We start from the raw sequence: 142469 nt of genomic DNA on the forward strand, positions 1-142469 counted from the left end.
AAGAAGGGAGCTGCAACCATGTTTCATGTAATGACCTTTTCCAAACTACAAGCAAGCTGAAGCCTTACATGCACTTTGGTCCTGAAGGGTTTGAATTCATCACTTCCACTGCCCAGGAGTAAGTTCTGATCACCAGACCATTGATGTTCTTCATCGAGCTGGGCAGCTGCATCAAGTGCCACAAGGAAAAATAAACAAAAGGGAACCTGATTTTATACTTAGCATGGAACATACCATCTGTCAAGGGAAGGAGAGAGAACAGGAACATTGGGAAATGAAAGTCCTCAAAGAACTGTTGGACAAAACGAAGAAACAATCTGGGCAGAGGAATAGGGAATCAGCTTCTCACAGAGCATATCACTAGACTTGAAGTTCCTTCCTGTTTATTTTAAACAGTCAATACACTGTTTCTAAGGTCAGGAATCAAGTCTGAGGTCTTTCCCATGCAGGCCATGGGTTCTGCATTTCAGAATGGAGTTTTCTGTCTTTGGTTTCACTTTATTACACATCTCAGGATCAGATCATCCCTTGCACTCTCTTTGTAATATAGTTGTTCATGGTAAAAATTGACACAGTTATTTTAACCATCCTGGTATTTTTCAGAGCAGGAATCTGTTGCTTTCACAGTTTGAGCAGACTGGTAAAGGGACATTGTTCTCAAAGATGACATCATGTGAGCTGCAAAAAACTTTGCTTCACAGATTTTTTGTTTCAGGTTAAATGTTATCACTAATGATTTGTGCACTAGTGAAAAGTATGTTAGTTCTAGACAAAGGCACAGATCCTAACCTAAAGCTCACCACAAAGTATACAGCAAATAGCAGGCTGGTGATGTCTAGCCATTGCTACTGGCACTGAAACCATCAAGTTCAAGTCTAGTTTTCATCATCTGGAATCATATTTCTATCTGGAATGACACCTGTAAGTAATATATTAATGAGAAGACAGAGACTGCAGTACTGTAAGGCTCAAGGAAGAGGCTATTAAAAATGAAACCCAAACCAACCAAACATAACAGCTGGAACAGGCTTTGCCCTGCTGGAGGAAAGCTATCAAGGAGGATGAAGCTAGGTGCAAAGCATGGACCCTTCAGGCCGCAATAATTCTGGTTCTATTAGAGTCAAAGATGCAACAGCACCACAGTGTACAAAATCTGTCACCAAAAGCAATTCAGTGTGTTTGCAACACTGAAACCCTGACTTCACTAAAAGTCTGAAGAAGTAAGGTGTGGAGGCACAATAAACCAAGGAACTGAGCAGCTCTGGAGATGATTAATAAGAAATCCTGTTGCACAGGAACTCCCAGGAACTCAGAAATACTTGACTGTACTCATAAAATAGAGAGAGACACAAGCTTTTGTCTTCTCATAATGCTGATACTACAAATAATCTATCAAGCACTGGCTCTATGGTGATGGGCAGAGACTCAAAACATGTTAGCTGCAATGAGAACCTGCTTATGCAAGTCTCTCCCATGACTAATTGTTACTATCTGCTTAATTGTATGGTTTGATTGCCACATGTTTTCATCTTCCTATTAGCATTTTTTAAGCAAGATGATGGGACATGAAGAGAATTGCTAATCCCGTGCCTTCACCTTCAGAAATCCTTCAAAAGTCAGAGGGGAAAGGAGGGCACGGCTGACTTTCCCATTTGGCTCCCAGCAGTACAGTCATGGTTCTCCTCCTAGGCATTCTTCTTGCTGTTTTGACTGTCTTTGTGGCTGTGGCACTCTATTATGAACACCCCAAGGCAGAAATCCCTCACGGATTTAGTCAGCGACAAAAGCTTTATGTTCTTCATTTCCTCATGAACTTCGGGTTTGGTCTGGTGAGTCAAACTTGGTGGAAGTTGGACTTTCTAATTTAATTTCTGATAGAGGGGTAATGGATGAGTGAGTTTTTATCAGAATCAGTGTTTAAATTCATTGCAAATATGCAGCTGGATTAATTTGGTGATGTGAGCATAGTGCAGATACCTTCAGCTCAGTTGGACAGAACAGACTCTACTGTTTGCTGCACAGCACCAAAGCTGACAATATGGAAAAATAACATTCTGCAGCCTGTGTAATTCCCATTTTTTTTTCTGATGGCTTTTCTTTTAGCTTTTCAGTCCTGTTGCCTTAAGACAGTGCTGGAAGGCTTAAGAGTATATGTATTGTATATGTGGAACTTGACACTGTGCTTCTTTAGAGAATGAGCAACTAACGATGTCTGTGATCTGAGATCTATGACTGTGTCCCTTTGCTTCTGAGCCATCTGAAAGACAGCTGCCACACTCATCATCTTTTGCCTTTCAAGGTGTCTCAACAACTTTCTTTCTTGAGATAATACACACACTATATCAAAGCTGTTCTTCTGTCATTGTTTTTAGCACATTTTTTATGCTCCCTTGTTTTTCATCTTTCTCTTCCAAACTAAAACGTGACTTCCACTTATCTTTCTGTTTCATCAGTTCCTTTCTCAAATGAATTGTTGCCTCTGTCATTTAAAATAAAACACCTCTGTGCCACCTAAATGAAGATTTCCTTTCACTTGTTTAAACTGTGAAAAACATTTTCAGTTTCTTTGGCTTTTGCATTACATTTCACTCCAGTTCTAAAGTGTTCTAAAGTCATTATTTCTTCCTCCCTTTCTTTCCCTGCCACATTGCTTATTAAGTTTTGTTTGAAGTCAGCCAGTAAGCTCCTAAGAATGCGACACATCGTGTCTCTGGAGAAGCACTCCACCCAGGCCTGAGTGCTGCTACGATAGTAACAGAAACAAAATTGCATTGCCTTATAACTATTGTCCAACCTGTGGACTTCCACAGTTTCACAACACTGCATGAAATACTCCTAGAATCATAACATCATAGAATGGTCTGGGTTGGAAGGGACCTCCAAAGGTGATCTAGTTCAACCTGCTCTGCAGTAAGCAGGGGCATCCTCAACTAGATCAGGTTGCCCAGAGCCATGTCAAGGCTCACCTTGAATCTCTCTAGATATTCAAGATATTTTGTCTTTATCCATCAGACAAAGTTTTATCTCTGTGTAGTTCCCATGTAAGAAGCTAAGCTGCAGGATTTAGAAATTCACTGGTGTTTAAGGTAGTTTGTAACTTCTGAGAATTTTCTGTCTTTCCTGCTGGCCAGCAAGAGGCCAAGGAAAGGCACAGAACCACATCACCTCAAAGCAGCAGAAAGGTAATTTTCATGTAGGGTTATACAGAAGTTTACATGCAAGTAAAGACCAAGTGACACAGCCACTCCTGGTGTTGCTGTTGGGCCAATTATTTATGCCAAGGTAGCCAAATCCTTTTAAGAGATGACACAGATGATGTCAAAATTGCAGGGAAAATTAAAGTATACTAGCACAGCCAGTCTTCAGCTGGGACAAAAGATGCAGGTGAAAGCACTGGAGAACCAGTTTGAAGCAGCTGTGCCTGATCTATTAGATTATACTAAGAAATGCCTGCATTTGTCTATGAGGATATATTTAAATAAACCCAGCTACATCTTAATGTTACTAATGTTCAGCTTCACTGAAAAAGCTATTACCTTCTCCTTTCTTTTTTCACCTAATATTCAGTCTATAAGAAAAACAAGGGACGTATCAGTGAAGGTGAACAGTAGGCAGAAGACTTATGACTGATCCTGCCTGGAAAATAGAGGGGTTGATTAAATTTTGTTACCTGTGGTGCTGATAGTTCTGCCAGCTTCTTGTACGGTGTTCTAGGAATGATTCATGTGGAAGGGCTGGCACAAAATACAGTTCAGATGAGTTCTGGCATGTACATGATAGCCTCTGTACCTGTGCAAAGAGGACAAAGGACTGTAACACCATGGAGAGCACAGCTGCCATATTCTTCCCACTACATTCATGTTGCTGCAGGCCCTAGTCTTTTGTTTGAACTTGTATCTGGACTCCCACTTCTAAGCTAACTCAGATCTTCCACAGCTTTGCTGCTGGTGCATGGCAATCTCCATTCCAGCTGTTGTCAACAGGATCAGTTTTCCAGCATTTCCCTGGGAATGCCAGGCACTGTTACATGCAGTGTTGCTGCAGAAGCTGGGCTAGACAATGCTTCAAACAAGGTTGCAGCTCTCTAATCCCATTCTTTGACTGTTTTATGTTACCTGCAAGTGTTTATTACCTTTCAAGCTGTCATGTCAGCTATTGGGTTAGAAGATTCTTGACGAGTATTATAACAAATTGTCCAATTACTGGTTTATAAATTATACTACATGCAGTTGCCCCTTAGTTACAGATGTCAACCGTAGGTCATATTGGACTGATCCAGATTTAGACCATACATGAGGAAGAAATTCTTTCCCACAAGGGTTGTGAAGCACTGGAACAGGTTGCCCAGAGAAGCTGTGGAGCTTCCAAGCCGGGAATTCTTCAAAGCCAGGTTGGATGGGGCTTTGAGCAACCTGGTCTAGCATGAGGTGCCCCTGTCCATGGCAAGAGGGTTGGAATTAGACGATCTTTAAGGTCCCTTCCAACCCAAACTATTCTAGGATTCTTGTAGAACTCTTATTGTGAGGAACTGTCCAATTAAAACAATACAATATAAACCAACACATTCACTTGCTTATTAACAAAAGTAACTCTGAAGATTATGCATGATGACACTAATTATGGATGTCTGCCATAAGGGCAGGTAATCCACAGGAGATGCTCCCTGCTAACAGTGAAGTAACCAAGAGCAATATAAATAAGTGCCAATCTCTATGGAAGCTGACCCATGAAACTGCTGCAGGTCAAAGACTGCCAACACCACACAGAGTGATTGATAGGGACTCCTATTTTTTCTTTCCCCTGTATTTCCAAGAGAAGGATAATCTCTACATTCTGTGCAAACCATTCAGCTAATTACAGGCTTAATCTGTTACAAAAGTATTACTGTGAGGAAAGAAAATGTTGGAGAGAACTGAAAGATCAAAGGAACAAAATGTTTTTCCCATGGACATCATCCAGGAGTTCAGCAGTCTCAGTATGAGACTAAAACCTGGCCACCAGATGATCCTTCTTTCCTGTGGGATCAGCTCCTCAGATAGCTTAAAATAGGACACCTACAGCAAATGTAACAGGACCACATTACTGTGCAACATGAGATGTGAGCTGAAAGCCACAAGACTTAGCATTGGTTTTTAAAATACATGCAGCATACACCTTTGCATATGCAATTCCTTTTGAAACACAAATGCCTCAATAAGACACAACATAACAACTGAAATTACTCATTAGAGAAGTTAACCCAGTATAGTGAAAATACAGTGATACTGCCTCTTATTTTTCATCTTGAGCAGCAACAGACTAATCAAGAGCAGACTACAACCAAAAGAGCTAAAGCCATCCAGATGCAATGAAGTAGACTAGCTCAGAGTGACATAAAATCTTCAGGGGGAGTGTTCAAATAAGAATCACTGAGCTGTGAGATCAAGTTAAGGTTCAAAGCTATGCTTGTTCAGCAGGTCAGCTGTGGCAGAAGATATGCAGTTTGTTTTTCTGCAAGTTAAGAAGTGGTGTGAGTTTGGGAAACTAAAGTGTCAGCCACATTGCTTCATCCAAAGGTAAAGTTTAAACAGCTGTACCTCCTCTCTCATTGTTTTGTGGCTCATTAAATACCTGACTAGCACAGAATCCTTTTGGTTGGAAAAGACTTTTAAGATAATTGAGTCCAACCATTCTCTAACTCTACCAAGTCTGGTGCTAAACCATGTCCCTCAGAACCACATCTCTGTGTCTTGTAAACTCCTCCCCTGGGAGGCTGTTCCAGTCTTTGGGAACCCTTTCAGTGAAGAAGTTTCTTCTAATATCCAACCTAAACATCCCCTAGTGCAACCTGAGGCCATTTCTTCCCATCCTATCACTTGTTACTAGGAAGAAGACATCAACTAAAGATTAGAGGCAAGTTGAAGTATTTGACACTTTATTTAGTAATAGTAGGTTCTTATTTTTTCTTCTTTATAAAATCTAATCCAGGATTTCACCACTGAAGAATTAATTCATTGCTAAACAGCATGATCTAACATAACCTAAAAATAACCACCAAGGCTAACCCCATGTTCTGCTAGATAGCATTAGGAATGATTTTGCTGGAGTTGCAAGGTGGCATTAGTGAGTCAAGTTACTGTGCTGTTGTGAAAGCACCTCTCAGGCAGATTGCCCAACAGACTCAAAAGCCTTGATTTTGGAGAAGCACAGGCACAAGGCAGCTAGAGAAGTTCACCCATTCCTGTCAGCCCTTTGACAGTTTTGGTAGCTATTACATTACAATGAAGATGTATCCAAACCATCATCTTGACTGCCCACTTCATTGTAAGAACCGTCAGGAGACAAAGGTTGAATTGACCACGGAATTTTCAATTGTTCATTATGAGCTTCCAGGTAAGATGGAAATCGGCACTAATTTGTGGTTTCTTTCTGTTTATTAACAGGGAAAATTTTTGGAAAGAATTGGTATCACCAAAGACATCTATTTGCTCAGGGTTATAATGGATGGAATACCGCCGTTAAAAGATAAACATCTTTTGATCAAGGACTTAAGTTTTGAAAAGGTTAAAGTAAGAATTTACCACCCAAAAATGTCCACCACTGGCCAAAGAAGAGGAGTCCTTTATTTTCATGGAGGGGTTGGACTGTTTGGAAGCATTCGTAAGTACTATAAATAATACAGCTATGACTACAGATCTTAGAATGATTTGGGTCAGAAAAGACCTTAGAGATCATCTAATTCCAACCCTCCTTCCATGGGCAGGGACAACTCCTACTAGACCAGGTTGCCCAAGGCCCCATCCTTGCTTTGAACACTCCAGGCTTAGCACCTTCCCAACTTCTCTGGACAACCTGTTCTAGTTTCTGATCTGATACAGTATTTCTTAAGTGACATGAAGAGTTAGAAGGTTAAGCAATATAAATATCAAAATTCATTTCAGGACAGCAGAATAATTTTATTTACATGCAGTAGGTGTCAAGTTAAATTGTTGTTTTCCAGGTTGTGCAATTAATCTCTGATCGTTTTTAATACCTGCTTGCTTCCTTTCTCTCCATGCTTATGAGAAAAGTTGAAAATCTCAATAGAAGTTTATTTCTTATTTTAAAAAGCTCAATTGATATTTGCATGTGTGTGCAAGCTTGGTGTATGTGTGTCTACTGCCTTGTGTCTTTTGAGTGGTAAAACAAGGTAAAAGTAGATTTTGGCATCTGAAATGGAAAGGCGTAAGAGATGAGATGGTGCCTCATGTACAGGAAAAAATTTTGTGCTAGATGTAGCAGGGGGGGTTTGTGCTTGTTTGTTTCTTTTATATAACTTCTCCTCTTCATTACCACTTCAGAAGTGGCAGCAGTGGTACTTTCTTTGAACTAACCTTTCCAAGAGGGGACTCAGTGTGAAATCCAGGTTTCTTACTGGCAAGAAGACTCTCACAGATGGAATGAAATTCTGAGCAATCTCCAGATTGGACCATGCCACAGGAAGAGAATTAGAGAGCAGTATGAATCACAGAATGGAGACGAGAATGTCAGAGTATTTTCATTCAATATATTTTTAAGGCAAGTAATAATTCCATTGAACTATTTTGTTTTACAGAGGCCTACGAAAGAACTTGTCGCCATTTGGCTTGGAAAAGCAATTCAGTGTTTGTGTCTGTGGGGTAAGTGGAGTCACAGCCACACCATAGGATAGCCATTTGTGCCTCCTTCTAGGTTTGTAAGTCTTTAATGCAGTCACCACAAGCCAAGTTCCTTGTAAAGTGCAGGCAGTACTTATATTTAATGACCACGTGTTTTGCCAGCACTAACTGCTCTTAGCAAGAGTTAGTCAACTGCTCTGCACTTGCTTATTTCCAAATAAAATCCATTATAATAATTTTGCAAGCCACCACTAAGAGGTGAGGATGTTGGTTTCCTAAAGCTGTATCCAAACCACCTTAAGCTGAAAGTCAACACTGTGTTTGAGGTGTAACTGTTCTGTCAAAAGCACAGCTGCTCAGGCTACTATAAACTCATTTTAGGAGTTCTGAAAAACTCAGGGGGAACCATGTTTAACTTGCAGTCAACCTGAGATGAACATTCCAGATCTTTGTCTGCTGAACTGTAATGTATTTTTAAAGGAGCTAATGTCTAGAAGTTCAGAAGGTATCACCTCAGAGGTCTATTTCCTCATGGTTTCCAGAGCTGATGTCTTGGAAATGGATTAAAATTGCACTAATCACTATGTACATCCTAAAATACTTGAAGGATCCTTAACTCTTACTGATTCTGTTTCTAAAGAATTCAGCATATAGAAAACCACTGAGAACCTTGCATGTTTTCATTATCCACTTTCTATGCTCACATTCTCTAACAATTTGTTGGCAAACACTGACTTCAGTTTCTAACCAGAACTGCTGGTAACTGGTTCTTACCCACCTGCTTCGTCATCCAACAACTCAGCACGTGCCATCAGTCACCTCAGAGACGGGGGAAGAAGGATTCCCCCAAACACTGACAGTAACACATCACATGTACTAATTGTAATCAATTCTGTTGCTGTCGTTATCATCTCGGAATATTTTCCTGCCTTAAGAAAGCAAGTTATAAATGGAGTACCCACAGGACCATTCCCTGGACATAACTATGGTAAAACTCTTTCATTCCTGTTTAGGTATCGCTTAGCTCCTGAGCATCCATATCCAGCCCAGTTTGAGGACTGTGTCACTGCCACCATACACTTTCTGAGGACTGCACAAGATTATGGAGTAGACCCTTCCCGCATCATCATCTGTGGAGACAGCAGTGGAGGAACGCTCACTGCTGCCGTTGCCCAAGCGCTGGTGAAGAGAAGAGATCTCCCAAAGCTGAGAGCACAAATCCTAATATATCCTTTTCTCCAGAGTGTGGACTTTGATTTGCCTTCTTACCAGCAGAATAAGGCAGTTCCCATTCTATTAAAGGAACGAATCATTACTTTTGGTCTGAGGTATGTTAACAAAGATGTCAGACTCGTGGAAAAAATAAATGATTGGTCTCATATTCCAGAAGACTTGAAACTGAAGTATAAAAAATGGGTGAGTGCTGACCACATCCCTCAGGAGTTTAAAGTCAGAGGCTACCAACCAAGTCCAACACTCCCAATGGCAGAAGAAATCTCCGAGACGCTAAGGCTTTTCATCGACCCTGTTTTCTCACCACTGCTAGCTGAAGACAGTGTTATTGCTCAGCTTCCTGAGGCTTTCATCTTGACCTGCGAATATGATGTGCTTAGAGATGATGGACTGCTCTACAAGAAACGATTAGAGGATCATGGTATAAAAGTGACCTGGTGCCATCTGCAAGAGGGATTCCACGGAACAATATTCTTGGCATTTTGGGGTGGGCTGGTAGCATTCCGATCTGGAGAAAAAGGCCTGGAAAAGATAGTAAATTTTCTAAGATTGATGTAAAGTTCCTTTCATGATTCCCATCTCTCATTGCTCACAAAGATTTCTAAAAAGCACCTTCAATTTTCCTCTAATTAAACAATCTTCTTAATATGTCTTCTTTGTACCAAATAAATGGATATGGTGATGTCTTTTGTTTCATTTCCTCTTACGACGGGTCAAATCAGGTGAAGTCATCTTTCTTTCCTCTACCACCTCTTCATTGTTTCCTTGTGTACTGATAAAAGATCTGGTGCCCATGGCAAGTGTTTTGCAATGCAGTTTGGCTCAATAAACTTCTGGTAACAATAACACACAAACCACAATTTAAGGATAACATAGGGCAGGTACAAAGGCATTAATCTACAGGTTAAGTGTATAATGAGTACAGTTAAATGCAGAAGCGCAAATCATTCTTGCATAATTATTTATCAAAGCCTCTGCCTGGTGAAAGCTGAGTTTAAGGCAAGCTTAATGAGAGCTGAATACAGCAGAAACGATTTCAGCATAGACATAAAATTAAAGGGAACTGGATATAGCAGAAAAGATTTCAGCACAGACATTAAAGAAGGAAGTGGAAGGAAAAGAAAGGAGGTCAGGAAATGGGTTAGGCTGGTATAGAATATAATGGTTAGAGAATACAGTATCTATTAAAATAATGTTAATAGTTTTTTTATATCTAAAGTTAAATGGGAATATAAAGTCATATCAGTCACTTTCCAAAGAGCCTGTATTAACTGCAGGCCTGCACGGGCTGAAGCAGGAAGCACTTTCTCACAGAGGAACAGTGTCAGGTGGCAGGATCTCACAAATAAAAGTCTTCAGGAATAGATCAGATCAGTACCTGAAAACTAGTAAAATGCTGGGAAGTTCAGCACAGCTGGGAGGGCTTGACACTAGTTGAACAGCTTTGTGTCACAGGAAGATGTTAAAAGAAATGAAGAAAGGGAAGCAATTTGCTGTACATCATTCTGATCACCAGAGGTTAGTACACAACTGATTTTTAATGTCTGCAGAATAAGCTGACAAACTCCTTTGTGCTCTGGGCACAGAATATGAATAGAATATGAAAGCCATTATAAAAGGTCAGCCTGTGGTTTAGGCTTGAATACTGTTACTGAACCTGTTGCTACACTTTCATATACTAAAGCTGAATGTTTAATAACCAGGCACATCTTTAAGCTGCAACAACTTTGAAGTCAGATTACCTGTTCTAAAGCAATCAAGTTAAATCCCCATCCCTGGAGGTGTATAAAAGAGGTAGATATGTGGTGCTGAGTGACATGGTTCAGCACCAGACTTGGCAGACTTAGGGAATGGTTGGACTGGATGATCTTAAAAGGTTTTTTCCAACCAAAATGACTCTATGATTCTACATCACTGTGGATTATTACAGCACTCTATATCTTCAGTTATCTTCTGCTTTGCTGTCTTTGCATCCCCTCTTCATCCTGCTCTAGCTAAAAGTCAACATACAACAGCAAGTGCTTTAAAAAATAAGCTGTTAGAAACCATTCCAAATTTGTTAACTCTATTATTTATAAATAATATTATTTATTAAAAAGCATCTACTTTACTCTCTCCCTGTGAGGCACATTCTCTGTACTGCTCCTGAAATAAAGAGGCAAAAGCCTACAAACTATGGCTGCTTTTAGTTCTGCCAGTCTTTTTTCTCTGACTGCCCATTACCTCCATGATTCACTCTTTGCTGACTCTTATAACAGTGAAGAAAATGCTAACCTAAGTATTTGGAGTAATGAGCCTGGAACAATTCTGGCCACAGTAAATTAAAGCCAATTGCAGTTATTATATTTACATTCAAGCTACTTATAGACTTATAAACCTTGGTGTGTCTTATAACACTTGGTGTGGTGAGCTGTCAGGAGATGCCAGGTGGATGTTCCAGAGCACTTTATTTAGACTCCATTTCTGTGGAGTTCATCCACTCTGAGGGAACAGAACTACACAGCTACCAAAACACATAAATCTAGGAGCTCATCCACATTTCAAAGTGCTACAGAACAAAACCCTTCTGTCAAGTCATTCATCATTTCAAAAATGCACCTGCTCTGAACTGAATTCCCATTGCTGAATGCTAGTACATAATTGTCAGCATTGTGATCTGTTTTTTTTTTTTTCTTTTAAATACAGCACAGATTTTCACTGCAGAATTTGTTAGCAGATGTTTAACCCAGGAGTCATTTGGAACGGACATACTTCAAGGAGTAACTTAGAAAAGTTTAAATAAAGATTTTTACTAGACAAAACACAGTGTTCAGTCATGAGTAAGAGCAGAATGCACAGGGAGTAGCTACTAATCTGGGAGGAGAGATGGAGATAACAAGAAGGGAGAACACTGCAAGGTAGGTAGGAGGCAGGCTGGATTATAAAGGAGATAGATCAAACAAATACATAGCACCTTTAAAAACCAGTATCACAGAGCATGCACTGGGCTGTGATTTCTTAAAGCTTCTTACTGCCACTGTAAAGGGCAGACTAAATTCACCTTGCAGGCTGGACATTATGGCTTAGAAGTCTGAAGAGGTCTGAGATGCTCTCAGTCATTTGTTTACATAGACACAAGAAATGTGATCCAGAACAGTAAGTTTCTGACATGTTCTACTTGGCAAAACCAAAGGTAGTTAAATTCCACTACAGAGTCAAATTGTTCAACTAAATAACCTGGAGTAAAAGTTCTGTTTATCAGAGTGCTTCATTTTTCAATGTACATTAATAAAACTCAGTGTATCAGAAGCTGTTTTTCCTGATAATACATTCCCCCCCTGCTTTTACACATTATTACTTTTTCCTGTTTTCTTCCTTTCTGCCTTCCATTTATCCATTAAGCTTGGCTGTACCTGATGGAATTGATACCTCAGTCATTACAGCTGACTACTTCATCACGCTGTAGTTAATGCTTGTAATATTTCCTGTATTACACATAGCAGCTCCACAATACTCAACTAACTATAGGCTCCTCGTAGGCTCTGTTTCCTAACACAGCCCACAATAAGAAGTGAAATGTTTTGCAATGTTTCACAGAAAGATATTACAAGCAAAGCAGTAACACGTGACATCTGCATCTCTCATTAACACCAACGACTCTGACACTTCTGCCTTCATTACTGTTTGATGTGACAACTGCCTTCCTCTTCTGCCAATGAAAACTGTTGTGAAGTTGATGAAGTTTATGCATTCTCAATCCAGAAAGAGGTCTGTGATCACACATCTACATAAGCCTTGTAGAAGATGTGGGGAAAACAACAAAGCTCATGTTTTTTTGGCTAGGTGTTGTTATACTTCACCTTCCCAACATCACCCTGGCCATTAGAAATATGCTGAAAAAATAATAAAAGAATGAACTTTAGTATTACCAACTCCTTGAATAAATGGAAGCTCACTGATGAGAAAACGGGAAGAATTTACTGAATTAGCATCAATTCTCAACTCACCAACTGCTATATTTAACATGCTGGTCTCCAGGAACACTCAGTTCAATCCCTGTGTTTAGAAGCTGCAGAGATGTGGTGCTGAGGGACATGATTTCATACCAGCCTTGGCAGAGTTTGAGAATGGCTGAACTCAGTGATCTTAAAGACCTTTTCCAACCAAAACAATTCTCTGACTCCATGATTCTATGAATAAAGTATCAATTTAATAAGCTCTGAGTACCTTTTACAAGACTAAAGATCCATACACATATTCCTAACAAGCATTACAACGCCAGACTCCAAGCTGTGTTCAGAATGCTGATCTCCAATATTTAAAGCTGATCTCCATGTGGTAACTTACAAGCACGTAGTAAAAACCGAGTTGTTCTGCTGTTTTGCTGGGAATATATGGCCAAAGAAATACTAGCCCCCTCCCCAGACTGTGTTATAATACCACACTGCACACAAACTATGGACCAAGATCACCAGTAGGATGACCTTGCTGTGCTGCAGAAAACATCCATAAACTCAGGACAAAATAACCAGGAGTGTCTGTGTTTGGCTTCAACAATCCACAGCCTGACATTTGTAACTAATTATCGATTAATTTGTGCTCCACAGAAGGGAAATGTGGCCCCAAAGCAGCCAACCTCAGTGAACAGCAGCTGATGATTTGCCTGTTTCACAAATATTGGTGCAAATTTTTGTTGTTTTATCCCACACGTTCTTGTCTCCATAAAGTAAAACTGTGTAAATCAGCTGTTATAATTGCTTTACTTTAAATACCATTAATAAGGACTAATTCAGTTTTCAGATTTTAAAAGCCAGGACTGGAAAAAATAAGTTTGGGAGCTGTAACTTTAAACACGGTGTGGAAAATGAAATTCTGGTAAGAAGAATGCAAACCAGAAAAAATTACCGAACAACTGCCACCAAATTTCAGCACCCCTCACTATCTCCCAGGTATTCAAAATGCTACTACATTGAGCCACAAACAAGAACTACAATCATTACAAAATTCTTAGAGTTTAGAAGCCTTTACTAGAAACAAGTGGTTTAAATCTACAAACCCACCACCATGTAGCTGGAGAGACATTAATGTATGTTAAGACTTGCCCTGTCTGGCACTCCTCCTCCAGCGTGAAGAAACATCTTGGGCAGCTAATGTAATGTAGACATGCATCCATCACTCAAACAAAGCAAATCTTTCTGCCAGGGTGTATCAGAGGTCACACAGAGAGCAAATGTGCTCTCGTTTAAATCCAAATTAAAACATGAATGCGTCTGTGCATTCCAATCTTAAGAAAAATTTACCCAAAACATGCGAGTTTGAATATTTTTCCTCTCAGAGCAGTATATACCTTGATGACAACTGCAGTTAGCCCCACATCACTGAAATCTAATGCTACAAGAGCAATGCCCATCCATAATGAATCCAACAAGAAGTCAACCAGAGGCAGTCCTCATATAAGGGCCTTTCTGAATAATAATTTCTTAATGTTAGTGAAGAACTCATGATATACATCCTGAGCAACCTTGTGTAGTAGTGGGAGGTGTCCCTGCCCATGCCAGGGTGTAGGAACTTGATAATCTTTGAGGTCCCTTCCAACCCAAACCGTTCTAGGATTCAATGACTCTAAGCCAATTTGATATACTTTGAATTTCATCTTTTGTAAATGATAAAAATCCCTCCCCCCTTATTTTTAATATAGTGATTTGTCAATAGTATCATTAGCAAAAGAAGGGTGGAGAAGATTAGGGTATTGCAACATTAATAAACATTTTATTTCTGCTTATGACCTGAGTGCTTAGCTCCTATGCAGACACCTCAGACACCTGTAAACAAGGCTCAAGGGAGTACAGGGTTTTTTAGGGTTCACTTCTCCTGAAGCGAAATGGCATCTGTCTATACAGCTCTAGCAACAACAGCATTGGTTTTCTTTTCTCCTCTCCTAATACCAGCACTCTTTTTGTGGGGAGTATTCTATGACTTTTTCAATTCAGAACTGCCACCTGGAATTGACCAACCTCTCAAGCTCCGCTTTTTCCATTCATTGCTGATTACAACCATGATCTGGGTAAGTCAACTTTCTTAAAACTGGGGATTTAACTTTTATTTTGGTAAGATATTTGGGAGCTGAAAGATAATGGCTTAAGAAAAAAACCCCAAAGCAGCAGCAATTCACCCCTTTGAGGCCTGTAAGCATTGTTATACGAACCAAATCATCTTAAGTTACCTGATAAAGCTGGCAGGATTAATCTTAAAAGCTGATTTAGATTTTCCAGTGCATCTGTCCAGCTGCAGCCACTTTACATTGGATGGCTGCTTCCCATGAAAATTACCCCCCTGCCTCTGTGTCTACTGTAACTATTGCACTGCATGTAGATATGTTAATGCTGACTGTTCAGAAGCAAGCCTACATGACTCCTCTTCTTACCAATTCTTTCTTTTCAACAGGCAAAGATTTTGGAGAAGCTAGGGATCTGCAGTGATTTAAGCTTATTGCGAGTTGTGCTAGATGGAGTACCAGCATGGAGAGATTCAAAACTTCTTATCAAAGATCTCAAAGTAGATGAGGTACCGGTGAGGATTTATCAGCCCAAATGGCCACCTGCTGGCAAAAGAAGAGGAATTCTGTATTTTCATGGAGGCGCTGGCACGTTGGGGAGCATTAGTAAGAAATGGGCAAGTTTTATTTTTCACATCAAATCCAAACCTTTCTATTTTTACCTTCAGATGTGTATTGGTCAATATCTCACCTGTCCTTCCTGATGACAACAGTCTTTGCAATCTCAGTGCTCACTGCAAAGCACTCTGTGGAATCAGTAGTCCTGTGCACAGTCAATGGGAATCACACTCCTACTTTCTTTGGGCTCCAAGCAAGGTTAATGAAAACAGTTCTTAGCAGATCTCCCTGGAATGTGATCCAGACCCTAAATCAGCTGTCAGCTAACAGCAGAGGGACTCTACTCCTCCTCTTCCTGGAGTTATTCTGATATTCAAATTGCTGGGGCAGATTCAAATTGCTGGGGCAGAGAATGAGACACCATTAAAACAAAACACACATGCTTAGGTCACTGTGAGGGAGTTCAGCTCACAGGATGTTCTCGTGCCTTAACTAATGACTAGATGAAAATAAGATGGAGCAATGGCTCTGGAGGAAGGGTTGGAATTCATGTCACTTCCCCCCTCTGTATTCCATCTTCTCTGTAAATGCAATTTAAAATCCTTTTAGGCTGATATGGAACTCAGCTTAGATCTGCTTCCTGGAATAAAGACAGGAGTGTGAAAATGGCAAAGCTCTTGCTAAAATTAATAGTCTGGCTCTGTGCTTTAGAACAATGCTTTGGTTACTTTTCAAGGAGAAATTTCTAGTTTGGGGTCTCAACTAGACTAAAATGTTTCCTGTAAGCTTGGATAGAACCTCAAAGGGCAGAATTTAAAATAGACTTCTGTACTCAGCTTTTGTGCAGAAACACTACAAAAGTCAGGGGTTTTCAACTTGCAGAGACAATAATGTAATTTCTAGCACTTAGGCTCTGTTCTGCAGTGTGGCTGAAGTAGTCTACCCTTCTTTTAGTGCAGAGCATGTTAGTCTGGGTGGTGTTAGCTGACACCAACCAGTGTTGGCTGCTTCTACAGCTAGTTTGGGTAGCAGTGAGGACTCAAAGAGATAAGCCTCTCTGATCTACCTAAAAGATGAAATTCTTTCGCTGAAAGACAAACCCCCCACAGCACACAGTTGCATAGCTGTAGCTGTTGTCCACTCCACAACTGCTGTTGCACAATCAGCGCACTGTCAGAGCTGTATCACATGCCATGGATTGATACAACACCCATACCTGCACACTGACTGTGGCACGGGAGCTTCCAGCTGGTATTTGGTAACAGGAAAGCAAATAAATATTGATCAGCTTTGAAAAGGACTTGGGGAATCTATGTACTAGGCAACCTGAAGTCTGCAACTAGCAAGCTAGCAGAAGCTGCAAAGAACAGATCAGCGGACAGATAAATATGACTTGCTCCTTAAAATCCATACAAATGGAAGTCATGCTTCACAAAGCAGTGTAAGCTTTCAAGCTGAGTCAGCAATACACTAATGAAGGAGACTGAGTTGGTAAAACCTACTTTGATTTCCATTAGAGTCTCTAAAAGAGGCTACACACTCATGGCACAAGAAGGGAGGTCTTTCTTTTGGATAAAATACAGATGGGCTGTGGGAGGTTCCTGTGAGATTCCCATACGAAGATCTGTGCTAATCAATATACTCAAACACAGAGAAGACAGTGAAAGATGATACAATACTGAGTCCTTCAAGGTAGTAATTGGATGGCTGAAAACTGCAGGAAGTCTTTATGACAGCAAAGGACTAGACAACAAAATGACAGGTGAAATAGCATTCAGGGAAGTCAAACAGATGAAGAGAGAACGGACTACTCCTTTGCAGGAAGATCTTGCCATTATGGTAAAAAATTGCCTGTGAATGTTGACTTAGTGCACAGTAGCAGTCAAAAAGCAAATAAAATGCTAAGAATTATTATTTGGGAAGGACAAAAGTGGAAACTTATTTATGGCACTGTAATAAATGCATTCTGCATCTAAATCTAGAATACTGCTTTTAGCTCTGGCCCCCATACCTCAGGAAGGACACAGTAGTACTGGAAAGGCTGCGAGAGAGGTTGCATAGGTGAGAAGAGTGCTTCTGTACAGAGAGCAATTCAATAGCCAGACTATGGCTCTTCAGGCTGGAGAAGACAGATATACTAAATGCCTATAAAAGCCTAAGCAGCAAGAGAAGTTTAACAGAGAATGATATCCACCATGTCTCACAGTCCTAGAGTAAATGTCACCAAATAGATGTGGAGAATGCCAGGTACAAAATGAGCAAACAAAACCTGTTCTTTACACCTGTGTAAGCAAGCTGTGGAATTCTTCACTGCACAAAGCTGTTAATGGCAAAATCAGAGGTTCAAGAAATGGTCTGAATAATTCAGGGAAAAGATATTAATCCAGGGAATTATATATAAAGACAGTTTTTGTTTCAAAGGAGTGTCAACTCTTGCATGCTTCTTATTACTAAATGCTTCTACCTGAACATCTCTCCTATGAAGAAAGACTGAGAGAACTGGGGCTGTTTAGTCTTGAGAAGAGAAGGCTGAGAGAGACCTTATCAATAAGTATCTGAGGGGTGGGTGTCAAGATGAAGGTACCAGGCTTCTTTTGGTGGTGTCCAGTGACATAACAAGGAACAATGGGTACAAGCTCGAACACAGGAGGTTCTACCTCAACACGAGCAGACACTTCTTTACAGTGATGGTGACAGAGCACTGGAACAGGCTGCCCAGAGTGGTTGTGAAGTCTCCTTCCACAGAGCATGTGTTCCAGGAGTTGTGTTTTCCATTTCAAAAATGGTAAAACACCATTTCTGATGAACTCTCTTTAGGAGCCTTTGAAAGGATATGCCGCTATATTGCCAAGAAATGCAACTCGGTGGTTGTGTCTGTTGGGTAAGTGCCACTTTTCCACACACTGTTTGTGCTGCTAGAGTTCAGCTGAAGCACCTCTGGAAAACAAGCTGAAAACGTCACTGCTTTGAATTGTGCTCCCTATTACTTGCTTTAGCTTTCATTCGAGTTAGAAAGGTGCTTAAAGGCAGTGTTCTAAAACCTCCATAACACCGTTAGTTTGTCTTTCCCATCTACACCAGTTAAAAACAAATATGATATTTAAAATTAAGAAGGGCAAACATAGGTCCCTTCCTAGTCACTCATGAGCAATGGCAAATAAACTGTTATTGGACAGTAACCACAGTATCTTTGACATTTCAGTTATCGTTTAGCTCCTGAACATCCGTACCCAGAGCAATATTTTGACTGTCTCAATGCCACCTTATACTTCATGAGGAATTTAGAGGAGTATCACGTGGATCCTGCTCTCATCATCATTAGTGGTGACAGCTGTGGAGCCAACTTTGCTACGGTTATCTGCCAGATACTGCTGAACAGAAGAGATCTCCCAAAAGTTCGTGCTCAGGTCTTACTTTACCCCGGACTACAAGGGCTAGATTTTCATTTGCCTTCCTATCAGCAGAATGCTTCAGTCCCCATTTTGTTTCGGAAGCTCGTTATCTACTTCTGCTTTCGTTACCTTAATAAAGAAGCTGTAGATTTGGAAGATGTCCTACAAAGCTGCCATGTTCCTGAGAGCATGAAGAGGAGGTATAAAAAATGGATAAGTGCTGACATTATCCCTGACAGGTTTAAGGTTAGAGGCTACGTACCACAGAAACCCACTTCATTTAAACCTGAAGTCCATGAAGCAATCAAAGAAATTTTAGAAACAACCTTTTCCCCACTTTTAGCTGAAGACTCCATCATTTGCCAGCTCCCTGAGTCCTACATTGTGACCTGTGAATTCGATGTGCTTAGGGATGATGGACTGTTATACAAGAAGAGACTGGAGGACAACGGGGTGCAAGTGACCTGGTATCATTCTGAGAGTGGCTTCCATGGCATTTTAGCCTTTTTTGGCTATGGGATTTTTTCCTTTCCATCTGGAAAAGAGATAATGAATAATATTGTGAATTACATAAACAGTTTATAAAAGGGTTTGTTTTCAGAGCAAAGATGCAAATCTTCGATTATCCTTGGTGAATTTATACCTGACAAAGAATGTAAACACTTTGATTTATGTTTTAGGTTTTGAATTCTAATTTCTCCTTCTGCAAGCCACTCTCAGATAAATGTTAAGATTATTTAAAGCACCACCATTCTAGAAAACATAACAACACAGCATTACAACTGAGTAGCAAAAGTGAGGCACCTGGCACAAGACCATTTCACTTCACGTCTAGCAGCTCTACTGCCTTTGCATGACTAGCACACGTTCAAAGCAAGCGGCAAGAAAACCTCTTCCTGAGGATTGTTCCACTGCCCAGAAATGCTGAAGACAACAACCAGAGTCTGCTGGGGCCCTTGCAAGAGACAGAAGATGTTTAGAGTGAGAGAGGGTTCTCTCTCATGGAGAGAACAATGGCTCAGGTTCTGTGAAGTCTCATGTCAGATAGTGGAATTTCAGATCTGCACTTTGATTTCCAGGATTAGTTTGCACAAAGATAACACTTCTCTTGAAAAAAGTGTAGTCAGAAGAAAGGCTTCTGTGGTGGAGCAGAAGGTCTGACCTGGAACTAGTGACTAGAATGGGTTTGATTTTGTTTGGAATTGGGAAATGATGTTTCCTTTTGGAACCAGATTCCTAAACCGGAATCCCTAAGCTCTAGCCAAGTGTGTACATGTTAGAGAAGTGCAGAGGTGGGATTTCTTTTCCTTTTAGCACTCTTTGTTTTCTTTCAAGATTATCTTACACTTATGCCATGTTTGTTGAAAACGCTCTGAAGATCACAGATGCAAGAAAGCAGAGAAGCACATTGTATTATCTTATCTTAAGGCTGTAATGCTGTGGCAATTTTGTGATGCTTTCAAGAAAATAAAAATAAACACTAGCATTTCAAGTACTTCTGTTACCAGAGCCAGTTACATTTGCTAAACACACTCTCACTGCTAAACCTAACTGAACACCACACTGTGAAAGGAACAATGAACAGAGATCACAATCTTGCTAATCCCACCTACACAGCTTTGTGCTCTCCACAGTAATTAATTCACCAGACAACTGGACTATCCAAGACTATCTTCTAATGATCACATAAGTGTGGAAATACAAGACAACTGAAAGGCCAGAAAAACTATTATCTAGGCTATTTATTTATTTATTTATTTATTTATAGTCTGGCTTTTTGCTGCTTTTAGACAGATTTTTTCCTCCAACTTCAGAATATTCCACAATGTCCATGTGCCCTATTAAAAACATTCAACTTCTCACTGGAAAAAAAAACAACGAAATTTCATTTTTAATAAAGTACCCTAACCAAAATGAGATGTTACCTTCCCCCCAGCACTTACAATTTAACTTGAAAATAAATGACAACATACTTGCTTAATGAACTTAGATTTTCCCCCTCTTTCATTTCCCCAGGAATCTGCAATTTTAACATCATTCTGACACCCTAGTTAATTGAAGAGTAGCAGATTCAGACAAACCATTAATACCTCAAGCATCATTTAAATGAGAGCATTTCTCCATCAGCCCAATCCCATTCTGCAAAAGAACAAGATAAATCAGTCTGATCTGAAATTCTTTAATTGCTGATTAAGTCATTTTGTCCTGTACCTGTTGCACACTGAGAGTTACTAAAGCTTACCTGATCTGAGGTAACCTGATTACGAATCTAAACTCAACCTCCTGGGTTGGTTTTCAACCATGTTCTTCTTTTAGAAGAAAACACATATTGTACAAAACCTGAAATGGAGGAAACGACAAATTTTTATAGATGCACCTTTCCAAAAGAATTTGGCCCTTTGCAGTGATTATCATCATATGCAGGCTCCTATCTCAGCATAACCCCAGAGAAACTCTTCAGAATAGTGCTTTACAGTGTCACAGACACAAAGCACACAATGACCTGTGATTGTTTTCTATCTCAAATTAATTTAAAGTTAAGGCAATTTATTCACTACCCTCTTCTCCCAGCTAAGGGCTGGTTTCTTGCAAAAATCCCAACATGATGCTGGCACAGATCTTTTATTGAATTCAGACTTTGACCAACTTATCTTTTGTGAAATAAAAGGAGTGGGGGGAAAGAAAGTAGGAGGAAGGAGGAAGGTTGTTACTGGAGCATTCTTATGACGAACAAAGAACCAGGAAGTAGCAAGACAAAGATATCTGTAAAAGTCAAATCAAAGACAATTCAGACCACTTTGCTGCTCAGCACAATGGCAGTTGTGTACATGCTGCTGGTGTTGTTCTCAGCGGTTTTTATTGGTGGATTTCTACTCTTGGTCATGGCTGCAATTAATTTTGATTTATCCAACTCAGAAATTCCTCCTGGAGTGACTCAGCCTGTAAAGCTCCGAATTGTTCATATCATTTTGATAATCACAGCTGTGGTGGTAAGTCAGCATGAGTGGGATTTCTGGGGGAAGATTTCTGGGTGAACCTGTAGATTTTAAACTGAATGCAGGGCTGGAAACCTGCTTGGAATTAATTTTCAGTAGCTATCATGCTGTGTGTTGCAGTCAGAAGCTCAGTTTGCCTGAAGAACCCTTTATCAGATTTTTTTACACTCACTGTGTTATTCCAGTCCTACCTGGATCTTACATTAGACAGTTTGTAAATGCTGCCTAGCACCACTGAAAGTCTGACAGTGACTCTAACAAGGTTTGTCTAGCCTAGCAATGATTTGATTAATGCCTATGCATGGTGGATCATGTTCAGACTGGAGATTAGGAAGAAATTCTTCACAATGAGGGTGGGGAGACCCTGGAACAGGTTGTCCAGGGAGGTTGCAGATGCCCCCTCTCTGGACTTGTTCAAGACCAGGTTGGATGAGGCCCTAACATACATGATACAGACAGGATAAGCACACCGCCCATATAGTTCCATTACTTTGGACAGTACAGAATCTTGAGTGAACTCCCTGTTCTCTTCCCTTTTGGATAGGGAAGGATTTTGGAAAACATTGGCATCTGCAGTCAGGTTGGCTTTGTCCGGTACATGCAAGGTAGGACTCTAGGAGTGGACCCAAAGCTCTTCATCAAGGACCTGTGGTTTGATAAAGTGCCTGTGAGGATTTATCAGCCTAAGATTCCATCTGCCGGCCAAAGGAGAGGAGTTATGTTTTTCCATGGAGGAGGATGGGTGTTTGGAAGTTTTGGTAAGATATCTAACAGATAAAATATTGTAATTTACTTAAAGATCTATCTGCTTCATAAAGCTGATTGTTGCTTGATCTGTAGCAGTTCTGAAGCTCAAGTATAACCACAGATGCATGCCTGGATTTTTCTTAAGGACAACGAGATATGAGGGGAAGCATACAATAAGCAAATACTGCAGTGGGAAGATGAGGGGGTACAAAAGATCTGAGTACCTATGCAGGAAGGAGCAGAGACAAGTGAAATGTATTTTCTTCTTGCAATTCTTTGACTTATGTGATAGACAAGTACTCAAGTGAAAAAAACAAACCCAACCCAACCCAAAATCTCTTTCTTCCAGAGACCCACGAAAAGCTGTGCCGCTGTATTGCCAGAGAGAGCGAATCAGTGGTGGTAGCTGTTGGGTGAGTCCTATCTCATGCTGCATTTTTTTCCCTAGAGTGTAAATATCACCACCTAGCTTCCCTGAGCACAGCTACGACCATTCTCAGAGAAACGCTTCTGCGGGACTTGTCCAGCAGGTGATTGCCAAATTCTCTCTGCTCATTTGGAGCCACCAGAGGCTGACTCAGGCTAAGTCCTCACTGTCTGACTAGTTCACAAATAGTGTTTGGGGATATCTAGCTGAGAAATGAAGTTTTGAGTCAACGTTTTCAAACTCCAAACTCAAAATCGAAAGTACACAGGTAGTAGACCATATCATAGAATCACAGAACGGCTTAGGTCGGAAGAGACCTTAGAGATCATCTACTCCAACCTCCCCACCGTGGGCAGGGACACCTCACAACTAGACTTTTTTTTTTGGCTGCTCAAGGCTTCATTCAACCTGGCCTTGAACACCCCCAGGGAGGAGGCATCCACAACTCCCCTACTTAATCTTTACTTAACTCTGCTTGATGCCTACAGAAGGATTATGTCAGTTACAAGCTAAAACCAGCATCAGTATACTGACATAATTTGGGGTATGAGAATGTAGTTACAGTGTAAGAAAAGACATAAACCAGAAGAATTGTAATTTGTATCTGATCCATGGAAAGCTAAAGCATACAAAGACTAATTGACTGTCAATAAATCCCAGACATAGCTGGCAGCTGAGTACTCCTTCACACCTGAGAAACACTTCATACAGGTGATAACAAGTAAATCTACACTACCTGGTCCAACTGGCATCAATTTATTTATAATCAACCTATGGAGATATGGAAAACTCTGATGTAATCAGGGTATTGCCACTTTGGGGAGCCAGTATTTTCAGCACTACATTTAAAACCATTATTTCCTTCTCTTGTACTTGTCTCCTTTTGTGCACTAGGTATCGTTTAGCTCCTGAACACAAGTACCCTGCTGCCTATGAAGACTGCCTTAATGCCACCATACACTTCATGAAGAACGCAGAGCACTATGGTGTAGATCCTGCTAATGTAATTGTCTGTGGGGACAGTGCTGGGGGCAATCTAGCAGCGGCTGTCAGCCAGACCCTTGCAGGCAGATCTGACCTCCCCAGGCTGCGTGCTCAGATCTTGATCTACCCAGGCCTTCAGGCACTCGACTTTAATTTGCCATCCTATCAGCAGAACCAGGGAGTCCCTCTCTTACACCGAGAACATGCTGCTTTCTACGTGTTGCAGTACCTAAATGGGGATGCAGCAAACGTGGAAGAGGTCTTGAAGGGTTGCCATATTCCTATAGATATTAAATTAAAATACAGCAAGTGGGTTAGTCCAGATAACATACCTGAAAGGTTTAAAGTCAGAGGCTACAAACCACATGTGCTACTTGACTGTACAGCTGAAGTTTTTGAGAAAGTTAAAAGGTTCTGTGAGCCCAACCTGTGCCCATTGTTGGCTGAAGATGCTTGTATTCAGCAGCTGCCTGAGTCTTTCATCTTGACCTGTGAATATGATGTGCTGAGGGATGATGGCTTGCTTTACAAGAAGAGACTGGAGGACAATGGTGTCCAGGTGACCTGGTGCCACCTTGAGGATGGATTCCATGGAATCATAAATTCATTTAACAATGGCTGGTTGTCATTTCCAGCTGGAAAAAGAGGTCTTGACAGTGTTGTGAATTTTCTAAAAAGCTTATAGGAACAATGTTCTTTCCTTCTGTAAGAGCTGCCAACTTTTTGAGGTCTTCTTTGCTAAATTCCATACAAGAGGTTTGTTAAAGAGCAATTATGCCAATGTAACCACTAAAAAAGATATTTCAAGAGTGCTATGAAAGTTTCACTCAGTGCTGTTTGAAGTATTCTGTGTGCAGTCTGCCTCTTTTCATGATCTATTTGGACTAGGTACTTGCTCCTCTCTCAGTAAATATTAAAGATGTAGTAAAATTTTAAATCAACATCTGGCCTCACCCTTTTTATTTGATTATGATCTATGCTTTCGTTCTTCCTAGAAGGTTAATTGTGTTTTGGCAAAGAACTGCTATAATGCAGTGCCTATGATATATGGTACAGGTAGCACCTGAGCCTAAGATTCGCAGTCACTGACTTCCTGACAATTTCTGTGGTGTAGGTAGCTGGTATTTTAGACTTGAAAAAGTGAAGTTAAAACTGCAACTGCCCCCAACAGAGATACTTCATTAACAGCTTTGAGGCAATGCTCTAAGTGTTGTCCTCTGTTTATGTATACACAAGTATTCTGAAAAACTTGTTCCTGTGCTTAAATAAGGTAATAAAAACATAAGACGGACGCATTCACTTTTGTAGAGCACACATCAGCTTTTTTGTCCCTCATGACAGTTCCCATTCTCTTTTCTAAATGTCCTTGTTAAAATCGTATCTTCCAAACCACTTATAAAATGTCCACAATACAGGAAGCAACACGTGGCTGCAGATCAAATGTAAGAGACAATTTAACCTCCACATCAGGTGGCTTTCCTTGCAAATATCAACCCATCATAAACTAGAACTTCATTCATACTTAACTGCTATCTCTAACAGTCATTCATATCATCCACAATCCAAGAATACCAGGGCCTGTTATCAGTCCCACAGTCAACGTGAAGCTAAACAGGAAGTTAACCACATTCTCCGCTGCCTGTTCTCCAATGTGGTAAATGCTGGCACCTTGCACAACACTTCCAATGACTTTATAGTGTGTGACACTCAGGAGATTATAGTAACTTGGACTGCTCAAAGGTTGACTTGTTATCTGACAAAGCTAAATCAAAGACAGGTGTAAAGACACCTCACCTTTGGTTAAGTGAAATGGAGTTTCTTTATCTGCTGCTGATACTGCTGGCAGCTTTTATTGCTTCGTTTATAGTAGCAATTGCAGGAGCCATTCAAACTAAGTACTTCAATTTCAGTATCCCTCCTGGAGTGAATCAACCTGGAAAACTTCGAATTCTCTTTGCTTTTATGAGAAGTGCATCTGCTCTGGTGAGTTCCTCTGACACAAACGTGCTCCAGATGTTATTTTTGTAAGGTTTTATGTGTAAATATCAGAATTCTGCTGGCTACATTAATGGTTAAATGAAAGCTTTCCTTTTGTTTGGGCTGACTTTAGAGGGCAATTTTTGTAAAAGCATTTCTGTTAGGCCTCAGATAATTTTAGTCTGCTCTTTTCCATTTTTGCTAGGCACCGATGACACTTTTAGGGCATTCTTGAGGCCTTCTAGTACCACAGGTGGAAGGCTGGGTGCTTCTTGAGCAGATAAAACCAGAATCGTGGGAAGCCCTAATGGCATGACATTGGGTTGTAAGGCTCTAAGCGGTGGGAGGCTGGTACGACTTGGTAACGCCGAGATGGAAACTCCTTTGTTTGTCTCCAAAGACATTCTGCCTGCCGGAGCCCGAGTCAGACGCGTGGGCTCTGCTGCTCAGGTGCATGTTGGTTGCCATGGCAGCCCAGGCGTGTGGTCTTAGAGGGGACAGCCACGCTCCATCTTCTCCTGTGCTGGCTTTCTGGTGAGGGCCAAATCAGAGAGGCGAGCGGCTCTGGAGCTGGCTGAACCCCATCGACACGAAGCCTGGGTGTCACCCATGCCTCACAGAAGCCGGGTGACCGCAGGAACTCGGCCTCCCCCGTGGCAACCCAACCTGCCTGGCGCGGTGTGTGGCTGCCCCCGGGGAGGCCGCCCTCTGCTCAGCCCTCCTCTTCCAACAGGGCAAGCTTTTGGAAAAGATGGGGGTGTGCAGCCAGATCACCTTCACCCGCTACCTGTACGTCGGGATGAAGCTGGGGCCGGACCCGCAGCTCTGGCAGGAGGACGAGCGGTTCGGCGGGGTCCCGGTGAGGGTCTACCGGCCCCGGGTGCCTCCTACCGGCCCGCGGCCAGGCGCCATCTTCTTCCACGGCGGCGGCTGGCTGTACTGCAGCATCGGTAAGGCAGACCCGGGTCTTTCCCCCGCGGCTGCCGCTCTCAGCTCCTGGAGGCTGGGGTGTGTGTGTGTGTGTGTGTGATAATTCTGCCCTGACATCTGGCAGAGGGTCTGAAAGCCGACTGAGCTTTGCCGTCATCTCCGGCCGCTTCAGTGGTCTCGGGGAGGCGGCAGGGCTGAGGGGACAAGGAGAGGGAAGGTGGCTGTGGAGGGAAGCCGCTGAGGGAGCTGGGGTTGTTCAGCCTGGAGAAGAGGAAGCTGAGGGGAGACTTCATTGGTCTCTACAGCTTCCTGAAAGGAGGTTGTACCGACGGGGGAGCTGACCTCTTCTCCCAGATAACAAGTGATAGGAAAGGAAATGGCCTCAAGTTGTTGCACCAGGGGAGGTTCAGAGTGGATATTTGTAAAAACTTCCTCATCAAAAGGGTTACCAGGCACTGGAACAGGCTGCTCAGGGCAGTGGTGCAGTCACCATCCCTGGAGGTGTTTAAAAGGTGTTTAGATGAGGAGCTTGGGGACATGGAGATGTTAGGTTATGGTTGGACTTGATGATCCTAAGGTCTTTTCCAACCAGGCAATTCTGTGATTCTGTGTGTGAGGGTCAGGAAGGGCACGGCCAGGGTGGGAAAAGGAGGCTTCCACGTTCCATTCCATCTGGAAGCAGAGCAGACAGCTAACAACCGCCCACCTTTCTGCAGATTCCCATGAGACGATATGCCGGTACATTGCCAAAGGAGGCGAGCTGGTGGTTGTCTCTGTTGGGTGAGTTATGTCAGTGCTACCCTGTGCAAGTCTTTTTTGCTTCTTTTCACTTCTCAGTACCACAGTGTTGTGCATCTTGTGGGAACACTCCTGCTTGGGAAACTATTTCCCCAGGATGCCAGATGGGCAGACAGCATTTCAGTGGGACAATTTTCGTTTCTTCCCCCTGCAAGCTGTTAATGCACAGCGAGTGCAAACAGACCTTAAAGTAAGGTTCATGGATCTCACACCACAGAGCTATGCTGGCACCACACACACAAAAAGGAATGCTTTCCAAAAGACCTTCCTTAAGTGTTGAGAACTGACTAATAAACTTGGAAGACACTGATTCAGTGATCTGTTAAACGAGGTGTTAATCACCCTGTAAATGTAGCGAAGTTTTCTAACAATCAGAATAAAATAATTTTAATATGAACAATACAGAAAAATATGACTGCCCACTTACTTAGAGAACATGACATTAATTCTCAAAAGGTGCAAACTGATTAAATTACGCCACCCACAAGCCAGGTGCAGTCTATACCAGAAGACTAAAATGAAGTATCACTCAAGTTCTAGTCAGTGCTGTTTCAGAAGAATAATTCAGCTATGCTACATCTGTGTCCAGTTCTGGGCCCCTCAGTTTAGGAAAGATGTTGAATTGCTGGAGCATGTCCAGAGAAGGGCAACGAGGCTGGTGAGAGGCCTTGAGCACAAGCCCTATGAGGAGAGGCTGAGGGAGCTGGGACTGTTTAGCCTGGAGAAGAGGAGGCTCAGGGGAGACCTCATTGCTGTCTACAACTACCTGAAGGGAGGTTGTAGCCAGGAGGGGTTTGGTCTCTTCTCCCAGGCAAGCAGCACCAGAACAAGAGGACACAGTCTCAAGCTGCGCCAGGGGAGGTTTAGGCTGGAGGTGAGGAGAAAGTTCTTCACAGAGAGAGTGGTTGGCCATTGGAATGTGCTGCCCAGGGAGGTGGTGGAGTCACCATCCCTGGAGGTGTTCAAGAGGGGATTGGACGTGGCACTTGGTGCCATGGTTTAGATAGTCATGAGGTTTAGGGTGACAGGTTGGACTTGATGATCTTTGAGGTCTCTTCCAGCCTTCTTGATTCTATTCTATGATTCTATCTTTGCAACTTCATCCAGCTGCCTGTGGTTTATCTGTGGTAAATTCCTGGTCAAATACCTCTTTGGTGGGTAATGACACCAGGGTTGTTGGTTTTTTTTTTTTTCTGAAGGAAAAATACTCCAAACAATACAGGGAAAGCCAAGTTGCTGTAGGAAATTTTTATTTGGTTATGATCTTGGAGGTCTGTTCCAACCAAAACACTTCTATGATTCTATCATTTCCTTCTCTTTTGTTGTCTGTTTTTCTGCACTAGGTATCGTTTAGCTCCTGAACACAAGTACCCTGCTGCCTATGAAGACTGCCTTAATGCCACCATACACTTCATGAAGAACGCAGAGCACTATGGTGTGGATCCTGCTAATGTAATTGTCTGTGGGGACAGTGCTGGGGGCAATCTAGCAGCGGCTGTCAGCCAGACCCTGGCAGGCAGATCAGACCTCCCCAAACTATGTGCTCAGATCTTGATCTACCCAGGCCTTCAGGCAGTGGACTTTGATTTGCCATCCTATCAGCAGAATCGAGGAGTCCCTCCCTTGCTCCGAGAGCATAGTGCTTTCTTTGCTTTGCAGTACCTAAATGGGGATGTATCAAATATGCAGGAGGTCTTGGAGGGCTCTCATATTCCTCCAGATATGAGGCTGAAGTATAGGGAGTGGGTGAATCCAGATAACATCCCTGAGAAATTTAAGGTCAGAGGCTACAAGCCACACGAACCTGGTGAATTCAAGCCTGAAGTTTATGAGAATGTTAAAAGGTTCTGTGAGCCCAGCCTGTGCCCACTGATGGCTGAAGATGCTTGTATTCAGCAGCTGCCCGAGTCTTTTGTCTTGACCTGTGAGTACGATGTGCTGAGGGATGATGGCTTGCTTTACAAGAAGAGACTGGAGGACAATGGTGTCCGTGTGACCTGGTACCACCTTGAAGATGGATTCCATGGAATTTTAAGCCTATATGATAATAATGGTTTCTCATTTCCATCTGGGAAGAAGGGGTTCGACAGACTTCTTGAATTCATAAAAGGCCTGTAAAACCACCTTTCCCTCTTCATGCTTCTTCCACTAATGTTTCCATTTAGACTCTCAAACCTCAGGTAGTACTTGTCAGAAAAAAATGTGATACCCTTTGATGTGTTAAATATGAATTTTGATTCATGAACTTCAAATGCTGTCTGAACACTGCCTTTGTCCTCATGAGACGACTGACAATTCAGTCTTTACAGTTGTAATGTCTTCCACTTGCTGTGTTTCAATCCCTTTTCTCTCAAATCAACATCTGATTGATTCCTTGTATTTAATTATCTGATGATTCACTTCCAATCACTTCAGGAGGGTTGCACTAGATGATCTTTATAGGTCCCTTCCAACCACTAATTCTGTGATTCTATGTAAATAAAGTCTGTGAAATGATTTGCATTAAATAACTCCTGAGTTACAGTCAGGATCTTTGTGATATCTGTTTGATAAGCTCTAAAGCATGACTTTTATTTTGCTTATAAGTACAAGTTAGGTACAGAGTGAGCTGGAGGGAAGAGTTAGGGGAAAGCTCTGGAAAAACAGGCAGTGATCACGGTCTCAGTGAGGAGATTTAACATCTTGCAGTTGGCAGGGCAGAACAACATCTGCAAGAGCAGCAGTTAATGGGGGACGCCTTGCTGGAAGCAAGTAAGGGCTGCAGTGATTTTGAAATCACCATAGCTCTATAAACTATTTAATTTTGGGATGTCCCTGTTATGGCCACTGAAGCTCTGAGCAAGAGACACTGGTTGAGAGGGAACACTGGGTTTTAGAAAGATAGGAAGGATCAGTGATCTGAGCTCCTACTTTGGTATGCTGCAAGATTTAGCTTACAGAGAGAGAAAATATGAACCAAAATGTTTTCATGTTCTTTCAGAGTGATTCTCCAGTATTTTATTTTTGGAATTTGTGCTATTTCCCTATGTTTCAAGCTTTCTTTGGAGGACAAGGTGGTGTATTCCTGGATGACGTGCTGCCTCATTGTACCCTGCTGATGAATGCAAGGGAAAAAAAGATCCGAGTGCACTCTAAACAGGAATATCGAGGAAATTAAAATCTAAAGGAAAAAAAATCTAATGCTGTTTGCCATTCATATTTCGCAGCGCACCCCCTGCCTTCAGTCTCCTGCAGGCTGTCACTAGACAAAGACTCCCTCAATCCAAGGACACCCCCCCCCATCATCCTCGCCGTGCAAAGAGGAATGCGGCGGACACACGGCTGCCCTGCAGCCCCTGCGCTGCGGCTCGTCCGTCTGTTCGGGAGGGCGGCAGCATCCGCAGCACCCCAGCACCGGCTCTGCGCAACCCCCGGACGCGGGCTGCAGGAGGGAAGCGGCGATGCCGCTACGGAGCGCACTGATGCGGCGGGCGCGGGTCACGCCGGGCCTCCTTGAGCGGAGATTACAGCGCGCCTCAAGCCGGCAGCGCGGCCTCCCCCCCGGGGCTCGCTGGCCGCCCGCATCATGACCCCGGTGGCGGCTTTGCAGAGCTGTCACAAAGAGCCCGTGACGCCACAGGCCCGGGCCGCGGTAACGGGGCGGGCGGCCGCTGCCGGGCCCCGCCGCGGGCCGGGGGAGCCCCGCCGGGCCGCGGGGCCATGGCGCTGCTGCCCGCACTGCTGCTGCTGCTGCTGCCGTTGGCAGCGCTGGCCGCGGCGCTGGCCGCCGTGTTGCTCGGGCTGCCCAGCTACGATATCCCGCCCGGGGTGAACCAGCCTGCCAAGCTGCGCCTGGTCCTGGCCATGCTGCTGGGCACGGCGGCCCTGGTGAGTCGCGACTCCGCGTATCGCTTCGGGGAGCTGGGGAGCGGAGGAGCCTTTCGGCCAACGGGGGGTGGGATAACAGGATTGGGCAGGGCCGGGGTCCCCCGGGGCGAGGATGTGCAGCCGCCGGTCGCCCGCGGGTCGCACCAAACTCCGGCAAGCCCCAGCCCGTGCAGCGCGGCAAAAAGCGGGATCGCGGCTGCAGTTCCGCATGTCCCTGCGGCTCCGCATCTTGGACAGAGCTCTGCGGGGCAGTGCCCTCGGTCGGGACGCTGTCCGTAGTCTGGGCAAACCCTTTTTCCCGTTCAGAAGCATCATGTTCGGGTTTGTAGCAGGGATTGCCAAATGGCCCTGCCGATTTCAGCCGCCAGTTCGGAGCTGAGCTGGTGATAACTGATAACTGCCCTGATAACTGCCCTCAGCTTGAGGTGAAGTCACCTTGCACAAGGAGCACTCCAGCCCTTCAACTGCTCCTTCTCGGCTGACGTTTATGCTACAGAATCCGGTTAGGGCCGCTTTACTTAATCCCCGGACTCCTTTACATCATTGCATAAACGGCCTTAGAGCTTCCTCCCAAACTCTTCCTCTGTCACTAGCTGCATCTTTTAAATTTTTTAAATCTTCACTTTTCTGCTTCAGTCCCTGAGCCACAATATCACCTTTGCTAGCATACAGACCTTGCTTTCCTCCACGGTGCTTATACCGTTTACTCCTGATATTTACTGGCAAAGACACTCAGCTCTGCTGAATCCTTGGCAGGTGAGAAGAAGGGAATGGAGAAAGAAAATCCTTCACTGTGCATTTGAAATTGGGATTTTGATTAGTAGCTGACCTGTAACAGTTGTTTGATTCCATTGATTAATTTGGTTCCCAACTTCTTGTCTGTTCACTTATTATATCAGCTTTAGATTCTAGCTTGCAAGAGCATTGGGGAAAGAAGCTTCTTGATTTTGCTCACTCAATCTGTTGTGTAAAAAAGCAGTAACTAACTTGCACAACACAGCTCAGCACTTAAATCTGCAAATGCACAGAATTTTATGGTCTAATTTAGGAATATTGGTCTATGCAGTGAAGGACTATTAAAGCTTTTATTGCTCTTTCTATATCTGACAGTTTGCTGCTGTTATCAAGTAAAAATGAAACAAGAATGAGCACAAAGGTGAGCAGGGCAATACTGACAAAATGTGTACTGCAAGGCAGCCAGTTTCAATGGCTTGTATAAGGTTTCTGATGGGGAGTTAGAATGATACTGGATTTGAGTACTGGAAATAAATGTTTATAGTCTGTAGAGTGTGAGAGCTTGGCAAAATTGATTTTCCCAAACCAGAAGAGCTTTATTTTAACCAGAGAATGAGTTCCTGTATGTGAAGCCTAGATTTCCCAATCTGACTCTTCAGATTTCAGCTGGCATGATAAAAGGTAGAACTTTTCCTTTTTTGTAGAATCATAGAACTGCATTGTTTGGAAAAGACCTTTAAGATCATTGAGTCCAACCATTCTCTTAACTCTCCCAAGTCTGATGCTAAACCACATCCCTCAGCACTGCATCTCTGCGGCTTTTAAACACCTCCAGTGATGGGGATTCAACCACCTTCCTGTGGAGCCTTTGAGAGCCCTTTCAGGGAAGGAGTATTTTTGTTGCCCAACCTAAACCTCCCCTGGTGCTGCTTGGGGCTGTTTCCTCTCATTTGGCAAGTCACCTAGGCAAACATGAAACAAACACTGCTTTCTGACTCTCTCCTAAGTTTTCTCAGGACTGGGCACTCCTACCAAGAGAACCAGCTGTGGAGTAACTGCTCCTCACTGTTTTATGACCTCTGCTGTCAGTACCAAGTGTACAGGGAGCCACTTAGAGTGTTTGGGAGGTGCCTGCATAACCGTTATCCTCCTCTGACTGGTCCTCCTCCTCCTGGTGTTCCTAGGACACCTTCTCACAGTACACTCATATCTTACAACAGTACCATTTGGGGGTTTTTTGTAAGCTCTGTTTCTTTAAAAGTTCCCTTAAATGCAGTTCTGTGTAAGTATGATGTAACCTTGGCTAACTCAAGACTTTGAAAGAAGGCTTCATTTCTTTCACCTTCAACAGGGAAGGATTTTGGAGAAGACTGGCCTGTGCAGTCAGCTCACTTTTGGCCGATACGTGCGGCAGGGACGGAAACTCGGGGTGGATCCAAAGCTCTTTATCCAAGATCTGCAGTTTAACAAAGTACCTGTGAGGGTTTATCAGCCTAAAGCTACCCCTAATGGGCAAAGGAGAGGCATCATCTTCTTCCATGGAGGAGGCTGGATGTTTGGAAGCCTTGGTAAGATATTTGCTGGAGGAATTATAATGTAGAAAAAAAATTCTCATCTTCTTGTAAAATTGAAGTAAGAGGAGGCTTCAATGTGTGATTTAGGAGGAAGTCTGAAGGCAAATGCACGCCTTTCTGGAATGAACCTTCCCTAGCTGCCTAAAAGATTGGGGCAACAGCAAATTGAAGGGAAGTGAAAATAGTAATTTTGATCTGAAAATGCTAATAAAAGTCTTTTTTTTTTTTTCCCAGATACCTATGAGAAAGTGTGCCGCTACCTCTCCAGAGAAAGCGAATCGGTAGTTGTGTCTGTTCAGTAAGTGAACCCTGCCCAGTTCTGTTCTGTGGAGATGATTGTTTCTGTGGTGCCACAGCAGAGCTGCACTGTTTTTGGAGATGTTCTGTTTTGCAGAGGAATTTCTGTATCATACAATGAAGTCCACAAAGAGACAAAGACTGATAGCAGAGAGTTCATATCTCTTGACTGTTTATGCCCTGACATACCCAGAAAAGACCCAGGTGGAAATACTTGGCTCTAAGAAAGTCTGTGAAATCCAATCAAAAACTTCAAGTAAAAAAAGGCTCCCTTGTGCTGAACATAGGAACATGTTAATAAGATGCTTGAAACAATTGTGTTTACAGAAGCAGTGAGAATATTACTTTTACCAGTCCCTTTTTCACACATAGGAAGCAGAGGTACAAAGTTACTAAATTGTCCTGTCCTGATTTCTGCGTGGCTGAGAAACATAGACATTCTTGGTTAGACTCTTAATCAGAAGGCAGCCCTACTTTTCTGAGTCCTTGGGATTGAATACACAATTTACAGCTTATCTGCAATCACTGACTGTGGAGTGGCTGCTGAAGAGGTAATGAATATACTGACCTGGAGGAAAACCACCCCAAAATGATAGGGCTGGATGGGATACCATTTCCTGATTAATACTGTTGACATTTCCTTCTCTTGTCTCCTTTTGTGCACTAGGTATCGTTTAGCTCCTGAACACAAGTACCCAGCTGCGTATGAAGACTGTCTTAATGCCACTATACACTTCATGAAGAATATAGAGCACTATGGTGTGGATCCTGCTAATGTAATTGTCTGTGGGGACAGTGCTGGGGGCAATCTAGCAGCAGCTGTTAGCCAGACCCTGGCAGGCAGATCAGACCTCCCCAAACTACGTGCTCAGATCTTGATCTACCCAGGCCTTCAGGCACTCGACTTCAATTTGCCATCTTACCATCAAAATCGAGGAGTCCCTCTCCTCTTCCGTGAACGTGCTGCTTTCTTTGCTTTGCAGTACCTGAATGGGCATGCACTGCACATGCAGGAGGTCTTGGAGGGCTCTCATATTCCCCCAGATATGAGGCTGAAGTACCGGAAGTGGGTGAGCCCAGATAACATCCCCGAGAAATTTAAGGTCAGAGGTGTGAAGCCACTTAGGCCCACTGATTTTATAGCTGAAGTTTATGAGACAGTGAAAAGATTCTGTGAGCCCAACCTGTGCCCACTGTTGGCTGAAGATTCTGTTGTTCACCAGCTGCCTGAGTCTTTCATCTTGACTTGTGAGTACGATGTGCTGAGGGATGATGGCTTGCTTTACAAGAAGAGACTGGAGGACAATGGTGTCCGTGTGACTTGGTACCACCTTGAAGATGGATTCCATGGAATCATAAGCCTATATGATTATTGTGGCTTCTCATTTCCATCTGGGAAAAGGGGATTGGACAGCGTTGTTAACTTCCTGAAAAGCTTGTAGTAAATTTCTTAGATTCCACGGGTCTGTTCATGCCTCAGCCTAGGAAAATATCTTTATAGGATATTTAATATCAGGAGATGAGTAGTCAAGGGCAGCCATTAACAATGATAAGGCTCATCAGAACCTCATTCCAGCTGTTAGTTGGAACATGGAATGCAAACCTTATACAGCTTGTACCATGCTGCAAGCCCTTATCTTTAGCCAAGTCAATAAAGAAGAACATTACTTTGAACAGACATCTTGGTTTGTCCCATTTGTTTAAAATAAAACCTGACTGACCATGAAGAGAGACTGTCTGTTGTGCAGGTACGTGTGGTGTGGTGATGGAACTATAGAATTGTTTCAGTTGGACAAGACCTCTAAGATCTCATCAAGTCCTACCATAGACCTACCATAGGACAGTGTTTTGAGCCATTGTGCTCTGATTTTGAACTCTTAAGCAATAAAACCCAGCTGACTTTGGTGGGTTAGGAGCCACTGTTCTGGCCAGCAGTAACTGTGATGCAGTCTAGAGTGTGGTTACTGGAACAACAGTCACCATGGGGACTGGAATGGCAGCTAGCAAACACAAAGGGTTCTATAGCCAAGCGGTCCCATGTGCCACCTGCACAGGCAGAAGAGGAGCTCCTTTCCACCTTAGTTCCAACAACCAGGGAAGGTGAGACAAAGAAATAGGATGGCATCGGGAGAAGATTGGTGGAAAGTTCAACCGAGATACTCTTCTGAAGTTCTCATTGGAAACTGGGTAGAAGACAGAATAAGGGTAAGATAAGTGTAGAAGTGGGAACAGAGTGGGTCAGAAGCAGTGCTGGGGAGGTCATACACCACTGCAGTCATAGAGTGCAGTGCAGGATCCCCAGAGGTCCCTTCCCAACCCCACCAGGCTGGGATTCTGCAGCTCCATGGCCAGTTTACAGCATCCAGAGCTCTCTTGTATTTTTGATTCATGTAGGATGCCTTTCAGAGGTAGACAAATGACACATACTTTTTGCTAGTCTGGCTGTTTCCCAGTTTCTGCCTCAGAGGGTGACCAGGGCACATGAAGAAAATCAGCTTATTACTACCAGCAAGGACTGGGCATTGTGTCTTTAAGACATCTGTGGGCTACAACATGAGAATTATTTTCATCATCATTATCTCCAGTTCATAGGAACAAACTCTACTTACATGAGCCCCAGATGTTTCACAATACTTTTTCCCACAAGTATCATCTGCAAGGCGCCTCTGTACCCCCAAATGTTCTGATCATTCTCTCCTGACAGACAGTTGGAAGGTGGCATGTGTAATGCTAGTGCGCAATGAACCCCTTAAGCAGCACCAGACAATCAGCTTTACATTTGCAGGCATCTTAAATGCATCTGCAAATCCCCGATGCATGTGTTGAAATCAGACTAATCAGATCTCATGACACACAGATGCAGCTGCTAATTTAACTGGACATTTGCTTTGGCTGAAATGCAGATGCCTTTATTTTCAGGGATTAAATGGTAAGTGATGTACGAACTGACAAAATGTTGTGGTTTCACTGGTGGTACTGTCTGACTCTCAAACATGCTGAGCCATCTGAACGCTGTGGCCAAAGAGGATGGTTTCCTGTACATTACCTTCCAGGGCCTGCCAAAGCAGTGCATCTTCACCCATCACGAGGAGCCAAGGAGCCGGAATTTCGTATCGGAGTATGAGGATGAATACAACAGACGCTGCTACGACCCTGTGGCGCCTCCCCTCCGCACGTGGAATGGACGCAAGCTTTCCTGGGTTCCTCAGAAATCAGATTTCCCCATTCTTGGTAGTTTTTGGCATTACTAATTTGATCAGATGGAACATGGTGCAGTGGTCAATATATACAGGAACAGTCAATACATAGACCTAGAGCCAGGAACAGTCAATACATAGACACAGAGCCAGGAACAGTCAATACCCAGAGCCAGGAGCAATCAATACATAGTCCTAGAGCCAGGAACAGTCAATACGCAGACCTAGAGCCAGCTGTTTTACTTCTGCAAATAGATCTTGTGACGACTTTTGTCTACTTTCTTACCCAGTCAGTAGCTTATTTTTCAGACTGCTAAAGTGGAAATGTTATCCACACAATATTTAAGCAGCACAGGAAGCAGTGAAGGATTGTGTCAATTAAGAGTTTTCTTTGCTTTATGCAATAATGCAAGGCACCAGTTGCAAACAAAGAGAGCTGTGAGATCCAACTAGCAGAATTCATGTTTCTGAATTTGTGACATGTGCAACTCTGCTTTTTGAATATTTACCAGAGAGACTATGAAGAATCACAGCTCCTTACATTCATACCTTTGCTGCTGTCCCATCAATATTTAACAATTACTTTCCCTTCAGCCAGAGGGTAGGCACACATGCCTACATGTGTGCCTAAAAAGATCTGTTTTGTCCTTATTATGCTGTGAAAAAAGCACAAATATTTCCTATGACAACTGTGGAGTAAAAACACAAGGACCGCAAATTTAATTCTAATAATTTGTAACATTCAATTATTTCCTGCCTCAGAACCACCCAAAAACTATGGGCTTTATGAGTACCTGTTGAAGAAATGGTTTGAGAAAGATGATGGAGTGATGAAGAGTGTCTACACCATCTCCTATGAAAAGCCACCGATTTCTGCTCTTGTTACTCCTCATCAGAGACAGCCAGCTAAAACTTCTCCTCTCCTTTCCAACCAGGCACAACTTCCCCACAATGTTAGTCAAACCCTCGACTATGAAGGGGCTCAGAATCATCTACAAGCCATTGGCCAACTGATGAAAAGCAAAAATGCCAGGGACACCTCTGTGTAAACTGCTTAGGGGGATCTTAAGCACTACTTAATAAAGCTTGTTGCTCACCTACGTAAGAGTGATCTGTTCCTTGCAGAAGGAATGAGAATTAGGTTATACAGGCAGAGGGCTGTTAACTAGCTACAAGAACTTGCTGGGTGACATTCAGACCTGCAGGTGGCTGGGAATATTTCAGAAGATATTAAAATCACTGAACCCAAAATTTTCATCTATTGGTTTCTAGTCAACGAATAGTTGCAGTAAGAAAAAACCCAACCAGAATGGGACTGAACCTGAAAGGATATAAATCTCTTACTGGCTTTGTTAGCTGCTTTTTCATTTTCTACACAGCATGCTCTACATTTCTTTGAAGAAAGAGCAGAAAAGAAACTTGTGTTATTCCATAATGGGTCTGAAACACCCAAGAATAAAATAAACATATGAAGGAGCTACATACCTAAGGACAAGGTGAACCAAGGTTTCCCCTAATGCAGTAAGCAAGCAGAACTTGATTACCCTTGGCTTTACATACTGAATGGTGCTTAATGTAGATAAGCTGCAAAGTGAACTGCATTAGCTGACCTGACATTACCGAACAGTAAACCTAGAAGAAAGAGCTGTGGGTGGCCTTTATACTGCTGGGTAGGCCTGAGGTACTTTACCCAGTTGAGGAAAATATCTGAATGGTCTGTGTAAAAAAGTGCTGGCAGAAATCCAAAGTTTTATGGCACTGAAGTGCAACTTCTACATTTAAATCACGCTTGGTCCAGAGGAGATCTTTTCAAGGTTCTGCCACTACTGGTCTGAGGCTCAACTGTAAACCTGCTCTGGTGAGTCCCCACCTGCAGCACTGCAGCCAGTTCTGGTACCCCCAGTACAAGGACATCAAACTGTTGGGAGTGGGTCCAGGGGCCACAAAGATCATCAGAGGGCTGGAGCACCTCCCCTGTGGGGAAAAGCAAAGAGAGCTGGGGCTCTTCAGTCTGGAGAAGAGAAGGCTCTGGGGAGACCTCAGAGCAGCCTTCCAGTACCTGAAGGGGGCTACAGGAGAGCTGTGGAAGGACTTTTATACAAGGGCTTGTAGAGACAGGACAAGGGGAAATGGATTGAAGCTTGAGGAGGGGAGATTTAGATTGGAGAATATAAAGAAATTATTCACAGTGAGGGTGGTGAGACACTAGAACAGGTTGCCCAAGGAGGTTGTGGATGCCCTCTCCCTAGAGGTGTTCAAGGTTGGATGCAACCTGGTCCAGTAGAAGGTGTCCCTGCCCATGGCAGGGTCTTTGAAACTGGATGATCTTTAAGGTGTCCCTTCCAACCCAAGCCATTCTAGTATAAGTTAGAGGCTTAGATTAACTATATCTGGAATTAATTCAATGCATATTTCTCTCTTCATCAGTTTTGCTCTCCAGATTAACAGCAATATATTTACTTTTAGGAGCAAGATGAAGCAGATACCTTAGCTTTGGCATGGAGAAGCCTCTGGCCATCTTCTGTACAGTTTTACCGCTGCACATTTTAGTCCCTGTCATTAGATTTGCTTTTTCAAGGTTGGCTTTTCAGCTGAAGGACACAGAAGGGTGTGTGGAGCAACAGTGGCACCTATTGGCAAAGTGATTCTTCACTGCTCTGTGAGCCATGAGAAAGCAGGAGAAAACAGAGCCTCAGCTGGCTGCAGGACTCAGAAAGCAGCATTGTTAATGGAATCTTTTAGAGGTGCAAGAGCTCTGATTAATTAGATGAGGAATGATATGAGGGGTTTTTTGCTTCAAAGCCCCAGGGAGTTGAAAGGCAATTAGGGAAAAAAAAAAAAACCCTGAAAGCAAAATAGGTGAAAGTAGTCAATGAAACACCACCAGCTGTTAGTGCTGTGCTCTCAAAACCATATTCTCTTGGAAAAACAACTTTAAAATGAGCTATCAAGAAGGTGTGCTGTACAATGGAATGAAAACTGGGGGATACAGAAATCCTTCTATCCATAAGGAAGTCCATCTAGATTAATTTAATTGCCCAAATGACTATTGGTTACCCACATACTAATATTTTAAATGCAAACTCCAATCAGGCTTGCATCTTACCACCTCACAAAGCCCATCTAACATTTACAATGCAGCCCAGAAAATTATACAAGATTGTCTTCATTTCACACAGCTCTACCACTTTGCTTAAAAATCTGGTCATCAATCATTCATAAGCATTACATATTTATAGTAACTGAAACTTTTATGGTTATTATCCACTGTGCTTCTAAACCCAAAGCTCATATATGGGCAGAAACAACCTGCTGTGCTGTACAGGGAATTACTGTGGTGCACAAGTACCAGCCATGAAATTTGTATGAAACCATTAAATCCACAGCCATAAACTGACTGGGCAGAGCTCCCCCAGCCTTGTTCAGCTCTTCAGCCATTTACAAGTCAAATATGTAACTCCAGCACCCAAAGGAACCACACACAGCATGCTAGGGCTAATGGATGAAATGCATTTTGATAGAGAGCTGCTTAAGCAGAGAAAAGCACAACTCCACAGGACATGCCACTTGTGATTCATAATGCCTCCTAGCAAAGTAGCTGCTTTGAACTGCTCAGCTGTTTAGCTGTTTCTCTTCAGTGATACTCAATCTGCATCACAATCTGCACCTAGCATTTTGGTGACTCAAACCTCAAGCTGAACTCATGACACACAGAGTCCAGGCTTCTACACCTCTTGATCTGAGTTCAGTGAAGGTGGAGTCAAATACCGGCCAACAAGAAAACCAGAACAAACTTCTCTTATCTCAAACACATTGCTCAGATATTCTACAAGACAATTTCAGACAGAACTGCACTGAAAATAAAGCTTTTCTCCCTTTTTTGTCCTGCAAAATGTGGCTGACCTAGATTATTCCAAACAGAGCTCCCCCAAACCATAAAGTTGAGCCATTGCAGAAAGCAGAGCTGCAACTCATGGCTACACCAAGAATACCTCATTTGTATTTTCTTGCTGATCATTTTGCTTGGGTCACAGTCCTAGGTTCTGATCCTGTACATGGTTTATCCATGGTTGGGTTTTTTTGAGGAACTTTTTGCTAGTCTCAGGGCCCTTGTGGCCACTTGTGACTGGAAAGCAGGAGTACACTGGTGTCTTCATGGAGCAAATAGATGTTTTGATACAACTCTCTGTAATGAAAACGTTCTAGACAGTCCTGACTGCATGAAATCAGCCTCACAGCTGAACTTCTGTGACATTAAGAGACAAGGTGGTAGTTAGAATTGATGCACATCTTTCAAAGCATGCATATTTCCTGCCTTGAAGGAGGCTGATGTCAGCCTGGATGAGCTACATAAACAAGAAGAGATTCTTTGGACTGAGAATCTCAGTCAGGGTTGGGGCTTGAACAAGGAACACTGATGCTGGCTGGCAAGTTCTGCAATAACTGAGGAGTGTGGCTGTGAGCTGTGAAGTGAGGGTGGTCACAGAGACTAAATGGGAGGGTTTCAGGGAGAAGAGAAACAGGCTGTTGACAAGAGGTTGGTTGTGTGGTCTGGAGGCCTCTTTCAGAAAGTTATAAATATTCCTTGGAAGGTGCTTCAAAGAGCTATCCAAGGCAGTTAACTGCTAAACCAGCTTTGCTGCACTGGATTTGAGCACTAGCTAGCAGGGACACAATGGCTGCCAAGCCCTGTTCTCCAAGCCTGCACTGATTTCTTTGAACAGCACCTTTAAGCAGGTATAGCTGCTGGGACTGACACTGAGACTCACCCTGCTCCTGTAAGAACACAAGAAAGCTTTCTTTGCTGGCTGTTACACAAGGCACACATACCTGGCCAAGCCTGGTGTATATTTAAACACAAATTTTTCATGTTGGTGGTGAAAACATCAGACTGCCATTAGTAACTGGCCTTTTTGTACTGTTTGTTGAACTGAGCTGAACCATCAGCCCTTAAAAGGCACCACCCTAAACCCAGGCTACTGATGTTCTTTTTGCTCTCACAGGTCTACACAGTCTGAACAGATTTCATTTGCAGCACACCTATGATTCATAGATTGCATCAGGTTGGAAGGAACCCTCAAAGGTCATCTTGTCCAACCCCCCCCCTGCAGTCAGCAGGGACACCTCCAACTACAGCAAGCTGCCCACATCAACTCAGATCTTGAATATCTCCAAGGACGGGGCCACAACTGCATCGCTGGGCAACCTGTTCTAGTGTTCCACCAGTCTCATTGTAAAGAACAACTCTTGTAGGAAAGAAAATTTTTCATATCCAACCTAAACCTCCCATGGCACAATTTCAGACCATTTCCTCTCATCCTATTACCTGATACTAGATAGGGAAGCACTGCTGTAGAACAGAATGGCATTTTTCTATATGTAACTGTGAGGTAGCTCCTAAGATGCTTGCTGTAGAGAAGAACTCTGTCCTGACAGAGGAAATGATTTTGCAGTTGCAGTGGTGGGGACATTTGCTCAGGGTGTGGGAAGTTCTATTCAACACTGACCCATAAGGAACTTGTTATATAAATAACGTACTCATTGTGTGGGGGCAATAATGTTAGGTAAGAAGGGAAAAAAAAATCTCTAGGCACAGTCATTTTATAGGGAGTTGCTCTTTATTGTCACATACTTTTATTCTTTCAGTTGCAACCACCCCTAAGGACACCAGCCTCATTGTGCAGCACTTAGTTGTAAACAGAAAATACCAAGCCAGCCCCTGGCCCTGAGAGCTCCCAAATGTGGCATTGTTTAAATGCTCTGTCAGGATTTTATAAAATACATTCAAGAAGTCAGTCCACTTTTTAAAGAGCTCAGGACTGGCTGCATAAATCTGGACTTACCTGCTTCAGGGCTGGAAATATGTAATTGAGGCTGCTGCCTCCTGACATATTTTGTGCCTAATTTAAGGAACAGTATTTGCACAGGAAGGTCTGGATGCCTGTCAGGTAAATATTACAAGCTGTAAATTTTCACAGCAGATTTAACACTAAATTTAGTTAGCACTATATATAAAGAGAGCATTGACCTGATGGCAGCCCTTGTCCTTGACAGTGGTTGGCCCGAGAGGTGGTTAGGGATCCCTGAGGAATGCTGCCAAAGTCTCCCTTGAGTTTCAAACAACTACATTCTGACCCTGATATCCTTTTAGATCAGTACTGAGAAGCTTCAGCTGCCATGGAAGCTTATAGCCTTGTCCTCCTGCTTCACCTCAAGGTGGGGAACACTCATACCAGACAGAAAAGTGCTTATGGAGAAGAGGCTTAGAGGCTAGGCGCTGCCTAAGCTGCTTGTGTGCCTCAGCCTAGCAGCCAACAAAGAGAAAATCTTGGATTCTTAAAAATAAAGCCATTTTGAATTCCTACAGAAGCTATGGTTTGGCACATGCTGGTTGCTGATAACTGCCCACAGAGTCAGCTTTCTAATTTCAACTCTTCACTTTGAGCTATCTAGAGGAATGCTGTAAAAAAACCCACTGGTTTGTACAGGCAGGCCTGCATTTGTCTGCTGTTCCCTCAACTGCTTGAGCTTTGGAAGGGCCTTCAGCTATGTCAGCATTCTCTCTGGACTGCCCGGTCTCCCTCAATGTTCCTGATATTCTGTGTTAGCAGCAATTTTACTTTTAAATATAAGTTAGCACAGTCCAAGTTACTGCTTTTGTAAAGCAGGTGTGGCCGTGCTTTACCACGTGCACCACTGCATACTGCATGGACACTTCTTACTGCTGGTGCTTACAAATATTGAAAGCAAATCACTTCATCCAGCCTCTTGAGTGTTTCAAGCTTAAATACAGCAACCCCTTGGTAAACACAATCCCAGTAAAACTTCAGCCAGGGCAGAGCAGACCAAGGCTTAGTCTGTACCAAAGACAAGGGCACTGTAGATGTGCAGGGAAGCAGCAGGTGGCAGAATTTGATCTGGTTTAGCTCTCCCTGAGACTGCACCATGGTGCTTTGGGTTCTCTGGCATCTAACAACTGCTTGTGATGAGCTGGCTCCTGGTCTGTGACACCCCGACCATCTGTGGGTGCTCACTGTATGCTGTACAAAAGCCTGAGTGCAACCACAGGACTGCTGGCAGTGAGAGCTGGGATAGTCCTCAGCGGCTCAGAGCCCCTCCTCCACTCAAGGGAAATGAACACCCTCTCTTTCTTATGGGGAAGGAATTTCCACACAGAATGCATTGGGTTGGTTGGGACCTCTAAAGGTCATACAGTCCAACCCTCCCTGCAGGGACATCCCCAACTAGATCAGGTTGCTCAGAGCCCTCTCAAGCCTGCTTTTGAACGTCTCTGTGGATGGGGCCTCTACCTCCTCCCTCTGCAACCTGTTCCAGTGTCCTGCCACCCTCAGAGTAAAGAAATTCTTCCTAATGTCCAATCTGAACCTACCCTGCTCTAGTTTCAAACCATTGCCCCTTGTCCTAGTGCTGCATGCCCTTGGAAACAGTCCCTTCCCAGCTGTCCTGTAGCCCCCTTCAGGTACTGGAAGACCATTCTAAGGCCTCCCTGGAGCCTTCTCTCTCCAGGCTGAACAGCCCCAACTCTCTCAGCCTGTCCTTGTATCAGAGGTGCTCCAGCTCTGCCGTCAGTTTTGTGGCCTTCTCTTGACCCTCTCCATCAGGTTGATGCCCTTTTTGTGTTGAGGATCTCAGAGAGCTGGACCCAGCACTTCAGGTGAGGTCTCACATGTTCCTCAAAACAATGCCCTATCTCTACTCAAAGGACACAGCTTTTCCAAATGTTCTGAAACCCCTGGAGATGAAGGATGCCATCATTACTATTCTTTAGTTCTACTACAGTACAGGCGAGGCCAAAGCAGAGTCAAAAGTAAACTGTGTTTGACTTTATACAGTCAACACAAAAAGCAGACCCTGGCACAGGTAGCTGCTAAATGGTAGATAGACAAGATAGAGGTCTCACTTTCCTCCATGAAGTGCTTTTTTTCCCCTGGAAATAGTCACTAGCCTCACTGCAGGGTATGTGGAAGAAGAAAAACCTCGAGGCAAGCCAGCCCCAGATGACCTGCTGTGTTTTAACATGACCATTTTGCACTGTCACACAAATCCATTGATTCACACACTGGCCACTTTCATCCTTCACACTCCATAATAGAATTTTTGAAACCGTTGCTCCATCCAAGAAATGTTGCTCCCACATTTTCGGGGGAAACCAGCCCTTTGTCAGTGGCCACGTTACAAGGAGGCAAAGTGATTTGCCTGCAGCTAGTCAGCAGGAGAGCTGGAGACACAACACAGACATTTGGTTCCTTATTTCCACATTTTAAACACTTGACTAAACTTTCTCCCCATAAAACCTTAGCAGAGACCAAACTGCTCTGCTTGATTGTTCTGACAGGGTTGTCAGCCTGTGTTTACATGATCAGTGGTGGGCAGGGTTGTTGCTCTCTACCTGTTTCCCTGATTAATGAGTCTTCTCTAGCTGGTCCTTTCACATCAACCACTTCTTCTTCTCTATTTATAGGGACTATTTACAAAGCCACCTCAGTCAGCAGCATTGAAATCTCAGAATCAGCAAACTGCTACAGGGGAAAATATGCTCCAATTAATATTAGATGAAAAATGTGCTAATTTATTTTTTTTTCTTTCCCCTTTTTTTCCCAGAGCTGCTAATGAGGAAAATGAAAATAGCATCTTCCAGTGAACTGGTGACAGATCTAAGGTGTTGAAAGTTTAAATGTGAACACAAGGAGAACACTCTCAGACCCCCAAATACCAACCCTGTTAATGGGAAAATGTCAAAAATGCCTGGCAGGTTTCAGATGGCCTTTTGCAAAACTGAACACTGGCACCAAACCCCTGAAATAATGGACCAGCTTGTTACCAAGCTGGAATAAATTTCATGTTTTCCTAAGGTGGATGCAGCTTTGGCTTATGGTGCTGGTTTGACAGTCTTAGAGATCACAGTCATCTGCTGCTGCCTCAAGCTACGACAGCAGGCGCAGAGGCAGGTTGAATTTATGCAGAGTGCTCTAATTTTATTCAGATTTGTTAGAGTAGAAAAGTGTATTTAGCTTCAGACAGTGAGAAATGGCAGCTTTTAAATCATGGCTTTTCCAGAGATTCCTGCTGGGGATTCAAAAGGGGAGAATTTGCCAGCTTCATACTTAAAATAACATTTGTCTTTTCTTTGAAAACTACTCAGTCATAGCAAACTTCCAGCCATTTTAAAGGTCTCTTTTCAAACAGACCCACTATGGCCAATTATTTTCTTCCCTTCTGCAGCAGTAATTACTGCCTTATTTTCAGGTGTATGGTGGAATTCCCATGTCAGGAGTACAACCAATTGCCTATATAAAATAAATATTGACACGGAGATTTCCTGTGATATCAGCCACCAAAGGGCTAAGTTGAAACACCTAAGCAAAAATCTGCTGTGAAACTACCATTTATCATCACAGTCCTCTCACATTCTGCTGGAAATGGCACAGCAGGGATCCAGACTATATTTCTAGGGGGAAATTGGGAATTCTACAGCGTTACACACAATGCAGTCCAAAGCAAATTGAAAACAGTGGAAAGATTTCCAACTGTCTGTAAAATATTTATGGCCAGGCTGTTAATACTTAGAACTGCAGCTCTTGGGATTATAAATAATTCTACTTCTAAAACTGTGATGATTCACAAGAAACCCCCCTTTTCTAGTATCCATGTGTCCACTTGCACTTCCAAGTTTTTGGGGACATTCTTCCCTTTTCACAGAATCACAGAACCACAGAATGTTAGGGGTTGGAAGGGACCTCGAAAGATCCTTGAGTCCAACCCCCCTGCCACACAGGAAGGCATCCAGGTGGGTTTTGAATGTCTCCAGACAAGGAGACTCCACTTTTTTCCTTTATAGATTAAAGCAGCAGTTGTCCAGTTAGAGGCTCTTAACCTTAAACCCCAGGACTGTTACTGTTAGATTATGGTGGCACATAGCAAATGGTTTTTTTTTTTTTTTTGGTTTCAGGGGAAGAGAGACATTGTGAAAGCTGGACACCCCCTGCACCCCCTTCCCAAAACACTGGGACTTTCCATAACTAATCACAAGAAGCTGACTGCAATTCATCTGTGTTTAGTTACCCCAGGAAGCCTGTGCTGGCATTGATGTAGGCATGGGTGGGTCTACAAACGAGTCACTGATGTGTGTTCAGTGTTAGGAGCACAGCAGACCCCAGCACTTGGGGCAGCTGAGCTGCAGTGCCTGGAGCTCAGCCCTTTTGGTGGCTTTTGCAGCTTGTGCCACAGGCTGTGCAGCTCTGATTAGACAATTTCTTTGCACTGCAGTCACAGTAGTGCTATGTCTTAGCTCCCTGCAGATAGTAACAGTACTCTTTCTATGTGAAAGTGAATACAGAGGCTCCAATCTAAGCAGCAAGAACATTGCTTAAGAAGACAGTAATCACAATTTGCTGTTGTTGTAACTAATAAAAGCAAGAAAACCAAGTAGAGATTTACCTGAGTTATCATAATTCAAAACTTTGTATCAACAAAGTCTAAACAAAGCAAGGAAATAATCATATTTATGTATTACATAGAATCATAAACTCATTAGGTTGGAAAAGACCTCCAAGACCACTGAGTCTAACCATCAACCCAACACCACCATGCCCACTAAGTCCCCAAGCACCATGGCCACAGGTTTCTTGAACACCTCCAGGAATGGTGTGACTCAACCACCTCCCTGGGCAACTTGTTCCAATGCCTGACCACTCTTTCAGGACATAAATTTTCCCTAACATCCAACTTAAACCTCTCCTTGTGCAACTTGAGGCCATTTCCTCTTTTTCTATCACTTGTTACTTGAGAGAAGAGACCAACACCCAGCTGGCTCCAACCTCCTTTCAGGGAGTTGTAGAGAGCCAGAAGGTCTCCCCTCAGCCTTCTCTTCTCAACTACACAACCCCCAAAAACCTGAACTTATTTCACCATGAAAATACTTTGCTGCCCACTGGTGTGCTAACAATCTTGAACCCTTTAATGCCTGCTCTTTTTTTACTTTGCTGATTGTGTTCCTCCACAAATAAGTTTAAAAGGCAGGTGTTTGGGGCAGGCACAATTCATCACCATGGGGCAAAGAAAATTCATCCCCATGTAACACACCCTAGGATACTGACAACAATTCAGCAGGTGGGTCACTGCTATTTTGTGTTTTGCAGATATGCTTCTTTCATTAGAATCATAGAATCATAGAATCAAGAAGGTTGGAAGAGACCTCAAGGATCATCAAGTCCAACCTGAGTTTCGAGTGCAACTGCAACTGCAACTGCAACTGAACCTGAAAAGCAACTTCCATGCTTTTTTAGGCCCTAAATTGTCTCTTTCTCCTCTTGTAATAACTTTTTATTTGATTTTGTCTCCTTTTAACTCAGACACTGTAGAGACACAGGAGGTACTGACCTTTGGTTCCAATGGGGAGCCACTTCTGAAGAGACAGAAGACCTGTAGCCTCCTACAGTGAACAATGTCGGAGGGCAAGGACAGCCTCAAGCTGATGATACACTCAGCCAAATGTTCCATGAATTGGGAATCTCCCAAGCTTTTTTTAATTTGAGGAGCTCTTGATATTCTTTTCCAGTAAGTCAGCATTACTGCAGTAAACACTGAGCCTTTCGTAACCTTGCTGTGCGTGATCCCTTCTGAAAGTCACTCTGCAATCAAATGTACTGGGATTTCATAATAGTAATTTGCCACACTGTCAGAAATAGGCTTATCATGCTGCTGTCATTGGTATCATGTGAACATCACTCAGTATGCTGTGCCCTTCAAATGAGAGCCAGTGCTCTGAGCCAGCAGAAGAGAGAGAAAGACAAAAAAACCCACAACAAAACAACAACCAGGAGTAAGAGAACATTAACTCTTTAAAGTCAAATACAGCCTCCATCTGAAGGAGGAAGCTGCAGGGCTACTGCCTGTGGTGTCTGCACCTGTTTTAAACATCAGTGATATTGATTGGGTAATAGAGCTGCATTTTTGCCCAGTGCACCTGAAATCTGATAAACCTGTTCCTGTTGTCTCTCATTCTAATTTCCAACACCATTCCCAATGCCCACAGGCCCTTAGCAGAGCTTTAGTTGTGCAGGTTTTAAAACATGTTTCTGTCCTTTTCCTTTTCTGCTTTTTTGCGAATGTTTTTCTGCCGAGTTTCCTACGTTTCTCCTGTCAAAAGCCTTAGAGTTCAGAATCCACAAGCACAGCTTTATTTAAAGAAGCAATAAAAGGAGTCCTCACCTGCACTCACTCAGCTGAAATGCTGCTTTTCTCCTAACTCTTTCTCCCATAAAATCACACACTCAGTAAACTCTCTGATTATTTGCATGGTTGTATCAATGAATCAGGGAGAAAAGAACCTTTGTGTAGCTTACATTGACCAAACCAACTTGAATGATAGACTCTTGAGTGAATTTTTGCACTGACAAGTGTCACTGATGCGACTGCTCTTAGAGATTATCCAGAAGCCTATTTTTACTGATTAAATAGAGGAAAAAAAATATTAGTCTGGTCAATGCCATAAATTCTAGCAACAAGCATAAACCACAAGCTTAATACTGCAGGGCTGCTTGGGGTATGGATTAGGTACATTGTGTCTGAAGAGGACGTATGTTGGTGGATAAAGCTTTAGCCTTCATAGCTGCTCAGGATATTTCTGAACAGCATGGGAAGGGAAAGGAAGAGGAAAAAGAACTCACTTAGACAAGAAAATGCCAAGCCATAATATCAGTAATGGTTACAGTGTCTCAGGTTACATTTGTAAACTTCTTTCCCTTCAAGAACTCATACAAACAATCTAGTGTTCAGGTAAGGAGGTGATGCTAAACTTAGGATTGAGGATTTTCAAACATACTGAAGTTATTTGGATAGCTCCAATTCCTAGCATTTCCCAGGCAGCAGCTGCTCAGCACTTCACAGGCAAGTTCCTTGGGATTTCCCAAGCTGCACCCTCAGAATTGGTAGTTACTTCAGAAAGTGTTTGCTGAAGTCCTTTGGGTGTTTTAAGAATTCATTAATAAATGATCTGAGACACCCACAGTGATATTTAGATGCTCTGGGGGGAACAGACTTCCCTAAGAATGACTCAGCAATTTAAAATAATCAAACTAATGTATTTCCAGTGTCATAGTTGTGACACTCAATTTGGGTATCTCTTCCAGTAATGTTGTTTGTTTCATTTAGACCGCTCCAGGTTTTCATCTGCAATGTCTAATTTTCTAAGTGACTCTGAAAAAAGAGACAATACAAATCTTGTGAGCGTATGATTTGCATCACCTGCAGTGGCTTCACATCACGTGGAGATGTGTTCTTATCACCTTATTTATCTGCAGGCTCAAGAAATTGCCACAATTCAGTCCATGGAAGTTTCAAGCCATACTGTTCTCCACTGTTTTGTGAAACACACATGTGTGGTGTGACCTTCTCAGATGGCCCAAAGAAGGAAACCTCACAGAACTACCCATGCAGCCACTTCAACTGAACTGCACTTCAAACACTGCACCTCTGCTGCTGTGGAAATGAACGGTAATGGCAGAAGCTGTGTGGGGTTTGAGCTTGCAAAGCACACAGAGTGCCAAGTTGGCTTAAAAAACTAGGTAAGATTTGAACAGTGTAGCACACATCAATTACATCTGAACTGATTGACTAATTATTGGTTTCTGTTGGCTGTTCAATCTAAGCAATTACATAACTCCTGAATGAGTTTTATCCTTCTTTTTGAAACTGTTGGAGGGCACGGATGGTAAAGAAATAACATCAAGAATGATACCTGGTCATATTCTGTGGACAATCAGTCTGAAATGTAATGCCAGGGCCTTCTGCAGAAATTATTCATAATGACTCCCCATGATGGTGTACCATTACTTCCTGTCCTCTTTCAGCACCCCAGGAAATCTGTTGTGTTGGTACTAGTCTGCTTTGGTTGTTATAGAAATGCCTCCAACTATGTGGTCCTGTTCCTTCTGATCCTGAGGTTAAATTCATTCAGAAGCCTGCCTGCCAGGATAGAAGCCTGAGCTTGTGTCAACATGTCTTTAGAAATGCATTAACAAGTTGCTCCACATGCATAATTAATAGGGCTGAAGGAACTCTAGACTGTCAGAAAGTCTGTCCTCCATCCCAGTACATCTCTCATGCCTCTGGATACTTTCTTTCCTTGTTGCTCCTCTTGCTAGAATATTGATATTGTCCACCACATGTTAACCTTGGAAATGTAAACCTTGTAAAAGCCAATAATGTCATATTGCAACTATTTTGCCTCTCCGTGGATCTTTTATAGAGTGAGCTCAAAGTGTTTTAACAGAGCTTGATTAAAAATTAAGCCCCTGTACAGCTGCCTCAGGCAGGTAAGTAGGATCATATCCATTTTACAGATGGTTAAACGCACAATAGAAAGGTTAACTGCCTTGTCCATGGCTGCTCATTAAGTTAGCTGTGCTGTTGGGAGTGAGAACCCAGACCTGAATAAATAATCAACCCCTTGGTATGGTAGCTCATGCACACAGCAGAGAAATTGTGGGTTTCAGTTTCACTAAAAAATTATTTTCTTCTAATGGCTCATTTAGCCAAGTGAGATACGTCTAAATGTGCACTTTTTGTCAACAACAGCAAATAGTAATTTAATCTCAAAGGCAATCACACTGACTGAGCTCTTCTGCTAAACTTTACATAAAGCTTAGATCAATGGCCAGGAGAAATCTGACATTTTGAAACTGCAAGTTGATTTCTGAGATGATGTAGTTAGAAATAGTATTTCACCTGTGAGTTTTGACAGGTGAGCTGGCTGGTACCTGGGACCACTGTGAATGACACTGCTAGCCTCGAAGTCAGCAAGTGCTTTATTTTCAAAACCACAGTATTCATCAGATATGTGGGACATATCTGATATTCCATCCCACACTGAGCCCAGAAGTTCCTTCTTTCTGAAACACAGCACTGCAAGCAGCAGGCTCAGAAGACAACTTCTGCCTTCAGAGGTACTTTGCCAACACAACATGCTTTGCATGCTTTGCAGTGAAGCTGATGAGACACTGGAACAGGATTGCTTGGGGAAATTGTGGATGCCTTGAGCAGCTCAGAAATAGGACTCAAGGTGATTGGGCCACACCTGTGTACCAGGAGGGAAGATTTCTGAAGAGACAGAGAGTGTTTGGGTGCAATGTCCTGAAGACCAGAGCACAAACTCAAGCACCTTTGCAAAGCTCATTCCTAGGTCAGAGGCAAATGATCTTGCTTATGGAGACAGGCTGCAAGAGTTGGGGCTGTTCAGCCTGGAGAAGAGAAGGCTCTGGGGAGACCTTCAAGCAGCCTTCAGTACCTGAAGAGGGCTACAGGAAAGACATGAAGGGACTTTTTACAAGGGCTTGTAGTGACAGGATGAGAGGGAATGGATTTAAGCTTGAGGAGGACTGGAGATGAGGAAGAAATTCTTTACAGTGAGGGTGGGGAAACACTGGAACAGGTTGCCCATGGAGGTTGTGGATGCCTCTTCCCTGGAAGTGTTCAAGGCCAGGCTGGATGAGGCCTTGAGCAACCTGGGCTAGTGGGAGGTGTCCCTGCCCACAGCAGGGGGTTAGAACTGGATGATCTTTAAGGTCCTTTCCAACCTAAACCATTCTATGAATCCATGAACACCTACAAAACCAGATGCCCAAATGCTCTGCAGCTGTATCCAGCAAGGCACTGACCAGCACGCTCCCACCTGTATCTTTCACATAGGGAAATAAAAGCATCTACAGAGGTTTAACCTGAGCTGCTCTTCCTTCCTAATCTGGGGACTTTAGAAAGGATCTTCCAGGTAAGGCAAACTGAGCTGCATGGTGCATACTGTGCTGACAATGTAAGACAGGTTTCTCCCTCTGTAGCTCCAACAGAGCCAGCTATGGGGCCACAGGAACACATCCTTCTGTTGAGTTTCTGCTGGGGTTTTGGGGTGAGGGCAGGAGGAAGAAAAATCAAGCACAGCTCTGTGGAAAGCAGATTGACCTGAGAGATTAAGTCTACTGTCCAGCTGGCAAACACAACAGCTGTTACTGTTACAGTCCTGATAGCATTTAATTTATTTTAAACCCCTATCTTAAGGCTTTAATATCCCATCCATTTTAAATCACTTCATCTGAAGGTGGCTGCAGGGGGGATAATCTAGTCAAGAACATGGGAAAAAAAAAGACAAGTCTTACATGTTACTTTATGAGACAAAGCTTCTTACACTTTTCCATTTAAGATTGGATGTCCCTAATTTTCTAGGGCTGCAACAGAAGACAACCCAAAATCCTGGAGACTTGACAAAGGTTCGTTTTTTGCTAACAGTAGGCAAGCAGAGAGCACTTTTGTAATCCCCAAATTACTTCCATTAATGAAGTGAGTGCCCTCACTGACACTTTCCCTTTCTGAGCCATCTTGTTAACTAGAAAAATGGACAGTTGCCATCAAAGTTTAACAATAAACTCCCAGAAATCTGTGGTGATACAGATATGAAACAGGCAAGGAGAGAAGTTCATCAGGAACTACAAAGGAACCTTGGAGAGGTGGAATAAGCACTGGGTTTCCCCTGCTGCCTGTAGGTGTGGGCCAGAGTCTCCATCCTGCTGCAAAAGGTCTGTGATGGAGGCTTGCAGGAATAATCCATCTTGCTGACAGTGAAACCTCAATTCCTACATCTAAGAACAGAACTGATGCACTTCAGGATGGGCAACTAACTGAATGGCAAGCTCTCCTCACATAAACGCCCACAACATACATCCTTGGAAGGCTCCAAAGGTGTTGTCTGCTTTAGATCAGGCTCTCAGAGATTCAAAGTGGTAAAACAATAGATAAATTTGAAATCTCTTGTTTTGTGGTGAAACTCAGCTTTGGAGCTGATTCCCTCTGTGACCATGGGCTTTAGAGAAACTCTGCTAAGCCTCAGTTTCTGTGCATGAATCTAGTGAGAGGGTATGTAAAGCACTATCTATGCAACAGGATGCCAAAGTATACTACCCTACATATCTGCTGCATACAAACTGCACCCAGTGATGCTGCAGGGATGAAAATGAGGTAGCAGTAATGATCCCATATCTTTAAAATACTATCCACATCTATCTATTAAATCAAAGATCATCTAAACCCAAAGCAAACCCAAGCAAACAATCTCAAATTCCTATCATCTGATATAACATTTTGAGAAGCAATAAACCAGCATGGCAGAGATAATTCTCCAAGAGCTTAGTCCAGAGAAAGCATTTGTCACTGTTTGCTGTTTTAGTCAGTTCATGAATCCTGCGTGCTAGAAAATCTCTCCTCATACACCACAGAAGTTAAACATCCCACACCTAACAAATTCCTCAGGTGCCCATGTTCAGTAGGACATAGCTGTGAGGTCTGCAGTAAGAGGGTTACAACAAAGCAGGAAACACCTTTCTGATTTCTCTGCCCTCTGCACTTTAAAAAGGCTCACTGAAAAATGCCTGCCTGGCTCTACCTAAGTGTACCACCAAGCAGATTCTACTAATGACCCCTCACAAGTCTGGCTAATGTAATCACTACTCCAATCCCATTTACAGCCCCTGCTGAGGACGTATTTATGTATATATTATTGCTCTGACAAGCCTTTATTTTCCTCAGTGGAATGGTTATTATGTTGACTGTGGGGCTCTCTGCATCCTGGCTTTCCTACTGGGCATTCACCCTGAGCTAGGTTAGTCTTGCTTTATTCTGGTGGGAGGAGATGACTCACTATTTGTGCTCTCAGACTACAAGGAGACACCTTGAAGCAAAAAAAATGGCTTTGAAGTGCCAGCTTGCTTCACAGAGCAGATGGCTGGGCTAGGCTGAGGTTAAAGACAGTCATTAGGAATCCATCATCAAACTGGGACATAGATGTACAGTGATTATCAGATCGAGGGAATGTGCTTCGAATGACAACTTCTGCCTGGCTGCCTGAGCTACCACAGCAGTCAAGTTTTGGTAAGAAGGAGCAGATCCTCCTTTCATAGAGCAGAAAGCAATAGCACTGCATCCAGATAGAAGCTGGAAAAGCTGTATGCTCTCTCTATGCACAGAATGTCTGCAATCTCCTAATAATGCTGCCTGTAATCCTAAATAAAACCAGCATTCACCCTCCCAGTGTAGAACCACAAATTCAGGTTATGAACAGACCTAATCACCACTACAAAGTCATGGAATCACAGAATGGTGGGGGTTGGAAGAGACCTCCAGAAACTGAGTCCAACCACCCCTGCCAAAGCAGGATTGCCTCAGGCAGGTTACACAGGAACACATACAGATGGATTTTGAAACTCTCCAGAGAAGGAGACTCCACAACCTCTCTGGGCAGCCTGCTCCAGGGCTCCAGCACCCTGACAGTGAAGAAGTTTTTTCCTCATGGAGAGGTGGAACTTCCTGAGTTCCAGTTTGTATTCATTGCCCCTTGCCCTATCACAGGACACCACTGAAAAGAGACTGGCCCCTTCTTCTTGCCCACCCCCCCCCAGCCTTCAGGTCTATATAAACATTAATAAAATCTCCTCTCAGTCTTCTCTTTTTCAGACTAAAAGGCACACTTTGAGTTTTTTCCTTCCTTCTGTATGAAAATGTAGAGAATAAACACCCCCCCCCCCGCCCCCCACAAGTGCAGAGTTCCCATTGTCCAGGCAGTTCCTTCCTTAACTAAACCAGCATGTTGCAGAAGTAAAGTTGAGGGAGTCCTTCCAATCTTCACAAGGTCAGGACTGGATCTCAGATATTTTAGTAGTGAAATCAGAATTGAGGCCAACATACAACTACAACTACCTTTGTCAAAACACACTTCAGGTCAAACAGAAAGCAATTACTTCCCTTGATGTCTCATAAACCCCACACTACTCAGTGGTGGAAAATCTGCTCCCTAAAAGCCAATATTGAAGAACTCAGCCTCCATGAAACACTTCCTCTGACAACAACAGAAACATCTCAGCCTAATGACTTCTGTTCCCTCAAGGAATACATTGAACTGTTAAATCTGTAGTCATTTTCCTGCCACACAGTAGTGTCCATGAACTTCTGGTTAAGACACTTTCTGCTTTCCTTGACAATCCTACATTTCAGGGTTTAATTTAGTCATTAAAAAAAGAGCCATTCCAGACTGAATAATCTCTAAAGCAGCCTTTTTTCCCTTCCAGTTTTTGTTTTAAAGAAGGATTTTTAGTGAAGATGGGGATGATATATCTAACTTGGCACTCCCAACATTATACCATTCCTGGAAACATATAATTTGCAACTGGATTTTGAGACTCTCCAACCTCAAGTTACTCCATGATAAAGTATTTCCAGATTGTATTTATGTAACACTCCCTTGTCGCTTTTTACTAAACTCCAGTAAATACTCAACTTGGTGACATTTAGGACTCGCCACAGAAAAAAGCAGTGAATCCACTTTCAGAACATTTCCTTGTTCCATTGAAGAGTCAAACTAGGGCTTTTCTGGTGGTTCATTTGGGATTTCTTTTGGTTTGTTTTGTATTTTTGATACAATCAGAAGGCAGCTGAATTATTCTGAACCAAGCAAAGGTCTGCATAGTGAATCAGCATTAAAAGGCAGAGGTTTCAGGCTATTAGTTAGGACACTACAGCTCTAAATCCATAACCAGTGCTAATTTATAGCCAATACTTCACAATCCTCTGCCAGTATACAGAATCATAGAATTGCTTCAGTTGGAAAAGACCTCCAAGGTTACTGAGTCCAACCATCAGCCCAACACCGCCCTGGCCATTAAACCATGTCCCAGAGTGCCATACTCACACATTCCTTGAATACCTCCAGGGATGGGGACTCCACCACCTCCCTGGGCAGCCTGTTCCAATGCCTGACCACTCTTGCAGGAAAGATATTGTTCCTAATCTCTAACCTAAACCTCCCCTGGCACAATTTCAGGCCATTTCTTCTCATTATATCACCTGATACTAAGGAGAAGAGACCAACCCCCACCTCCCTATACCTCCTTTCAGGTGCCTTTAAGATGACCACATTAAAATAATCAAAGTAACTAAAAAATAAGGTCACCTTCTGTGAAAATACTGATCAATCTCACTAGGCCTCAGTTTCCTTTTTGATGGTATTTACAATACATCTGCCATCTCTCTGGTTGGCTTTCTAGTTTTAAACCCATCAAATGCTAGATTTATCCACATCTTCTGGTGCTCACAGAAGTGCTTTTCCTCATCTTCAAGACACTGTTTGTATTGTTGATGAGGGCATCTCTAGGTGTTTGCCCAATTGACCCAAATTACCTTAAGGGATTCTGGTAATTTCCTCCTATGACCCAAATTTCACATTTGAAGTCAGCTCTTCACAGGATAATGAGTAATACTTTAGCCCACTGCAGACTGCAAACCAAATCTACTCTTGAGAGCAACAGTTTCTCAATTTGAGAAAAACTGGTGGGCAAAAATAGACTCAAATTTGTCAAATATCTTCAGTCATTTCATTCCCTGTTAAATACCACAAACACCAAACATTATTTCTACTGCAGAGACTTTCAACACTTGCCCTAATTAATGAGCAAACCCTCCACACAATCACACCAAGTCATGCCTTGGAATGGTAGTTGGCTAGGCTGCATCACACTTAGGTTTGAAGCAAAGGTCACAACACTTTTGCTTTCCCGTGCAAGTCTTAAGGCTTTGTTGCTCTTGCGTCCAGCTCGGGGGAGTTTCTAAGGTGGTGTACAAGACTGGTGTCTGGTACTTTGCTCAGCTCATGAGGAGTAACAAGACCAGGAGAAAAAAGAAATAAAGGAAGAGTCATAGATTCACAGAATCACAGAATGGTTTGGGTTGGAAGGGGCCTTAAAGATCATCCAGTTCCAATCCCTGTTTCATGGGCAGGGACACCTCCCACCAGCCCAGGTTGCTCAAGGCCTCATCCAGCCTGGCCTTGAACACCTCCAGGGAGGGAGCATCCACAGCCTCCCTGGGCAATCTGTTCCAGTGTCTCCTCACCCTGACTATAAAGAATTTCTTCCCAATCTCCAGTTTAAATCTGCCCTCCTCAAGCTTCAATCCATTCCTTCTCGTCCTAGCACTCCAAGCCCTTTGTAAAAAGTCATTCTCCAGCTCTCCTGTAGCCCCCTTCAGGTACTGGAAGGCTGCTCTAAGGACTCCCTGGAGCCTTCTTTTCTCCAGCTTGAACAGCCCCAATCATCTCAGCCTGTCCCCATAGGGGAGGTGCTCCACCCCTCCGATCATCTTCATGGCCTCCTCTGTACCTGCTACAGCAGTTCATGAGTCAAAGTCCAAGCATCCATGTTGCAGTGATGTCAGCTTGGAAGAATGACCTCACATACTGAAACAACTGAACATATCTTGTTATATCATTGTCTAGTTGAACAGTTTTTACTTTCTCAGTTCTAAATTGGTAAGAGATTTTTAAAAGCTCAGCCTACTAGGTGACATAGCACAGCTCAGATTCAAATGAAAGCTTTGGCAGGGAGCAGCCAACTTCAGAAATTCAGCTGACACCAATTTCTGCTTGAAACAGACCCCACTACTTCATACCTGGGTGTTATCTGGTTAACCTTTAGTCCTTACCACTAGCAGAAAAAGCATCTCTGAGATCAGAACAATGCTGCTTTGAAGCAAACTTGACTCTGCTGAACAACTCTGGCCCAGGCTGTTCCCCTCCTTATTTGCTGCTCAACTCCCTGCAAACTTTGCACTTCCCACAAAGTTAACAGTAGAAGCCTGCTCTGAAGTGTTTACTCCTATGGTTTTTGACAACCCCAAAAAAGCACATTATGTGCTGCTAACCCAGTGTTACACAATTTCACAGGGCTTCATGGAACTCTGGGCGGGGTGTAAGTGCTCATGAGAACTGGAGAGACATCCTAATTCAGGCATTCTGCTTTGCAACAGAACATCTCCTGTTGCTCTCTCAGCTTAAAATTCATTACTTCCCCCCCTGCTAACTCTACACAGTCATAAATGTCTGGTTGGTCAGCATATACAGAACTATGTCTCCCCTTATTGGCTAGTTGGTTATTGCTGGTGGTGACTTGTATGGCTGTGTCATGCAAAGATTGTACCCAACTGGGATTCAGTTCCAGGTAACAGTCACGATATGAAGGTATGGAAACCAAGACACAATGGGGAGGATGATGGCCAGATGAGAGTAGAAATCTGATTAGAAACCCATGTATTTTTATTACAAAACTTCAGCAATCATTAGATGATTGGAGATTAGATGATATGGAGAGTCTTCCATAGCTATTTTCTACAGTTCCATGGCAAGATTGTATTGCTCCGGTGTTAACAGCCAGGACATGAAAGAAATGTCTCTGGTTTAGATGCATTTCAGGCTGTTTGGCACTCAGAGTCTATGGCAGATGTTTCTCACCAAGAAATCTCATTTCCTAATGTATATTATATATTGTTCTGTTTTCTTTTTGGAAAGAGTATGCAAGGATTCAGCATTTCAACATCACTTTCATGCCCATGGATCATGGTGACTTACCTCCACAGTGAAGCATCTCGGCTTCCTCCAGAGGTTGGTAAACCAGGTTACAGCACAAAGGATAAGGTGGTTCTCTGAGAGGAATGATCAGGTTCAGAAGCTATCAAAATCCTGCTCCTCTGTTCTGGAGGATAGGAGCTGAACTTTTGAAAAAGTGCCAGCTAGCAGCCCTAGAAACTACAGTTAAGTTACTCACATAGCAGGGGAGCAGCACATGCTGGGTCAGTGCAAGGTCTGCACAGAGTTGCTCCCTTGGGTTTGAAAGCCAGCACAGGAACCTTGGCCAGGGGTGAAGGACTGTCCCAGGCTCAGCATCCCCATCAGGCTTCAGCTGTTCCACTGAGGCTGTCTAGAGGAGTGATAGTTACAGCAAGCTCTAGTACTGTTACACACACACCTTCTCCCTACCACTCAACTGTGTGCACCCTCTCCATGTACACAGGTGATGGCACACAGTTCTCCTCACAGCTGAGAGCCAAGACCATTTTGGGTCACCTCTAAGCACACCAGGATAATTTTAGCTGTCATTGTCCAGCTGTTCACTCTGCTGTATATCCGAGGCAGGCAAGCAGTATGCTCCTCCTCCTGAGCTTCCAGAACCATCCCCTCCAGGTACTTTCCCAGTGCATTTCTATGCTGCTCTAAAAACCAATCCATTAACATTCACATCTGAGTGAGAATCAGAGCAGGACTGAAGCTGCCTCAGAAAGATGCTGGCTGGCTGAGGATGAAAGGCCAACTTCAGGTGATCTTTATTTTAGTATCTGTGGATCAGTGGTTTTGAAAGCAGTGTATGCCCTTCCAAAAAGTCAGCCTCTGCCTCAATTACATCATGCAGATTTGCCTTCTTGCACATTTTTTTGGATCCTCACACATACCAAGCTCCAGCATTTCATCAAGGAGACATATCTGCAGGCAATGTGACAGCTGCTTCCCTGCTCTTTGAGCCCTGCAAGGTTTTAACTGGGTCATGCATAGTATCTTTCCTTCCCCTTGAAGCAGGTAAAATGTCTGCTCGTTTCTGGCAGTCAGAGATAGCACCACTAAAGCAAAACCATTTTAGAAGGAAAATTGTAAATGAGGACAAACTTTCTACTGCAGATTTCTAATCACCTGCAGGCAGTGCTTCCTGAGGTAGTGATGTATTGCACAGGGAACTAAATCCAGCTCTTGGCACCACTGTAACTTCACCAGTCTTAAGGGGGGTTGCCTCAGCTGGAGAAGGGAGGGCACACTTACTGGATCCCACCCACAGGAGTATCCACAGGAACACCTCCCACGTCCACAATGCTGGGGATGGGATCACCTCCATGTGGGGGTAAAGTGTAATAATAATGCAGCTTTCAGTCCCCTTTCTATTCATCTGCTTTCTCCTGCTTAGCAGGGGATCATTATGGTGATCACTACTCCATAGAGTCATAGAATGGTTTGGGTTGGAAGGGACCTTAAAGATCATCCAGTTCCAACCCCCCTGCAGGGGGAAGGGACACCTCCCACCAGTCCAGGTTGCTCAAGGCCTCATCCAGCCTGGCCTTGAACACCTCCAGGGAGGGGGCATCCACAACCTCCCTGGGCAACCTGTTCCAGTGTCTCACCACCCTCACTGTGAATAATTTCTTCTTACCTCCTCAAGCTTCAATCCATTCCCTCTCATCCCATCACAACAAACTCTTGTAAAATGTCTCTTCACAGCTTTCTTGTAGGGCTGCTTCAGGTACTGGAAAGCTGCTTTAAGGTCTCCCTGAAGCCTTGTTTTCTCCAGGCTGAGCAACCCCAACTCTCTCAGCCTGTCCCCATAGGAGAAGTTCCCTAGCTCTCTGGCACCATTCCCACAGGAAAGCATTTTGCTCTGAAATTTACATAAAATACGACAAATCCCTGGGAGAACCAAATCCAAGTTCTCTCTCATTTACTAGCAATTAGAATTATGCAAAAATCAATATTAATAGCAGGTAACTGCTGATACTTACAATGAACAAACGCTACTAACAGGGTGAGTTCAGTACCTCTGAATACAAATTCCTTAGTAGGGGAGAATAGCATTGAAAAAAACCATACATTGCAAACCCACTTTGATGGGATGGAGTATCCAGCATGGCTGCTTCATAAATAAAGCTTTCCTAAGCCTCTCTCTTCACCTTGCTCTGGATTATGTGGGTGTCACCTTGGTCTGTTCCTTGCTGTTCTGAGGGGTGCTAAGTTCCAAGTGTAATCACTGCTTTCAGGGCTTATGTTGATCAACAAGCTACAAGCAATAAGCAAATTTAGATCTTCTTTTTGAGGCATCACAGTAGGATGAACCTGCAAGTAAGAGCAGAACCCAGTCAAAATAGTTGAGTTTGAGATGTGACCTCTGCAGAATTACTCAGCCTTACAGGATAATGAAGCAAACCCAAAAACTGTTACCAAAGGAAGGGTATTTGTTGAAATATTCACTGAAAAGTGTGGTGGGACAAATAATTTTGCTAACTGGTTGCATGTTTGGAGCCCTCACTAAAACTTGCAGACTGAAAAAGTGTGACCCAGTTTCCCGTTCCATGACTGAACAATTTGCACAGCTCTAAATATAAAAGTGTTGATAACATATCCCTATTTGCTGCAAAGGGAGCTACTTCATCAACTGCACCAGCCAACATGCTGTGTATTTCCAACCACACTGCACCTCTCCCCTCCTTACAAATGATGAGGAAATCAGGCATGGCTCTGCTCCTTCTTTCATACCCGTGTAACAAACAAACATGAAAGCCCATGTTGAAATTAGAAATAAATATATTTGTGTTATTTAGAATCATGGCACTACACAGTGAAAATCATGTCAGTTCATTGTTCTGGAAAGAGTCAGGCTAGAATAAGACAGTATTGATACAGAAAATCCTCTCACTGTCCTACTTGATTCTGTTCCAGTGTGTTCTCAAAAATAATAACCTCAACAATGGTAGCATTAAGTCGCATTGAATAAGCTGTGGAGCTCACAGGAAGAAATATTCTTGTCCTGGTTTTGACCTCAGCATGGTGCAAGCTCCATTGCAAACTGTTAGACAATGGAGTAACTCCACTGGTGTCAGTGAAGTCAGATTGCTATGAGATCAGATTAGACCTACTGCATAACATCTGCTCCAGCCTAACATATATAATCATTATACACAGCCCCAAATATAGTGCTCCCCCACCCCTTGCATATCTCAAAGCACTTGAAAAAGATAAGATAGTTCTGGTGATCTTCATTTCCTAGGTGGTGAAGCTGAGGCACAGACAGAGTGATTTGCTGAAGGTCTCCTTGCTGATGGCTGTTAGATGGGGACAACACCCAGGAGTTGGGTCCTAATCTTGTACCCTGCCTGCTGGGCAGTATCACCTCTTAGCACACCCAGTGTCATTCAAGCCTGTCTGCCTCAACAATTAGCACAAGAGATATAAGAGATTTGGAATTGACTATAAAAGATCATTCATAGCAACTGAGCAAGGCAATATTTGTACCCAAAGAGTGTTCTATAAGAAATAACAGCATTTACAGGAGTTAAATAGGTGCTACTTTTTATCAGGTCTAATTCTTGTGTAACAGCATACTGGCTTTAGATCATTGATGACTATGGTATTCATTACTTTAAGTCCTCACAGCTACTCTAGCTAATACTTTACATACACAGAGCTTTAAAAAAATATTTCCATTACAAATATTTTAAAAATAGACTTATCCTAAAAAGCTGTCCAGCACTATTCCAAAAATCTCTTGTAATAAATGTCTTTTTTTTTTTTTTCCTTTACATTTTAACAAAAATATCTACTGGTAGAAGAGCTCAAGTTTTGTGAAATCTATAATACAGTCAGAAACATCCTGGGCCAGATTCCACTCTTGCTTATACAGTTGCCAGCTTGGGTCCTGGTGTTCACTTCAGTTGTGTTCCTCCAGTATAACCAGGAGCAGAATATAGCCCTTAGTGTTTTAAGATAACTAAATGGACTGCATGCTGTATCACTTACTTGTGCCTAGCATTACAGGGAAGGGAAATCCTTTACTTCATTGCATCTAAAAATGCAAAAGAATGTTAAATTTAGCATTTGTGCCAGGACAAATTGGTGCCAGGCAGCTGCAGTGGATGACTCAGACCTAGAATCGTATCAGCTTATAGAAAGGATTTTTTTTTGGCTGAAGGATGCCTGCAACTGCTGTCATTAGATGGAGGATGAATATTTATAGACAATGTTTGCAGAGAGAAAAAATACCAACCTTCCTATAGTGCTGTCTACAATTCTAGGAATTGTGTTAATTGCATTTTGTTACTTAGAAAATTGTGTGAGCTTAACAGAATCTCCCATGACTTGGATCTAGGAAGGACACTGTTTTAAATAGCTTCTGGGGTGTCCAGCTGCAATGCCTCCATCTAGCAGTCCTTCTCACAGTGCATTTAGAAACGAGCTGTTAAGCACAGACAGAAATCTACATCTCATCAGAGGACAATCTGGAAGCTGTGAGTTAAATCTTTTAAGGTGCTGGAACTTCTTTTTTTTTTTTTTTTAAATGTCTTCTGCCCTTTTCCTTCCAATCTTCAAATTTAAATGCAGTGTTTGATTAAGAATCATAGAAATTAATTGGTCTGGTTGCATCAGCTTATGTGTGTGAGCAAAGCTAACAGTCTCAGCTGCCAGTTGCAATTCCTACCTGTGACCCTCATGAGACTAGAAGAGATCCTTACACGTTCTGCTTTCATTTAATTCAGGTTTAAAGCTTTTCACTCTACTTGCTTTCTTCCTGGACTTTGGCTGATGATTCAGTAATTTATAAATCAAAGAAACTTGAGTACATAGAAACTTAAGTTCAGTCCTCACTGTCGTCTTCATCATCATCGTCATCTTTACTGGGAGCACATCTTTGGAAGCAGTGTACTAGAGTTGCTAAGAAGAAGCTTGACAGAATAGCAGCAATGGAGACAGCAACTCCAGAGAAGATGATGATAAAAAGGTCTGTCAATGACAAACTAAATTTGCATTCACTAAAGCTGACCTCAGATAATTCGTTCAGAAAGATTCTTCTATTTTCTACAGGCAGGGAACACTGGATCTCATGGAGACCTGCAGAGAAGAGGAAAGGGAAACAAATCAGTGGAGTATTGAGGAATCCCTCTGTTGCTCTGATCAGACACTGAGTGGCTGAAGAAAAGTTTTAGGATTAATTCTAGGCTTTTGTAGACAATTCAGGAAAAAATAGAACAGAACCAGTCACTATCCAAAAGCCACTGCAAAACCTCTTTGAGTGGCTCCTGGAAATTAAGTTGCTTCACTTTCAGTCTTCCAGGAGGTCAGGTATGGCCTGGGACCATGAGTTTGAGAAGGGAAAGTGAATGTTGAGTCCCAGATGCCTCTAAATCTGGAGACATGGAAACACTTCCCAGCTACTCCATCTGAACAAATTCTGACTCCAGAAGAGGGTAACAGGGAAACTGAAATTCCTTCCACACCTTGGTGCCTTCTACTTTTCCCCATGTAGTTCCAAAACTACAGCTGTCCTTTTCTTCTGGTCAAAATAACAGCTGAGGGTTAATGGATGCTTGCTTGTCTGTGACCTGCTTTCACCTTTTCCCTCTGTTATAAGGACAGGAAGACTGGCAGATGTAGTCCCTTATTCCTCCATGCATTACTGAATAATGCCTAGAGCTGGGTTCTTCAGAGTGAAAACAAAAGTAAATCTAAATTTCAAACCTAGTGAGAGTAGCCTGTAAAAAGCATACAGCTCATTGCATGTGCCCAACTCCTCCTTCATCCACCAGAGGGGAAAACCATGTAGAAACAGCAAGATAATGAATGTAGCATCACAAATTAACATGAAGAGGAAGTTCTTTGCTAATAGGAAAAGATGTTTGCAGTATTTTAGCAGAAAGCCTGGTCCAAGTGAATACAGCACCTAAGCAAATTCTATTTCCCTTGTAGCAAGAAACCCCAAGTTTCCATAGCAGTGTGTTTCTGTAAAACAAGCCTTGGTAACAGCTGCTGTGACCTCCTGAGCAGCATTCCTGGTAAGTAAGGGGAGAGAATTTTCCTCTGGGTAATTCTGTTGCTTATAGACTGGCTCAATCCAATCACCTGTCCTCACACACAAGGCATCTAGAGGACAGGAGAACACCATCTAACCTTTAATGCTCTACTTTCAGACACTTTAGCCACTTGACTATTATTTTTATAATATTATTTTTATAGTTTGCTTGGTTGGGTTGGGGGTTTTCATGATTTTTCTTTTTATTCTGTAAGATCTATTCCATGTATTCTTTTAAACTCAAATCATCATCCAGACTTCTTGTACAGGGTATCTCAAAGTTTGGTATTTAGTGCTTGGCTGCAGCAAGACAACCTTTGATGACAGTTATATATATCTCTCATTGCTTCCACAACACGATCAAAGAGTTGCTTCTTCATACCAAACAAAAGTGTTAATGAAATAACAAGTGTGAGTGTTATAAATATATAGCTTAAGTTATTTTGGTCTGGGCCAGCACAGTCCCTCTAATAACTCCAACTCAAGGACAATGTCATACACTCTGTATCCTTCTGCCACCTCATCTGAAGCAGCAGATACACCACACTGGCAAGCTGAAATGTATTGTCTGCTTTCAAAAAGGGAATGCTTTCGAGTTCCAGTCAAGGAACAGGTGCTAGATGCTGTATCATACAATCATGGAATCACATAGGATGGCTTAGGCTGGAAGGGACCTCAGAGATCACCTACTCCAACCCCCCCACCATAGGCAGGGACACCTCTGAACTAGACTCACAGTATCACAGTACGTTAGAGGTTGGAAGGGACCTCAAGAGATCACTGAGTCCAACAAAACAAAACCAAAAAAAAAGAAAGGAAAGGCCTCAATTCTGTTGGGTCTTTGTGCAGTTTTCCCTCCAAAAAACCTCCAGACATCAAAATAAATAGTTTCCTAACATTCAGCAATATACAAGCCTGAGATAATGAAAATGCCCACTCATATATCCATTTGTATGTTTAGGAAATACATCCAGAAAAATACCTGAAGCCATAAATGTTAGTGAGTTTCATGCACACATGTTCCTGACTGCCTATGCAATAAATAGGAGAGCACTGTAATGTGCTATTTCAATTTGATCTTATTAAGTAAAATGGATATTTGCCCTTTTGGGTGGAATTTAGCTGTTCTTTCATGTTGCTGAATAGACTTGAAATGTTTAAATGTGGCATTTTATTTCTTGTATGGTATTTTGCCTCCAGCTATAGTTCTCTTTACTCTACTTAAACACTGTCACTGATGTATTAGATGTATTAATAAGCAGTGAGAGAGGCATTGCCTCTGAAGAGATGTGAAATTTCATTGGAAGTAGCCTCAAAGTTTTGGAACAGTAAGGCCTAAAAACCCCTGAAGCCTACATTTAGGTCCCTAAATAAAACTTTTTTATGGCCAAGTGCCCTAGAGCCTCAGAGATCAACATTAGAGGGTGCTTAAGTTTGTCCTCGATGCCTAAATATAAAGTTTAACATCAGGTGTTCACATCTGCAAAGGCTGTCCTCACATTTTCAAGTCTGTGAAAGATGGAAGTACTCCAAAAAACCTTAAGATGGAAGAAACAGAGTGAAAAGCCAGTGACAGTCAGATCATTTTACTGAAAATGACTAGGCTATCAACTGAGGTATTTATATATGTGTGTGTGTATATATAGAAACACATTTGATCTAATTCCTGTTAGGAGTTTCTGCTTGAACAGAATAAAAGCTGCTTGAATGTGTGAGATGTCTTAAGGCTTTTAATTCCCTTCTGAAAAAAAGGGATATTATGTTCTGTACTGGTGATGTGCCACCATGTGCCTGATACTTGGGGAAGGCTGGGATGGACAGAACAGCCTGTCCTGTTCAGCTGAAGCTTCCTTTGGTCCTATATTAGTACATGATGTTAAGGCAGCCTTCTCTACACACCAGATGAATAAATAGGTTCTGATAAAGAATAAGTCAAGAGGCCTTAGAAAATGTTCAGTTAGGTTAGGAGGTCTACAAAACCTTTTAGTTAGGTTAGGAGGTCAAATGGAAGCTGTACTCCTGTTATTGCAATGCTTTGTTTTGATGACAATGTTTAGCATTTTCAGTGAGCCCAGGGCTACCATAAAGGCCTGGACTGCTGAAGACAGACATTATTTTATTTACAGACTCAGTTTACTAATAGATCTTAGATAATGGGCACAAACTTGAACTTAAGAAGTTCCATCTAAACATGAGGAGGAACTTCTTTAATTTAAGGGTGGTAGAGCACTGGAACAGGCTGCCCAGAGAGGTGGTGGAGTCTCCATCTCTGGAAACATTCAAAACCCACCTGGACGTGTTCTTGTGTGACCTTCTTTAGGTGAACCTGCCTTGGCAGGGGTGGGTGGACTTGATGATCTCCAGAGGTCCCCTCCAATCCCTACCATTCTGTGATTTTTGAAGTCTTTCTGGAAATACAGCTTGCACAGGCTACCCATAAACATGCTCAGTTTAAACCTCATCATCAAATTGCTAAACATCTCTCTGATATTAACAGAGGGCAGCATTTTTATTTTCATTCGTGCAGTGGAGAGTGGGGAACTTAAAGCATGCATTAAACACAAAAGGTTGAGAAAACACCACTGCAGCCAGCACAAAACAGTTTAGACACCAACTATTTCTTGCAATCTCAGAAACTCAACACAGCTTCCCAACAAGTTTTTTCCTAAGGAAACGAGTAGACAAAAAGTAAAAAACAAAAGGAGGACAAGATGACAGAAAGGAGACACTACAGTCACACTCCAAGGAACGCTGAAACTCTAATTAAAAGTAATGTTAAAAATGCATTAGTCATTAGCAAACAAGGTCATAGGCACAGCTGCCCAAAGTATGCTTAGAGAAAGTAAAAATCAGTGTCAGAGATCTCTGCAAAGCTCTTCAGTGCAGGCACTGCAAATGTGTATTTCTTTATTACATGCATTTTATTTGAATCTAATCTCTTCATTGAGGTGAGATCCTCAGAGAGGTTCAAGAAATAGCTTTTGCAGTGCTGTGCACAACTTTAAACCACCACCTGTCACCACAAGTTAATTCCAAAGTCACTTAAACACTGAAATGGAAGCGTGCACAAACATTAGTTCTGGAGGTGATGGGCACCAGTGACAGGCTTTTGCTGGATGAGCCTTGAGTTTCAAATGGTATTTTTTGTCCTGAGAGTTTGTATGCCTACCCCCAATCCTGAGTACAACTTTCCGTGAAAGTTTTTGTTCCCATCTTTGGAGGGAGTGAGATCAACAGAGATGTTAACACAACCTTTCTATTTCAAATAAAAATAATCCAATACACTCCATTTCCATGCTGCTGGGTGGAAATGTGGTTTGGCTTTAAAGTCTGATGCAAATGCTGTCTTTAAGGTATCTTCATGTTTGCTGTTGAAGATATCTTCATGTTGCTGTGTTTGATTGCAGGTAGAGTTCTGAGTTTAACTGCAAAACTTTGAGTGCAGCTCCTTTAATAAGTCTGCCTGCAAACGTGGCACATGTGAGCATTCACTTACTGCCCATTGAACCTTTATTTGGAAATGTAGGTTAGATGAAGAAATGCTGGGATCTGTAGAATGAATCAAACCCCAGCTGTTTGTGAAATGACAAGTTGGATGTGCAAAGGCAGCTCAGCTGCAAAGAGGGCTTTACAGCCAGACAGGTCAGCCTAAGTTAGAACTTTACAAGCTAGTTCTGGGAGTCTGCCAGAAAGAAAATGGACCTGGCTTTTGTAAAACTAATGGGTTGAAGCATGGCTTTTGTTGAGATCGCTGAGTTCTCCAGAGACCTTAATTACAGAGGTAAAGAGCCTCAGGATCCATTATTGAGATTTCAGTTCACATGGACAAAACCTCCATTATTAAATCTACTTGGTATTTCTTTTGCAAAAAGCAAGGGTAGCTTTCATTAACGTGGCACTTTACTGCAGTGTTAAAATTAAGAGGGAGAGCAGTGGCTGGGCTTAGCAAATAGTTACCAGTTTGAGTGATTACTCAGACATGCAGACAGGACACATTAAACTATTTTAAGTGTCGCTCAAAGTGGGGAATCAAAATGAATGTCCAGAAGCTAAATCTGTTAACGTCCTTCTCCCAGCCATTAATCTCCTGATTCTTGCTAATAGCCCTGAATCTTGAGGGACTGATATGCTCCAATGACACTTACAAATGACAGCCCTGGATCCTAGTCCACCCACAGACTGCTGTGCTGCTTTGCCATGTCCTTTCTTGTCTAATCCATTCTGAAGCATACCAGGATTCACGACAGTGAACAGAGCCTTTAGTCTCTTTGCAGTGCCTTGTACTGGAGATGACTGATGGAAGTTTAAGTCACTCACCCTTCCACAGTTTCCCTTCTCAGTAAATCCAGGTTACAAAGTCTGCCACTTAAAAGCTGGGGAACTTCAATCTGTCATGCAACCCTTCTGTACTGCTAATCACAGTTAGTTTAGTCCTAAACAAAAGCAAGAGAAGGAAAACACCAGCCAACAACTTGCCCCTTCCTGCCGTTTCCCATTTGTAGAGGCCATGCACTGCAAATGCTTGAGCTGCTGCAGAACTGGAAAGCAGAAGCATGCAGCCAAGACAACCCAGCTCTTTTTTTGGGCCCTGGAAATGGATCCCTATCTTGTTCTTTTGCTGTGTGAACAGACATAATGCCTGCTGCCCTACTTATCTTGATGTGTTTGCAGCAAGCACGCTTCTGTCTGCTCCTTACAGCAGCAGCCTTAGGAAGCCAAGGAGTCTGAGTGCTCAATCTTCCAGTGAGTTGCTCTTCATACCTCTCCCAGGAAAGGCCAAGCATGCATGGCTCTGGATGGCATAATCAGACAAGTGATGCTAATGTGATTAACTCCTAATGGGTATAATGTTGCAACACAATCAAAACCTGAAAACTGGATACAAAATGCAATCAAAACAATTCTAAGAATTAGTTTTACACTGGCTTCCCAAAAGGTGTTTTGAAAGGCAGGTAATCATGGCCATAAAATTTGCAAGTGTCTTTCCTTTTTGGGTTTTAATCGCCCTCACCTGGGTGATTAATCTTTTGGCAGTTTATTACCAGAGACAGGCAGTATTTTTGTGGCAGCAGCTCAGAAGCAGCAATGAAAACGCTGACCTGGCACACTTTTCTGCATACATGCACCAGATCTCACTGATAGGAATGGCAGCAAAGATAGCAGGGGACTTGCTCCTGGGAACAAATGCCAGTCATTTGCCTTGGCCATGTTGGGGGGACAGTGCTGCTTAAATCAACCATTTGAATATTTGCTCCCCTGTCCTTGTCTTCCCAAATCAAATCTAAGTGAAAGGTTGGAAGATCCAGGCGAGCTGGTAATTTTTTATGGTTGGCTGAAACAAGCGTGGATGAAAAAAAGCGCTGAGAAAGCATTTCTAAGCTAAGGGGAACACTGGCAATACCCAGGGAAAGCTTCAGCACCTGAGATTTCCAGACAAAGTTCAGATGTGCCTTAAAATGCTGACAGAGTGGAAAAGAGAGATCATAGAATAGTAGAACGGTTTAGGTTGGAAGGGACCTTAAAGATCATGTAGTCCAATCTGCTGTGAGCAGGGACACCTTCCAATAGACCAGGTTGCTCAAAGCCTCATCCAACCTGGCCCTGAACACTTCCAAGGCATCCACAACTCCTTTGGGCAACTGTTCCAGTGCCTCACCACCCTCATAGTGAAGACTGGGAGAGACTCTCAAACCGAACAGGCTCAGCCTACATAAAGGAGAAGGAGCTAGAAGTTCATTAATAGAGATGGAAAGCATGTGGAAAGTGAATTGCTGTTTAGCATGAGAGAATGGGCAAACACTTGGTTCAAACAGAGCAAACTTTAGCTAAAGCATGAGGGAAGGTGGGAGAGCAAGCCCATGTTTAGAAAGAACCAAGATGGAAGTTTCATTGAGGCAGGCAGGAAAAAACCAACCCTTTTCCCTCAAATGACTTCTCCCTTAGAACAACTCTTTTACAGCTAAGGATATTTAGGGCAACCTAGATGAGTATATTAAGAAAAATGCTACCCAAGGTCACAAGCAAAAGAAGACCTTGAGTAACTGAGTACAGACTCTGATGATCAAGGAGGGAAAGAAAAGACTTCTGAAATTTGTGGGCTCACTGTGGTTTTCTCCCTTTTTGTCTGAATTCAAAGAAACAGCTACTCAACCTGAACCCCAGAGCTCCTCTCCATCAGCCTTTTAGCTCTCACATCTTCTGTGCAGACATCTCCCCTCAGATGCAGCTCAGACAGTGATTTCACAACAGGTAATACTTGCATAACCTCTGGAGCCCTTGCGAAGTTTTTGTGCTCTGAGCACAGTTTGCCTTCTGCTAGCAGCTGGGCGTCTCAGTGGCACCAGTTTATGTCCCAGTGCTTGTTGGGAGGCATGAACTGTGAGATGATCTCCTGCTAAAGCTGGATTAAGAGAGGCTTTGAGGTTGGGTGGGCAATGTGGAGCAAGAAGCTGGATTCCCTATACATGGCAGTATTAATATTAGGTTTTTTCCCTCCATGCTTTTCTGAAAATTACTAGCCTAAATACCAGAATTAGAGCTCCTGCATTTTGGGGTATTCCAGAGTAATTTCTGTTTATTCCTAACACTGAAGCAGTGCTGTTTAATGACAAGAGCCAAAGCTAAGCTACTGAAGAGAGCTTCAAACAGAGTATCACAACGAAATACTTGTAGGAAAGGGCTGACAACCCTGCATAAAACTAGGAGTTAACTCTCTTGTAGCAGCTTTCTAGCTGATCAGTAAAATGAGAGAAAAAAAATCAATTTTCCTGAGGAGCTGGCACAGAATATTTGGCTGCTCAAAGAGCTTATTGTAGAAAATATATTTACCCAAGAGAAAATGAAGTCTGGAAGAGAACCAGCTCTGGGCTGAATGATTCTGAAAAGGCTCTTTCACTGCCTATGTCAGTTTAGCCTATAAATCAAAATTATTAGGGCTTAATTTTTAAATTTTATTTCTTAACTGGGAGAAGGACCTGATGCTAAGAAGGGAAAAAAAAAAAAAAGAAAAATAAAAAGCCAACACCATTTTAACAGACTCCTTTGTTGAAAGCATGCAATTACAGTTTGACCAATATGCAGCTTGGGTCACTGCAGGCGGCACACAGACAATTTGACCAAGAACCCTTCTTCCCTCCAAGACACACAGACACAGAAATGCATGTAGTGCACTGGCAGCCCCCCAGCTTTACCTTTCTGGAGCTTAGATGCATTGTCCTGTATCCAGCTGAAAAGATTGGCAAAGTCACAGTCACAGACCCAAGGGTTGCCCTCTAAGCGTATAGTCCGCAGGGAGGGAAGCGCTTCTAGGGCTGCCACATTGAGGCTTTGTAAGTTATTGTCATTCAATTCTAACACTTGGAGCTGTTCCAGGTTCTCAAAAGCAGCCTCATCCACATCCACCAGGTTATTATTTCCAAGGCTCAATTTTATCAGTTTTTCTGCTGATTTGAATATCCCAGCATCAAGCTGTGTTAGATTATTGTAGCTTAAGTCTAAATACACCAGTTTGGTAGAACTGCTAAAAGTGCCCTCTTCTAAAGAGGTGAGGGAGTTATTCCTGAAGTCCAAATAGACTAGATCTCCATAAAATATAAAGAAATCAGCTGGTATCGCCTGAATATTGTTATCAGCTATGAGAAGTTTCCGGACATCCAGTGGAAATGGATTAGGAACACTTGGGAGTCCTTGATCCCGGCAGTCTATGGTGTGGTAGTCCATACAGCTACAGACAGCAGGGCAAAAATGACCCCCGGGTAAGAAAAGCAGGCAGACAAAGAGAGCAAAAGGCAGAAGGCAGAAAGGAAAGCATGGCAACATCGTCAAGGATTTGAGAGCTGTGAGGAGCACCACTTCTAAGAGAAAGACATTTTGCTCAGCTGAGCAGCGGTGCCTGGTACTTGTGTGTGTGCTTGTATCCAGGAGATCACATATCATCACAGATCCGATAGCAGCAGCCCTGGCAGGGGGAGGGAGGGAGGGAGGCAGGGTGACTGAAGGGAAGAGGAGGGAGGGAGGCAAATGTGAGGATTTACACTGTCAGAATATGATAATGCTGTGCAGCAGCAGGGAAGGCGGTGATTGGGCAAAGGCAGGATCTTTCAAAGGACTCCCCTGCTTTCGTGAGCTAAAAAAAGCTGGGAGCCTGTGTGCACATTTGCTGTATATTCCAGCAAATGGGAAATCACACCTGGTCCTGTGACTCTGACAGCAACAGCTTCTGCTTAAAAAGTTCTTCAGGTACTGATGAAATCACTTAGTTTCTTCACAGAAGCCTACTCCAAGGTGCCCAATACCCCACAGGCATGCAGAGGGTCAGGGAAGTCTCCTGGCTGATTGTTAAGGACTCTCTTCCTATTCATTTATAAAGCAAGGAGAGAAGAGCAGCAAGGTGGGGAGCCCAAAGAGGAGGAACCCTGACTTGTGCTGCTTCTGGATGCCTCTTTAGCTTTTAGAGCAAGAATGTTAACGTTACTTAAATAAGACTCATTATCTTTTAAGCAAGAAGCATAACCTACTGTAGCAACAAGGAACATGGTCCTAAAGGTGAGGTGTTTGTCCTTCCTGTTTTAATATCCAAACCAGCTACTTCCTAACACAGCAATGTCTGTTGGGTCACATCAAAGTGTAAACTGTGGATCAAATCTTCAGCTAGTTAAAAGTGAACAGATTTCCTTCACTATCAGTGGGCTTAAATATCTGACATGCAGTCTGCCTGTCTCCCCTGCCTTTACTTTGCAAGAAGGCATCTGTGTTTTTCCGACATCCCCAAATCCACACCCAGAGAGGGAAGCCCTCTGCCAGCTGCAAGCTTAACTGTTACCTCCATGTCACCCTCTTCATGCCCCCCTCCTCATGTCCGTTGTATAAGCAGACAGAAATGGGCCACACCTATATGCCAGGAGGGAAGATTTCTAAAGAGACAGACAATGTTTGGGTGCAATGTCCTGAAGACCAGAGCATGAACTCAAGCATCATTGGAAAGCTCATTCCTAGGTCAAAGAGAGGCCAATGAGATCATTGCTTACGGGGACAGGCTGCAAGAGTTGGGGCTGTTCAGCCTGGAAAAGAGAAGGCTCTGAGGCAGCATTCCAGTACCTGAAGGGAGCTACAGGAAAGATGTGGAGGGACTTTTTACAAGGGCTTGTAGTGATAGGATGAGAAGGAATGGACTGAAGCTTGAGCAAGGTAGATTTAGACTGGAGATTAGGAAGAAATTCTTTACAGTGAGGGTGGTGAGACCCCGGAACAGGTTGCCCAGGGAGGTTGTGGATACCTCCTCCCTGAATGTGTTGAAGGCCAGGCTGGATCAGGCCTTGAGCAACCTGGGCTAGTGGGAGGTGTCCCTGCCCATGGCAGGGAGGTTGGAACCCTTCCAACCCAAACCATCCTATGACTCTATGAATTTAAGATGATATTTCACAACTGACTTCAGATATTCTATCTCTCCTCCTAGACCTCCCCCTTTTCTAGCAAACCATAAGCTCAGACTCTTGACATTTTCTTTTCAGAGATGCCTCAGCATTGTTATGCCTGTTTCACAGATGGGAGACTACAGACAATAAGGCACAATTTGTGAAAGATCCAAGAACATGTTAGTGGCAGGGGAAGGAACAGGACTCAACTTCCTTAAAAATGCCACCAGCCCTTGCTAAAGCAACCACTCCATTCTGTAACAGTCCTTCCCTGGGCCCAGCTGCTCACCTGTGTTCTGCACAAATTATCAGCACAGAGGAAGACCATTTTCTTCACAGCTCCTTCTACACACTCACATGCAGTTTGCAATTTCTCCACAGAATCTGTGGAGCTTTCCTGTCTGAGATGTTAGTGAAGGGCTTGGCAGGAGATTAGGGATTACTCTCAGGCTCTGGATATTTTGGGATAGGTGTCCTGTAGGTTTGACAAACATCAGCCCTGCTCCTAGAGCATTCAGGCAAATAGAGTTTCACTGCCAACACATAACAGCACTGAGCTTCAGCTACGAGAGTAAGTGTAGTGTCTGCCATCACAGGACATCTGCCAGGGTCTGACACCTTTCTCTTGCTGTCTTTGATTTCAGAGAGTTCCTTCCTGACCTATCTTCCCTGTTTCATTTTGTCTGTTAAGCTTTACTCCTTCCTTAGCTACTGCTTTTTTCTGAACCTCCTCCCTTTCTCTCACGGCACAGAAAGTCCCTTGAATCTTTTTGAAGCTTCATTCCCTCAGCAGACATTTCAGGCACTTTTGGATAACAGGAAGGAGATGCTGCAAAGCTTTCTGTCTTATAAGATATTAAAGCTTTACTTCTTTAATCTTTTATTTGCATCAGTCGGTTAACAGCAACCTGTACCCCTGAATAAAGGGTTTCCCCTGCTACTGCTGGGTGCACAGCACCCTCTTGTGCCATGTATGACAGCAGTCAGTCCACCACCACTCTGCTCTCTTCCCATATTAGCAAGTTTTACCCTACTCCTATAGTTTATCTAGACTCTGACTTCCACTTCTTCCTCTCGCAGTGGCTTGTTAAAGAAATCCCAATCATTCCATGCAAGAAAATAAAAGATGCAACCCAGGTGGTGTGCTTCTGTGCTATTTTTAGAGAGGCATACAGTAAGCATGAGAGCAGGCAGGGTTTGGATTAAAACAGCAAAGATCATAGAATCATAGAATCAACCAGGTTGGAAGAGACCTCCAAGATGATCCAGTCCAACTGATCACCCAGCCCTAAGCAATCAACCAGACCATGGCACTAAGAGCCTCATCCAGTCTCCTCTTGGACGTCTCCAGCGATGGCGACTCCACCACCTCCCTGGGCAGCACATCCCAATGGGCAATCACCCTCTCTGTGAAGATCTGGCTTTAAATTCCTTTAATTTTCTATTCAGGATACTACTAAGTGAAACTTCTAAAATCAAACAGGGAGTGACAAGTCACACAGGTCCTGGATCTTTAGTGTACTTGCAGATGTAGTTATGGCAAGCAGTAGGAAACTAATAGAAAAACCATTCACTTCCTTGCTTAGTAAAGAAATTGCTTTGTGAGAAAACGACAGAGGTTTCATCTTTCCCTTCAAAACTTCCAGCCCTTAAAGGTAATAATTTGAGTAATGGAAGAAAAGAGAGCAATCAGAGTACAGACACATGTTAAGGACTCAGACCTCAGCCAGTTAATGCTTACTTACAAGAGAGTGAAACTCAAAGCTGTCCATCCTCACTGAACAGCTAATTGAGCAGATTTTTCCATGGAGGAAGTTTTTCTTGCAGGCTTATGCTTCACTGAGGTAAGGTGCATGTCATGTCTGAGGTTGCTGTACCAGGTGCACATGACTGCAAAGGCTTTTCTTCCTCATTGAGATACATTAGCAACGTGTCATGGGAACCAGCACGCAGACCTGACTGGCTAGCAGTAGGTTAATTAACCAAACACTCAAATCAAGAGCGAAACTTCGCTGAACAAAAGTCCCTTTTTTTATTCAGACATTTTGGCTTTTAATTTTTTTTTTTCTTTTGAGAAAAATCTTCCCCTGCTATGCCCAGGCATGTTTTTAGGAATGCAGCCAGGAGGCACCTTTGGACAGCTTTCCCTCTGATCTTACATGTAAGAAGGACTGAAAAAGCAAAAGAGAAAGAGGGTATATTCCTTTGTCCTACAGCCTATGAGATGATAGAAACTGTGAACTGAAGCTTGTATTACACCTGCCCAGCTCTCACTGCTGCTGTCACTGCTGCTGCCATACCACTGCAAGGGAAATTACATCAAAATTAATCAATCTGGCAGCAGCAATGATTGAATTTGAAAACTTTAGACACTGCAGTTCAGCAGCCAAATGAAACCAGCCTAAACCCATCAAAACACTTCCATCATCTGCCCTAGACAACGTGGCTTACACAGACACGTGGGCACTAATTCATTGCAGGCCATTTACAATCACTAAAAGCACTCACAAGAGACAGAACAGTAAAAATTATATTTACTTTTCCCCCTCAGGAATGAGCTTGTACCCAGCACCACAGAGCAGTCAGCCTCCTGGCCTCTGTAGAGTTCTTATACTGGTCGAGAATTACCACAGCTTTAAAACAAATTAAAGGCAACTAGATGTGGAAGTTCCAAGCTGTTAAACAGAGATGTGCTCATGCTACTCCTGGATGTAAAGTCACAAGTAAAGCTGGTCTCAGGTTTCTTCTCAAACCCTTTTTATTTGCTCAGATTCACCAATGGGGCTGTTGAGATTTGCAATGTTTTAGGGAGACCAGAGATTTGAGATGCTTTAGAAGCCTCAAGTTTATAAATAAAAAAATATATATTATACAGGATTTGTGGAGGAAAATTTATGAGGCAGTGACTTTCAAGTAGCAGTTGGAGTGGAACATAACTTTCATACCTGAAACTTGCTTCAACCTGCATTTAAGTTTCAAGCAGTAAAGCTAAACAGAGAAGGAAACGTGAGCAAATTCACACAGCCCCAAGAAACCACAAAACTGAATCCAGCTCTGATATAAAGCTAAATACATTGGTATTTTTAACCCATGACTGTCATTATAAACATGGCATATCTGCTTCAAAATACAGCAAATCAGTAACTCTCAGCAGCTGATTCCCTCCAAGCCACATTCCACACTTGTTCTTTCTAGCTCATCTATAGCAAACAACTACAGAATCACAGAATTGTTTTGATTGGGAAAGGACTCTAAAATCATCGAGTCCAACCACCAGCCTAAGACCACCATGGCCATTAAAGCATGTCCCCAAGTGCCATGGCCATACCTTTCCTGAACACCTCTGGGGATGGTGACTCCACCACCTCCCTGGGCAGCCTGTTCCAATGCCTGACCACCCTTTCAGGGAAGAAATTTTTCCTAACCTGCAACCAACAATTTTAGGCCATTTCCTCTTGTCCTAAAACCTGATACTAGAGAGAAGAGACCAACCCCCACCTCCCTCCAACCTCCTTTCAGGGAGCTGTAGACAGCCTCCTCTTCTTCAGACTAAACAAGCTCAGTTCCCTCAGCTACCAAACACTTTATCAAAGCACTGGCAGGCTGAACACTCCACAGTGCAATCTGGCTGAGCAGGGGGTAAAGCATGACAAATGGTGAATGTTCTGGTGGGAAGGAAGCAAGTTTGTCTTTCCTGTAAGGAAGGAAACCCAGAAACGATTCTATCTGGGAAGCAAATCTGCTTTCTCTCTGAGGGAGGACATAGTTTTTAATTTGTGCTAATTTAATTTGCCACCTTGAAAACCCTTTGGAGAGTTCTCTTTGTTCTAATGAACTGCAAACTGATTTACAGCAATTGAACCTGTTGACAGCTAATGTTTATAAACCCACCACATATATATCCAGTATAAAATCCCTCCAGATCATTAGGTCTGCATGGCACAGCAGAGTAAGCAAAAAACCAAACACACATACACAAAAACCCCGTCAAAACCCAACCAAACCCAAACCACTCCAACAAAAACACAACCGAAAAAACCAAACCCCAAACCAATGGGATCTCAGAGCTGAAGGGATCCTACAGGAAGGCTGGAGGGGGACTTTTAAAGTATAAAGTAAATGTTGAAATGCCTGTATGCCTTACTGTGCAGAAATGCTTGCAAGATGACAAAACCTCATTACTGTTACCAGTCTCTTGGTGTAACTGAAGCATCCACAGCACTGTTCATGGGAGATGATCCTGGTCATTCCCTTGTCTTCACTCTGAAGTGATCTTTCCACCCTCTCACAAGTTTTTCTGGCTATACAGAAGCATAGTGTCCCTTAGGGAAGGCAGCATATTTTGACTTGATGCCTTCTGACATCTCACTCGCCTTGTTATTAAGATGGGTGAAATGTCAGGTGAAATTATATCAGTGAGTGCAGCAATCCCCACAAGGAGATGTTTGCAGCCTTGTACTGCCTCTGGATCTGCTTTTCAAAAGCACATTGATAACTAATGGCAATGATTACAATGACTAGCTTTCATAATTGCTTCAGAATTTACTTACTGATAACAAACCAGGGGTACTTCTCTAGCTGTCAGTCATCACAGAATGATAGGAGTTGGAAGGGACCTCTGGAGATCATCTAGTCCAACCTCCCTGCCAGAGCAGGGTCACCCAGAGCAGCTTGCACAGGATGGCATCCAGATGGGCTTTGGATGACTCCAGAGATGGAGACTCTACCACCCCTCTGGGCAGCCTGGTCCAGCGCTCCACCACCCTTAAACTAAAGAAGTTTCTCCTCATGTTTAGATGGAACTTCCTATGTTCAAGTTTGTGTCCATTACCCCTTGTACTGTCACTGGACACCACTGAAAAAAGATTGGCCCCATCCTCCTGACACCCACCCTTGAAGTATTTATGCCTATTGAGAAGATCCCCCTCTGTCTTCTCCTTTCCAGGCTAAAAACCCCTAAGTCCCTCAGTCTTTGTTTTCAGGAGGGATGTTCCAGTCCCTTAAATCATTGTAGCCCTTTGCTGTACCCTCTCAAGCAGTTCCCTGTACATCTTGAACTGGAAAGCTACAAGGAGCAGGATCTCTCTGGAGATTCCCATTTCTAGAACAGAGTTAAATTCCCCTCCCCATCACACAGCAGGCAGGCAGGCAACTTCCAGAACATTATTCCAGTCACACTTTGGATGATGCATTGGTAACCACTAGCGCAGCTGCTCTTTAACACAACTTCTTTCAGCCTACATGCTGATACTGCTCTGCTATATAGTTTTAAATACTAGAACTTCACCAGGACCCTTAGTATTTGGAGGTGGAGGTGTCTAAACATTTGTTTGCACAGTTCTAGCACCCAGGAGTTGTCCTATGCTATTGCACCAAGGTCAGGAGGCTTATGTGGTTTGTGTATATAGTTAATATTTGGATGAACTTCTTAATACATCTACTTATGTGGTCTTCAACAATTTGGGGGCTGCCTCATTTCAGAGATATTAAAGCTGAGAAACATCACCAACAAGAAAACAAAATGCAGACTTTCTTCCCCAAGGAATGCTGGTGGAGTTCATGGCCATTAGTGCTGGCAGCATGCTGAGTGCACTTCTCAGCCATCCCAAGCTCTGGGATGGTTATACATATTTTATTTTTTCTGTAGTAACATAAAAAAAACCCAAACCAATCTCACAAAAATGGAGCAAGTGAAGTCTCTTAAGCCTCAAATTTGAAGAGAATTCAGAAGAAAAAGTCAGTTTGCTTCAGGCTCTTGGAAATTTGTCAGGAAGTGAACAGCACAGAAGATGAATAAGGTAAAAGCACGGTTCACGTGCTAACACGTGGAATGTGCTCTGCTCTCCATTTGCTCAGGCTGTGCTACAAGCAAAAAGATATTTTGGGGATCAGGAAATGGCTGCAGATTAAAAATAGAGAAGCTAGAAACATTCAACAAAACAGTTTCAACAAAAAACCAACATTGAAAAGTAATTTTAACTGCTGATTTCTTTTTTTTTTTTTTTTTTTTTTTTTTTAGAAAGTGTTTCCATTTTTTAACCAGGGATTTAATTTGTTCATTTTCACAAGGTCTCTATGATATCACCTTCTGAGCTTTCCAAAAAGTCATCTCTTATAACTTCTGGTCAGAAATGTCTTATTTAAGCATATAATAAAAGGCTTCAATTTATTCCTTGACACAGATACTTAGACAAATTATTTAGGTCCTTCTGCTGAAGTTAGGCAAACATTTGCTACAGTTAAGGCAAAGCAGGAAGCTGGACTTAATCAAGAAGGTTTTGTTTGTTTTAAGGAAGATGGCTTGAAGTTAGTAGGTGCTTCAGTATCCAATTAATTCAAAGCTACCCCAGACAGTACTAGACCAGTGACAAAGCATTTATATGACTGTCATGGACACAGGCATGGAATAGCTGTCAGGGCATCAACATGGCATCTGGGAAGTCCTCCTTAAAAGCTACCCACCAAGAAACAACTTGGGAGTGTTTGGAATTACTAATACTGACAGATTTTGACGGTGGTGGGAGATGCACTTAGTTTAAAATGACTTTGTTATATTGCTATGGTTGGGTCCTTCTAATGGACCACGCTCAGGTTTGGGACAAGGTTTAATGGCCATGGTGACATTAGGTCATAGAATGGCTTAGGCTGGAAGGGACCTTAGAGATCATCTACTCCAACTCCCCACCATGGGCAGGGACTCCTTTCAACTAGATTTGCTTGTTCAAGGCCTCATCCAGCCTGGCCTTAAACAACCCCAGGGAGTAGGCAACCACAACCTCCCTGGGCAACCTCTTCCAGAGTCTCACTACCCTTGTACTGAAGAACTTCTTCCTAAGATCCAGTCTAAACTTACTCTCTTTCAGCTTCAAACCATTCCCTCTTGTCCTATTGCTAGACACCCTCATGAAAAGTTGCTCTCCAGCCTTCCTATAGGACCTCTTCAGGTACTGGAAGGCAGCTCTAAGGTCTTCCCTTCTCCAGGCTGAACATCCCCAGCTCCCTCAGCCTATCCTCATAGCAGAGGTGCTGCAGCCCTTGGATCACCTTTGTGGCCCTCCTCTGGACTCCAACAGGTCAATGGTTGGACTCAATGATCTTAGAGCTCTTTGCTATGATTCCATGATAACCCCCAGCTTTTTACTTTTATTCACACTTACAGTATAAGACCCCAGGGCTTCAGTTTCCCTTTTTTAAAGAGGAAAGGCACAAAACTGCTCTACGACTTACAGGGTGTACAAAGTGTAAGATACATGGAGGTAAATCCCTTGCTTTAGGAGTAATCTCCTTTGCTGTGCAAGATGCTGTCTTATCACTGGTGCCTGCAGGCGATTAAACTCCTTAATATTCTCTGCATTGTACTCGGTGTACAGCTGCCTACGCCTACAATCCATGAATCATGGGTCTCTAATTCAGCTTCCTGCAGGGAAACCAAGAAGATATTAACATTCCAATAAAGGAAACCCCCTCTTAATTCACTACTTATACTTCAAGAAATAATTTACAGAATAGTGACAGTGTTGGCACTGGAGGGAGATTCTTCAATATCTATTTCTACTTCTTATCTAATCTAACCTTGGGAAAGTCACTGCAGAGCCTCAGTGCCTCTGTTTCCCCACTGTTTCATATGGAAATGAATAGAGGAAGCAAGAGGAGGGAGCTTTAAAGTTAGTTGATATTCACCTCAAAAGCCTTCAGCATTTCCATTTTAAAAGGCATGAGCTTTTAAATATTTATATGTTAACAATACAATAGTGCCTTGAAGTGAAGACAGATGTAGATGGCTTGGGGCTATTAAAGTGGTGAGCAGGCCTCCAAGAGAGCAGCTACCTCATTCTTCATGTCCTAGAAGTATTTGATGCAAGATATGTCTTGCAAACACAGAGCAAAGCATTAAACATTAATTTCCTAATTTAAAGCATGAATTAGCTTATCCCTTAGATAGGTAAATCCTGCACTGAAGTGCCTTCCTTTCTCTCCCTTGAGTCATGACTGACAAACTAACATCACAAAAAGTGATCTCATGCAATGTTTTGACTGATGCAAAGATAAAGCTCATCTTTATGAATTCCACTTTAATCTCCTTCCTCTAGGTTCACCTTTTACAGACTGGGACTCCACCTCCCTACTCAGTCTCAAGTCATCATTTCATTTCATCCAGACATAAATGATTCACAGTGTAGTTCAGAGAATACTCAAGCCCTGAATTGTTTTAACTATGATGAACTTTAATTAGATTCTTTTGGTGTCCTCTGTTCTTGTTTGCCTTGCTATGATACTTACTTACTTTATTTTTCAGGAAAACAATCCAATATTATAAATATTTGTGATGCCATTCTACTAGTCCATCATTTTTCCTAAACAAAGCAGTAGCAGCTGAACCCCTTCATTAAATTCCATGGTATATTAGTTCATTTGAAGAGATGACAGGATATGATTCAGCTACATGTGAGTGTAATAATGTGTGAATGAATCCAGAGCTTTCAGAATAGCTGAAACTGCCCTTGGTTTCATTTTTATTTAAGGTGTGCTTTGCCCCTCAGTAAAATTCTTCAAATTGCTGTTATGTGTTGAATTTGGTTGCAGATCAGAAGATGAGCTGTGCTCACCACATTTCAAGGCAACCCTGGGTATCTCCTGTTGAAAGATCACTATGCCTTTTTAAGGTCACCAAACCCTTCATTGATGCATGTATTTTCATATCCATGTAGACATGTAGTCAGAGTAGAAAAAAACCACACTGCTGCTTGAAGACATGGCCAAAAACCCCGCAGCTCCAAAATCTGACTTGTCTGGAGCACATTTCTCTGCCCAGTTTTCTTGCTGTGAGTAGAGAGGTGGTGGAACCCAGCCCTGCAGAGAGTTCATTTTGAACATAACACCTGTGAACATCTCACTCCCTCTGCTGGCTGCAGGCTACTCTGTAGATACTCTCTGTTCAGTTATTTACAGATAAATCCCAGTCATAGGAAATGTGTCACAGAGTCCGAAAAGACCACTGGAGAACGTCACTCTGCACTTATTCCTTCCCCACATTCCCAAGTATCCATCCCCACCATCAGCCAGCTTTTCTGTCCCCACCTGCCTTCCCTCCATTTCAAACAACTATTTGGTTCACCAGCTTTTGTTGCTCTTTGCATTTCCTTCAAGGAGCTGCTTGCTTATTCTTGGCAACGTGCTTTGTATACAGAAAGAAAAAGAAACCACATTCTTTTAGATGTGGCTCCTCCCAAAAGTCAGAGTTGAAATGGGAATCTTCTGATGGAACCTACCAGGGGTAGCATCTCTAATTTATTCATCCATGTGCACTTCATTTCTTCTAAAAGACACACAGGCTTTTCCCTCTGCAGGAAGTCTGGCTGCACCCACATTGTGTGTGTGCCCTGCTCTGGCCATCTCCTTGTAAACCCAGGCAACTCCTGTCCCATGCTGACAGGCCAGAGAGCTGCTAGCCTGGCTGCTAGGGCACAGCATGGCTTCAAATGGCACAGGGACTCTGCTGGGTTCTGTTCAGACTCCAAGAAGGACTGCAGCATTTCCTGGTGCACATTCAGCACCAATGTGTATTAGAAAAATTAGGACATGTAAGTTCCTAATGACAGGCATTTGCTTTAGCTGTATCAAGTCACTATAAAAGCAGTGCAAGTGTTTAAAAGCATTAAGAAACTCCTAGCACCATCCTGTAATAAATGGGACTGAGCACACAGTGAGGGTGTTTTCCCCCCCTTCTGGCTGTGTTGCTTTCCTTATATAGCTGTTCCAGTCAAAAGAACACTTTTGACCTAAGAAAACCTATGCCAACCTTATAATTTTTTGTTAAACACATGGTGGTCATCCACAGGTTTAAAAGTAGTAGAGAGTGGGCATACCATATTTAACTCTGAGTCACTCCATTGTGTGTCATGTAGAGACAACTGCTGGCAGACATTGGAAAGGCTTTTCTGGATCAAATATTTACTGACCAACATCCCAGCTCCAGTGTGCCCTCAGGAGCATGCCTACTCTTACTCCATTTGTAACTTGTTGTATTCAGTGAAATTTGTTTCCAGGACTGTTCCCCTAGAGAACATCAGAGGGCTGCAGTACTTCTCTTACAAGGATGAGCTGGGAGAGTTGGGCTTGTTCAGCCTGGAGAAGAGAAGGCTCTGGGGAGACTTAAGAGCTACATTCAGTATCTGCAGGGGACCTACAGGAAGACTGGGGAGGGACTGTTTAGAAGGGCCTGTGGGGATAGGATGAGAAGCAGTGGTTTGAAACTGGAGCAGGGCAGTTTTAGGTTGGACATCAGAAGGAAGTTCTTTACAATTTGAAATCCACTATGCAGACCTGAGCACGTGTTTGCACACGATCACAGATGGCCTCTCTCTATTATACACACATATAAAAAGGCCACATAAATGTCTCATCTCTCAAAAGATGATTATCCAAATTACCCCTCTACTGGCCCACAAAGTCCCACAGTTTGTCAGAGACTGTAGCATGGTGACAGATTTGAATTTCCTGGCTTCTGCCTGACTTGTTGCAGAGTTCTCCATGAAAGTGCAGCTCCTCATGCTGCTCGAAATCCTCTTTCCCCAGAAACATCTCCACTACAAGTGAAATCTTCACTTACACAGAAAGTAAATCCATACTTCCCCTTCCTACTCTTTCACTAAAGAAGCACTCAGAAAAATGAAAATTAAGCCTTCAATTTGATGATGTCCTTTGCAAATCTGTAACTAAAAGGATACTGTCTCTTTCTCTTGCCAAATTTCCTGTTTCTATACCCTGGAGGCAGCTGTGGGCCCTGCAATATCTGTCAGAAGCATGAAAACTGTTTTCTGCAAGCTTTATTAATTTTCAAGCCATTTCCTGTTTTCCCTTTGCAGACAGCCCCACCCCTTTTGGCAGGTACTGAAATACAAAACCACTGGGTTCAGCCTCAGGAAATGTTCTATTAGCTGCACGAGGAGGAGACCCAGCCTGACAGCTACCATTTTTCATTGGCTGCTTTCAACAAGTCAACTTTGCTTCACTGTGAGGTAATCTTTCAGCAAATCTCTCTGCCCATCTCCCTTTTTGAACTCTTTACATAATAGATATAGTCTTAGAAAACATTGTGTGTTCTAAACATAAGCAGAGAGTGACAACAAAAATTCTGGTGGAAGTGGAGAAGTAGAAAGCAAATCCTATTCCTGGATTGCATTTCTCGTAACTGATGCTCAGGTAGCTTCCTTTGATATGCAACCCAAAAGTGTACAAAGCCTCTGTCCAGTCTGAGACACTGGAGCCTTGGTTTGCAGAAGGGACAGGCATGCAGGGGCTCAGACACTTCACAGGAACTCTGCATGTTTGGCACTCCTGGCCATCAGTCCTAGAAGATACAAGTGTTATCAAAAGGGTGTCTAAAACAAAAAAACCTCAAATATCAATTCTACTAATACAGCCCCAAAAGGTTTAGACTTGATGCATGTAATAATTCCTTATGGTTCAGAGATAGCTGGAATGAAAAGGGGAATCATAATTTTGTTGTCATCTGAGGTTAAATACCAGTAACAGATTCAGCTACACCTGGAGCTCTGGATCAGGAGTCCCTTCTCTCCAGCCCATTTACCCAGGAGCCGCATCAGCATTGTCATGAGTTCATTTTTATTGTCATTGTCACAGTCTGTCCTACACAGTATTCCTTACTTTCTGAATCATAGGAATGCTCACTTGCAGGGAAGACAAATCCAGAGCTAGGTTCCTGCAGTGCAAATGTACACATATAAATTATTTCATTCAGCAAAGCAATGCAATCAAATCCAGGATGAACTGCCAAACAAATTGCCAATTCTAAGGCCAAACCAACAACAGAGATCATCACAGAGCACTACCCTTATGCAGACTGACCAACCCTACTGCTGCAAGCAACCATAGTCATGCATGGACACAGAAATCCAACTGCCTGCACTTATTCCCTGCACAATATCCATCCTAGCAGCAGAGCTGGACAGAATGAGTGGCAAAGCTGCTCTTGCTCACACTGCAGTTGCTCTCTAAAGGCCTGGTTTAAAGCCCACTAGTGACAATGGGGAGTCTACCACTGACTGTGGTGCTCCTGGGTTCACATGGCAGCAGTGACTGCTTCAGGGGAGAACACCATCCCACACGACTGCTGCCACTGAGGCATAACACTTGGCAGGACAGAGTCACTGTTTTCTACTCCCCCAGCTACATTTCATTCTTTGCTCTCACTGAACTGGAGACAGCCTAAGCATCTCACAAGGCTCTGCAAACAACTGGTACGGTCAGACAAAGAGAACAAATTATGAAATGAAAACAGAGGGGCTGCTTGTACTCCAGACCCTTCCCACCTCCTCCCTTAAACCACTGATTGAAAACACAGAGCTGCCTGGTGGGGGGGGAAGAAAAAAAAGACCAAAAAAAAAAGACCCATGCAGTCATATCCTGGCAATTTGTGGGAATTGTCATAACATGCCCAGGACAACAAAGACCAAATTACATCTCTGCCTAAACCTAAACCTCCTTTTATTGCAGCACCTGAGCACACGTGCAAGTCCCCCACCAAGCAAAGACATACACTTACATAGAGCTTTGTGCTTACCTTCTATTTGAAACAAACAGATCAGGTCATTAAGTGCTGTTTAAATGCAGATGCATTGTTAAATCAGAAGCATGGAATAACTCCTTTTTTTTTTTTTTCACAAACCCTATTGGCTTAACAGAATTATGATACAATGAACTATAGTTTCAACTAAAAACCCTTAATTTGGCACAGCTCAGAGGAAAATTACTCCCTCATCTCTCTCTCTCTGGCTCCATACCCTCTCCCAAAGGGTGTATTGGCTTTTCTGAAATAATTTTGTTGATGTTTTAAATCACAGGGCTCAGCAATGGCTCCCAGCCTTAATTTCCTTACTCAGCAACAAGCTAGCCTCACTAGAAGGCAAGTTCCTGTCATGGTTGTCCTTAAGGAACAATTTCATCCCAAGATGACAATTAGTAAGACAATCCTGGCTTTTTCACTAACCTGTTTTGCATCTGCAGGCAAATTTCTTTCTCTTGTACTTTGATAGCATGACAGAAGCTGATTTTATTAAATGCTTTATGGTTTAATAAGTTTAACTAAAGGAATTCTTCTTTGAGGAACAGGCTGGAGCAGGAGACACTATTCCTTATTGGGAAGAATATTAAAAATGTTAAAAAGTGTTGAAGTAGCCACTGGAACGTAGACATCTCCAGACCCTAAAAGCTCAAGAACTTCAGTTCTATATCTGGGACACAGAATGCTTAAAGGAAGAAGTTATTTCAGTGAGTAGATTTTACTTCTTTAGAAAAGCTTATTCCTAAACCTGGGATGAATTTGTTCATATAAATCATCATAAAAATGAAAGGTCCTCAGAGTATCTTTGAAGAAAATTCAGTTAAATCCTAAAAATACCTTCTTTGTCCTCCTGATGAGAATTTGTTAACATTAAAAAGTCACTGTTCCAGTTTGTCTTTCATGGTGTACTATATGTACTAAAATGCATACAGAAATCCAGGTGTTCCATTCTGATAAGGTAAAAATGTATTTTGAATTTTCAAAGTAAGCTTTACTAAACCTGACATACTCCCCTAGCAAATTTCAGTGTCCTGTAAGCAAGCATTCATTTACATACATTTGGAGCAACGTTATCAAGGTAGGATTAATCCCAGATTCAGGCTGCTCAGCCTGGAGAAGAGAAGACTCCAGGGATACATGAAGGGGGACTACAAGAGGGACTGTTTCCAAAGACCTACAGTGACAGGATGAGGGGCAATGCTTTGAAATTAGTGAAGAGGATATTTAGATTGGATGTTAGGAACAAGTTCTGCACCATGAGGCCAGTGGAACACTGCAACAGGTTGCCCAGGGAGGTGGTTGAAGCCTCATCCCTGGAGATATTCAAGGTCAGGCTCAACAGGGCTCTGGGCAACCTGATCTAGTGTAGGATGTCCCTGCTGACTGCAGGGGGTTGAACTAGGTGACCTCTGGAGGTCCCTTCCAACCCAAACCATTCCATGATTCTATGATTATAAAATTCAAGACATGCTGAAAGTTAGCACAGGAAATATTTCTTTCATTGTTTTTCTGAAGACAGTAAGCCAATCCTGCCTGTTGTTTCTTTGCATTAGCATTGACTGTTTTCATTTTAGTGATCTTCAGTACAAAGAGCACAATTACAGCACCACAAATTATACCTATAGTTAACAAATCCCTTTGGCACCCACCACTTTCAGAAGTAAAGAAATGCCCTATGGAGGGTGCTGCATTTCCCACCTGCAGCCCTCTTTACAGCACTGGATCACTGCTTGTGTTCAGACTTGCTTTGCTCCATTATAGCACAAAGAGTTGTGGGGTCCTAATGACAGCTTTGATGCAGTTCACTGAGCAAAACAACCTAGTAAAGCTTCAGTGAGTTTTTTGGTTTGGTTCTTTGTTGTTTTGTCTCCTTCAGGTCTGCCCCACACTTCTGCAGAGGTTACCTCTTCCACAACTGTCAGCAGAAAGGGATCTGTTTCTGCTGCTATGCTTCAGAGCCTGATGTCCTTGCACTGCAGGGCTTCAAGGTACAGGCACTAGGGGAGAAGTTCACCTATGTTTCTCCACTCAGCTCTGTGGCACACCAGATTAGTTAGTTCACATGTGAGCACTCATTAAAACTCACCACACTCCTAAAGAGATGTAAATCAGTAGATTATTACTCACCCAAGACAAGGGAAGGTTCAGAAAAGGATTAATATAAATCATTGCTCTACAAGTTCTGCTTCAGCCCCAGTTCTTAACAACCATTATTTAGTCAAAGAAAGTTTATCTGTTACAGATGTTTTACAGATGTTTTAGTCTTGCAGACACACCATGCAATGCTGATGCACATTATCATAGAATCACAGAATGGTTTAGACTGGAAGGGACCTTAGAGATCATCTACTCCAACCTCCCTGCCATAGCCAGGGAGGGATGCCTCTCAACTAAACTCAGCTGCTCAAGGCCTCATCCATCCTGGCCTGAAACACCCCCAGGGAGGAGGTATCCACCAACCTCTCTGGGCAACCTGTTTCAGAGTCTCACCACCCTTGTACTGCAGAACTTCTTCCTAAAATCCAGTCTAACCCTACTCTCCCTCAGCTTCAAACCACTCCCCTTGTCCTGTCTGTAGACACTCTTGTGAAATGTCTCTCTCAGGCCTTTGGGATCCCTTCAGGTATTGGAAGGCAGCTCTAAGGTCCCCCCAGAGTCTCCTCCAGGCTGAACAACCCCAGTTCTCTCAGCCTATCCTCATAGCAGAGGTGTTCCAGCCCTTGGACCATCTTTGTGGCCCACAAGACTAAAGCAGATATTTGTACATCCCATTGTCCAGCTGGGCTACTAATGGTTCTATACGAGAAGCAAAAATCCTCCATCCCTGTAGGGTGATATTAGCACACCCAGGCCAGCAAGCCTGTGGGCAGAGATAAATTCTGGAGCGCAGCTAGGATGTCACTTGAGGACAGAAGAGAGAGACAGACATGCAGAGAAACTCAGACAGTATTTACTGCAGAATTAAATAACCTGCCCTAAAACTATTTCAGTATCCCTAAATGCACACTCACCACCACACTTATGCAGATAAACATGGGGGCTCACTTGGAAATGAAAACCACATTAGTTCACTGCTGTAAATAACAGGAAAAATGTCCTTAGTTGTTCCTTAAATATTTTTAAAGGGCAGTTTGCAGAAGGGAGAGAACTCCCTAAACACCTCACTGCCTAAATTCCCTTTCCCCCTTTGCTAAATAAAAGTCTTCTGAAAGCCACAACAGCTCTTGTAACTTTAAACCTGGGCTGAGATCATAACTTTAGCTCTGACCAAACAGAGTGCAGAGGGCGGGCCTGGCTGCTCTTTGAGGACCACCTTAGGCATGCTCCCACCCCTTGGCTAAAGAAAATCATGCCGACTCCACTCAGTTTTCTTTAGCTGGGATAGTTATCATCTGGGAAACCCTTCCCACTGTAGGCTGCAGCAGTTAAAGGAACATTTGGAATACCAAAGTTTTGTTTGTTTGTTTGTTTCAGTGCTTTCTTTTTGTGATCCCAATTCTCTGCTGCTTCCCCCAAAAAATTCATCAGAATTTGATTCCATCTGGGCTCAGGATTGGAAAGCTGTTCTCGAAACTGATCGAAGATGTTTATTAAAGTTCAATTCTTCATCTTCGTCCTAGGGACCATGCCTTTCATAGCACTTGCTGAAGAAGGTAAGGAGAAACTTTGCTTAAAAATGATTTCCAGTCACTTCCTGCAGTGTAACGGTTTGTGTGCTGACTCATAGGCAATGGAGTTGCTCTGTCCTGTTTGTAAACCTCTCTTTTGCATGCTGAAGCTACTACTGGGCATTTACTATGGCTGTACGTAGGAAAGAAATGCATCCAAAAAGTTCAGATGGGCTGAGCTATGCTCCATCAGAAAAGAATGTTCTGTGTCTGTGTGAGGGAAGGAGAAGGGTACAAGCAGTCAGGGAAGGCAATAATCCAACAACAGCCCTTAGAAACATCTTCAGTTTCACTGCAATACAAGCAAAGGAGACTGCAAGCAATAATTAGTTTTAACTGACAAGTAAGTGGTGAAACTCTTTATGGAAGTAACTTCTAAATCTTTCCATTCACAACTTCAGCTTTTGTCATTGGAGGCTTTACAGCAGCTTAGAAGTTGAGCCCTGTGCAGGGCTTTGCTAATGCTGATTTAGCTATAACTGATACAGACAAGTGAGGGAAAGTAAAACCAGGAAGAATTATGACCCAAGGCAGATTTGTAAAGTATTGTGTAACTGCTCAGAAAAAAATTGGCAAATTCTTTCTTTTGACTTTTCTAAGAAAGGGACAACAGGTAAAACAGACGTTTGAAGTCTTTTTATGGCTAAAGGAGAAGAGTCTAATTTAGGAAGAGTAAATCAGGGTTACCCTGAGCAGTACGTGATTCCAGGAATATCCTGAATTCAGTCTGTGTAGTATTTGACTCATGATGAATGATTTGGCCACCAGGCAGTGTGTCTGATGCATGTGCAAACAGAAAGCATGCCTGTAGAGGTGAAATACAGTTACCCTTGCTAGGGAACATGTTCCAAGTACTAATGCTCTGCAAACAACCTGGAACTCAGCCTAGCAGTCTTCTAAAGCATAAATCTATTTGTCTGACTTGGATCTGGGGACCTTAACTGAAACATTTACCCTGATTTTGGCCCAGTGACAGTCAATATTCTGCTGGGTATAATGGATTTGTATCAATATGTGTGTGGCTGTTGGCTTGAAACTTCTGATGCGACTTCCTGGTGTCCTCCGTCAGAATGAGGCTGGAAGTTTGAAGTTGTGCTTCAAAACTGTACAGAAAGTCTAAGATGAGGTATTAGGCAAGTCACAAATCATGCTGTCTAGGCTCCCCCAGCTAGTTAGCCTTAGAAAACCATGAATATTACATGTACCAAAGTTTAAAGGCGTTGAGGCAAACACCATTTTATAGAATCAACTTAAGCAGTTTCTAGAACACCACAGTTTCAGGGAAAAAAAGGTCTCATCTTCAGGCTTTTGGGGAATATTGAAGCATATTTTCTCTCAGATCTGAGAGGAGTCCAGGTTGAAACCCTCCTGGCCAGGAAAATGTTTAAATATTACCTGCTTGCAAGATTCTGTTTTCACCAGCATAGTCTGATAGCTGTATCTAGAATACAGTATACAGTATTTCAGACTTCCTTTGGGTTTAGGTTTTATGACTTTCTTCACCAGGAAAAGAACACTCCAGATCTATAATAACCAAATCTTTAGCATGCACATCACCGCTATTTACTGATAACCATCAGCAATTATAAGTTAGAACAGACTTGAAATGACAATTTCCAGATCTGGAGTAACCAAGTTCCAAATATTTAATATGCATATCACTGCTGTTTACTGATAACCATCAGCAATTACAAGTTAGAACAGACTGGAAATGACAATTGCCTGGGGCAATTTCTACCTCCACCAGCAGTGAGGCTGGGAGAGTATTTTCCTTACTAGGTGCAGTGTGTACATTCAGATACCTGAACCTCTGGGGTAAACAGATGGACCTGGGGGCTTTTAAAGGGAAAAAAGTCTCCTTTTCAGATTCCAATACCTCTGATCAGGTCATAAAGAAATCTGAAGCTACCCTTTTGTTATCTGGGCAATCCACTTTATGAGATGAGACTGAAGAAAAAAAACAGCTTTGTTTTGATCAGGAAGAGGATTTCCAGAAATATTATTATTGGTTCCAAATTCCTCCTTCAATTGCCAAGGAAGTTTAATTCCAATGTTGACCCTAGCTGTAAGCATAGAATTTCTCCCCTTCCAGGTAGTCATCCACAATTTGAGCAGTTTCATTAGCAGCTGCTGTCTTTGAGCTGCTGCAACTTTACAAAAAGACCAGAGGCTCAGAAACCATTTCAGGACAACTGTGAACCAGAAACGTGATTGAAAAATAGCAGTTGCCAGTGACACAGGCACAGGCCTGCCAACCAACCCATGAATAACAATTCAGTGAAAGCCTAAGAATCTTAAGGGAGAAGGCAGAAATGCTTAAACATTCTCTGCTCAGAATAGGCAAAACAACAGTAAGTTAAAAATGACTGAGGATTTCCATTACAATTTCCTGGATTTGTCCTACTCAGTAGAAATATTTGGTCCCAAAGTCAGCAGTGTGGTTTCCAAAAGAAAGGATAAAGGCTCTTTTTCTTGGGAGGACCATAAAGCAAGAGATAATAAAGCTGTAAAAGCATGAAATACTACACTGATGGAGGAGGAGAAGGCAATTAACTTATTAATTCACTTCACTCTTTATGTGAGCTTCCAAATAAAATTAATGACAGAAATTAGCAAAAGTACAGAGAGAAAACTTAGTAGCAAAGTGTACATCACTCTGTTTGACACCCAGTCACATGTGCTCTTTGTGTCATCCATATATGGCTTGAATCCTGACTGCAAGACCAATTATTCTGCCTTAAAACCAAGGCCAGCACTCAAGCTGATCGATTTTTACACTAAAGCACTTCCTACTGAATGATTGGCAAACAGATTTTTGTCTTCCTGTGGCCCTGCTCAGTGTATAAAAACCCAGGCAAATCTTCATACACAGGATCAGCTCGAATGAGCTGAAATAGAAGTTCATCTCATTATTTTCTAGGCACAGCATCGATCAATTAAAAGCAGAAGCATTCACATGAATGCTTTACAGAGGCAACACATTTCCTAATTTGAAACCTTTCCCATGGTGCCAGGATCACTGCAGAGAAGATCATCACCCTATTTGCTGTCACATAAGATGAACAGAATTTAACATGATCATTTAACAAGTTACCACATGTCACCCGAGCTGTATCAGCTGTCCTCCTGCCTCATCTCACCTGGTGGTAAATACTGAATTATACCTCCTTATGCAAGTCTCAGAATTAAACAGGTTTGTGCTGGGTTGTCTTATTCTACATTTGTTTTGGAGTCAAAGTAAGCAGATGGATGGGATAACTGAGATGAAAAAAAATGTTTATATGGCAAGAATGGAAATTGAAGCTTAGCGTCAAGCATGAAAGACTATAAAATTTTCAGGGTTTCAAGATTAAAAACAAACAAACAAAAAGACAAAAATCACACAAAAATTTTTTTTCAAAATTCTCTTAATAGAATCCTAGAATGCAGCTTAGGCTGGAAGGGACCTTAGAGATCATCTACTCCAACCCCCCTGCTATGGGCTGGGATGCCTCTCAACTAGATTTGGCTGCTCATCCAACCTAGCCTTGAAAATCCCCAGGGAGGAGGCATCCACAACCTCTCTGGGCAACCTGTTCCAGAATCTCACCACCCTGGTACTGAAGAACTTCTTCCTAAGATCCAGTCTAACCCCACACTCCCTCAGCTTAAAACCATTCCCCCTTGTCCTGTCCCTTGACACCCTCATGAAAAGTCCCTCTGCAGCCTTTCTGTAGGATCCTTCCAGGTACTGGAAGGCAGCTCTGAGGTCCTTCTGGAGTCTTCTCTTCTCCAGGTTAAACACCCCCAGCTCCCTCAACCTATCCTCACAGCAGAGGTGCTCCAGCCCTTGATTTCCCCAAACTGCTGCCAGTTCAGTGTCAAAACTAACCAGGCAACTCTAAATCCTTCTGAAAATCAAATTCTGTGACTCCTGGTAGCAAGTAATATGCACAATAAAGTGCATTGTGACTCAAAAGGGAGCCAGTTTTCTAAGGCATGATAAAACCTTTCACTCTGCATCTGGCTTCATCATGAATGATCAACACTGCTGTGCATTTGACCCCACATTTGCCTCTTGTAAACTACGGTACCATGATATCAGTCTAGCTCTACATGCCCAATATTCAAAACTTGATTATCAGCAAAAAGGAGAAAAACATCTTAATAGATCTGGATTTTGGAGTGTCTTGGTAAAAGATTAGCAGAGAACAGAGAAAATTTGCTTTCTTCAGAGGAAATAGAAACTTGGCCATTTGTATCTCAGAAGTCAGTTTTTGAATCTGGGTAACTTTACAAGCAAAAGAAACAGACATACCTAAATGCTCTCAAGGGGAGCTTTCAGTAACTCAGACTGCACAGTGACAACTGGACACAGAGGCCAGACTCTCAGCTCCTGTAATTCAGCAGTTTCCACTGAACCCATGCATTTAGCCCTGATCTAGTACTTGTAAAAGCTCTGCAAAATGAAGCAGATGAGAACTTGGAAAGCTTTTTAACAGATGACTTAAAAACCAGCAAGGGCAGACAAGCCCACAGCACGCAGGCTGTTGGGCTCCAACAGAGGCATGCAGTGTTTCCTCTTGTGTCATTTGAGGCAAGCCATCCATATATGTGCACCACAGAAATGACTACTGTTTGCCCAGCTCTAGTGTATGGTCTGTCTCAGTTGCACCTTTGTTTTGTTGGTTTGTTTGCTTTTTGTCTGGATGTGGTTAGGGACTACAGGATGGAACCCAAATGCTGCCACGTTCTACTATTCATTGCATCCCAGATCCGTGCTGCAGGCAGGCAGCCTCTAAAAGGGCTTCCTCTGATTTGTGTGTGCACAAACTACACCCTCAGTTTGAATTCAGGCTGCAGCAAGGCTCACAAAGCTGTGTGGTGCATGACATGCTGCACAGCATTTCAGAAAAAGACGTAGGACTGGGAGTGCAGAATTAGGAGTACAGGCATGCTGGGGTAGAGGATTGGGAATGGAGGCATGTTTGGATATAGGACTGGGAGCATAGAAATCCTGGGATGTTCTAAAGAGAACCCAATGAGAAAAAGGAGACAAATTTACTGTTAATTTTCAGCTCACTGTCTCAGAAGCCTGGACAAAGAGTCTCAAACGAAAGGGGAACTGATGCTGAGCACATTCTCACATTGCTTTATGGCTTCCTCGTGTTTTTCCATCACTGTATTTGTTGATGACAAACACAAAAATATCCAGCATAAATGCCACCAGAATGATCCTTTGTGAGGGCACAATTCAGCTGTGCACAGCACTTCAGGCAGACATACACTCTTAGGAGGGCTTGAGCAGTGTGTGAGATGCTGCTACATTTGTAAAGGGGACACACTTAATTCCAAGTGCCTATTATTTTTTTTTTATGGCTATGAAACTAATCCAAATATTAGCTAGTAAGTTATTAGTATGAAAGTCAGACTAAACACATTTGAATGTATCTTGCATGCTGTGTGGCAATATAAATAGCCAAAAATCATCCTGGGAACAAAATTAAAGCCAGGCCAGTTTCTACTTACAGAGTTTATCATGAATATTTCAAACAAGTGAGAGAAGGAATGATCATGCAAACAGTTCTGCTGGCAGATAGAAGGGGTAGTAACCTTCAAAGCAGCTGTGAAAGGGCACATGGCTATAGCCTCAGTTTTGGGAAGAGATTATTTTATTACTGTATTAGAGGTCATTCCTTAATTCCTGTCATCTGCATTGACACATCCCAATATTTGTACCCAAACTGCTTTCTGTTGCACATCCTATACAATTTGTACTTTTCTCCTTGTCTTAGCACCAATGCTGATTCCTTGTCAGCAGTGGAGAGACAAACAGCGCTCCGATGGTGCAGCTTTAAGTGCCACTTACAGAACCACGCAAAAGATCAAGATGCATCTTGATCACAACTCCAATCTTGCTGCCCCAAACAAACCCTTACTGCTCAGGGAAAACAATGCAATTGCTAGCAAGACTGCAAAGAGTTGCATAGGGTCATGGGGCAGCAAATACCAATAAGAAAGGGCTTTTATCCCACGTTCATGAGGCAGCAGCTCAGGTCACTGCGTTTACCAGACAAGAAATCAGAGACTGACTGAGCAACATTATTAAAAGCATAAATCTTAGAAGACTCCTCTCTAGTTTTGCAAGGAATAGTCCAGAATGGAGTTTAAAACTTTCTTCCTTCTCAATGCCCACAGCCTTGTGGCAGCTTTTATTACGTGTAGGAGAGAGCTTAGCAAGTTACCATCTTTTCGTCTTGTGGCTTTGCTTCATAGCTTGGGTTGTGGGTCATACCCCTCTAGCAAGCACTTGAAGAGCAGTTCTTTTCCTCTCTAGTTTTTTTTAATTTGCTTTTTCTGTGAGTATCCTATATATGGGCAATGTAGAATATGGTAGTATTCAGATGGCATGTGATTTACTTCAGAAGCAGCCAAGTGGTTCTTGGCCAGTTGGCACTGGCTTTGTCCTTTGGCTAAGCCAGGCACAGCAATAGAAACCATCTGTAGTGGGGTGTGGTGACCAAAGGAAATGGTTCTGACAATTCAGCGAAACACTGTTAGCAGCAGCCACATGGAATACCTGAGCAAAGTCACTCACACTCCAAATAAGGCTGAGCTAAAACCTTCCTCCTACATCATGACCAGTTTCCAGCTGGCAGATACTTTCCAAAGTTCGTGGTATTTTGTCATTCATCTTCCTTCGTTCTACAAAGCAAAGCTGTCAGTCTGTAAGGAAGCTGCAGTAAGCACTCAGGATTTAGACAGAACATACTTTCTCCTGAACAACAAGAGGCTAGACACCACATGGCAGGGCATTTCTCTACAATATGTGACTCCAGCTTCCAGAAAGAATTAACAGAAAAAGAAAATGCCAATGCTGAATGCTGTGGCCCCAGGCAGGCTAAGGATACAAAGTTCTGAGGATACTGCAGACGTCAGGAATTTTACAGGAGCCACAGGTACAAATGAGAATTTCAGATCTCATTAAGAAACTTCCATAATTTCCCTTTTATAAATTTGAAAATGTTAACTGTGTAAAGAAGGCAGAAATCCACAATCCACTATATTATATTCTTCAAAACCTCAACTTTTCAAAATCCACACCGTTTTGTAGCCTGAATTTGGCAGTCTTGAACTGCCAAAACCCCCAACAACCCACACCTATATGCTTTTTAAAACTCATGGAATCATAGAATGGTTTGGGTTGGAAGGGACCTCCAAAGGTCATCTGGTCCAAACACCCCTGCAATCAGCAGGGGCATCCTCCACTAGATGAGGTTGCTCAGAGCCTTGTTGGGACCTCAACCACCTCCCTGGGCAACCTGTTCCAGTGCTCCACCATCTGCATGGTGCAGAACATGTTCCTAACATCCAATCTACATCTACTTTTCTCTAATTTCAGACCATTGCCCCTTGTCCTATCACTGCAGATCTTTGTAAACAATCTCTCTGTAGCCATATTGTAGCCCCTTCAGGTACTGGAAGGCTGCTATGAGGTCTCCCTGGAGCCTAATGCCCCCAAATTCTTCACCAGCTATAGAAAAATAATGGAAATCTACTTCTAGAGAAAATTAAGATGAGGTAAGTTTTGGAGATGACTGTGGAACACATTTAAATTGAGGATGAACCAAAATAACAGAAAAATTGATATTTGAAAACTGCAGAGCTGCTGCTGGGATGCCTTATTGAATCACATGTTTCTGTTCCACCACCACGAATAAGAGTTTCCACTGAACCACAACCAATTCCAATGACGAGAGACTGAATTTAAAGACTCTCTTTGCTCATGATCAAATTAAGGTCCAAGAATGTTTCCTCTGAAAGGGAGTTCTTGTATCAGGACATGAATGTTGAGTAAATCATGGCCAAAACAGGATGGCTGACACATGGACATTTGCAGTCCTTCAAACAACACCACTTGGTCTGTAACAATTCAGGAAACAAACACTGGAAAAGTCATCTTCATCAGAAATCTCAAACAGAAGGGTGAATCTCCCAGGAGTCCTGTCATGCTGAATTCTTTCCCGTGGTTTTCTAGAGAAGCATTCCACCAAGCAAGCTATTTAGCACAGCTGGACAGGATAAAATATAGTCTTAATATGATAGAGAAAAATTAATTCCAATGTTAAGATCAAAGCAGCTGTTACCCTGCTGGTTAACTTTTTAAAGCTGTTATTTATAGCTGAAGCTCTGTTTTTTCAAAACAGGAGCAGAGTGACAATGTGCACTAAAGGTTATTTCAGCTCTTGCTAGAGGGATCTCTTTAAGGTTAGCCTTACCAGGCAAGCCTTAAAACAGCTTGAGTGCTGCGTTCAGTTCTGGGCACCACAGTATGAGAAAGACATTGAGGTCCTGGAGCATGTCCAGAGAACAGCAATGAGGCTGGTAAGGGGTTTGGAGGGCATCATATGAGGGAACTGGGGCTGTTTACCCTGCAGAAGAGAAGGCTAAGAAGAGATCTTATTGCTCTCTACAACTACCTGAAAGGAGGTTGGAATGAGGCTGCTGTTGGTCTCTTCTCCCAAGTACTTAGGAACAGGATGAGAGGAAATGGGCTTAAGTTGTGACAGGGAAGGTTTAGGTTGGATATCAGGAAAAACTTCTTTACAGAAAGAGTGGTCAGGCATTGGAACAGGCTGCCCAGGGAGGTGGTGGAGTCGCCATCCCTGGAAGTGTTCAAGAAATGTGTAGATGTGGTGCTTCAGGATACAGGTTTGTGGTCGGGATAGTTGGGTTGTGGTTGGACTCAGTGATCTTAAAGGTCTTTTCCAGCCTTAATGAGCCTATTCTTACCTACCAGTCTCTTATCTCAGAGATGGAAACTCATTCTCTTTGAGGGCTTCCTATTTCAAGAGCTAAGCTAAAATACAGGCACACAACTTTGCCTACTAGTGCCTGGGCTTATTCAGCCTGCTGGGGAAGAAACAAGATCCTACAGCATTTTTCATTTTGAAAAGTATGTTTGTTTGTTTTGGAGATACCTGAAAGAAATGCTAATGAACAACAGTTTTACAACTCCCTCTCCTTTCCAACACAACCACTGTGCTTTGAAAGCAGCCAGAAGTCGTTTTTCTAGTAAACTATTACTCCATGCATAACAATGAGTCGTGAGCTCATCTTCCCCTAAGTGGGTCATGGGATGCTTAACCATGGGCTGTTTTCAAAGCAATATTAAACTTTTAAAGACATCAGATTTTTTTTTTTCTCCGGGTGTGAGAAGTTGCAGCCTGATAGCAGCTGGGGACTTTGAACTGAATAGCACCCAGCTGGAACTTTGGCAGGGAGAGCTACAGCCATTAATTCACATCTGCATCTATGTATAGCTGCAAAGAGAAGAGTCCATCCTGATAGCTGGAGACAATCACAAAGCTGTGAGGCAATGTTTTTATTTACAGGCTCCTCTAAGATGATATTGAGAACACATGGAGAAGCACTACTTAAGCCTATGGCTGTTGCTACACTTAGCTCACATCAGATGAAACCAACACATGACTGCAGCACACCCCCCCTTACATCCTTACAGGCTGCCCAGGGAGGTGGTGGAAGCCTCATTCTTGAATGTTTCTAAGGCCAGGCTGGATGTGGCCCTGGGCAACCTGATCTAGTGGAAAGTTTCCCTGCCCATGGCAGGGGGATTGGAACTGGATGATTCTTGAGGTCCCTTCCAACCCTGACAGTTCTGTGATCCCATTTACACTCTTCCCTGTCAGTGGCATATATGCCTTCTGCTGGGTGCAGGGGAAGAATTTTCAACTCCAGTAGTTCCTCCATTTCAGTTAAACATTTTTTACTTCATGATGACTTTCTCTGACAGAATTGTGTAGTATCAAAGATTCCTTCCTACAAATGCAGAACAAATTACCTCCAACTTCCCTCCCAGTCTCTCTTTTAGTAGTAGTAGTAGTGTCTGTTTAGCTACCATCCAAACCACTTCCAATGTCTCTCCAGAAAAACAAACCAGGACATATAGTCCAGGGACTGTTCTCCAGCAAACACAGGACCCCAGTTTGAATACAGCATAATGCAGAGTGGGTAGGGCTGGGACAAGACACAGACTGACAGAAATCAGTTCAGCCTGTGAGTTTTAGGAAGTTAATAGGGGAGCCATAGTATTCTGGTTAAGGCAGCACTACCAAGGATGACCCAAATCTCAGGTGAGCTGAATTACCACCTAGAAGTATTTATCTTTCCCTATAGACTATAAAAGAAGGTAAGGTGCAGACACTTTATTTAGACACCTCTATTAAGAGTCTAAAATTAGGCATGATTAATCTGGGCCACCTCCTTTTGTCACTCACTGTACAGAGGGCAAATGCACTGAAATAGATTTTCTATATGTCACTCAGTGCCAAGAACCTGCAATAACTAACCCACAGAGAATGACTTTTATGTTTCTTTGTGACATCCACTAATTCTCTATGCTTTTGTTCTATGACACTGTTTCCTTTCCTGCCTTCACTATCAGGTAATTCCTCAGGGCTGAAAGCCATGGCCACACCAAGAGCATAAGCAGCTTCTCTCTATAAGCTGCTTGCTGTCGACATACAAAAGGTATTTCACTTTTTGCTTGGAGGTTTTCCTCTGGTAATTGGTGTTCTCCACCTGTGCTGATTATGCAACTAGTGAAAAAAAGGAATTTTTTTTCAGTTCCAACTGGATTACAAAGGTAAACTGATCCATACACAATGCACATTGTTGAGCTCTGTTGCTATTTCTTTCTTTACACGTAACATTTACATAGCATAATCTCACTATTGGACTTCAAAAACATTACTTTATAAGCAAAAAAAACCCCACAAGTATTGTTATAAAGTAGTGCCCTAACTGAAAATATCCTGATATTTAGAAGGTGGCTAAGTCAACACACCTAAAAGTCAAGCTCCATTTATTCTACCTCAACAGGAAATTTTCAAGGCTGGTCACCTGGAGTATTTCAGTCCAAAATGACCAAACCCTTTATTTTTACCTTCTAACCTAGAAATTTACCCTGGATTTTTCTAGACTTACCATGGATTATAAGGTGATGCTGGGGAGACTGACTGGTTTAATTAGCCACTATTTTAGGCCTCATGTTGGCATAACATGAATATGAATGAATTCTTCATCTGTTAGTGCCTGAAGTACCACTCTCACACTCTTTAGGGTCTTAAATAGAAAGTGTATCTGTGTTCAGGCTTATAAAGGTATAAAACGATAAAATCCTATTTACCTGAGTAAAAATGGAATTAGAAATCTAAGTTTAGATCACCATTTAGTCTGTTGGCAATGGGAGAAAGGCCTCAGGCTTACATTGCTAAAGAGGGCTTCAAAAAGTAGTTTTGGGAGCAAGGAAAAATATTTGCAAGTATGCAGTAGAATACAGATGAGTTTCAAGCAAAACTAGAGATTGTTTTTCCCAATCTCAAATCATTCAACTTCTGTAATCAAAAATTTCATTTAAAGAGCCAGTGCCTTTTTTTGGTAAGTCATTGCTAAATTAAATATTGTCTGTTTCATTTGAAATCACATTTTTATTTTATTTGTAAGGAAAGAGCCAAAATTTCAATGTCTGGCATAGCAAAGTGCACAGGTGACATATCTAGGTTTGGAATAAAGAGGGAGACCTTATATTGTTAGCTAAAGAACTCAAATTCTGGCAAGTGAGGTTTGCAGCCTTAGAGAAAGCTCTGAATAGATTTGTGTAGGAATAGTTTCTGAACTCTAGCTGCATTCAAACATTAATTACACTTCTAAAAATAAAGGTTGCAGCTGGGAGTGAGTTGAAAGATGTGAGAAACCTCCTGCTGTTTTAGAAAATGGGAGATGCCTGAAGTGATTTATCCAAATACATCAGCTGAGGGAGCTGGGGTTGTTCAGCCTGGAGAAGAGAAGAATCTGGGGGGACCTTAGAGCTGCCTTCCAATACCTGAAGGGATCCTACAGGAAGGCTGAAGAGGGACTTTTCACAAGGGTGTCTAGAGACAGGACAATGGGGAAGGGTTTGAAGCTGAGGCAGAGTAGGTTTGGACTGGATCTGAGGAAGAAGTTCTTCAGTATGAGGGTGGTGAGACACTGCAACAGGTTGCCCAGAGAGGTTGTAGATAACCCCTCCCTGGAGGTGTTTAAGGCCAGGTTGAATGAGGCTGAGTCTAGGTGACAGGCAGCCCTACCTATAGTGGGGAGGTTGGAGTAAGTGATCTCTAAGGTCCCTTCCAGCCTAAGCCATTCTATGATTCTATGAGCTAGTGCTTAAGTAGAAATCTGAAACCTGGAGGGGAATCTTATAATTAAAAGAGAAATCTTTTCTTGGACAAAGAGTTCAGTCACAGACATGCTTCAAGGTTGTGCCAGGGTTAATTGATGTGTACTTAAGCTCTTTGTGCCACAGCTTTGCACAGAGCTACAGCAGAATTCAATGATAATCCAAATAATTTTGCAAACCTAAGTGCACAGGGGCAGGGAGACAGAACACCACAGAGATCTCACATTTAACCCTTTACATGAAGTAGCCAGGATGTGTGACAAACAAGTAAAATCCCAACTCCTTTTCCAATATTTTATTCAGCAAGCTCAGCTTTAGAAGAAGAAAGTGCAACAATTGACTTCAGAGACAGAAATGACACAGAATATGAAGAATTACCAACTTGGGTGAGTATCATTCTAAGTGAAGGTTCCTTTAGGTTATCCTGATCACATATTCCTGGTACTATCTTGTGACTTAAAGTTTGAGAAATCATTGTAAGTGATAAGAGTAACCTTGAGTTCCAGCATAAGTGATCTAACACTAATGCTTCTGATTTGCAAGCAATCAGGTTGAAGGTGACAGAGCTGAAAACATCTGTGGCAGTTGTTCTGTGCTGCATGGACTTTTCACAGCCTGAACATTTTCTGCCATCTACCTCTTCTACTCCAGGATCTCTCCATTAGCTTCAGGGAAACCAAACTGACAAACTAGTGTCAAAAACTAACAAAAAAGGCAGGTCTACAATGTTCTGCAGTCCTCTCCTGCACCTTTTGTAGTCCTACAGAGCTCACCCAATCTACAAAGCCTCCATCTGGGAAGACAAATCAGCTTAATTTGGGTTGGTTTTGGGGTTTTTTTTGTGGTTCTTGTACACAAAGAAAGATGACAGGTGAGGCACAGGGCACCTGCCAGACCAAGAACTGTAAATGCTCATTTCATACACATTGACTGAATGTACTGAGGTTTTCTTTTCCCTCTTTCCCCCCCCTCCCCAATTCTTGTAGTTGCCCACAAGACTACACAATGTAACAAATCTCTTGCAGTTTGGACAACTGATGACCACAGAAAGTGCTTTGGCACCAGCTGAAGACAGTGGTAATTCTACTGGCTATGAAGCTAACACAGAAAACGTTGATGGTAAAAAACCCCAAAACTTTCATTTTTCCTTTATTACATCAAAGTTTTACTGCCAGCTACTAAACAGTATCTGCAAAATTTAAGTACCAAGTTTAAGGTGCCCTCATAGGTCACATTGCTGATTACTGAAAGGGGAAAGTATGACTTCTAATAGAATTGTTTTGGTTGGAAAAGACCTCTTAGATCATCAAGTCCAACCTTCAGCCTAACACCACCATGGCCATTAAACCATGTCCCAGAGTGCCATGGCCAACTGAGACATTAATCCAAAGATTAATTCAAATCAAACATTTTAATGGGGGCAGAACTTTAGGTTGAAAAATCTGAAGGATGGGTCTTCAGAGATACTGCTTACCTTCTTCACTTGATGACACAGTCATGGATTAGTTTGGTTTGGAAGGGACCTTCAAAAGGTCATTCAGTCGGACCCCTCTGCTAAAGCAGGGGCACCCACAGCAGCTTGCCCAGGATCACAGTGGCCAGCTGGGGCTGGAATTTCTCCTGAGTAATCACTCCACATCCTGACTTCATAACAGATGGCCACTGAAAAAGGAATGAGTAACTAACACCATTTTGTTCACCATGCTCTGCCAGTTCTACCCCGAGGCAGGCAGTAACTCTCCAAAGCCTTCACTTTCTTTTCAGATGATTAGTATGAAAATCAAACAGAAAGGAACTCAAGGAACTTTTAAACTGCCAAAAAGTCTTTATGAATCACAAAGGATAGTTCAGCACTGAGAGCCAGCAAAATTTTACCAGCATAAATCAGTCTAAGACAATTAAAATCTGATTTGTTTTAATTTTTATTCTTTTATACCAGGTATGTCCTTATTAATCTTAAATGTGATCACACTTCAGCTTTACTAGGATATATTAGATCACAACCAGTTCCTTAGATTAATTTCTATTACTTCAGAGAGCTCTTTGCACTCATTCTCTCAAACCCTTCATTTGCTCACCTCCTATCAAGAGAGAACTGATTTCCCAGCCCTCAAACTGTGCTCTAGTTGAGAACACTTTTTCTTGGTTCTGGCATTATTAACTTGGGTTGAAAAACTCTGTACAAAGTTGAGTGAATGAAATTGTTCTTCTCTTTCTGGCTTTACAGGTGGACTGAGTCAGGGACCAGAGAAACCTGAAAAAGGTAATAACCAGAAGAACTGCTGGAAAGACAAGGGAGAACTTAACTGCCAGGCAATAGCCTCCTGGAAGCCACTACCTATGGCCATGCTACTCTTAAAGAAGTTTTGGGAGGAGACATGACCTGTCCCTGATCTTCCTCCTCTTATCTGAAGGGTGGCTGTCAGGAGGATGGAGCCAGGCTCTTTTCAGTGCCACCCAGTGATAGGATGAGGAGCAGCAGATGCAAATTTAATCACAGGAAATTCCATCTCAACATGAGAGAAACTTTTTTATTGTAAGGGTGTGGAGCTCTGGAACAGGCGGCCCAGAAAGGTTGTGGAATCTCCTTTTCCAGAGATCTTCAAAACCTGCCTGGATGCATTCCTGTGTGACCTGCCCTAAGCGATCCTGCTTTGCAGGGGGGTTGGACTCGACCATTGGAGGTCCCTTCCAACCCCCAGCACTCTATGATTCTGTGATCTATCTGTACAGAGTCCTCCAGCCCAAAGGTACATTTACATGCCTGCAGGCTACAAATAAGCCTCAACTTACAAAACCTGCTTCAGAGCTCACAAGATAAAAACATTTTCCCCAAGAAGTGGGATGCAGCACAATAGTGTCAGTTCTACCAGTAACCTCTTATTCATGGTCTCCCTGAGAAACACCCTAACATTCCTGATTTTTTCTTTCAGGTGGTCTGGAAACAATTGCACTGGTTGGAATAATTATTGGAATCATAGTTGCAGTTGGAATCCTTGCAGGAATAATAATTGCTGTTGTAAGGAAGATGTCAGGCAGGTACTCGTAAGTAAATTGCTAATCAGACTTCTCAAACAAGCATCATCCTCTGAGCAAGGTCACAGGAATAGCTTTGGAAATGTCTAATGCCTCTATTTTGACAAAATAGCCTACTCCCATGTTAGAGAGTGCTTGCTGATGCTGCCAGTGTGATGGGGGTGATCCAAACCCTCCCACATACTCCAGAAAAATTTGCCAGATGCTTCAATCATGCTGTTATAATACAAATGAGATATGGATTCCTTTCATTATGAAGTGTTACAAGGCCAACTTCTGGATAGCATGAACACTGACAATGGATCTTTACCTTACTACTCTGAGCATCTTGGGAAGCTATTATATCACCAGTAAGATTCACTGGTACCATGCAAATCTAAAGTGCTTTACAAAGTCCAAATTAGGATCATCAAAAATGGCTTAGGTTGGAAGGGACCCCAGTGATCACTTACTCAAACTCCCCTGTCGTGGGCAAGGATGCCTCTCAACTAGACTTAGCTGCTCAAGGTCTCATCCAACCCAGCCTTGAACACCTCCAGGGAGGGGGCATCTGCAGCCACTCTGGGCAGCCTCTTCCAGAGGCTCACCACTCTTGTACTGAAGAACTTCTTCCTCAGCTCCAGTCTAACCCTGCTCTCCCTCAGCTTCAAATCATTCCCCCCCTTGTTCTGTCTCTGGACACCCTCTAGAGCCTTCCTGTAGGATCCCTTCAGGTACTGGAAGGCAGCTCTAAGGTCCCCCTGGAGTCTTCTCCAGGCTGAACAACCCCAGCTCCCTCAGCCTGTCCTCATTGCAGAGGTGTTCCAGTCCTTGGATCATCCCTGTGGCTGTCCTCTGGACTCACTCTAACATTTCAATTAGCAAGAAATCCACACAATATTAACAAATTATGTTCACCTAGCATTAGGAGAAAGCAAAATACAAACTGGGAAGAGAAATAAAGCAGTGATTGGAAAAACATGAAGGGGGAGCAAAAAAAGAGATCACTTAAGTAACAAAAGTAAAATTTGGTTTTTGTTTTACAGGCCCTGAAAAAAGATGAAACAAGCAACCATGCCATTGTACACCAGAAAATACAAGTGCTTCTTATTTTATAAGAACTAAAGACTGTGTTAGTGTGAGGAAATGATCCATGGAAAATATGGTCAAAGAATTCCAGATCTATGGGGATCTCACAGCTCTAAGGACTTCCCCCCCTGCCCCAGACTACAGAGTATGGAACCTTTCATAGGATTTGTTACTAACCAGGCATCTACTTAAAGAAACAAAAAGATTATGCAGTAAGAAAAAGACCAGCAGCAATGAGCCTTACATCTGAAATGTGATTTGCAGGTAACATATGCTAGCTTGATTATTTTTAAAATGCTTCCAAGGATTATTTCCTATGGCATTTTATGCAATTCTTTAAAAACATCTCCAGAATGTGTTTTGGGGTTTTTTTTGGCTGGTTAAGTGCTTGTGACATGTTTAGTTATGACTAGATGATGTATCAAAAGGAAGAATTAGCTTCAGAGAGAACCAATTATTTACAAAGTTTGAAAAGATATGATATTGGAAGCTAAAATCTTCCCACTGTTGATACAGATTTTCTGCTCTTGATATTTATGTGGCAAAATATGGTAGGCCCAGCTGGACCTGACCTACCACCTGAATGCTTGCTCATCCGACTGCTGCACCAGGAATTTCCTGCCTGTCCTGTCTGCAGAGACATGCAGGGACTGAAATACACATCCTGAATTCAAGGGTGCTTGGCAAATACCCACTTTTGATGGGTCACTTTAACCAGTTCCTCAGCATGCTTTACAACTGACATGTAGAAGTTTTTGAGTTGGTCTGTACCATTTTTTTTCCTTGATAACTGTCTCATTTCCTGACTGTAGAGTTGGCTTCTTTGATGCCATGAGTGCCACATGAGATCAGAGGGAGCTGTAAATGCACCTTTGGAGTCTGCAGCTTTTCTGTGGCATATTTAGTGCAGCAGCACCTGAATGCACAGAGCTCAGTGCAAAGGCTTTGAATCGTCACACAGAATCACAGAATGTTAGGGGCTGGAAGGGACCTCAAAAGATCATCCAGCCCAACCTCCCTACCAGAGCACAATCACCTAGAGCAGATCACAGCTCCCTCAGTCTCTTCTCATAAGGAAGATATCCCACTCCCTTAATCATTTTTGTGGCTCTGTGCTGGACTGTCTCAAGCAGTTCCCTGTCCTTCTGTCAGGTGGTTGCTGTGCATCATGTTTTCTAAACTAAGGCACTTCAGTGTTTGGTGTAAAAATCATGATAATCCATATGGTCCATAACTGCTAAACATGCCAACTTATCTAGATTTGTTTTTCTGTTTCTTTCATGTGCTATGAGTTATATCAAAACAAGTTTTGGAAATAAAGATTAGAGTATAAATTGTCTTATTTTACAATAATTGTTCTTTGTTTTATTTAAAAACCCTATAAAATGTTTTAAACTTCCCTCAAATTTCCTAAATGTTGCTACTTTTCTTTGCAGTGCAGCATTATAACCAACTCATTTGACACTGATAAATCATAGAATATTAGGGGTTGGAAGGGGTCTCTAGAGGTCATCCAGTCTAACCTCCCTGCCAGAGCAGGATCACACAGGGAAGGTCACCCAGGAACACATCCAGGTGGGTTTTGATAGTCTCCAGAGAAGGAGACACAACCTCTCTGGGCAGCCTGCTCCAGGGCTCCAGCACCCTCACAGTAAAGAGGTTTCTCCTCATGTTGAGGTGGATTACTATATGATGTTAGGGTAAAACTTCATTCTGATAATTTTGGTATATTTAAACAGTTATCTTTCAAGGAAGCAAGTCTGCACTCTTTTAGAGATGAGCACATGAGGTCCCATCCCCGAAACACAATTCACACAGACCTTAATACACTTTCCAGGTCCTGTGACTCAGGTCAGTTGAAGACTTTTGGCTAGAAAGGGTTTAACTGCTCCCTTTAGCACCCTTCTCCCCTGTACTTTTAGCTTATAAAGGGGACTAATTTACTTCAGGGATTTTGTTTCCAAGTGTCCACTCATCCCACTGGTTTTTGACAGAGAGGCATGACTAAGTTTCATGCCTTCCTGTTTGCTTGTGTGCTGTGTATGGCATTGCATGTAAACTCATCTGAAGGCAGGGAGATCACATCTTTTTCTTCTTGTGGCAGGCTAAAAGAACAGTAATTGCTGTTAGTCCAGATTTAACAGTTTTTTCTCTGCACTGGAGACTACCCTGTAAGATGCACTTGCTGTCTGACCAAATGCATGCCATATGGAACTATGAATTATTCACCCACTGGAGGGAATAGCACAGATGTCATCAGTTTCTTCCACACCAGCTCAGTGGCTGCTAATTTGCAAACACCACAGAATGAGAAAACCATTCCTGTGCCTGTTCTTCTTCTGTGTCAGAAGTAACCAGAGCCCATTTGAAAAATACAGAGCATTAGAGCAGACAACCCTTTTGGTGAGTTCTGAGCTTTCCTGGATCATATGCAGAACACCAGCTTGCATTCTGCTCAAGTAAACTGTTTTTCTCCTGCTCCAGATCTCTCACTAAGAGCCATTTTAACTTCATACATTAGCTAAGTTTTCTATCTTAATTGTGCCTTTATATTCTACCCTCTAGTTGAAGGGAAGTTTTGTAAATCTCAGGTGAAATCAACCCCGAACCAAATGATCTGTGCTCCACCAAAACATCACTTAGGGGGCTTCTAGCATTGAAGGCTTAGTATTAAATATTGTGCTGTACTAAATCTGAACCTGCAAAAGCATGAAGACATTAATTTCCTTCTGATTATCAGCTGGAGTGCAGGATACTCAGTATATGGCTAAAGAGAGCAAAGGCTCAGAAGAATCAGAAGACCTCCATTCTTCTGTCAACATGAAGAAGCAGCAACTGCTGCTAGTGATACATTTAATAGCCTGACGATTCATACCCCTTTGCTGCCTAGAACTCTCAAGTGTAGAACATTCCATTCAGCTCCCAGCAAACCTCAAACAACAACGGCTTCTTCCCAAGAAGTTGTCGTATTTGTTATGTATTTATATGCTGCTGAAGAATTTTTGTAACTTCAGGATATAAAAGGTCTAGAAATACAGATTAAAAACCCACGCAGGGGTCTGTACTCCATAGGCAAGCTATTGCTGTGTTCCAGGACTGAGCTTTCAACTGACTTGTATTATCTAGTTTCCCATGACTAGTTTAGGACTTCAAAGGTAGGTTGAGCACCAGCTACATGGGTTTTTTTGGTAGAAATTATGTGGAAGATGGGATCTTTTCTGCTTCCCAAGAAGTCAAACAGCACATTGTCCAAGGGCAAATACTTCTGCAAGCTGCACTGAATGATCAGCATACATGCCTGCAGAATCAAAGCCCAAGGTCAGCAGGCTTCCTATGAATGAGAACACATCAGGAAACAACAGCTCCATGCTCTCACCAGCTGGCCAGGTTTGACTTTTACTCACAGGGAACAGCATTCAATATATCAACACTTGCTTGTAACTTAAAGTCCTTACTTCTGATCACATTCATTCCTTTCTAGTTAGTAACAGCAACCTTCCCTTTTGCAGCTTGGCTTTGAGTCATGAATGTGGCTCTCCCTGACAGACAAGCAGGCACCAGGCTTCCTGTGAGAATACCAGATGTCACTGAAAAATATCATAAACAGAGTTGTCCTGTTGTATGTGTCTGTGAGGAAGATATACAGCAGGAGTGTACTATGAAAGCAATGACTTGATGCATCAAATATTTATAACACTTCTAGGCATCAGTACAGCAGTTCTTAGAGGAGTTCATCCAGGGCATGTCTGCACTGCAAGAGCAGAAAATGTCAGAAGAAGGAATTCAAATAGAAGTAGCAACAATGAAGTATGAACCAGAAAATGATGGAGATCAAGTCACTCCTAGAGGTTTACCAAGCATATATTTATAGTTAAATACCAATTAAAATGTGTAGCAGTTGCTCTGTAATGTAATTACTCAGTTTTAAAGGCACTCGCACTAGCATACTGCAAGCATCTGAACCACACAGTTCATTAAGAAGCAAACAGAACCTGCACGTTATCACTTCCTCAAACTCAAAAGCACTGACATGTCACCCACATCAGGATGCCAAGTGCTATCTCCAGTTCAGGAGAGTATGAAACCCAGATTATGGCACTTGCCAAGGGTTACAACCACAGGGAAGGGAAAAGCCACCAACCCAGGAACCACTAGTCCTGTCACAGATTCATATTATAGAATCTTAGAATTGTTTCAATTGGAAAAGATCTCTAGAATCAAGTCCAACCATCAACCTAACACCACCACAGCCATTAAACCATGTGCCAAAGCCACATGTCCACACAGTTCTTGAATACCTCAGGCACAGTGACTCCAACTCCATGGACAACCTATTCCAGTGCCTGACCACTCTTTCAGGAAAGAAATGTAAAGACACAGCAGCTCAAATGAAGCAATCATTCATTATTTTCTATGGTAACAGGATTTTTTACTAAGGCAAAAAAGGACACAGTGGGGAAAAAAAAGCAACTTATAGAATCCACCAAGAACCCTCAGGTCTGAAATATGCTCTCACTGGTTCTGATGAAAAACTATTCCATCCCAAACCAATTTCACCTCTACCACCTGAAGTTTTGCAGTGTAGATGATATAGATCCACTGCATTGGAAAGCTGAAGTCATAACTGGCCTACATCATGCTTGAAAACACTGTTACACCTCTTTACAGTCATCTACTTAAATGAAGTATCAGATTAACCCATCCTTTCCAGACAGCTTTTTTAACCTGAAGCATTAACCACACTGAAGTTCTCAGCATCCACTTTTGTTAGACACCTACTGATGGATGCAGAAGCTAACAGTGGATATGTAACTCGACACTGGGTGCCATAAAGGGAAGTTTGAATTACTGCTCTGTACACTTTTCACAGCTGCAGCACACAGGCATTTAGGTATAAATAAACCCAGCACCACACTAGCCATGTGTCTTTGTCCAGGCCTTGTGGATTTAGGCATCAGACCAAACCCACAGCTCCCCCCACTCTGCAACAAACTGTTGGACTGCAACACAAAGGTCCTCATTCAATCATGCAGCTTGTTGGGCTCTTCCAGGCTGAAGAAGTCAGCTTTTCAAACTCTGCTAAATGCTAAATTGGCAAGTGTCTTGCAGGCAAGGAGTGCTGCACATTCCATGCATTTTCAAGGTTATGCTCTGTTTTCAGAATACAGTTGGCAAGGATGATTGATTTTTGAGAGTTCAAAACCAAACAGTGCCACCCACAAAAAAACAAACAAACAAAAAGTGGAAAATGCAATGAGTAGGGAAAGTAGAACTGCAAAACATTGTCTTCACTGAAATGTAATTTTCATTCACATTTCTGGATGCAGCTAAAAATGAAACAATGGACTTGCCCAATGGTGGGGGCTGTTTGAGATGTTAAACTACAGCAGTATTCAAATAAACTTGCATCAGGGGAAAAACCCCTTAAATATGTTTTGTTCTGACAGATTAGAATGGTCCATGGTCAGGCACACAAGGGGTCTATGGCATTAGGCTGACCTTTTCCTTGTCTACTCTTCAGGTTATCATAGAACCCTGACTCTCAAGTGTTCTCTGGGATCTCACAGCACAAATATTGTAAGGAACCACTTAATTCATCCCAGGCTGCTCTTGTAATATTAGAGTGTGGAACCAACCCCAAGATGAACTTCTGCACAAATGAAACTCTGCTTTAGGCAAAGATTGAGCTCACAGCAGATTTTTACACCTCTCTTCTCATTGCTAACTCTACCTTAGCAAAGGGGAAAGAAGGTTTTTCATGGCTCATCCTTCTGAAAGCATCGTTAATTATAATGCAGTTCTAGCAAATAAACTTGACTCTTCTGTGCTTTACATCTACTTTAGATCTGAACCATTTTTCTTCCACAGTGGCACAGCAGCACTGGTATAAGCCAGGTTTAGCTTTCCTAACAGAAGGTAAGCTAGGAAGATGCTGCAGCAGCAGAAAGTAATTGCAACCTTATCAGCCAATGGAAGAAGGAGCACAGCAAAGAGTGATATTGATGCAGTACAACAACAATTCCAATAAAACCTGGGTAAAAATAGAAGCTCCCTCTGGTTTTTGAGGGGGGAAATGATTAAAAGACTATGTCTTAATCTTCAGAGAACCTCTTTTTTGCTACTACACAGAACAGGAAGCTCCTGATGTTTTAAGAAAATGGATTTCTCTGTACTACACAAACCCTTTAACATAAGACTGCCCTCTGGTAACAACTTCAAGGCAACACTCACCAGCAAGCAAGTTAAATCATTGACTAGAAGCAGATGAGCTTAAATCCTTATTAAAACACTTCCTTCTTCCCTCTGGAATGACTAACCATTTTCTAACATGGCAATTTTAAATGTACTGATGTTTGTCCTAGGAAATCAGTCCTCTATGTCTCATCTGAGGTGGGAAGCAACTCAATTTCCTGCTTTTATCAAGCATGTTATCCTCAAATAACACATTCCTTCTGAGTCCTGGGGTATTTTGCCTCACGACATTTGATTCATCCTATGCAGGAAACAGGGAAGGAATTAGCAGGTTCAGCAGGTGCACTCAAGGGAAAGAGATGGGAATGTCAGCTCTTCCTCATTTCCTATCTAGCATTTTGCTAAAAACCAGAGGAGTTGAATAAGCAGAAATAACTGAGCATAGCATGGCACATGCTGGCTTCCTTCTTGAAGGAATGTCCTCTCCTGGGCACTCAGCACTGATGCTATTTGCTGAGAAATAAGGAACAGCCATTTGCAGCACAACTGTCAACGTTTTCCTGTCTATATCCAAATAAATGTGCTTATACAAAGAGAATTAAGAAAGTCCACTTCTTAGGACTTAGACAGCTTTAGAAATTGGTGCTACAATAACACCAAAACCAGCCCTTAAAGGTAAGTTGTATAATAAAATACAGTTTGCATTTTTAACAGGCAGCCTTTGGTTTATCACTGAAGTAATGGAACAATGTTTACAGAGTGTAAGTTGCTGTATAAAGTTACCTCTGATCCAGAGCTAAACTACTCCTGGCACTAAGATCTGTCTCTTTGCAAGAGACAAAATATTAATGAGATTATGAAAACACACACTGCTGTTAACCACAGCTCCCAGGAAGGAAAACTCTGCCAGCAGTTTATTCAAACCTAGAAGTGCTGAACTTAAGAAATGTTGAGCTCATAATTCTGAAGTTACTCCATGAGACCAGTTTTCCTGATGGAATTTTCTAGCTCATTGTGTCAGTGTGAGCTGAAATTCCGCCCCCCACCCCCCACCCCCCCCCCCCCCCGCCAATAACCAGGCTAGCTCAGTCTGGAAGCAAATGAAAGCTGTATTTACAAAGCAGAATCTACAATCTATGATGAAATGCAATGAATATGTACAAATATACAAAATTCACAACATTTACAAATATATACAATCAACAGAAAAGCACAACCAATCTCCCTTTGCTTCCCCCCAAAGGGGACCCTTCCCAAAGAGCTCCCTCTCCAGGAGCTTCCCCCCCAGACCCCCCTTGGACAGAAAGCAGAGTTAGAGCAAAAAGTTGTTAACTTAGCTGCCAAGGTCAGTGTGTTATCTTCAGCCAGAAGAGAAGAAGAAGAAACAGCAGCCAGACAGCCCAGCAACTGCCCCCACTGCAGAACGCAGAATGTGCAGAGTGCCTACTTTGTTTTGGGTAATAGTTCTTAAACATTTCTATCTATCCAATGGAAGTGTTTAGAACAATCAGTATTTTGCTTTCTTACACCCAATAGTGACTTATTTACATTCTTTCACTTTCTCTGTTTTGAACTTTGCAAGGAAAAATTAAAAAGACAGTTTCAAACCATCACACTTATTTTGTCCCGATTAATAATTAGCTTAAATTCCACAACAAGCATGCTTGATTGAGTGGAAAGTAACAGAAGTATCTGAGAAGGTAAAGCATGCTTGCATTTCCTGCAGAAAACTGAGCAAGAACCGCAAGAATGGCTTAAAATTTGATACACCTGACAAGAAGCAGCAGAAAGAAATTTTACAAGCAGGATACTAAAAGCAAAGGCTCCTCACTGCAGGCTAATGATGCAGATGCACCACGGCTGCACACTCAGTACACTGTATCCTAGCACCAGCTAGTGGTGAGAATTACTGAAGGCTTCTTTACAAGGCAAATGAACCTGTCCATAAAAGAAAAGATGCAGGTTATCATAATTGCTTCCCTGCCATCAAGTCTGCTTTGGTTTTTTTATTTAATGCTTCCAACAAAACCAAAGTTACAGGTCAGCTCCAGCGTATGCCTGCAACATCTAGATACACAGCACCTCAAGTGGTTTTGATTGAGCCAGATGCTAGAAGTTGGAAGAAGCAGTAGAAGAGACAGCCACCAGATGCCTTCTCCATACTCAGCACCATTTCAACCTCAGAGGTAGCTTGTCACTACACAAGCAGTAGGTAGCCTAAAACACCACTCTTACTATCACACAATCATAGAGTCATAGATCCTTTGGGTTGGAAGGGACCTTAAAGATCATCCAGTTGCAATCTCATGGAAGGGACACCTCCCCATGGCAGGGACACCTCCCACTAGCCCAGGTTGCTCAAAGCCTCATCCAACCTGGCTTTGAACACCTCCAGGGATGGGGCATCCACAGCCTCCCTGAGCAACCTGTTCCAGTGTCTCCCCACCCTCACTGTAAAGAATTTCTTCCTAATCTCCAGTCTAATTCTCCCCTCTTCCAGGTTCAATCCATTCCCCCTAATCCTATCACAACAAAAAAGTCCCTCCCCAGAATGCTAGGGGTTGAAAGGGACCTCCAGAGATCATCAAGTCCAATCCCCTTGCAAAGCAGAACCACTTAGGGCAGGTCACACAGGAATGCTTGCCAACATCTCTCAACATAAATATTTCTGTGCATCACTTTAAGTGATTAATTCATCTAAGAACCTCTGGTCATCTATTTTGTGCATTCAATCCTGTAGCTCTGAATAAATTTAGAGGCAGTCCTAAAACATCTGGCTCTAGCCTGCAATGGAAACCATCCCTGCCCATGGCAGGGGAGTTGGAACTAGATGATCTTTAAGGTTCCCGATATCCCAAACCATTCTATGAATCTATGATAAATCTAAATTTACCTAAATTGAAATAGATCTTATCTTCATCCCTGTCTCACTCTTGTAGCTGACATAAATGAATTTTAGTGAGTTAGTAGAAGCAGTACTCAGATAATGGCTTGTAAGGCCCATAACTTACCTAATGGGCTGAAGACCTCTACAGCTGTCACATTCTGGAGAGGGCAATGTTCAGCTGAAGCATTTCTGTTGAGTCTTGAACTGAAGTCATCTGTCCCATAAAATGGAGAAAAAGTTTTAGGTTCCATGAGAAAACAAACCACCACCAACAGAAAACCAAACTAACAAACAAAATCCCCACAAAAGCTCCTCCATAAAGAATTTTTCCTGCCATGGCCCACTACAACTTGTATACACCAGAAGTTCTGTCTCTAAACATCTAGGAGTCACCTTTTCAGACACCCTGACTATGTTCAGGCAGACATCCAGATGAATAAAGAAGTCTTTGTTAGTATTTATCTCTACAGGGTGTTGATAGTGGCCTGTCAGGTCAGGTCACTTGAAAGGTTCATTCATAATTTTGGAGAGCACAATAGCAGCAATTTCCAGAAAACAAAAGTTTCAAGTGTTCAGAACTTTAATCAGCTAAACAGGGAGAGAGAGTAGCCCTGGGGAAAGGGACCTGGAGGTCCTGGTGGACAGAAGGATGCCCAAAAGCCAGCAATGGCCAAGAAGGCCAATGGTATCCTAGGGTGGATTAGAAGGGGTCTGTTTAGTAGCCCAAGAGAAGTTCTCCTGCCCTCTACTCTGCCCTGCTGAGGCCACATCTGGAATATTGTGTCCAGTTCTGGGCCTCTCAGTTCAAGAAGGACCTCAGGAAATGGCTTGAAAAAGTCCAGCACAGAGCCACAAAGATGCTGAAGGCAGTGGAACATCTCCTGAGGACAGGTGGAGGGAGCTGGAGCTCTTTAGCTTGGAGCAGAGGAGAGTGAGGGGTGACCTCATTCCTGTTGATAAGTATGTGAAGGGCAGTGTCAAGAGCGTGGAGCCAGGCTCTGCTCAGTGATGTCCAAGGAGCCAACAAGAGGCAAGGTGCAAGCTGGAGCAGAGGAGGTTCCATGTGAATATAAGGAAAAGCTTTTTCACTGTGAAGGTGACAGCACTGGAACAGGCTGCCCAGAGAGGCTGTGGAATTTCTTTGACTGAAGACTTTCAAAACCTGCCTGGATGTGACCCTGTGTGATCCTGCTCTGGCAGGGGGCTTGCACTTGATGATCTTTCGAGATCCCTTCCAGCCCCTACCATTCTGTGATTCTGTGTGACTGCAATTTGTAGGGGTTTTTTTTGACCACCAGAAACAGTATAAATTGAAATGCAAACCCACTGGAACACCACCAGGTGGTAGATCTTCTCAATGTGAATGCAGGGAAAAGAGCTAATTTGCACACACAGAGCCAGACCTACCTAAATGTCAAGCACATAAAAGTGACTACATGAAAGAAGCAGATGCAAAAACTTCCAGGCAAAGAAAATTGAGTCTGTCTGGCAACTCACAAGGGCAAGAGAAGAACAAAGACCAATACAGACAATCCCCCCAAATAGACAACCTGCTCCTGTTCAGTGTGACTGAATGATGAAAAACAATATTAACAGCTACAGATGTGCCCTGTTGGAAGCTGTATTTTTACTGTATCACCCTTACAGTAACCCAAACTCTGTCACACAGAATCACAGAATGTTAGTGGTTGGTAGGAACCTCCAGAGATCATTGAGTCTGACCCCTCTGCCAAACCAGGATCAGTCTTTCTAATCCAGTCGAAATCTCCCCTCCTCAAGCTCAAAGCCATTGTCTCTCATTCTATCACTAGAAGCCCTTTTAAGAAGTCCCTCTCCAGCTCTCCTGTAGCCCACTTCAGGTACTGGAAAGCTGCTTTAAGGTCTCCTTGGAGCTTCTCTTCTCCAGGCTGAACAATCTCAATTCTCCCAACCTGAAAGATGCTCATGAATCCATGACAAGTCACTGCATGAACAATACAAGGATTCTACAAAACAATTTGCCTGCCTCTTATCTACCCTCTTTTGGTTTAATGAGTTCCAGTGACAGCTGCAAAGATCAGGATTACTCTCAGTTCAGTAACAAATTATTTCAAGCAATTCCAACCCCAAATCTGTATTGTCCAAGTGACTCATTACCACAACAAGGATACCCTCATAACAGCTTCACCAAGCATTTGACATCCATGCTGTTATATTTGCACTGTGACTTGTCTGCATCCCTGGTGTGCTTGTCTGGTTTCTTGTGCACAGCAGAAGGTCCTCTCCTAACTTTGTCAGGATCACACCCTGTGTCGGTGTGAGCTGAAATTCCCCCCCCCACCAACAATAACCAGGCTAGCTCAGTCTGGAAGCAAATGAAAAGCTGTATTTACAAGCAGAGTCTAAAATCTACAATGAAATGCAATGAATATATACAAATATACAAAATTCACAACATTCACAAATATATACAATCAACAGAAAAAGCACAACCGATCTCCCTTTGCTTCCCCCCAAGGGGACCCTCCCAAAGGGGCCTCTCTCTCCCAGGAGCTTCCCCCCAGAGCCCCCTGGACAGAGAAGCAGAGTTAGTTAAGCAGAAAGTTGTTAACTTAGCTGCCAAGGTCAGTGTGTTATCTTCAGCCAGAAGAGAAGAAGAAACAGCAGCCAGACAGCCCAGCAACTGCCCCCACTGCCGAACGCAGAATGTGCAGAGTGCCCACTTTGTTTTGGGTAATAGTTCTTAAACATTTCTATCTATCCAATGGAAGTGTTTAGAACAATTGTTATTTTGCTTTCTTACACCCAATAGTGACTTATTTACATTCTTTCACTTTCTCTGTTCTGAACTTTGCAAGGAAAAACTAAAAAGACAGTTTCAAACCATCACACACCCACAAGCCAGCATCACCGCAGGCATTCTCATCTCTACCCTCAGGAGATCTAGAGCATTGATAATTGGCTTGTTGTCACACATTTTCATAATTAATTCATTACTGTCATGCAGTGGCTGGGTTGTGGGCAAGCAGACCAGTACAGGATTTTGGAAGCTTTTAATGAGGTTTCTAGCAGACAGAAGCATTCTCTTTCCTCTCACTTTCATGCTTGAGGGTGCTGGAGCCCTGGAGCAGGCTGCCCAGAGAGGGCCAAATCACCTACAGTTGAGCAAATGGCTTTAGAACATCTATGGGAAGCCCAAGACTACTACAGCTCATTCTGATAATATTGCTACAACTGTTACCCAAATGATTGATAACCCAACAGCACCAGGCAATTTCCTGCAATCAGCAGCAGGGTGAGGCTTCAAATTAAGCCACCGAAGAACCACTACAGCCTTGATCAGGAAGGGAGAAATAACATCAGTACTTGAGCAAAAGCCTTTAGTTATTTCTGCCTTAAATAAGTGAGTAAATATTAATTCTGTAGTAATTAAGTTATAGAACCAAAATAAAATTACTGAGCTCAAAGGAAGTGTTTTGCAATTAGCACTCTAAGTTTTTTTGGGTTGGCTCATTGACATCTACACCCTGCTTCATTTGCAATCTCAAGAACAATTCCTCTAGAATACAGAGGAGAAAAAAAAAAAGAGGTAAAGTAGTAAAAAGGCAACAGGCTTTTTTTTTTTTTTAAAAGGAGGGGTGGGGGTGGTGTTTGGACCTCTTTTTTACTAGAACTATAGATATGTTAAGTAAAAGAACATTGTAATATGCATTATTTGTGATGCCTTTTGGAAACTCTAATCTTGAAGGCAGAAAGTTTTGTATTCTACCTGATGTGGTATCTATTTTGTCCTATGTTTTCTCTGTTATAGGTATAAGGCTCAGATATATAAAAGAGAAACCTTTTTTTTTTTTTCTCTCCTTAAAATAAGCCCCAAACTTACACAGATTTAATTACTTTAGCTTATGAAATTAAATGCTAATACAGCTAAATTAGAATTAACTTAGCCTAATAGGCTAAAACACTTTAAACATATTTATATGAAGATTTAGTACTACTAAAATGAGTTTCAAAACTGATTTTGGTATATTTAAGCAACATGTTTATAAAATACAAACACTTCCCAAGTATTCCAGGTGGGACAATCACTGTGTCCTTTTTCAGTCTGCTGTTTCTTGGTGAAGTTAAGTATGATCAAAGAGGCATTTTCCTTTCACTTGGAAGTTTATCTTTGTAGCTAGCTGGAAATATGGTGGATTGTTTTAAAAAGCTTTGGACTGATAGGAGTGAATAGCAGGGTGGTTTGCTTGGTTACTTGCTAAGGAAACCTTCCAGCATCATGGAATGGGATTCCTCCATCTATATATTCTAGAAATATTGTGTGTCCAAGGTTTATTGACAGTTTTAACATTACTCCTTGATGTACAAACACAATGAATGTGAAAACAAACCAAAGAAATACAAAACATTTCTGAACCTCAATTTAGAACTGTATTCATGTCTCTTTTCTCTGGAGTAAATGGCAAATTCTTAATGTTTCAATGTAAAAAGCAGCCCTAGCCCGGGAGAACTGCATGTTTTTTACAGATGTATGAAGAGAAAATTCAAGACAGGATTATTTTGGGTCAGTGTTCCACCCCGAAATACGCAACTATAAACTTCTTCAGGAGCTGACTATGGTGGTTTTTAAAAATTTTTCTTTTTTTTTCCACTCAGGTACTTGCTCAGAAATCGCAGCGATAAGAAGTTGGTTTCCACAGGAGAGGAGGATCTTTGTGCAACAAAAACAAGCCTGGACCCTGTCAGGGGGCCGGCGCGAAGCACTGCCCGCTCCTCCGCAGGGGTGAGGACCATTTACGCATCACCTCCAGATATTCAAATGATTTCCCCTAAGCCACTGATGTTTTTTGTTTCGTTTTCAGTCAGAGGCGACAAAACCACTTCCCCGCGGAGCTGCATTTCTACGAAAACAAGAAACACAGCCCGACAAACAAACAAAAAAAATAAAGAAACGGAGAAAGAACCCCGCTCCTCTCCACAGCTCATTGTCTGGGATGAGGGGTGGTGGCTGGAGGCCGCGGTGCGGAGGCCGGCTCCGGCAGGTGGGGTGAGCTGCGGCGGGCTTGGGGAAATGCTGGGGGTGAAAGGAGTGTGGTGGGTGGGGGCGGCCCCGCTGCGGAGGGGGTCCCGCGGCGGGGGGACCTACCCGCTGGCCTCCCCCCAACGTCACTTCCGAGGCCGGAGACAAAATGGCGCCCGGATGGTGCCGGAGCTGAGGCCGCTCCGCGCCGCTCCGAGCCGGGCCGCAGGCAGCGGCGGCGGCAGCAGCAGCAGCGCAGGTGAGAGGGTAGGCGGCGGGACCCATCGCGCTGCCCGCGGGCGCTGCCGAGCCGGAGGGCGGGCCGGGGCGGGAGGCCGGTGGGCAGAGCCGGGGGCGCGGCTGGGAGGGGGCCCGGCGCGGGAGGAGGGGACCGAGGCGGCGGCGGTGGTGGCCCGGACCGCGGGGAAGCCTCTTTAGGGGAGGTGGAGCTGACCCGGGGAGGGCCCGGAGGAAGGTGGCAGCCGGGGGCGAGATATCCGAGGTGGCAGAGTGAGCGTGCGGGGGTGCAGGTGCGAGGACGGAGCGTGGGACTTGTGTCCTGCGGGGGCGAGATGTGGGAAAGCCTGCTGGAGAGACGGGGTCCGGGGAGCAAAGGCAAAGACGAGAGAGAAGGATGGCGGCAGAGGCCGTTTGGATGAGGGGGCTCCAGCTCCTGGGCTCCTTTTCCACGTTTTTGTCTTAAAAATGCTGTCTCGGAGATGTAAGCTGGCGAAGCAGAGCTCTGTGACCTTTGCCAGCCTGGCGATGGAGACAACTGTTGTCTTCAAAGAGTTCACAGTCGTCAAAAGTTTTAGCAATTCTTATGCCTTAAAGCTCGATGCAGATCAAGCGTCTGCAAAGCTGAGTAAGAGGGGGCTTGGAGGAATGAACTTCAGAATGGACCTCCTCACTGGAAATGGCCTTCCTAGAACATGTCACATCTGTCAGAGAGCTCATCTTCATGGCATGGTGGTGCTGTGGGGAAGGATGTTTGGGGTGAGTGAAAATCTGCGTGTCAAACAGGACCAAGATGAAGAGTAGTGTCTTCAAGTACGTTTTGTATTTGAAGTGAGGTTAGCATGTGGAAAGTTGCTGATAAGCATCTCATGAGCAGCAGCTGAAGTCTTGAGTGGTTTCATATTCATATGAAGCTGCACATTTTCTATGTTGAACTAGTAAAGAAAATGTTAAGCTGCTTTTAACTGTTGAATAAGGATGGGAAGTTGATGTGGTTGCACCTGCTGTCTGATCATTCAGTGGCAAGAGAAGCATTTTACTTATTTTATCTTATTTCAGTAGTCACCAGTGGACAGCTCTTGGGAGCAACAGGACTGCTTGCATTTTTTATGCCACTCAGTTCTCTGGCTGCCTCTTGACTTTGGGCATGCTATTGAATGCAAAATGATTTTCACATGTACAAAGAAGAGTAGGAGAGCTGGAAACGTACAGCAGTGTGGTATGAAGTTATTATAGTGCTGTTTTTTGACACCTGCCACATTTTAATAAAAGTGGTGTGTATGTTAAGAGTTCAGCTCTGCTTGGTGTAGACAGACTTCCAGTTCTTGCAGCTATTGAGAAGTGTGATGGTGAATCAGTGATAGCACTCTTGGCACTCTTCAGAGAAAGAAGTACACCATTAGTAGATGGAGAGGAGTGACTTTTAACAAACAAAAGAACTGTTGGACTTGTGGAGATGGCAACAAGAACCATGTTGATGTTCTTAAGCATACAGCTCCCAGGATTTGCTAGGACAGAAGTATCTCAACAACCTGCCTGTAATGGCATAGACCATAAAAATGAGACCAAGTTTGACTTACACTGTAACCCTAGTTACGTTAAGTAAAAGGCAAATTGTCACTTTGGATAAAATGACTTAGGTAGAGTTGCTGTGATGAATATGCTGTTTGGAGATTTGTGAATTGATGCCTGTTCGGTTTAGGTAGGGGCATCCAAGGAAGAGTCTTCTTCCAGTGGTGTGGAAGATGGGGGAAGGATGTTGAAGTGCTTATGTACGTTTGTATAACCCATCCTTATTTTTCTACTTGAAAATGGAAGGGAAGTAAAGCCAGGAGTCAAGGGGAGCTACTGTTCTTTTGTACCAACTAACACGGCTGTTGAAGTCCGTTCTCCAGTGCAGTGATGTCCCCATTTCACTGGGTTAGATAAAAGCCTTGATCCTTAGGGGTAAACTATACAATGGAAGTAGTACATCAAAAGGAGATCTGAATATTCTTGCTTACTAGGTGACTGCTTGTGCAAATCAGAAGTTCAGAGAGATTTAGAGATGAGCAGTGTGTATTTCTGTATCACTGGCATCCAATTGAGGATTTATTTGCAGTATGCCTGCAAGACCTTCAAATAAGCATCTCAACCAGGAGGGGGATGAAAAAGGTAAGATTAATCTAGGGCTTATAGCAGTATCCTTGATCATCAGGAGTCATTTGCTTACTGGTAGAGATTGGAGACTGCTACTGCTATGTTTTTTATCAAGGATTTACAAACAGCTGGAGTTCATAAACTCCTGCATGCTGAGTATCTGCGTTGAGATACTTCTTTAAAGCACTGCAATATGCTTGCTTTGAACTAGTTAGCATGTGGAAGGGCAGGTATGATCCTGAGACTTAATGACTCCCCTCATTGAAATTTCTTTTACCAGTGCATTATTTTCCTGGCTGTATCCTTACCTGAAAAATATTTCTTCTCTGCCTCTGTATAAAACATGCCTGTAGCCAAAAGTGGGAGGCTGAGTCCCATACTGTAAAAAGAAATGACTGAAACGAAATCTTCACGTAGCAGTAAATCAGCAATGTACTTGTCTGAGGAAAACTTTCATTTGCATTTACTGCCTTTGCAAGTAGAATTAAAAATGTTCTTCTGTCTGAAGATTGGAATGGCATTTCTGGGCATTTGTTAGAGACTTAGTTTCTGTGGAATTCTCTTGGCTGGCTGGTGTTCAGTAAACTCGGGTTTTGTTTTTGTGTTGATGCTTCCTTGGCTTATTTTTCTTGGTTACCTGAATAAACCTTTCTAAGCTGTAACAGTTTATTTGGTTAGATGGCAATAAGCAAAGCCTTTTTCCTTAATGGACAACAGGTTGTAGGGTTTTGTGTTCAGAAAATCCTTGTTTGCCCATTTTTTCGCCCCCCTCTGTTCTTACTCTGGCAGTCTGAATAATGAGTAACTGAAAATGTCTTTGCAATTAAGTTCTCATAGATAGTGCTTCTTATTTCTATCAACTATCCATTTTAATCTTCTAGTTAAAATTATTTTCTTCTTTGTTTGCAAGCTTTGCTTCACATAATACATTGAAAATTTGTGGACAAGAGTATTTCAGTCTTGAATTGGGGAAAAAGAAAAAGGAAATGTCCTGATGTTTAAAAAAATACAATAAGAAGAAATCATGTGCTACAGCTGGAAACAAAGAAAGAGAGCCCTGCAGTATCCCAGCCTGAACCCCTGATCATTAAGAAAGCAAACTGTTGAGAGTTTCAAGTTTTGTTCCTGCTTCTGTAATGAATGTGTTTGTATCAGAGCTGTGACGTAATGCATGTCCCATTTTCAGCTTCCAAAATAGGATTGATACTTTGATGCCTTCTTTTTTTTTTTTTTTCTTTCTCTGAGTTGGAAATAACATTCTCTTTTCAAAGTTCTTTTTGATTATGGTTTTATTTAATTAAAACTCCACATACAGAAATGTAAGTACGGATATAAAATTAACAGAGAAACTACGCAGTGAAGCCTAGGAATCTGTATTAGAAGTACCATCTGATTTATTTTGAAAAAGGTGATTTGTAATGATGGGTTTGTATAAGATAAGTCTGTTAAATTATAAATAGACTGAGAGAATAGGAATCTGTATGAGAAGTACCATCTGATTTAGTTTGAAAAAGGTGATTTGTAATGATGGGTTTGTATAAGATAAGTCTGTTAAATTATAAATAGACTGAGAGAGCTGGGGTTGTTCAGCCTGGAGAAGAAAAGACTGGGGGGACCTTAATGCTGCTTTCTGATACCTGAAGGGATCCTACAGGAAGACTGCAGAGGGACATTTCCTAAGGGTGTCTGGCAGCAGGACAAGGGGGGAATGGTTTGAAGCTGAAGGAGAGAAGGTTCATACTGGATCTTAGGAAGAAGCTGCTCAGTATGAGGGTGGAATAGGTTGCCTAGAGAGGTTGTGGATGCCTCTTCCCTGGGGTGTTCAAGGCCAGGTTAGATGAGGCACTGAGCAGCTGAGAAGTGTCCCTGCCCATGGCAGGGAGGTTGGAGTAGAGGATCTCTAAGGTCCCTTCACACCTAAGCAGTGATAGTGTTGAATGTTTGCTTCTGTAAGGCAGTGCTTTAAATCCTTTCCTTATCGAGTTCAACGTTTAATGCTTCCCTTGTTTATTCAGTGCTGAGCATGACGACTTCAAGATGACTGTGATTTACCAGTGTAAGGTGCACTTCTTACAGTAGGTTTTCTAAATCACTTTCCAAAGCCATGATAGAAAATGGTGATGTGAATAGTTAAGCCTTTGTCAGTGAAGGACTGATAATCTTCAGGAGGATAGATAGAAATAGGCAGCTGGAGACCATAACCACTTCAACCGTGTGCTGCAGCCACAGTAGCTCATGGGGCTGTGCTCTAAAATCGCATCAATAAAAGCTTCTTGCTTTCCTTGCCTTAAATATCTTTGTGGCTTTATTGTTGTCATTATGTGACCACACCTGGAATGATGTGTCCAGTCTTGGGTTCCCGAGTGCAAGACAGACAGGAATCTGCTGGAGAGAGTCCAACAGAGCTATGAGGATGATTGGGGGTACTTGAATATCTCTCCTATGATGAAAGACTGAAATACCTGGGGCTCTTTAGTCTGGAGAAGAGAAGACTGAGAGGGGACCTTATCAATGTCTACAAATATCTGAGGGGTGGGTGTCAAGAAGGAGGTGCCAGGCTCTTTGCAGTGCTGCTGAGTAATAGGACAAGGAACACTGGGTGCAAGCTGGAACACATGAAGTTCCACCTCAACATGAGGAGACACTTCTTGAACATGAGGTGCTGGAGCCTGGGAGCAGGCTGCCCAGAGAAGCTATGGCTTCTCCTCTGGAGACTTTCAAGGGCCGTCTGGATGCGTTCCTGTGCAACCAGCCCTAGGTGATCCTACTTTGGCAGGTGGTTTGGGCTCTATGATCTCTGGTGGTCCCTCCCAACCCCTAACGTTCTGTGATTTGTTTTTTTATTTGTAGCAAAGTATAGAAAAAACCAAGTAATTTGTTGCTAAAAATAAGTTGTTTTTCACACTTGGAAATGTTTTGATGCCTCTCCTGCTATCCAAATATTTCATTTATAAATTGACATTGTGTGGGTATTGTCCCAAAGAACAATGGATAAGAGCACTGTATTTTTCTGTTATTCAGGCTTCATCTCAAGTACAGAAGTTGACAGTGACTCTGGCTTTTGTTTTTCTTTCATCAGCATTTCCATGTGCTAAGGCAACTTCCAGCAGATGACGGGCAGGCTGTGGGTCAGATTTCAGAAACCATTTGCCTAAAGCATTTGTGTAAGAATGTCTGAATCCGAAATCATATTTGTCAGGAGGGAAAATGAGTTAAGATGTCAAGGCTGAGGGAATTAAAGGGTATGTGAAAGGTGTGTGAGAAACAACTGTGTGCTAATGCCTGAGAAACAGAGCTGAAGGGATGTTATTGTCGGGGCAAGATTTAATGATCTGAGGAGTGACTGGAACTAGCAATGAAACCAGGGGAGTGTTCCCTGCCTGTTCTGCAGTTTCTTGGTGTTGGCTGTGTTCTTTCCCAGTGTTAGAGAAAATGTCAGGACATCAAATGGTTGGGATGTTTCATTCCCAGGAATTATTTGTATTTGACAGATGAAATAAGTTAGGAAGCTGTAATAGTACATTCCAGAAGGAATGCCTTTCTTCAGATGTTTCAAAGCTGTTCAGATGGAGCTTCTTATCCCATAACTGGTCTTGGCTGGCAAACTGTAAATCCCACAGAACCAGCTGTAAAACTGGCGGTGAAATACAGATGCTTCAGCTGTGTGTCTAAATGCTAATGTAATATGGAAATACCAGGACAAAAGGAGTTAATCCTAGGAGAGCTGTATACAATAGAAACACCCTTTTCAATCAAGTTTTCCTTAAGCTGTGCAGTGTCTGTGTGAAGCTTGGCAGTGTTTTCCCCGTTATGCAGCATTAAGAATTCTTACCACGTGATGTGAAGGATTAGATGAAATTTATTTGGGGTGTATTTTGCTTGAATGTATCTTAAATGTTAATATTTATACAATGTACTTAGTAATGGGCAGTTAATCATTGTTAAAATAAGAAAGCTAAAGAGAAGGAAAAAATAGATGTACTTCAGTAAAGTGGTTTAAGTGATTAGGTACCAGTTAACCTCTAAAAAAGGGCACTGACAGTTCTGTATGACAGCAGGAGGGATAGTGCTTCCAGCAATAATGCTTTTTGGTGTGCATTTAAACTAAAAAAAGGAAGTGAATTAATGTACCAGACTCTTAGGTACAACATCATTCTGCCTAGTTTTGTCTTAAGCTATGAATTTCCAAATTTGATGCCTCTTTGAACTAGGAAAGCTTTTGAAATTTCAGGCTTCTGTTAAAGAAGAATGCCAAGCTTGTTAGTGCAATAAATAATTAATAAAAGGCAAAATGTTAAGGAGGCATTTCCTGTTGGTGGAGATTCAGATGCATGCATTTCATTAATTTGATAACCACTTAAGGTCTGTCACTAATGCACCAATGTTAAATTCTAAAGAGATCTGACTCCTGGAGTTGCTGAAAGTACTCACTCTTGGATGAGCTAACTTCTTTTTAAAAAACAAACAAAACTGTCCTACTTCAGCACATTTTTGTTGCCTCATGAGTTAAAACTGGGAGAAAGAGAAATGGTAGATGCGATTATTCATAGAAATTTGAGCTCTAATAACAAGACCATAACTTGGGGCAGATTTAAATACAGCAATCTACTGCTTCGTGACAAATGCTGTAGGAAGAGGAACTGCAGGTCCGTGTGTACTTTGACTTCAGTGTCAGTTTGTAGGTAGGCACATGTCACAATTGTCTGTTTTTCTTTTTAGGGCTCATGTAATCAAAGGAGTTTCTTTGTTGTGTGTATCTTTTCAGAACACAACAGGAATTCAAAATGAATCAGGTGAGTATCAATGTAAGACTTTATCAAAATACTTAGATCTTAGAACAGTTAATTATTAATAAGAAGAGTAAATCATCCACTAAAAAAATGTTCTTTAAAATCTTCAGTGTCATTAAATTCCATAATCCTCCTTTCCACAATGTGTATGCTTGGGAGATTTATTTCATGGATTTAATTTTTGTTTGTGTGAATTACCTTTAGCAGGAAATTATTACTGCTGGCACCTTCTATAAGAACATTTCCAGAAAAATCTGTTTCAGCCTGGAAGTGTTCAAAGCCAGGTTGGATGGGGCCTTGAGCAAGGTGGTCTAGTAGGAGATATCCCTGCCTATGGCAGGGGGTTGAAACTAGATGATCTTTAAGGTCCCTTCCAGCCCAAACCATTCTAGGATTCTATGATCATTGGATGTTTTGTTTCCATTTATGCTTCCATGCCCTTTTGTGTCCTGTCCATCCCTGTTCCCCCACCCCAGATGTGTTTCTAGAATTAAGATATCTGTGTTGTATCAAAGTCTTCATCCTTCTTAGTGAGACTGCTGCTATTGTTTATGCAGGGTTGTGATGCATGTTATCTTAACTACTGTGAAGACCATGCCTCTGGAAATAGCTGCCATGGCTTAGAGTCCTTCCTGGTGCTTCTGGCATTCACATTGAGTTTCCAGAGTGAACAGAGCTTCTATGGCTTCTTACTATTCAATTACTATTCGTGTTAAGTGTGTATTTAGCACCAGCCCTGTGGTGTTTTTTCTTGCAGTGCCCTTGTAATTTCATTCACTGTTGACAAGTGGTAGTCCCAGGTCTGTATAAGAAGTGGTTTTGCCTCATGCCAAACATCTTTCACTCTTCTGTTCTAATATTTCTTTCATTCTGCTTATTGCTGCTTTTGGTGTGACTTCTGTGACCCTGTAACTAATTGGGCTGATATGGTTAATTTGGTTGATATGAAAAGACTGCTGGTTTTGTTGTTTATCTCATTGAAATCTTGAAGTAATGAAGGAAAACCTTTCCATGAATACTTGGCTAAGGCCTTCTTGTAGTGAGGAGAAGGAGCACTTAAAAAAGCAGTTATTGTTGGAATTAGCATTTTTTGTTTTCTTTGGAAGATTGTCTCGGGATAGACTGCACATTCGTGATCTGTTTTAAAGAGACCTGCCTTTAATATGTAAAGTACTGCATTGAAATATGCAGAATAATTTATTTTAAAAGCAAGCAAGCTTGAGGTTTTGGTTGGTAGCATTTACTGCATCTCAGATTGCATTAAGACAGAGTCGGTAGCAGGTTGTTGTGTGTTACCTGGAGAGCTGCATGGGCAGCGATTTAAAAATGGTACCAAATGACAGCTGCACTGGTACTAAAAATCCTTCCCCCGTTCCCTCTGAATTTTTCAGTGATTATTTCAAACATTTCTGATACATCTTTAGTTTTCAAGCACACATAGTGAAACTTTTGTAAAGAGGGTTAGCCAGGTAACCTTCTTTCTGCTTCTGACTTACCTTTTTTGTGCTAGCTGTTCCTGTCAGCAGCCTTCCTTAGTCACTTTTCCCAACTGCTCTTCTACCTTCTCTGTCACGTCCCTCTCATTTCAGTGACATCCTTTCATTTATCTTAATCCTGCCTCCACTGAGACACACCACTAACTGAATGTTTTTGTCATTCATCACATCATTCAGGATGATTTTTTTTCCCTTTTCACTCTAATCTCTGATCATCTGTAAACGTCTTGTTGCAGGTACACTTTCTGCTCTACTGAAGTACTGCTTGTTGCATTAGAGTTTACTTTGTGGTTGGTCCATAGGTACGTTTATATTGAAAGGGGTGTGAAAATTTCCTTAATTCATTGACAGGCACTCTCAAAGTGATTGGACTCTAAATTAAAACCAAATAGGAAAAGACAGTTCCAGTTAAGGCACCCCCTAAGCCCTCAAAGGATTATTTTGCACTGTTCTTAAGTCACTTCACCCGTGATAATTTGCATTTTAGTAATGTAACATTTCTGATGAACTTCTGACTAAGAAGCTTAAAAGTGAAATAAGCTTCAGGTGCTTTTGTATTAAAAATTGCAGGCTTGAAGTGAATCAAAAATGCTGTTTTAAGACTTGAGTTAAATGCAGAAGTTGGCTTAGGACAAGCACCAGTGCACTGTCCTTATCAAGAGGTGACTATTTTAAATAGTAAAAGAAATTTCAATGTGATTGTTAAGCGTTAGTGGAAAAGTGATTGAAGTATTTCTTGCTTTGGTAGCCAGGCATTCCTTGGGAACAAGTTGTAAGCTGGAAAATAAGTGGCTGCGTTTTAAATTGCAAATAAAATGAGATTGCAGCTGATTTGACTGAATGAAATTGTTTATTTTACTGCAGAGTGCTGGGTTACTCATTACCATTCGTTTGAGGTGTGAAGTGCATTGTTCTGTGCTAGGCCATGCCCAATCTTCTGCTACTTGTGAAATGCATTAATGTGACAGGTGTTCAAGGAGTCTGGGTGCTGTGCTGTCAACTGTTAGCTGCTAATCTTGGATTTATGGAGGTAGATGCAAAATAAAGTCTGATTGTATACTACTCCATACAAATAAACTACTTAAATGGTAGAACTGCTTTAGCAGTTCCTCGTCAGGAATATTGCCAGACACATCAGAACACAGTGCTGAACACTTCTGTTTAAATCAGTAGTCTGATTTTTTTTTTTAAGTTTTGTAGGTTAAAATTTAGTTGCAAGCTTGAGATTTTGAACTGCACATCTAACTATGGTTGTAAAAAAACACACCTAAAAACCAACCCAAAAACTCCCAAATAAACGACAATCAAAATAACCTTTTGTTAGCTTGAAACTTGAAGTGAACAATTCTGATAGCTGTCTTGTTCACTATCTGTAATCTCCCATGTCTATATAATTTGTTAGAAACCACAATGAGAAGTAGAGTTGGTTTTCCCCTAATGAACTCATGGGGTACTAGAGAGAGATTGAGGTTTCTTTGATGTGCTGAGGACAGCATGTTTCTCTTTTCTGAGACATGGCTTCTTAACTATCAGTTAAGATAGTTTACAGATAGCTTACAGATGTCTGAAAATCAGATTTCTTTCATTGCCCTTTTTCCTTTTGCATTGTTGGTAGAGCAGAATAAAACTTTGTTCTGCTTTCAGAAGCCTTCAGCTATTATGAAGAAAAAGACTTTTATTATTTTTTTCCCTTCACTCTGGTCTTCTCATGGTCTTGGATGGGAAGGGATTTTTGGCATTCTCTTCCTTCCATGGTTTCCAATTTGGGGGTCTTTCTCCCCTACAAATAGCTCTCTAGGATGTGTCTGTGCAGCTGTTAGGGCTTACCAAGGCAGCAATAGAATAACCTTGCTATGACTCCAGCTTTGTAATTTTTCTTGTTGTTGCTGTTCAGGCTGGCAGAAGACATTCTGCTAACTTCACTCAGCAAGTCACAATCTGAAACGTGGAGGAGAGCTGCCACATGTAACACCCTCACAAAGAGTGGGTGCCAAGTAGAAAAGATTGAGAAGCTTCATCTGTTTTGCTTTAGAGAGGAAAACCCTTCAATTTGATAGCATATAGAGTTAGATTTAAAGATACATTTCCAGTCAAGGTTTGTATTTTTGAAGTAATGCTCAGAGTATTACTCTGTATGAAAACTACTGTTGTAGCCCTGCTTTGTGCAAGAATCACTTCCAGAAAGAGAGGGGTTTGCTTGGACAACTGCAGTATCACCCAAATTGTTATTTCACACAATGACTTAGGTTGGAAGGGACCTCAGAGATCATCTACTCCAACCTCCCTGTCATGGGCAGGGATGCCTCTCAACTAGACTCTGCTACTCAAGGCATCATGCAACCTGGCTTTGAACACCCCCAGGGAGGAATCATCCACAGCCTCTGTGGTTATCCTATTCCAGAGCCTCACCACCCTAGTACTGAAGATCTCCTTCCTAAGAACTAGACTAAACCTTCAATCCAGTCTAAAGCTTCAAACCATTCCCCCTTGTCCTATTACTAGACACCCTATTTCTTAGTTTAACTCCTCCTAAAGCTTGTTCAGACCTAAAGTGTCATTTCCTTCTCATTACAGCAGTTCCAGCCATCCTCACCTGTGTTTGTTTCTGACCAAGGTGATCAGAGTTTGCTGTCTGGGGGCAGGTCTTTTATATAGGGCAGTTGCTGGTGGTTCCACACATGCCTGTTTCTCACCTAGCCCAATTCTTTCATGACATGAGCAGATTTTATGGGGAACTGGGTATGCTTGTAGCTTTGCAATGCTGGTCATTTTTCTCAGTACTAGTGTTTTGCTGATTATAATTGGGTAATAAAGAGCTAGCTGTTTTAAAGACAAGTGTGAGCAGCATTTACTGTCGTGTTATACAAATAATAGTATGAATAATATTTTTAGCAGCCTGCTGAACCTCGTGGGCTCCTTAAAATGGAGCTAATCACTTAGTAGGCATTCATAAATAATTTATTAGCTTTCTATTGCCTTTCAAACTTTAATATAAAAATACTTTAAACCTTTCTATATTAATTATAACCTGCTGGCTAAGGATTCCCAGCTGCTGATTTAGTTAGGTATTATGATTAACATTTAAAATACTGAATTAATAACTTTTATGACGTTATTTAAACCCTTTCATTCTCTCTAAAAGCTGCTTTTAGCTTATTATATTTGTTGCCAGTAAACTTGACATGCAGATCTTTTAACATCAGTCTTTGGAGTGAAATGGCATATTTGTAGATTGTAGATAGAGCAGTAGAAAGACAATAATAGACCCAGTAGTAGCTCTGAAGTACAGTAAAAATCCAAGCTTCATCGTGTCAACTACTCTATCAGTGATAGGATGAGGGGCAATGGACATAAAATCAATCAAAGGAAATTCCTTCTCAACATGAGGAAAAAATTCCTTATTGTAAGTGTGGCAGAGCCCTGTAGCAGGCTGCCCGGGGAGGTTGTGGAGTCTCCTTCTCTGGAGATCTTCAAAACTCTGGATGCATTGCTGTGTGACTTGCCCTAGGGAATCCTGCTTTGGCAGGGGATTTGGATGTGATGATCTCTGGAGGTCCCTTCCAACCCTTAGCATTCTGTGATAAGGGTCTTGTGCACAACACTAGTCTCCAGTATGTGCAGGGCAGCTTATATGTAGTGATGGAATGAGAGGGAATGGCTTCATGCTTGAGGAGAGGAGATTTCAACTGGAGATAGAAGAAACTCTGGACAGCAAGGGTGGTTAGACTCTGGAACAGGTTGCCCAGGGAGGCTGTGGATGCCCCTTCCCTGGAGGTGTTCAAGGTCAGGTTGGATGAGGCCTTCTGGTGTAGCAGAAGGTGTCCCTGCCTAGAGGCTTGGAACTGGATGATCTTTAATCTCCCTTCCAACCTAAACCTAAAGGCAACACCACAAATTATTTTTTATTTGGTGGGGTTTTTTTTTGGGGGGGGGGGGGGGGGGTTGGTACTGAGTGGATTGGGTATGCCTCAGGAAATAAAGGCTTGCTAATATATGTGAAATGATCCTCAGAGTTTTAGCTGATGTTGTGGCTTTGTGCTGCATTTCCAAAGTCATCACTTGTGTGTTTTTAGGCGAGTTAGTCTTGTTACTGAAGCTTTACATCCTTCTGTCCTTTAGGTGTAGAGGCACAGAGGGTTGTTTCATTCGGAACTTTTATGTGCACGTTTAAGAAATGATTGACAAAATTAGAATGGGAGGCTGCATGAGCAGGGCTGGACCCTGAGCCCATGAGTGGTCTGGAGCTGGAATTGCCTGTTGTGAGTTGTCCTTACACTTCAAACTGAAATACCAGTTAGCTTTTATGGTGAAAATGGAGAAACTCTCCTGCTTTCCATGAGCTCTGCCTGCTTTGCTGCATATTGTTTTAACCAAATCAGTGTATTTCAGCATGGTAGTTCACTCCATCAGTATAATTTGGACAAATGATGTGTGTCCTGAAACACTTCTAAAAACTTCTCTCATCTTCTGGTTATTTGGTATTCAAAAAGCTTGCAGCTAATAAAGATTTCTACTCAAAGCATCCTGTGTTGCTCTTAAATACATTAGTCTGCCAGAAGCAGTGAGAAACTTTTTCTAGTGTGGCTGAAACTTAAAGTAATGAAAACATTTTGTGTCTCACTTTCAGAAAAGGTTAAGTCTGAATGTTAGATTAGGTCTCTTGTAGCTGTCTGTAATTTAAAGGGAAAATTCATCTACCTCCTTTGCCGTTTAAAAATTGAGTTAGACTTTCCAGACAGGTTAGGTAAGAGCTGAGATGTTTTCCTGCTCCATTCTCCTTTGAAAAAAATGGAGTTGTCTATTTTAAAAACAGAATAACCATATTGTTTACAAATGTGTTGTGGAATCAGAGCAATCCTACTGCTTCAAGAGAATGCTTAAGGAAGTAGTTGATCTAGTTGAAGATGCTCCTGCTTACTGCTGAGGGGGTTGGACTAGATGACCTCTGGAAGTCCCTTCCAACCCAGACCATTCTATGAACTTGAGATTTTTTTTTTTTTTTTTTAGTGATAACTCATAGATACTAACACTCTAGGACTGTTTCTCTGAACACTTTGGTAATTTTCTTTTTGAGGAAGTCTCAGCATAATAGACAGGGCAGGTGGATCAACTTGGCAATGGATTTTGTAAGCTTTGTCATTTGGAAGAATTTCAATCAGAAAGGGCACAAAGGAATGTTGTCTCAACATAATGTTCCATTACTGACCTAATTGCTTGTTAAATGTAGTTTCTCATGGCATGACTGATTGGTGCAACTGAAAACTCTGCTATGGATGAGTTTTAGATTACCACATTGAGTGGTTTCAAAGACTTAACACTAAGCCTCAACTTCTGTGCAACTGCATTCTAAAAGACCTAGCTGTTTTTCAGGTATAGAACCACAGTAGTTTTCTGGTCATTCATCTGCAGATATAATACAGTAGTGCTGTCAGGTAAGTCACAGTCACACAGGAAAAATAAAGTGCCTTTAGTTCTGTTCTCCTGGTAGCTCACAGGAACATTCTGAGTTCATTTTTAAGGAGAGGCAAAAGAAAATGAATGACCTAAGAGATACATGAAAACCTTTTCAGTTAGATTTACTCCTCGCATGCTTCTTGTGATCAAAACACGCCCATTAACTAAAGCAAAAAAAACAGTTACAGCAACTTCAGCTGTCAGTGTTTTGTGTGTATTGGTGTGTTCTTAGAACTCTGCATTAAAGCATAAACAAGTGTACTGAAAATGACAGTGGAAATGTAAATGTTCTGGTAGAAAGATACTCCTACACTAGTGCGTTGAAGGAGGGGACCTTGGTTGAAATGGCAGTTTGGAGATTTTATTGTAATTTCAAGTCAGGAGTCAGGAAATTTGACTTAAATTCCAAGTCAGTAGCTTGTATGGGTTGGTAATTTCTTGTGTAGTTGTTTTGTATTTCTGGTGTGATCCTTCTGGCTTTTTTGACTTGTAGAACACAACTGAATCTACTGTTGTTGTGGAGACCTTAGATGATGTACCTGAGCACGTGCTTAGGGGACTTCCTGAGGACGTGAGGCTCTTCCCATCAGCTGTTGACAAGACACGGCTTGGTGAGTGCTTCAGATGGGAGAAGACAATTAAGTGGGGGTTTTTTTTTTGTTTGTTTGTTTTTACACTAGCTCACATAAAGTCGGTGTGAAAGTTGGTGCTCTGCTGTGCTGGGTAGAGAAGATGTCTGGTGCATTTACCTTCTGTAATTTCTGCTGGAAAGAGTAGACAACCTCTGAGTTTCTCCAGTATCCTAAAATGATGTTCATGAAACTTCAGATTTGATATCAAGTTTGATGTGGAAGGACTTTAGAAGTCAAAATTGCAGACTGGACAACTCTATGCTGACAGCTGGTAGCTTGAGGAATAAGCCTGGACAGTAGATGCATTACTGTTAGTAACAGATTATAAAATCCTTGGGAGTAAGGTTAATCTTTCCTGGTGTGAACCTGATCTAGCATGGTCTGAATGAGAATGTACTGTTTAATTAGCAAATATTTGCCAATCTGTCCTTAGATTTTATTGCTGTAATAAGTGAAATGCAGCTGTCTGTTTTCAGTTTGATTGAAGCTTGTCAATAAATTGGTGGGCAGGCCCACACATTTTAACCAATCCTTAATGTTTCTTTTCCTTCAGAATATACTGTTAATCACAACTTTTGTGAGGGCTTCATTTGCCTGGCATTGCTTCAGAGAAGGGAAGTAGGATTTTATGTTTAATAATGTGTTTACACAGCAAAACAGCTGAAATCTGGCATTTTTCCATATAAAAACTGTATTGTTTTTATGGTTTTGTGCCTATCACCTAAAGGACAAGAAAAGTTGAGGTAAGTTTTATCTTCAGAGCTATTGTAGGCCATGAGAAAGAATGAAATCATGTAAATGCTTTAAACTTCTCATGGCTGAAGTGAGTTTTGAGGAGAGGATTGTTTGAATTAATTTTAATGAGCTTCAGTTTCCTTTTTGTGATCTTAATATCACAGAATGCTCACCAGTCTGAGGCAGACACATGTAATGGCCATAGGAAATAGGAATTGTAAGTAGAAGATTTGCTTGAGATAAGTTAGATTACTTTTAACTACTGATCTGCGTCTCTTCAGGTGTCTGGGCAACAAAATCAATTTTAAAAGGCAAGAAGTTTGGACCATTTGTTGGTGACAAGAAGAAAAGATCTCAAGTGAAGAGCAATGTTTACATGTGGGAGGTAAGAAACAGCTAGGAAATGGAAGAAAGTAATTGTCTCTAGGTCCATATTTTTTTTGTAGCCTTTAATTTTTTTCAGAGACTTTAGAAATGGACATGTGAAATAATTGCCATCTGTCTGCCATCACAGTTATTTATAGACACTTGGACTAAGCCACCATTCTGAGTTACAAAGCCTTCAACTAGTGGCATTGTTTGAAATGGCAGGATTAATTTTCTTACATACTGTCTGTGGATCACCCCTCCTCTTGAGTCTATTGCTCATAAAGCTTTGCTTTGTTGGTTTGAACCCTGTGTGATGCCCCTTCTGCAAATGAGTGCTGTCAACTGCTCATGAAATTAGGGAAATGAGAAGGATATGGAATCTCTTAAGGAAACCACAGTGCTGCTCATTCAGCTCTTTGAAAACCAGTTTTGTTATGGGAATTGGTTTTGCTTTTGCAGCTTTTCTAGAAGCTCTCAACTGTTGCAGTATTTCTTGTGTTGCTTGTGTTTGGGTTTGCCTTAAAGCAAATACTGTCTGGACAGCTGAATAGCTCTTGAAGATCCACTGACAGTCATAAGACCTTGGATATTGTGTAGATTTTAGAATGTATGTGTGTTCATCTGGAGATGAATCCTCTCTGCAATGTCCTTAAGATGATAACTACTTCAGGACTTTTTCAGTCTTTCCAAAGACATGGAGCAGATGGCTTTGGCTAAGTGAATGGTCAAGGAGAGGAGAGATGGAGGAACTGTGGCACAGCACATTCTGGAACAGAGCTTGCTAGTTTACAGATTTTTAGGGTAAAGATACTGATAGTCATTCTGCTAGCCTTTGCCCTGCAAAACTGGAACTGCATAAAGCACTGGCTACATACAGAAACCTTACTATAGCTCCTATAAGGAGTTGATCAAGAACAATTTTTCATAAATGCAAATTCCCATCCAGGAAAGTAATGAAGTGTTCAAGTCTGCTTGTTGCAGTGAGCTAATGTTCCACAAGCTCCATGGCATAAAGTATCTCCAGTTTTGATCTGGTACAGGAACATTTAGTGAGATGGAATCAGTCAAGTCAATTATTGACCTTGCAGTTGCTTCTCTCAGTGTTCTCAGAATGTTCTCAGTAGATATGTTTTAATATTTTTGAAATTTGTTTTCAGATACGGTAGTTGTAAACAAGCTGCTACACGGTTTTGTAGTTTGCAGTGCAGGTGGTAAGGAGAACACTTGCTAAGTTTCAAAGTAATTGTGTGGTGCTTTTCATACTGATTTGGGAATTTAAAAAAAAAAAAAAGGCAGCTGAAATGAGACCACAACAGTTGGTTCCATATGCTGATATCTGAAACCACTAAAGACTCTTAGCTGCTAGAAAACATGGTTTGTAGAAGGCTGGTGGTATATGGGAGTGGTTAAGTACATGGACCTCCAGCTAGGAGAACAACCTTTGCTACAAAAATCCTGTTTGACTTCACTAAAGAAACAATCTGAAGAATAATTCAGGCTTCAAAAAGCTGACATCTCCAGTCAGTTTTAAAACGTCATGCTGGAAGTTCATTCTGAAGGTAAGTTTTGGGTGTCTGTATGTTTGCCATTTCTGAGGAGAGAAAGAGACTTGAACATACTTCCATTTTCTGTGAAGAAAAGCCACAGGTAGGAAAATGACAGCAAGAGACTGAAAAGTGAGGTGGAAATGCTGTCTGCAGATGCAGATCAAGTGGCACAAGTGTGCTGAAGGACCTGCAGTGTTGTTTACAGGAATCAATTAGTCACAACGCTGTATAGAGGAGTTGGAGCTATTTCCTTTCTCACCATGCAGGAGGCCTTTACACAGTGTTCTGTAAATTTGAAGCTTTACCTAAAAAAACAATTAAGTATTTTTTTGTGCAAAACCCATAACAAACTACAACCCCTACAGTACAAACCCCTACCTCTGCCTATATCCTTTGTGTTATCTCTAGCCTTAGATAACTGCTACATTGTGTAGCTTTGGAATCTGCAGTGGCTTAGTGTTGTCAGCTGTCCATTTGCTTACTGCCATTGCTGTCTCCTAGGTGTATTACCCCAACCTGGGCTGGATGTGTGTTGATGCAACTGACCCAGCCAAAGGGAACTGGCTGCGTTATATAAACTGGGCACGCTCAGGCAAGGAGCAAAATCTCTTTCCCCTGGAGATCAACAGGACCATCTACTACAAAAGTTTAAAGGTATCAGTGTCTGAAGAGTAACTACTCTGTTACTTTTTATTATTAATACTTTCAATTTCCCTTTATTCAGATTCTATTATTGTATTTTTCTTTTTTTTTTTTTTTTTTTTACTCTTTGCATTAAACAGATTTTGAAACATTTTATGAGGTTAAAACATAGCAAATGCTGCTTTTTTTTTTTTTTTTTTGGACTACAAGAGTTGGGGCTGTTCAGCCTGGAGAAAAGAAGGTTCTAGGGAGACCTTAGAGCTGCCTTCCATACCTGAAGGGGGCCTACAAGAAAGCTGGGGAGGGACATTTTACAAGGGCTTCTGGTGATAGGATGAGAAGAAATGGTTTGAAGCTGGAAGGTGGGAGTTTTAAACTGAGTATTAGGAAGAAATTGTTTACAGTGAGGGTAGTGAGACACTGGAACAGATTGCCCAGGGAGGTTGTGGATGTCTCCTCTATGGAAGTGTTCAAGGCCAGGTTGGATGAGCAACCTGGGCTAGTGGAAAGCCTCCCTGCCCATGGCAGGGGCTAAAACTAAATGATCTTTAAGGTTTCTCTTCCAACTCAAACCATTCTATGAATCTATGAATAAATTTTCTGTGCTAATAGAGTTGACATTAAGATCTCCTGTCAAAATACAGGATATGTGTGAACACTTAAGTCTGTCTTGGTTAGTGATTTGCTGTCGCACCAAATTTGATGCAAACTAGAATGAAGATCTAAAGCAGATTATATAAACCAAGTGGTTTTCTATTTCTGCATATAGTGAGATACTTTCTAATGAGGAAATTTTTTCAGAAATCATTTATTTTTATAGTCTTGCATCACATCAGAAAGATTGTCAAGACACTTCTATAAGCAGGTTCATGAAACATTTTCCTGATTTGATACCATTCCAGTTTTATTCAGGGAGTGGGAAGCAGGAAAAAGGATGTGTAATTCCTGGGGCACTGTATCTCCCAAACCAAGAAAAAAAAAGATTGAACCATAACTAATGGTAGAGTGTGCTAGTATTGGAATATTGTGGCTGTGAAGTGTATTTGCCAGCCAACTAGTGACTTCTATTCAGTGTTTGTTCCCTGAGAGCAGGTTCCCAGTGTGAGTTAGTAGCCAGCTTAGTTTCATCTGGACACTTCATCCTTTGCCCACAGCCACACTAGTTCATTAATGTGAGTGTGCTTTTGGAGTCACTCTGGACCCCAAAAATTTTCTCTCATTGAACTTTTTCTGCAAAGATTTTAGTCCTGATAGAGACAAGCACATATCTCAAGTTTGTTTTCTGGTGGATAGTGCTGCACTTTGGAAAATAATTACACTGCTAAAAGAGGCTAAGCACTGCTGGCAGAGTAACAAATACCTTTCCTCATCATCAGAGATCCTTTTGTTTCTTTGACTGTCTTCTCTTGTGACTTGTGTTGGTCTTGCCATCGAGGAGATGCTGCCAAGCTATTAGAGCAGCCTGTAAAGATCAGCTTTATTGCTTCAAAAATCTATCTGGGACTGGTTGCAGTGTGAGATTTTATTTTAGGACGTGAAGGGCTTCTTCAGAGAGGCACCTTCAGCCTTTATTTGTCCCTGCAGCAACCAGTTAGATGAGTGTGTGCTGTGGGAGTGTTTCTTAGCTCCAGTTAAACACTGGCAATAGCAGTGTCAGGCAAGCTTGTGGAAATTCATGTTGGTGTCTGTGCCTTATGCTAGTTGGAGGGAGTGTTACATCACAAATGGCATTACCTCCAGGCTGCCTCTGCACAAAGGCTTGCTGCTGAGGCTCATACAGGCCAACAGAAGCTATGAGCAGTTTTGGTCTTTGGTGTATCACAAAGCAGGGCACTGGGGCTTGAGCTGCTCCAGAACCATAGAGTTGTTCCTGCCTTGTAGACTTAGTTCCAAGATCACAGTGTGGACATGCTCAAACTAGTTCCGCATGAGCCAGGTTGGGATGTGTTAGTAATCCTGGCTTCATGCTGCACAGAAGGAACCAAACTTTCCAAAACTAAGTCAGTCCCAAGAGCACTACAGCCACAGTTCTGCCATTCCTTGATTGTCACTGCAGCTGTGATACAGGTAGCTTGGCAGGTAGTTTTAGAGGTGGCTGTAGAAAGGTCTGAGTTGCTTCTCTATGCAAAACTAGCTTATAATGTAAAGCTCAACTTTGTTCCATATTGGGGTAAAAAGCTCACAAATCTGTACTAATGTTTGCTAAAAGTGCATACTGATACTCCAATTATTTTTGAGCCATCTATTTCAGTAGATTTGATTCTCTTCTCCCACCTGTTAGAGAAGTGATGTGGAAGGAAAATTCTGGCATTGCTATTCAGTGGTGATTTCTGAAGCAAAAACTTGACATGAAGTTGGACAGTTTTCAGTGCCATGCAACATTCAGCATGCTGATAAATCAGGTCACATTTTGTGTTTAATTTCACAAGTGAGCTATCCTTAATAGGAATTTTTAGTAGAAAGTTTAATGGGAATATTTTAAATCCAACATTCTGTTCGTAGTCTTGTAATGGATA

The 142469-nt window shown here is 42.4% G+C and overlaps 8 protein-coding genes across 8 annotated transcripts; 7 read left to right on the forward strand and 1 right to left on the reverse strand.

Annotated features, from left to right (window-relative positions):
- The first annotated feature begins 1673 nt into the window (after nt 1–1673).
- On the forward strand, nt 1674–9407 carry LOC128977506 (arylacetamide deacetylase-like 4). The gene is made up of 4 exons (XM_054395059.1): nt 1674–1829; nt 6423–6639; nt 7574–7637; nt 8630–9407. The coding sequence occupies exons 1-4, from the start codon at nt 1674–1676 to the stop codon at nt 9405–9407; spliced, it is 1215 nt and encodes a 404-aa protein (XP_054251034.1).
- Nucleotides 9408–14709: 5302 nt separating this feature from the next.
- Nucleotides 14710–19418, forward strand: LOC128977503 (arylacetamide deacetylase-like 4). The gene is made up of 4 exons (XM_054395056.1): nt 14710–14892; nt 15273–15489; nt 18259–18322; nt 18644–19418. Exons 1-4 carry the CDS (start codon nt 14710–14712, stop codon nt 19416–19418), a joined length of 1239 nt encoding a protein of 412 aa, XP_054251031.1.
- Nucleotides 19419–21646: 2228 nt separating this feature from the next.
- LOC128977479 (arylacetamide deacetylase-like 4) lies at nt 21647–24672 on the forward strand. Its single transcript, XM_054395021.1, has 4 exons — nt 21647–21823; nt 22374–22587; nt 22926–22989; nt 23898–24672. Exons 1-4 carry the CDS (start codon nt 21647–21649, stop codon nt 24670–24672), a joined length of 1230 nt encoding a protein of 409 aa, XP_054250996.1.
- Nucleotides 24673–25796: 1124 nt separating this feature from the next.
- LOC128977484 (arylacetamide deacetylase-like 4) lies at nt 25797–29810 on the forward strand. Its single transcript, XM_054395034.1, has 4 exons — nt 25797–25970; nt 26698–26914; nt 27611–27674; nt 29036–29810. Exons 1-4 carry the CDS (start codon nt 25797–25799, stop codon nt 29808–29810), a joined length of 1230 nt encoding a protein of 409 aa, XP_054251009.1.
- Nucleotides 29811–31391: 1581 nt separating this feature from the next.
- On the forward strand, nt 31392–35607 carry LOC128977483 (arylacetamide deacetylase-like 4). Its single transcript, XM_054395033.1, has 4 exons — nt 31392–31559; nt 33646–33862; nt 34103–34166; nt 34833–35607. Exons 1-4 carry the CDS (start codon nt 31392–31394, stop codon nt 35605–35607), a joined length of 1224 nt encoding a protein of 407 aa, XP_054251008.1.
- Nucleotides 35608–36283: 676 nt separating this feature from the next.
- Nucleotides 36284–38411, forward strand: CFAP107 (cilia and flagella associated protein 107). The gene is made up of 3 exons (XM_054394849.1): nt 36284–36370; nt 37219–37396; nt 38125–38411. The coding sequence occupies exons 1-3, from the start codon at nt 36284–36286 to the stop codon at nt 38409–38411; spliced, it is 552 nt and encodes a 183-aa protein (XP_054250824.1).
- A 26223-nt stretch (nt 38412–64634) lies between these two features.
- On the reverse strand, nt 64635–73781 carry LRRC38 (leucine rich repeat containing 38). The gene is made up of 2 exons (XM_054395083.1): nt 73037–73781; nt 64635–64888 (listed from the first exon to the last, which is right to left on the reverse strand). Exons 1-2 carry the CDS (start codon nt 73779–73781, stop codon nt 64635–64637), a joined length of 999 nt encoding a protein of 332 aa, XP_054251058.1.
- A 17644-nt stretch (nt 73782–91425) lies between these two features.
- PDPN (podoplanin) lies at nt 91426–106779 on the forward strand. The gene is made up of 5 exons (XM_054395113.1): nt 91426–91495; nt 104034–104116; nt 104717–104849; nt 105958–105993; nt 106664–106779. Exons 1-5 carry the CDS (start codon nt 91426–91428, stop codon nt 106777–106779), a joined length of 438 nt encoding a protein of 145 aa, XP_054251088.1.
- The last annotated feature ends 35690 nt before the right edge of the window (nt 106780–142469 follow it).

The sequence above is a fragment of the Indicator indicator genome, chromosome 32 (genome assembly GCF_027791375.1).
Source record: "Indicator indicator isolate 239-I01 chromosome 32, UM_Iind_1.1, whole genome shotgun sequence".
NCBI classification, from domain to species: domain Eukaryota; kingdom Metazoa; phylum Chordata; class Aves; order Piciformes; family Indicatoridae; genus Indicator; species Indicator indicator.

Bases quoted from the DNA above. Each gene is read 5' to 3' on its own strand.
- LOC128977506 (XM_054395059.1), top strand. From the start codon at position 1,674: ATGGTTCTCCTCCTAGGCATTCTTCTTGCTGTTTTGACTGTCTTTGTG. The intron at 1,830-6,422 runs GTGAGTCAAACT...GTTTATTAACAG, and splicing joins TGAACTTCGGGTTTGGTCTG to GGAAAATTTTTGGAAAGAAT. The intron at 6,640-7,573 runs GTAAGTACTATA...TTTGTTTTACAG, and splicing joins TGGACTGTTTGGAAGCATTC to AGGCCTACGAAAGAACTTGT.
- LOC128977503 (XM_054395056.1), top strand. From the start codon at position 14,710: ATGGCATCTGTCTATACAGCTCTAGCAACAACAGCATTGGTTTTCTTT. The intron at 14,893-15,272 runs GTAAGTCAACTT...TCTTTTCAACAG, and splicing joins TGATTACAACCATGATCTGG to GCAAAGATTTTGGAGAAGCT. The intron at 18,323-18,643 runs GTAAGTGCCACT...TTGACATTTCAG, and splicing joins TCGGTGGTTGTGTCTGTTGG to TTATCGTTTAGCTCCTGAAC.
- LOC128977479 (XM_054395021.1), top strand. From the start codon at position 21,647: ATGGCAGTTGTGTACATGCTGCTGGTGTTGTTCTCAGCGGTTTTTATT. The intron at 21,824-22,373 runs GTAAGTCAGCAT...CCTTTTGGATAG, and splicing joins TGATAATCACAGCTGTGGTG to GGAAGGATTTTGGAAAACAT. The intron at 22,588-22,925 runs GTAAGATATCTA...TCTTTCTTCCAG, and splicing joins ATGGGTGTTTGGAAGTTTTG to AGACCCACGAAAAGCTGTGC.
- LOC128977484 (XM_054395034.1), top strand. From the start codon at position 25,797: ATGGAGTTTCTTTATCTGCTGCTGATACTGCTGGCAGCTTTTATTGCT. The intron at 26,915-27,610 runs GTAAGGCAGACC...ACCTTTCTGCAG, and splicing joins CTGGCTGTACTGCAGCATCG to ATTCCCATGAGACGATATGC. The intron at 27,675-29,035 runs GTGAGTTATGTC...TTTCTGCACTAG, and splicing joins CTGGTGGTTGTCTCTGTTGG to GTATCGTTTAGCTCCTGAAC.
- LOC128977483 (XM_054395033.1), top strand. From the start codon at position 31,392: ATGGCGCTGCTGCCCGCACTGCTGCTGCTGCTGCTGCCGTTGGCAGCG. The intron at 31,560-33,645 runs GTGAGTCGCGAC...CACCTTCAACAG, and splicing joins TGCTGGGCACGGCGGCCCTG to GGAAGGATTTTGGAGAAGAC. The intron at 33,863-34,102 runs GTAAGATATTTG...TTTTTTTCCCAG, and splicing joins CTGGATGTTTGGAAGCCTTG to ATACCTATGAGAAAGTGTGC.
- CFAP107 (XM_054394849.1), top strand. From the start codon at position 36,284: ATGGCATCGGGAGAAGATTGGTGGAAAGTTCAACCGAGATACTCTTCT. The intron at 36,371-37,218 runs GTAAGATAAGTG...ATTACCTTCCAG, and splicing joins GGGTAGAAGACAGAATAAGG to GGCCTGCCAAAGCAGTGCAT. The intron at 37,397-38,124 runs GTAGTTTTTGGC...TTCCTGCCTCAG, and splicing joins ATCAGATTTCCCCATTCTTG to AACCACCCAAAAACTATGGG.
- LRRC38 (XM_054395083.1), bottom strand. From the start codon at position 73,781: ATGATATGTGATCTCCTGGATACAAGCACACACACAAGTACCAGGCAC. The intron at 64,889-73,036 runs GTAAAGCTGGGG...TCTTCTCTGCAG, and splicing joins TGCATCTAAGCTCCAGAAAG to GTCTCCATGAGATCCAGTGT.
- PDPN (XM_054395113.1), top strand. From the start codon at position 91,426: ATGTTTATTAAAGTTCAATTCTTCATCTTCGTCCTAGGGACCATGCCT. The intron at 104,117-104,716 runs GTGAGTATCATT...CAATTCTTGTAG, and splicing joins ATGAAGAATTACCAACTTGG to TTGCCCACAAGACTACACAA. The intron at 105,994-106,663 runs GTAATAACCAGA...TTTTTCTTTCAG, and splicing joins ACCAGAGAAACCTGAAAAAG to GTGGTCTGGAAACAATTGCA.